This window comes from Odocoileus virginianus, chromosome 6, assembly GCF_023699985.2.
Source record: "Odocoileus virginianus isolate 20LAN1187 ecotype Illinois chromosome 6, Ovbor_1.2, whole genome shotgun sequence".
NCBI lineage: Eukaryota > Metazoa > Chordata > Mammalia > Artiodactyla > Cervidae > Odocoileus > Odocoileus virginianus.
The window spans coordinates 84555423-84699601 of record NC_069679.1 but is presented as its reverse complement, the minus strand read 5'-3'; the positions used below and the strand labels follow the sequence as shown (position 1 = coordinate 84699601).

The window sequence follows — 144179 nt, the reverse complement described above, 5'->3', positions numbered from 1 at the left end:
TTTATATGATGAGATCTCCAATCCATTTGGATGAATGTGCACATTTTGGAGAAATACATCTTGAGCTTTTTTTTTTTTTTTGTCCTTGTTCAAAAATCTAAGAAATTTTTAAGCCTTGAAATTAGATACCTAGAACAGGTATCTGTCATGTTCTTCTTGACCGCTTGATACATTTGAGAGCAACCTTCCTATGTTTGGGGAAATTTACACATTTAAGTAATCCAGACCTCTTCAAATTAGAAACCAAATGCATTTCTCTCATGTCCTCTCCAGCTATCTGGACCCAGACGTGACAGAAATTCGCCCAATTAGACTGTTCTTCAAAGAGTGGAGCAGAGTCCCCTCTAACAAGGGTGGTGGCAGAGGCAGACTGTTGTGGGCGACAATGGTCAGGGTTCCAACAATCCCGTCCAGGTCCCAGCACAGTGGTGGGGGCAGGCGCAGTGGGGTCTCTAACATGGGAGTCCCACATTATAATTTGGGTATTGTTTCTGCTGAACCAACTAGAGATGCTGTGAGTGCCCTTATATTTCATGTAAATCCCCTTTGTCTTAAACTAGAATGTGCTCTGAGGCTTCCCAGGTGGCTCAGTGGTAAAGAATCTGCCTGTCGATGCCGGAGATGCAGGAGACGTGGGTTCCATCTCTAGGTCAGGAAGATCCTGTGGGGAAGGAAATGGCAACCCATTCACATATTCTTGCCCGGGAAATCCCGTGGACAGAGGAGCCTGGTGGGCTACAGTCCATGGGGTTGTAAAGAGTGGGACACAGCTGAGCTTGCAGACAGGCAGGCAGGCAAGAGTAGGTCCTACCATTTGCTTCTAGGAACGTTGGCTTACTGCCTGGACACGTGTAATTTCTGCCCTCCCTAAAGACCCTGCTTAGAATTTCTCTCTTTTCTTTGCCTTGCCACCAACTTTTGTCTTCTCTGTCTCTCTAAGCAGCACTATGCATGCTGCTCACCCCATCTTAAAATGTTTCTGTCTTAACCCCACTTCTGTATCCAGTTTTTTACTTCACTATCTCTTTTCTTTTTCAGCAAACTCCTGAAAGTTTTATACATACTCACTCTCTTCGATGTATTTCCTCCCATTTGCTCTTGAATTCACTTCAATCAGGTTTTTGCACTGGGATTGCTCTTTTCAAAATCCCCGGTAACCTCCACATCACAGAGTTGACCTGTTCATTATGAAGCCATCTTCAGCTCTTCCCCTGCTCCACCTATCAGCACCATGCAATAAAGCTGATTGCTCTTTCCTCTTCGAATATTTCCTTGGCTGCCAGGACCACATATGCTCCCAGATGCCCTCCTACTGTTTTATTTCTCTGTTTTCATTTTCCCCTCCTAGACCCCTACAACGTGGAATGCTCCGGGACTCAGTCCTTGTGTCTCTTTTCTTCCGTGGCTACACTCACCTGACCTCATTGCCTTAGACCCTAGCAAGCTCATCCTTTTCTCCTTGAATTCCAAACTTGCATAGCTATCTGCCTATTCGATATGCCCCTCTGGAGGTCTAACAGATATTTCAAATATATTATGCCCCAAATTGAACTTCTGATCTCCTTCAATCCCTGTAACCCTAATTCCTTTCCATTTCCCCCATCTCAGTAACAAGCAATTCAATTCTTTCAATTGCTTAGGTCAAAATATTAGATTCCTGTTTGGTTCTTCTATTTTCTGCACGGATCGTTCCAATGCATTAGGAAATGTTGTCCAATCTACCATCAGAATATGTCCAGGCTCTGACTAATAATCCCCATTCACCTCTACATTTACCTGTCTGTTTTAAATCATTAGCACCATTTCTTTGTTTTATGGCAACAGCCTCCTAACATTTCTATTCTTAATTCTTTCCCCCTTTCTATAATCTTTTCTCAATAATGCAGCACAGTAATTCTTAAACGTAAGTGAAAGCATATTATATCTCTCCTAATAAGTTTTCAAAGCCCAAGTCCTTACAATTATCCTTTTTCTCAAATACTTTGTGGCTTCATTACATTTCTGACCTCGTCATCTCAGTCACTTGAGTCAAAACAGGTTGACTTTGCTGTTCCTACAGCACTTTGGCTTCCCTGAGGCTCACTTGCTAAAGAATCTGCCTGCAATGCAGGAGACCCCAATTCCATTGCTGGTTGGGAAGATCCCCTGGGAAAGGGATAGACTACCCACTCCAGTATTCTTGGGCTTCCCTTGTGCCTCAACTGGTAAAGAATCTGCCTGCAATGTGAGAGACCTGGGTTTGATCCCTGGGTTGGGAAGATCCCCTGGAGAAGGGAAAGGCTACCCACTCCAGTATTCTGGCCTGGAGAATTCCATGGACTGTATAGTTTGTGGGGTCACAAAGAGTCAGACACGACTGAGTGACTCACTTTTCATAATACATGGGACATACCTTCACCTCAGGGACCCTGGCATGCTGTTTTTTTGATCTCTTATCTCTTCTCCCAGACATTAGAATGCTTGTCAACTCATTTCTCTAATATTTTTACATAAATTGCTCTTTCTCAATGGATCTTTATGGCCATAGAGAGTGAAGTCGCTCAGTCATGTCTGACTCTTTGCGACCCCGTGGACTGTAGCCCACCAGGCTCCTCCGACCATGGGATTTTCCAGGCAAGAATACTGGAGTGGGTTGCCATTTCCTTCTCCAGGGGACCTTCCCAACCCAGGGACTTAACATGGGTCTCCTGCATCTCAGGCAGATGCTTTATCATCTGAGACACCAGGGAAGCTCTTTATGGCCATCCTAACTCAAACTAGAAACATTTTCTGTAACTCTCATATCATTACTTAGTACCTATCACAACCCAGTATGCTACTGTCTACTTCCACTACTATATGGCTCCTTAGGAATTTTCTGATAGCTGGCACACAATAGGTACTAAGAGTGACCAATTCATTTGAGGTTGTTGAAACTTATCCAGGCAAAATGACACAGTAGGACATACCAGCTCAATAAATACTTGTTGAATGAAAGAATGAGAAGTATAAGTGTGCACTCTACCTAAATCCTAAAACTGTAGGGTATGTAGCCTAAAGTTTTTTGGATGGAAAAATCATCCTGAAATGAATGGATAAAACCACATCAAATGATATGAAGGAAAAATACACAATGATTACCAAGTGCTATGTAAGAGAAATCTCAAAACAGATAACAACTCTTATTAGCTCCATACCCTCAGGTCATATCTGTAACTCTATTATGAAGGATAATTGCTTATAAGATGTTATCCTTTTGAGTGACAGCAAATTTGTAAAAACTCTGACTACAACTGTAAAATATACACAGTGTTGATATTCAGCTACATAATTACTAAATAACAGGAAATAATGGTCATAAGTAAATGACAACAGAATTTCAACATTGCTGCCCTAAATTATTCTGCCAATTAGTAGCCGTGTCTGGTTTCAGCCATTAGCTCAAATCCATCCGTTAGTCATGAATCTTAGTGGGGTACACAAGTAGTCTCATGTGACCATTGTAAGCTCATATAATTATTCTAGCACTTCCCTGGTGAAGAAATAACTGCTGGAGTTCCTGTTAATGCCAGAGAAGCCTCTGCTCTGTCCTTCTAGATTCTTCTCCACAGTTCTGTCTTGTTAAGTACATAGAAGGATGGATCCTGCAGTTACAGGTCTCAGATATCTTTGCTGGCTGTTTTCCATTTGGTGCTATTCACAGAAAGCAGTAGTGTGACACAGGGAGGTGAGGAAAGTCAGGGGAAATAATTTCTTCCTTGTTCTCTTCCTAAATCAAAGTTCCTGATGCATTTTTGGCAGTAGCTGTATTCTCACATGACTGTAGCATCATCTTCCGAATGTTCTATTCTCCCCAGACTCTGATAATTCTATTTCCTCCCATTGTCTCTTCAGCTTTTAGATGCTGACTACTTGCCTCTTTTGCTAATCCCTTGGTTCTTCACCAACATTTTTTGGTCCTCGTAATGCTACCTGCATCTCTATAAAGTGGCTTTTTATTAATGTTTCTATTGTTTGCATAGAAACACACATGATAAATCTTTATTTTGCTTTCTATCACTAATACATTTTATCCTTTACCCCCATATGTTGTTTATTCCCTGAGTCATGTCTGACTCTTTGTGACCCTGTAAACTGCAGCACACCAGGCTTCCCAGTCCTTCACTATCTCCCAGAGTTTGTTCAAATCACATCCATTGAGTCAGTGATGCCCTCCTGTCATCTCATCCTCTGTTACCCACTTCCCCTCTTGCCCCTAATCTTCCTCAGAATCAGGGTCTTTTCCAATGAGTCACCTCTTTGCATCAAGTGGCCAAACTATTGGAGCTTCAGCCTCAGCATCAGTCTTTTCAGTGAATTGATTTCCCTTGGGATTGACTGGTTTGATTTCCTTGCAGTCCAAGAGACTCTCAAGAGTCTTCTCTGGCACCACAACTCAAAAGCATCGATTCTTTGGCACTCAGCCTCTTTTGTGGTACACCACTCACATTTGTGCATAACTCCTGGAAAAGTCAGAGCTTTGACTCGAAGTGTATAATGGCATTTATTCTGGCCACAGGAATTAGATTGATTAGTGTTAAATGAACTGCAATGCACAAAACAAAACAAAATCCTAGACGAATTACCAGAAATAGGTGTGTGAGGTGGCAGGAAACTAGTCAACATGAAAACTGATCTGAAAATGAAATTGTCAACAATTGTCAAGTGTTTCAAACAGAGTAACAAAAGCAGCATTATGCTGGAAGAAAGCACTAGTAGAAACTGGCCCAACAAAGACCAGTAAAATTGCAGTGCTAAGAAACTATGGAAAGGTAAATTTTGCATTGATCATTGCTTCTATAAAAAGTAATGGGCAATAATGCATTGTTTTCTGAGACCCCAGTGAGCACCGAATAAAAAGACATTAAATATTCACACTAGTGTCTATGAAATATGCTTTCACATGATGCTTGTCGTTTGCTTTTGTCATAGGTTCATCCAAAGTTATTAATATTTAAAGTTGCACCAGACTTTTTTATATGTAGTGCATTTTTAGTCTCCGATTTATATAGCACTTTTCTTCATAAAGCCATTATATCCTCATTTTCCAATTCAATTGTGCTTATGGTTAAATATAGCAAGAAATATATGTGTATATATAAATATATATAATGTTATATAAGTTTTTCTTGATTATTTATATAGCAAGAAATAATATATATTTCCTGAAATTTTTCAGTGGTTCAGACGGCAACTGCAGATTGACTTTGAGTATGGAATACCAATTACATCACAGGAAGACTGTATGTTTCAAAATCGTCTCTAAATAAGCAATCATTTTGAAACAAGCAGCCTAATCTATATGAACTCCAATTCTATGTACACTTAACTTACATAAAGTCCACTATATATGCTTTGCAAAGAGAGATGGAGAGAAAATTAAAGTTTAAATCATGCAAGTCATTCCACCACCTATTCTCTCTTCCTAAGTGAGGCTGGGTTCAAGAAGCCAGTTTGACTTCCTTTAATACACTTTAGTCTTCTCACCCTTTAGAGGGAAAAAATCTTAACTACCTTAAAAGGCTTGCAGTGCTTAAGACACATGTATTTTTTCATGTTACTCTAATCTTAATCCAGCTACGACATCTAATGTTAGCTCCATGAAACAATGATCTAATACATAACGAAAGAAAAACTTCTTTGTTGGACTCACTGAACTGTCAGCCTCCAACAAGATACTCTAAGGGATATCCCAAAGGTAATTTCACAAATAAGTGATGATTATCTTGGCACTGACTTTAGATGCCTAATCTCCAGCGTTGCTGCACTTTACCCAGTCCAAAATCTCTGTGACACACTTGGCAGTTACTGCAACCCTTCAACTCAAGTTCTGCATTGTCCTGTATCATATGGAGGAAAGATTTAGGCACAGGTGGGTAGGTTATTGGGAAGAAAATCGTAAAACAGTGAAGGTGAAAAGTTACAACATGTGTTGGAGAATGCCTATTTCTTTGCATTGTTAAAATCCTAAAAGATGATGCTCTTAAAATGCTGCACTCAATATGTCAGCAAAATTGGAAAACCCAGCAATTTCCAGGCCACAGGACTGGAAAAAGTTAATCTTCACCCTAATTCCCAAGAAGGGCAGTACTAAAGAACATTCAAACTGCTGGACAATTGTGCTCACTTCCCATGCTAGTAAGGGTATGCGCAGAATCCTTCAAGCTAGCCTTCAGCAGTACTTGAACTGAGAACTTCCAGATTTACAAGCTGGGTTTAGAAAAGGCAGAGGAACCAGAGATCAAATTGCCAACACTTGCTGGATCATAGAGAAATAAAGGGAATTTCAGAAAAACATCTATTCTGTTTCATTGACTATGCTAAAGTCTTTGAGTGTGTGGATCATAACAAATTATGGAAAACTCTCAAAGAAACGGGAATAATAGACCATCTTATCTGTCTCCTAAGAAACCTATATGCTATCAAAAAGCATAGTTAGAACCTTATGTGGAACAGCTGACTGGTTCAAAACTAAGAAAGGGATCCGACAAAGTTGTATACTGTCACCTTATTTATTTAACTTATATGCAGAGCACATCGTATGAAATGCTGGGCTGAATGAGTTACAAGCTGGAATCAAGATTTCTGGGAGAAATATCAGCAACCTCAGATACGCAGATGATACCACTCTAATAATAATAGAAAGTGAAGAGGCACGAAAGAGCTCCTCAATGAGGGTGAGAGAAGTGTGAAAAAGCTGGCTTAAAACTCATTATTAAATAAATAAATAAATAGAAAGCCCAGAGATAAATCCACGTACCTACGGACACCTTATCTTTGACAAAGGAGGCAAGAATATACAACGGAAAAAAGACAACCTCTTTAACAAGCGGTGCTGGGAAAATTGGTCAACCACTTGTAAAAGAATGAAACTAGAACACTTTCTAACACCATACACAAAAATAAACTCAAAATGGATTAAAGATCTAAATGCAAGAACAGAAACTATAAAACTCCTAGAGGAGAACATAGGCAAAACACTCTCTGACATGAATCACAACAGGATCCTCTATGACCCACCTCCCAGAATATTGGAAATAAAACCAAAAATAAACAAATGGGACCTAATGAAACTTAAAAGCTTTTGCACAACAAAGGAAACTATAAGGAAGGTGAAAAGACAGCCTTCAGATTGGGAGAAAATAATAGCAAATGAAGCAACAGACAAAGGATCAATCTCAAAAATATACAAGCAACACTTGAAGCTCAATTCCAGAAAAATAAATGACCCAATCAAAAAATTGGCCAAAGATCTAAATAAACATTTCTCCAAAGAAGACATACAGATGGCTAACAAACACATGAAAAGATGCTCAACATCACTCATTATCAGAGAAATGCAAATCAGAACCTCAATGAGGTACCATTACACACCATTCAGAATGGCTGCTATCCAAAAGTCTACAAGCAATAAATGCTGGAAAGGGTGTGGAGAAAAGGGAACCCTCTTACACTGTTGGTGGGAATGCAAACTAGTACAGCCACTATGGAGAACACTGTGGAGACTCCTTAAAAAACTGGAAATAGAACTGCCATATGACCCAGCAATCCCACTCCTGGGAATACACACCAAGGAAACCAGATCTGAAAGAGACACGTGCACCCCAATGTTCATCACAGCACTGTTTATAATAGCCAAGACATGGAAGCAACCTAGATGCCCATCAGCAGACGAATGGATAAGGAAGCTGTGGTACATACACACCATGGAATATTACTCAGCCATAAAGAATAATTCATTTGAATCAGTTCTAATGAGATGGATGAAACTGGAGCCCATTATACAGAGTGAAGTAAGCCAGAAAGATAAAGACCAATACAGTATACTAACACATATATATGGAATTTAGAAAGATGGTAATGATAACCCTATATGCAAAACAGAAAAAAGAGACACAGATGTACAGAACAGACTTTTAGACTCTGTGGCAGAAGGCAAGGGTGGGATGTTCTGAGAGAACAGCACTGAAACAAGTATACTATCAAGGGTGAAACAGATCACCAGCCCAGGTTGGATGCATGAGACAAGTGCTCGGGCCTGGTGCACTGGGAAGACCCAGAGGGATGGGATTGGGGGGGAGGTGGGAGGGGGGATCGGGATGGGGAACACATGTAAATCCATGGCTGATTCATGTCAATGTATGGCAAAAACCACTACAATTAAAAAAAAAAAACCCGAAAAAACATAAAACTAACATCATTACATCTGGTCCTATCACTTCATGACAAATATAAGGGGAAAAAGTTGAAGCAATGACAGCTTTCCTCTTCTCAGGCTCTAAAATCACTGCAGATGGTGACTGCAGCCATGAAATTAGAAGACAATTGCTTTTTGGAAGGAAAATTATTACAAACTGGTGAAGTGAAAGTCACTAAGCTATGTCTGACTCTTTGCGAATCCATGGACTATACGGTCCACAGAATTCTCCAGGCCACAATACTGGAGTGGGTAGTCTTTCCCTTCTCCAGGGTATCTTCCCAACCTAGGGATTGAACCCAGGTCTCCCGCACTGCAGGCGGATTCTTTACCAGCTGAGCCACAAGGGACGCCTCAAACATGCTATAAACCTAGCAGCATATTAAAAAGCGAAGACATCATTTTGCCAACAAAGGTTCATCTAGTCAAGACTATGGTCTTTTCAGTAGTCCTGTATGGATGTGAAAGTTGAACCACAAAGAAGGCTGAGCACTGAAAAATTGATGCTTTCAAACTGTGGTGTTGGAGAAGACTCTTGAGAGTCCCTTGGACTGCAAGGAGACCCAACCAGTCCATCCTAAAGGAAATCAGTCCTGGATATTCACTGGAAGAGCTGACACTGAAGCTGAAGCTCCAATATTTTGGCCACCTGATGCAAATAGCTGACTTACTGGAAAAGCCCTTGATTTTGAGAAAGATTAAAAGCAGGAGAAGAGAGTGGTAGACAAGATTGTTGGATGACGTCACTGGTTCAGTGGGCATGAGCTTGGGCAAACTGGTGGAGGACTGACAAGGAGGGCCTGGCACGCTGCGGTCCATGGGTTCGCAAACAGCTGGGCAGAACTTTATTCTCAGAATAAAGCATCTGAGTGGAAACTTTATATTGCTAGTGCCATTGCATATTCTATTTAGTAGTAGTGCTTGGCACATAGTAGGCACTCACTTAATGTCATGTTTAAAAGGAAAAATTGAATGTGTAGATTATTCCGTCCACACGTTTCACAACTTTCAGCTGCCAGACAAGGAACTTTTTCCTATGGAGATCATTTACCTGTTCTTTTATGAAATAGCCAGGGGAAATTTTAGAATTATACTCTAATGCTGCATGAACAAAATTAGCAGATTGAATTGGTTACAAATAATTGAAAGGTAACTTTCCCAGTATCTTCAAGGGTAAGCCAACCTAGATATTTATCACTCAGTCCATAATGTGAACTATATTCCTCCACAGAAGCATCACTTTTGTTTTCTGTTTTTTTTAATCCTCCCCGTCTCACTTCAGACAAAAGAGTATGTATGGCATGGAGGATATAAAACAACTAAGATGTTCTTTCCTTGGGAATTTCTTATTCTGATTTATGGCTCAAGAAAGTAGAACACCCATTTCACACCACCACCTACCACTCCTTTTATATTTTCCCAGAGTCACTAAATTGTGATAGCCAAACCTTGAGAAAAAAATGAAGCAAAAGATTGGTTTAGGTAAAATAAAAAATATTTTAATATTTTCCTTTCATTTTGCTACTTCATTTGAGTAAAAAAAAATAATGTCCACTTTTTGATATGGCATTGTATTGTGATACCACAAGGAATAAATTAAACAGATATAATGCATACTAATTAATTCTTCCTGAGAATGTTGGTTTTTCTGTATAAGCATAGGAAAACCTTAGGCATATATTTATTATTATCTTTTTTTTATAACTATGGTACACACATGAATATTAACTATCTGTATAAATCAGAAACTGCTTTATGAGGATAAGTAATTACACTATTAATACTTTTACCACAAATACTATGCCAGCACACAAGGACAGATAAAGAGATTTAAAAGTATCTTACCCTCAAAATATACTTATTTTTTCCTCCATAAATTAGGTGACTCAAATGCTTTTAGTTTCTCAATCAGCCTCTGTCACCACCACTCCCACACACATTTTCTGAATCAGGGAGACAAGATTTTCATGTATGTTGGTGTTTTATCTTGTGTTCTGTATCTGCTATACTTTCTTTCAGTTTACAAGTTTATGCTATTGGGACATTCTTGTTTCATGCTTGGCTTCGTCAGAATTACATCTGTCTTATAAATCCTGGAATGTGAAGTCAAGTGGGCCTTAGAAAGCATCACTACGAACAAAGCTAGTGGATGTGATGGAATTCCAGTTGAGCTATTTCAAATCCTGAAAGATGATGCTGTGAAAGTGCTGCACTCAATATGCCAGCAAATTTGGAAAACTCAGCAGTGGCCACAAGACTGGAAATGGTCAGTTTTCATTCCAATCCCGAAGAAAGGCAACCCCAAAGAATGCTCAAACTACTACACAATTGCACTCATCTCACCCGCTAGTAAGGTAATACTCAGAATTCTACAAGCCAGGCTTCAGCAATACATGAACCAAGAACTTCCAGATGTTCAAGCTGGTTTTAGAAAAGGCAGAGGAACCAGACATCAAATTGCCAATATCTGCTAGATCATCAAAAAAACAAGAGAGTTCCTGAGAAACATCTATTTCTGCTTTATTGACGATGCCAAAGCCTTTGACTGTGTGGATCACAATAAATAGTGGAAAATTCTGAAGGAGATGGGAATACCAGACCACCTGACCTGCCTCTTGAGAAACCTGTATGCAGGTCAGGAAGCAACAGTTAGAACTGGACATAGAACAACAGACTGGTTCCAAATAGGAAAAAGAGTGCATCAAGGCTGTATATTGTCACTCTGCTTATTTAACTTATATGCAGGTACATCATGAGAGATGCTGGGCTGGAGGAAGCACAAGCTGGAATCAAGAATGCTGGGAGAAATATCAATAACCTCAGATATGCAGATGATGCCATTCTTATGGCAGAAAGTGAAGAGAAACTAAAAGCCTCTTGATGAAAGTAAAAGAGGAGAGTGAAACAGTTGGCTTAAAGGTTAACATTCAGAAAACTAAGATCATAGCATCTGGTCCCATTACCTCATGAGAAATAGATGGGGAGACAGTGGCAACAGTGTCAGACTTTATTTTTTGGGGGCTCCAAAATCACTGCAAATGGTGACTGCAGCCATGAAATTAAAAGACACTTACTCCTTGGAAAGAAAGTTATGACCAACCTGGATAGCATATTAAAAAGCAGAGACATTACTTTGCCAGCAAAGTCTGTCTGGTCAAGGCTATGGTTTTTCCAGTGGTCATGTATGGATGTGAGAGTTGGACTGTGAAGAAAGCTGAGTGCTGAAAAATTGATGCTTTTGAACTGTGGTGTTGGAGAAGACTGTTGAGAGTCCCTTGGAGTGCAAGGAGATCCAACCAGTCCATCCTAAAGGAGATCAGTCCTGGGTGTTCATTGGAAGGACTGATGCTGAAGCTGAAACTCCAATACTTTGGCCACCTCATGCGAAGAGTTGACTCATTGGAAAAGACCCTGATGTTGGGAGGGATTGGGGGCAGGAGGAGAAGGGGACGACAGAGGATGAGATGGCTGGATGGCATCACTGACTCGATGGGCATGAGTTTGAGTAAACTCCGGGAGTTGGTGATGGACAGGGATGCCCGGCGTGCTGCAATTCATGGGGTCACAAAGAGTCGGACACGACTGAGCAACTGATCTGAACTGAACTATAATGAGTTGAAGACTCTATTAATGGGTAGCATTTTGTTTGATGCCAAAGATGTTTGTGACCACCTCATATACAAAATAGCATCTGTAAGAGAAAGGGAAGAGTGCAAAAAGCAGATTTCTCTTTCAGAAGCGCCACCTGTCTCTTACTCTGTCTTCCCGAACTCCCATGGGCTTTCTTGGCCACCGTATGAAACACACTGTCACAATCATCTCATGGCAGGAAGACACGTTCAAGGAAACAAATACCATTTTGATAGCCTCTGTTTTCAAATGGCAAGCTTAAGGTGAGCACTGTGCTCAAGTTTTCCCTTTTACTTTATTCTTTTTTTAAACTAAGCCCAAGGCACACATTTGTCAAGTGTGCATTACAAAGACTGAATACAGGAAAAAATAAAGCGAGGATTAGCTTCGCTGTTTTATCAACTTCCCAGCTTTTATTAAAATAAGAAAAGATGACAAATAATAGATTATTTTCACCAAATTGGGGGTGGGAATCAAGGGTGCCTTCTACTTAAAGAAATATTACCAACTATGGATAAATTTTTATATATATGGCAAATGGTACTAGGAAAACTGAACAGCTACATGTGAAAAAATGGAATCAGAATAGGAAATGGTACTAGGAAAACTGAACAGCTACATGTGAAAAAATGGAATTAGAACATTCTCTAACACCATATACAAAAAAGAAACTCAAAATGGATTAAAGACCTAAATTTAAGACAGATTACCGTAAAACTTCTACAGAAAGACATAGGCGAAACATTCTGACATTAATTGAACAATAGTTTTTTGGCTCTGTCTCCCAAAGAAGGAAATAAAAGCAAAATATACAAATGGGACCTTATTAAACTTAAAAGAAAGCTTTCTCACAGCAAAGGAAACCACTGATTAAACAAAAAGACAAGTCTTTGAATGGAAGAAAATATTTGTGAATGACATGACCAATAAATAATTAATATCAAACATATATAAACAGCTCATACATCTGAATGTCAAAAAATAAAACCTCAATTAAAAACTGAGCAGAAGACCTGAGCATTTTTCCAACAAGGAAATGCAGAGGGCAAACAGACACATGAAAAATACTAAACATTGCTAATTATCAGGGAAATGCAAATCAAAACCACAATGAGATATCATCTCACACGTGTCCAAATGACTATTGTCAAAAATGACACAAATAAATATTGGCAAGATGTGGAGAAAAGGGAACCTTCGTACGCTGTTAGTGGGAATGCAAATTGTTGCAGCCGCGTTGGAAAACAGTAAGAAGCTTTTCTTAAAATTTTAGGTAGAACTACTATCTGCTGTGCGGTGCTTAATCACTCAGTTGTGTCCCCAAATCTTTGAGACCCTGTGGACTGTGGCTGGCTAGGCTCCTCTGTCCATGGGGATTCTCCAGGAAAGAATACTGGAGTGGATTGCCATGCCCCCTCCTCAGAACTACTGTTTGTCCCAGCAAGTCCACTCCTGGGTATACATCTTCTCCAGAAAAGAATGGGAAAAATTAGAGATCTTTTCAAGAAAATTAGAGATACCAAGGGAATATTTCATGCAAAGATGATGAGCACAATATAGAACAGAAATAAAGAGTCGGACACAACTGGGCAACTGAACTGAACTGAATGTTCATGACAGTATTATTCACAACTGCTAAGACATTGAAGCAACCTAAGTGTCCATCAATAGATAAATCAAGAAAAGGTGGTACATATACTATGGAATATTACTTTGCCATGAAAACAACAGAATTTTACTATTTGCAGCAACATTGATGGACTTGAAAGGCATAATGATAAGTGAAATGAGCCAGAGAAGGACAAATTCTGTATCATATCACTCATACACAGAATTTAAAAAATGTGACAAACTAATGAATATTAAAAAAAGAAACACACTCAGAGATAAAAAGAACACACTAGTAGTTACCATGTAGTAGCGTGGGCACAACGCGTCCACCAGGCTCCTCTGTCTACGGGTTTTCCAGGCAAGACCTTGAGGGAGTTGCCTTTCCCTTCTCCAAGGAAGTTTCCCGACCCAGGGACTGAACCCCTGCTCTCCTGCACTGCAGGCCTATCCTTTACTGTCTGAGGCATCCGGGGAAGCATCAGGGCATTAATTAATTACTAAAACATTTTCCAATATGAACTTTTTATAAGAGAAATAAGTAATTGCGTTTACTCATGTCAGTACATCCAAGAAAATATTCAGAAATGAGCTTTTCTCCAAGAAAGGTCTATTCTATTTATTCTATCTGTTGCTTTGATCTTCTGTTAGATTATTTGGGAAGAGGAAGTCCATCCAGGCCCAAAGAAACCAACCTGATCATAAGGTTCCTCGTTTTTATTATTACTATTATTCTTTTCCTTTTGTAACTTTAGGCTTCATGCTGTGCCTATTAGTGATTGCTTGGAAGAAAAACTTTCCTGAGAAACAAAGTTTTCTAAGAACAGAATCCAATTTCTTTTTTATTCTATCTCTCAAGATACAACAGCCATTAAATCGACCTATTGACATCAGAAACTTTTTGCAACTTGGAATCAGCTCTTTCATTGTTCTTTGCCATCCCACATCTTATTCTTTTACACCAAGGAACAGGTTGAGCAATGGTTTTGAACTGATTTTTTTATGTTTCTTTACTTGGGAAGATTGATACTTTCAGCTCTTATATAATTGCATTTTTTGCATGTGAAAGAAATTGTCATTAGTAAAGGGAAAAAGATGAATATGCTGCTATCGGGAAATAAGATACAAGAGAAATAGCACTTCATTTTAATTTTGTCTTTTGTTTTAGTTTGTCTCTTAAAACTAGTTTGATCAGGAGCAAGTTGTTTAGGAATGTCACATAATGTTTTTGAATTTATTAAGGCTATTGGTAAAGGACCCACCTGCCAATGCAGAAGACCTAAGAGATGTGGGTTCAATATCTGGGTCAGGAAGATCCCCTCAAGGAGGAATCAGCAACCCACCCCAGTATTCTTGCCTGGAGAATCCCATGGACAGAGGAGCCTGGTGGGCTACAGTCCATGGGTTTGCAAAGAGTCGGACATGACTTAACTGACTGAGCACATGCATACAAAGTAATTAGCTTCCAGTTTAAAAAAAAAAAGACATAAAAAAATTAAAAGCAGTAATAGTTAGAAAAATTGTATTCAAATATCCTAGACTGAAAAATTATAATATGTGTAGGGAAATTGCAAATGAAGCAGCTAGGACAGTGATATGACACAGATTTATCTATGACATAGACTTATTAATCCATTGATTGATTCATTCGCTTATCAAATACTTCTTGAGCACATACTATAGTTCAGGTATTTTAATATTTTGCTGCAAAAACCCTTAGTAGGCAACCAGTGCAATAAGGGGGGATAAAAAGTCAGTGTTTGAAGAATAGTACATAGGTTGATTAATTACATCATCCATTCCTTCCTTCCAAAAGTGTCTCCTGAATTTCCTACAGTAGTCACATATGTGTATCAGGAATGTATTGAGTTCTGCAGAGATTGCTGATGGAGTGCACAGAGAATACACTGAAATCACCCTGAAAGCGTGGAAATCCAAGGGTACCAAGTTTTCCCCCAACTTGCACAGGGCCTGAAGCTTATGCAAGTGAGGAAAATGGACTTTTTAAGAATAAATGCAGTATTAAGCCCATGAGTCAATATTTAATCCAACTATAAAATCACAACTGCAACAACAAATTACACATTTTGAAATCTTTGCATATTATGCAAATATATTATAAAATGTATTAAAAACCCCATACTAGCTGTATGAATTGACTTATTGACATTCTGCTGAAATATTTCCTTACTTCAATCTGATCATATTTTCTTTGAATAACTCTTCACATGACATTTCTCTATAGAGATTAGAGAAAGATGCTTTATTCTCTTCTCTAGCATGATCAAGGTTTAATTTGTTTTCTCTTTAAATTGATGATTCAGAAAAATTAGTTTAGGTTTAATAACTCATTATGGATAATGCAAAAAATATTTTAGGTTTGACTTAAAATTTGGTGAAATCCCTTAAATTTCTTTCACATAGGAGTTCTAAGAGTTCCTAGCATTTCAAGGTTTCCTGTACAGTGGCTAGAATTAAATGTCACTTAAGTTATTGCTACTCATTAATTAATCTATTTGTTCTTGATGTCTCTGCCATCACAATTTATTTTACATTTTCTTTGTTGATATCTGTGTTTAGTGTAAATCTGCTTCTGCCTAGCTTCCAAACGTGCTCATCCACACCTCAGACCAAGCACTTTAGAAGTGTGGTGGAGGACCTGAAGGAAAAAGAGAAAGTACTTTAAACAGATTATGGTTCACCCAGCTTAATTTTCCGGGTTTTACATAAACATAGAAATACAATGTCATGGTCCTGCCAAGCCCTGAGAAGAAAACCATAAAAAGTAAAAGTGTTATGAAGATTTGCCTCAGGTTCGGAGCTGTCACAGTCATCGAAGCAGAATGTGCAGAGATTTAAACTAACACAGTGGCAGGGATGGTACATATTTGAGGAATATGAAGGAAGCAAAATCTAAAATGTATTGCATCATGAAGATGAGTGTCCTTTTTTCACACCTGGTGATATCGCCTTTTTTCCTCTTACTTATCACTAATTTACATAATTATGGGTTTGTACATAGCTGCAGCAGGTGAATGCAAAGGAGGCAGTTTCATGTACCTAGAAGTGGCTGGAGATGAGAAATTGCAATCTACTCAAGTCCTGGAGCCAGAAAGTAAACAGGAAAGCCAGGTGGATATCATTCAAATTAAGACTGCACTCTACGGCTGCAATAAACGGTGTGAACATATAAACATAATTCAATGGGCTAAAGAGGTTTCCTGAAACCGGAAGAGTTGATACTTGAGCCTTCCAAGGAGGAACTGGAAATGAAGCATAGAGATCATGAAGTTTGAGCCAAATTATAAAATACCCCAACGATTTGGCCATGGGATGAAAATAGAGAAAATTTGTGGAGAGAAAATAAATGAGAAGATTTCATCAGATGTTCAAAAGGATATGTTCCTCAAGGAAGATTATTGGCGGAAGCTTCTATTTATGACAATATTGAAGATTAGATTCTTCTCAGTGAAGTGCTAAAATACTGATGAAATTTAAAATAAATATTAAAATGCATTGCTGTCTTGGCTCAGGAGGCCATGTGTCTGTGTGTGTGTGTTAGTCGTCCAGTCCTGTCTGACTCTTTACAACCGCACGGACTGTAGCCTGCCAGACTCCCCTGTCCATGAAATTCTCCACACAAGAATACTGGAATGGGTAGCCATTCCCTTCTTTACGGGATCTTCCTGACCCAGTGATCAAACCCGGGTCTCCTGAATCAATGGACAGGATCAAAGTGAAAGCTAGAATATGTTTATCCCCACAATCATTTTTGTGGACCACTGGACTGAGTCCTAGAAAATTTGAAATTGTACCTTCTCTGTGCTTCAGCAATCCCACTCCAAGGTATTTTATTTCATTTATTCTAAAGCACAGTTTTTAAAGTTTAATAGTTCTGAAATTGAAATGTACTGTTAGAGTCAATAAGAAAACAGTATATTGTTTTACTGAAAGTTTTGATTTCTTGTGCAAAATAATGGTATGTATCTTACTCCTGATAGCATCTTAGACTTGAAATATGACATAAATACTAGAGAACCTCTGATATGTGTGCATTTGACAGAGTATATTAGAATAGTCATTGAAAAGTTTTTGCATAACAAAACCCGGGAATGATCCAACTGCCCATGGATGACAAAAACAATGAACGCATGTGGCATATTCAAGGTAACAGATATGGATGCTCTGTATGTATACACATCAGCTTGGATAAATTTGAAATATCTAGTCTTCAAAAGAAGCAAGACACAGAACAATTGAATATTTCACTAGATGAAGTAAATCATTAAAGGCAAATCACACACACACACAGCTCCTGAAGTAGAAATGGAAACCCACTCCAGTAAACTCGCTGGGAAAGTCCGCGGACAGCGGAGCCTGGAGGGCTGCAGTCCATGGGGTCACAGAGTCAGACAGGACTGAGGTGCATGTGCACATGCACACACGACACATACGTGGAAGGCAGCACTGTACATATAAAGAAGAAGGTTATTAGCAAGACAATCCAGGGAGGTCACACAGAGTGCTTCTGAGCTCCTGGCAGTTATCTCTTTCTGAAGCTGGGTGGCATGCATGGTTTATGCACTTTGATATATTCAAAAATACATTCAGGTGATTAATATATTCTTTTCTATATATATTATATTTCACATGAAACTCAAAATACTATTTAAATGATATAAACTTAAAGAAATATGGCTTCACCTTCTCATCAATTTCACAGACAGAGAGCAAGAAGCCTGGTGCAGAATCCAACCATAATAAAACTGGTATTCCTAACAATTTAGAACACATGTGCATAACTGGACCACATAGTGCATTGAAGGCTCACAATGATTTTGCACTTTTGGCAAGATAGTCATAAATTACCATGTCCATTTGAAAATTAGAAAGCAGCCATACCATTAATATGTTAGAAGCCTCAGTTTCCTTTATTGATTAGTGGAAGAGCTGGAATAAAATTCACCTCCTTTGGCCATAAGCCCAAATTCCACAGCTCTGCACAGCTCTTGGGTAAAGAGGCCTAAAATGATATTGGCGGATTTGGACACAAAATACAGAACATTGTCTGCTGGCTGGGCTGCCAATGGTTAAAGCAGGAGCCACTGTCTATTGCATTTCATTTTCGTGCAGCAGTAACTATTGCGTTATTATCTTCAGTTTTGTCTGGATTATGGTGTGATTATAGATAAATTAAATGCAATTGAAATTCTGTCACTTGCAACAGAAGCACAGTGAGTTTCTACTATAACCTCCAGGGTATAATGCCTGGAAGGGGATACTCCTAATAAAACATCAGCTCTGGGCTTCCAGTTGGGAAAATATATACTTCAATTCCTGTTAAGATATGAGAGAAATTGGTAACTGCCAGGAGAATACAACTGACACATTTTAATGACTATAAAGAAAAATTCTTGCTTTTATGGGCTTTTTCAAGAATGGGCAGGCTGAGATTGATGCCCTGAGGGATACGACATATGGATAAAAGTAGAATAGTAGAAAGAGCTTGATTAAAGATGTTGGCATGGAAATATAAGCAAGCAGCCAGACTTTGGGTTACCTGTCCTAAGCACAGCCGTTTAATCTCAGGGAACCACACAGAAAGTAATGCTGAGTAAATTTTCCATTAAATTTATGTAAATAATGGGAAGAAATCCAGGGGGATGAGATGCTAAATGGTGAATGAATGAGATAAAAGTACACAGTGATCAAATAGTAAGAAGCAAAAACATGAATGTGGGGCAGTCCCCAAAAAAGCTTTAATAAAATTTGTTACTATAAATGATTAGGTTTCAAAATTTTCATGTGACAGAAAGAATATATACAATCCTTACAGGGCAGAGTAGGAAGGTCAGTAGTTTGTAGCTTAAAAAGAACTATTAAAAGAGCACAGAGTAGTGTGGATCCTGCGAACTCTAGCCCTTTGTATTCTTGCCCTTTTAACTACTAACGAGCATGTGGGCAAAGAATTTATGTGACTAAATGGACCCCTTCTAATGTTATTTGATCTTCAAGGGTGTGATATTTCTAACATTTCTAGTGCTTATTTCATTCATTTAATACTGCCAATTAATTTCCCCTTGAGGCATTCCTTTTAGATTTTCAGCCATATAAATCAATGCTCCTAAGTTTTAGATCCATCTCTAAAAATGAGGGGACAGCTAGTGTTTTTCTGGATCCTAAGTAAAAAACCTGCAACAAAAGATTGACTTCTTATCATTCCTCTATCAAATTCTTAAAAGTGTTTCTCACTTGAAATGTGACAAATTAAGCACTTTCAGCCACCCAGAGCATCTCTCTTCTTGAGGCAGTTTTGTTGATGCGCTGGGAATCCCTGTTGCACTTTTCCAGTGATAGACTGGGGACTACACCGACATACAGCACCTGCTTTGCTCTGCTCTATTTAAAAGTGTGAAGGCGCCCTCCCTGAATCCCAAGGGGTTTGTAAGTATTAATGAGAGCCGGGATCTCTTTGGACATCAGCGTATAATTACACAGCTCATTGTTATGATGGCAATTGTGAAGACTATTTACTGACACTCTCAAAAGAGGCTTATGGGATTTCAGGGCTAATTTAACTTGACCTTCACTTTATTACACTGTCAACCACATTTTGACCCTTATCTGTAGGTAGTTCATTGGTATTCCAGCACGCCTGCTGTAAGTTAGGATTATAAAAAATGGAGGGTTTAAAATGCAGATGCAAAACATGGATAGCAGGAACAGTGCAGCCACTTCTGAGGTAATTTGGTAGTTCCTCAAAAGATTTAACACAGAGTTTCTATATAAGCCAGTGGTTCCACTGCTAGACATTTACACAGGATAAATAAAAACATATTCACAAAATAATGGAGATTCACAGCAGAAATATGCATAGTAGTCAAAAAGTGGAAACTATTCAAATGCCCCCATCAACTGAGGAAAAAAGAGAGAAATGTGACATATTCATAGAGGAGATTGTTACTGGGCAATAAAAAGGATTAAGGTATTGATACGCACTACAACATGGATGAATCTTGAAAACATAATGTAAAGTGAAAGATGTCAGTGACAAAAGGATGCATATTGTATCATTCCATTTATATTAAATGTCCAGAGTAGCAATTATATAGGGCTTCTCAGATGGCACAGTGGTAAAGAATCCATCTGCCAATGCAGGAGACACAAGAGACAAGGGTTTGATTCCCCGGGTCAGGGAGATCCCCTAGAGTAGGAAATGGCAACACATTCCAGTATTCTTGCCTGAAAAATTCCAAGGGCAGAGGAGCCTTGCAGGCTACATTCCATGGGGTCACAGAGAGTTGGGCACGATTGAGCAATTGAGCACATGCGTGTGCACATGCTCATACGCACACACGCACACACACAGGCAATTACATGGAGATCAAAATGAGAGTTACGGTTGAGGGTGCGGGCCTGCCTGCTAATGGGTACAGAATTCCTTTTCAGAGGTGATAAAAATATTCTACATTAGATTGTTATAATGTTCGCATAACTTTAAATAAACTAAAAAAAAAATTACACATTTAAATGGGTAAATTTTATGGTGTGTAAATCTCAACTTTAAAATGCTTTCAAATGTGGATAGCAGAGTGCAGACATCAATAGGGATGTTTGTAGCAGCAAATGTTTCTTTGGTTGTGTCTGTGCTTCTCAGATAAGCTTCACACTAAATGAATCTAAGAATGCATGTATTTATCCCATGTTTCTAATTAGCTGTGAGATTCACCTTAGTAAGGGAGGCATTGTTCAACACTATCACTGATTCTTTTAAAAGTCCCCATCATAAACTTTCAGGAACAATTCATTTTATAAAAGCAGATATACATGTTAGAAAAATGTTCTGTATTTTTTAGTACTTTTACTGCATAGACAGATGTCTGTTCAAGGGTTAGCAAATTCTGGGGAAAGGGCAATTTCTTTCCATTCAGAACATGACAGATTTTATCCGTTGGCTTATATCAATGCTATCTTTTGAGGGGCTGTGTTTTATTACTATTAGATAATAGAGTTTCTTTTCTGTTTCTTTCATTCTGACCCCACTTCCTCTGAGTTTTACTGCTGGCCAACAGCAGTCTCTATAGTTTTAAAACTAGTATACTGTGAGTCAGCCAGCTTCATGTCCTTGCTACAGAGCCTTCCAGGAAATCCAGTTTTCTCTAGTTCTTTATTGACCCAGCTCTATCTTTCAGAATAACAAGAAAATAAAATTGAGTGTAGGGCCAGAGGTTTCAAAGACACAGACACAAAAACCTTCTGATTTTTCTTCTTAGGTTTTGAAAATAAAACTTAAGAATGGGGAGTAATAACTATAATCTTCTGGGAACACAACTAATAAAATAACTTCTTATTATAGGAGCATAGGAGCTGACCCTTGAGAAAGACAGGTGGGCCTGTGATGTCTGGAAACACCTTTTCTTTCTCTCTTTTCCTTTAAAATAATTTTATTATCAGCCAGGACTTAAACCATATACAATATAGTTGCATGGATTTTCACTCAGTACCCTCAAACTTGCAGTTGCTAACTGGCATCAGCAATAGTAATCAAAGTAGATCTAGCTTTCTTTTTATTTAATGGTCATTCCTTCTATTTTAAACCTTTTACTAATCTATTTGTAAATATTGGTGAATGAAAATGGCCTATATCAGGTATAAGAAGTCAAAGTATAGAATTAACTGCTCAGCAATAAAAGAAGTTTCTCTATTTTCCCTAGAGTTTATTATTCTACTCTGAGGTTTAGAAAATAAAATTGCATACTTTTGTTTCATTGAGCAAGAGACCAAACTGTAGTGAACTCTGTATTATGGTATCAACTGGTGTAGATTCCAAGATTGTTTACAAGCATTCTTTCCTCCCCCCTCCCCACAGTCTCCCAGAGAACCTTGCATGCACACTACTGCCTTGTGACTTGCAGAACTTCCCTGTGAAGAAGCACTCTTCTCTGTCCCATTAACATTAGGCCTGTCCACGTGACTGGCGTTGGCCCATGTAATGAGCAGAAACTGATGTGTACATAGGAATCTCATGGTTCTGCCATTTCTCTGTTCCCTCTGATACTAGAATTATGAACTACAAGGGGCTATGTTAATATTTCTAGAGAAGAGAACCAGAACCTAATCAAGGAGCATCCCGCATTCTCATGGCTGAAAGCCCTTCAAATATCTGCACAAGATTTCAGAATTGCTTTAGACCAGGGGTTGCCATGCGCCTCCCATTATCCAGCTTTCTAAACAGGAATGTTAATTGTATATATTCTGCTCTTTATCCACGGCAGAGTATGTTTTCTGGGGGAGGGAACAGATAATTTACATTTGCTCAGATGCTCAGTCCTGTTAGACTCTTTGCAACCCCTTGGATGGTAGCCTGCCAGTCCTCTCTGTCCATGGGATTCTCCAGGCAAGAATACTGGAGGGGGTTGCCACACTCTCCCCCAGATCTTCCCAATTCAGGGATCAACACTTCATCTCTTGCATCCCCCGAATTGGCAGGTGGAGTCTTTGCCACTAGTGCCACCTGAAAGTGAAAGTCATTCAGTCGTGTCCGACTCTTTGTGAACCCGTGTTCAATACAGTCCATGTAATTCTCCAGGCCAGAATACTGGAATGGGTAGCTGTTCCATTCTCCAGGAGATCTTCGCAACCCAGGGATCGAATGCAGGTCTCCTGCATTGCGGGCAGATTCTTTACCATCTGAGCTACCAGGGAATCCCAGTGCCACCTGGGAAGCCTGAACTTTACCTTTAGAGCTCATCTCTTTTTGCATCAAGAGAAGCCTATCTTCATGCCATATAGAAAAGGCCACAAGATTCCAAACTTTGACCCTAATGCTGTGATTGGATGAGCTCTTTGGAATGCTTTACTTTAAGAATAAGTGAGAGCATTTTATGTCCAGAACGGAAGGGATCTTTGCAACAAAAACGGTGGATTTCATTATTATCATCTCCTATTACCTCTGTCCTTCCTGTGAGAGGATAATTAATATACTTCTGGGCTTGGCAAGAAAGACCAGACATAAGGGCAAGGCATTTTATTTAGGAATGGGGGCTGGAAACATCGAGTCTTTAAATCTCATTGGTGAAGCCCATTTGAAAAGAAATAGCTGTCAATTATTTCCCTTATTCCCTTTCTGATAAAATCTAGGGAGAGGGATTATAAAACTAACCTGAAGATAAGCATTTGGGGGTTAGTAGATGTAGGAAGAGCAGGAGACAAAAGTGAGTTCTGCGATAGCCTTTTGGTGCTTTGACTTGATCCACGCGGATCAGCTAGAGGACATGAGCTCAGGGGCTGTAATTGCGTCAGGGTATTTTTTGTTTGTTTGCTTTTAATTATGACCCGGACACTGCAGAGCAGCGACTCCACTGTGTGCCATTTCTCTTATTATTTGTGCAGGATTAAAGCTCCCGAAAGACTTCCCTGTTAGCTCAGACGGTAAAGCGTCTGCCTACAGTGTGGGAGAACCGGGTTCAGTCCCTGGGTTGGGAAGATCTCCTGGAGAAGGAAATGGCAAACCACTCCAGTATTCCTACCTGGAAAATCCCATGGACAGAGGAACCTGGTAGGCTACAGTCCATGGTGTCACAGAGCCGGACACGACTGAGAGACTTGACTTGACTTGAAAGCTCCTGAAGTTCTTGGTCAGATCATTCCAAGCCTTGGAAGGTCCAGCTGTGTTGTGGCAGCGGCCACTGAGGTGAGTCTCTTTGTAGTTATAACTGTGGCAGGAAGAAGGCTTACAGTGTTTGAGGACCGCATCTTCAAACTCTCGAACGGAAACGGGCTTTTCTTCTTAGGAAGTTTGTCAAGCAAACTAAACTCCTCGCCCAGCCCTTAACTCTATTTGACAAATTCTATTAAAATAAATAAAGTGTAGATGGCTTTTGTTCTCTATTGCTCTTGCTTTGTGTGTTTGTCTCTGTGTGAATTCACTGTATCACAGTAACTCTTATGCTCCAAATATTTCAAATAATTAAATATTCAAAATGTGTCTTGTCACTCACAATATAGTTGCTGCCTGTGTTCTTTTAGCACCTGGAATACTTTCCACTCTCTCTGATAAGACTTCTCCTCATCTTTCCAAACACATATTAGAAGTCTCCTTCTCTTAGGAACCATACCTAAACCCCAGACATGAGTGGAATACCCCAGGAGACAAAATCCCCCAGACTCTGTAACAAACTACTATCAAACTGTTCAACACACTACATTTTATATTAAATTTTAAACAAATAGTGTGTCATTGCTTCAGTATATTGTGTTATTTTCTGCTCAACGGCGAAGTGAATCAACTATGTGCTCAGTCATTCAGTCATGTCCAACCCTTTGCTACAACCCTGTGGTTGGGAGCCCACCAGTCTCCTCTTGTCCGTGGAATTCTTCAGATTGAGTTACTGGAGTAGGTTGCCATTTTCCTCCTCCAGGGGATCTTCCTAGCCCAGGTAGAGAAACCATGTCTCCTGCATTGGCAGGCAGATTCTTTACCACTAGTGACACCTGGGAATCAACCAGACACATACTAGTATATATACACATATACTATGTACACATATATACACATGCATATGTGTGTATACACATACAACCAGACACATACTAGTATATATACACATATACTATGTACACATATATACACATGCATATATGTGTATACACATACAACCAGACACATACTAGTATATATACACATATACTATGTACACATATATACACATGCATATATGTGTATACACATACAACCAGACACATACTAGTATATATACACATATACTATGGACACATATATACACATGCATATATGTGTATACACATACAACCATACACATACTAGTATATATACACATATACTATGGACACATATATACATATGCATATATGTGTATACACGTACAACCATACACATACTAGTATATATACATATATACTATGGACACATATATACACATGCATATATGTGTCTACACATATAACCACACACATACTAGTATATATACATATATAGTATGGACTTACATATGCATATATGTGTATACATATACAACCAGACACATACTAGTATATAAACACATATACTATGTACACATATATACACATGTATATATATGTAGACACATGTACAACCATACATGCTCTCTTTTGTATATATGTATGCTGGTATATACATGTGTACACTGGTATACGCATGTATATATGCATATACATATGCATGGTTGTATGTGTGTGTATATATATATACACACACATACAACCATACACACACTCTGTCTTGCATTTCCTTTCCCATTTAGGTCACCAGAGAGCATTATAGTGGAAACCTCCTAGAAGGCAGAAACGGTGTTGTTTGTGTTTGTTTTTAATTTGTATAATGCCGGTACTCAGCATGCTATCAGGTACCTACAAGCATTTAGTGTATGTATTTTCAGAAATACTCCTACAATAGGAATTATCTTGAAGTGTAATACTTCAGAATTAAGACAACCAACAGGAAGGCAAGAGGAGGCTTAAAAGTTAGACATAAGGTGCAAAATAGATTGTCATCAAATACTCACTAAGTATGGTTAAAAAGATTTTTCACAAGCTATTTTAGTACTGCAGGATTTAAGAATGAGAAAGTTATTGAAGACATGAAGATGTCCTGAGCTGGCTTTCTGGGTGCTGATGAAGCATTTATAACTTAATGAAGGACAATGCAGCTCCTCCAACCAAAACTCCCAGGCCAGCCAAGAGGAAGAAAATGACCTGAAAACACAATGATCAGGAAATAAGAAAAGATCTTTTCCAGACTGAACACACAGTTTAAGCTGTAAGAGGATTTAAGACACGACTAAACTCCATTGTCTCAAAAGGAGATTTTCAAATACCTAATTAATTTTTCATTTGTTTTATAGCCCTAGCAGATGTTGCTTAAAAAAAAAAAAAAATAGATCAGCTCATGGCTAAGGTGTAAGAGGAAAAATTTTCTTTTGTTAGATTTTGAAGGAATATACTTGAAATGACATCGAAAATGTCTGATTTGTGTAATCCAGGATGTCATGGTTATTCCACCTCAATATATCTTGATTTAAATATAAATAGAGATAAGATATTTACAACAATTTTTTCAGGGAGAGAAATGGAAGAAATATAAGAGTGAATTTCTATAGTGTTGTCCCCTGGTGACTCAGACTGAAGAATCTGCCTGCAACGCAAGAGATGGGGTTCAATCCCTGGGTTGGGAAGATCCCGTGGAGAAGGAAATGGCAGCCAATTCTAGTATTCTGGCCTGGAGAATTCCATGACAGAGGAGCCTGGTGGGCTATAGTCCATGTGGTCACAAAGAGTCAGATATGATTGAACAACTAACATTTTCACTTTGTTCATTCTCCACACAGCTAGGCTCAGATGAATACTTTTAATAACCACAGTATTTGTATTTTACACTTACTAATTATCAAAGAAAGAATTAGATAAAGTGGCTCTGAGCTTAAAGGAACTGGATAAAAAGAAACAGTGAGAGACAGATGAAATATGACTAAGATATGGCCTTGACAACAACCTCCAAGGATCTCTGATTATCTTTTGAGCACCATACCCTGAAGTCATAAGTTTAGTGATTTGTCATATATAATTGTCACATTTTATTTCTCCTGGAAAATCAGTGGTTGAGAACCCTCTATATATGTCTCACCCTAGCATGGTGAATGTATGTGAAATAGTCAACATCTCCTCATTCTAAAGCCTCTTCATGGAAAACTTAATCTGACTCATAATCTTGGAGACGGGAGTCTATGACACTATATTACCTGCTCTCTGTCCCCTTCCTTCATCTGACCAATTTGCCCAGGGAAAAAGGAACTTGACATGGACTTTGAACCCAGAGAGTCTGAGTCAAGCTGACAATTCAGACCAGAAGTAGCTAGCTACCTGTGGTCTCTGGATGACCCTTGATGATTTGAGGCCGTGGGAAATAAAAGTACCTGGGGCCGCCAGGTCAAGCCATAAAACTGCAGAAGAAGCTGGTCTGGAGACAGTAGGAATAAACAACAACTTCACAGCCAGTGACATGCCGGCTGCCGTGACCAGCTCCTCCCAGCCTTGAGCACTTTCTCTGTCCTTGTGAAATCTCTCTGACCTTTCAATAAACTCCCATTTTTCCCTTAATCTATTTTTGAATTGGTTTTTAAAAGTGAAAGTGTTAGTCGCTCAGTCATGTCTGACTCAGGAATACCATGGACTGTAGCCTGCCAGGCTCCTCTGTCCATGGGGTTCTCCAGGCAAGAATACTGGAGTGGGTAGCTGTCTCCTTTTCCAGGGGTTTTTCCTGACCCAGGGATCAAACCCAGGTCTCCATCGCAGGCAGGTTCTTTACCATCTGAGCCATTCTGTTCTAATCTCTAATTTTTTGATAAAATAATAGCCAAACACACCAAACTTGGGGTCTTTTTTTTTTTTAAACCTCTTCAGGGAAACCTGTTTATACTTAAAGTCAAAAATTTGAGACAGCTCATTAGACCCTTAGATTTTTTGAAATTAGAGAGTTACATGACAAGGAAGGATGTCAAGGAAATAAATTTTAAAATGTAAGCTTTGAGACAGGGAGTATGCTGGATCCTTGTACATAATCAATATAATTTAATTGTCACAATTACATAACAGTTAAGATCACCATCCTTAAGTTTTTCAGAAGAGAATATTGAGGTTCTGAGACATTAGGTGGCTTTCTTTTGAATCTAGAATTGTCAAATTAGACACTGATGCTGAACTCTAAAGCACCTTATAGTGTTGAAAGGTTGTTGCTGAACGCGGGATTCTTGGCCTCCAGAGAAGACGAATTTAATCCGGGGCCAGAGACAAGGCTGGATCGCTCAGAGCTTTTGTGTAATAAAGTTTTATTAAAGTATAATGGAGATAGAGAAAGCTCCTGACATAGAAATCAGAAGGGGGCAAAAGAGTACCCCCCTCCTAGTCTTTAGCTGTATGTTATATAGTCACTCACAGTCTGTTAATGAAAAGAATGTCATAAAATTTAGAATGGCACCAGATAATTCATCCCTGGCCATAAAACGATTGACTTGAATCTTGTAGAAGGGCAGAATACCAACAAATAGTTTCGTTTACATAGATTAGGAGAACAATACCTGAGTAAGTAAGTTAGGCCATTTGGCGGAACCAACTTGAAGATAGAGTCTGGGGTTCATTAACATAGCTTAAGACAACATTTCCATACGAAAAAGAAATGTATTGGTTAACTCAAGGTTTGAGAGTAGTTAGCTTCAGGTGAGACCAGGTGTCATGGCAACACAGCACTTTAAGAGAAACCTCTTTTAAATTTGTATAGAGAAGGAAAGACATATCGCTGGTTTGTTTCTTCCTGCCGCTTAAGAGAGATAAAAATGTCTGGCACCTGCAGCCTCTTTTTCCATTTGGAGACCCCTGGCCTTCCTGCCTGTTACCCTCTCAGTGTTAAGCAAAAGATATCTCATGTTAATACATAAAAAATTGATTTGTGCAGACTAGGGACCAAGACATTGAACTTTTTTCTAAAACCTGATGACCCCTTAGGTCATCAATAGAATAAACTAGACTTTATTGCTTTTATTTTATATATTTCTAAAGATGTCCTTTATGATTATAGATGCCACTTCAGTATTCATTTCTCCCTAAATATCTAATTATTTTCCTCTGAGTATTGGATGTGAATGGTCCTAAAACAAAATCCCAAGAGCTTATTTCTCCCTGACAGCCATGAAAGACATACATAGAAAGTCCTATTTATTACTATAATTGTTTTCAAAGCCTAGTGTCTAAGAGCTTCTAGGAGCCAGTTCTCTTCTGAGCAATAAATATAATCCCAAATTACTCTGGGAATGCAACCCAAAATTAGTTATGCTGTTTGACTCCATTTCAGCCACTTATTCAGGACTAACTTGAATAAAGAGACATTTATAAATTTTTCTTTTATGAAATACCCATATCATCAAATACCACAAATTAAGATTAGATAGCTAAAACCCACATAATAGGGATTATAAATTATTTCTGGCTTTTGTGGGCTACATGCCTGAAGTCATATGCTGTCTAAAAACTGTTCTTAACTGTTTCTTATGAGTGATATATTTATATACTTCCATGAATATGGATCCTTGTAAGAATTCTGAGTATCACTCATCCTAAGCAGCTAAACCCTTACCTGATGGGGTAGAATTTAAAATGTGATGGCTTGAGAAGAAAGAAATAGTTTAAGGATTCAAATTTGCCTAGTTGAGATTCTCGTTCCTCTTTCTAGAACATTTAAATGTGTTTTTAAGATGATGCCAATGACAGGTAAATAGGCATTCTGTGGCAGACGCTTCATGGTCTACTGAAGACCATTGTAAAAAGACCCTCAGTAGTAAAGCTGAGCCCTGGGGAGGACATAGGTATATTTGCATGAAGTCTAATTAGTCTCTTATGAGGCAGCAAATGCTTTCTCTGGTCATTTCCCTTTTGAGGTACAGTATTATTCCAATCTTTCTTGTGAAATGGGACACTTCCTGATTTTTTTTTTTTAAATAGAGAAGAATTAAAGAAAAAAAGAAAAGAAAAACTGGAGAAATTTTGCTCTAGGAATGCTGTCTGAATTTGAGATAGGAACTAAAAATGCTGGTTGTTACAAAGAATAGTTGCCTATTTTATCTGTCATTAAGATCTTCATAGCTTAAATGAATTCCTTATTAATTTTTAAATTTGTTTTTAATTGTGGAGGATAATTGTTTTAAAATGTGTCAGTTTCTGCTGCACAGCAGTGTGAATCGGCTCTCAGTATAAACGCATCCCGCCCCCTAGAGCCTCTCTCTCCCCCGCATCTCACCCCTCCAGGGCATCCCAGAACACGGAGGAACTGGGCAGCTTGCATCACACAGCAGCTCCCACTAGCTATCTATCTCACACATGGCAGTGTAAACATGGCGTTGCTTTCCTGCCCGCTTGCCCCATCCTCTCCTTCCTCCTATGTGTCCACAAGTCTGCTCTCTACTCCTGAGTCTCTATTCCTGCCCTGCAAATATGTTCATCATACCATTTTTCTAGATTTCATATACATGCACTATATTTGTTATTTTTTTCTTTTTTCTTTCTGGTTTACTTCACTCTGTATAGCAAGCTCTAGGTTCATCCACCTCACTTTAACTGACTCAAATTCATTTCATTTTATGGAAGTTTTAACTCTACTTTCCAAGCAAAGATTTTAACATTAAAAATAAATTGCACATTTGATCATAATCATGTCTGTTGGCTCATTTATCTCATCTTTTAGGATTCCATGAGTCATTTTTCATTAGTTTAAATAAGGTATATTCAGATATATAACCAGGTTCCAGCTCCTTAAGTGATGAAATATTTTTCATTAATGAAGGCAATTATAATATTCTAAAAGTCACATCTGATGTTAACACAGTGACAAAATAATTCTGAAGGTTTTACTCTACTGAGTTAAATATAGGATAAATGAGGAAATTTAGTGAGATAGTAGGGAAAATCAGTTCAGTTCAGCCCCTTAATCATGTCTGACTCTTTGTGACCCCATGAACCGCAACACACCAGGCCTCCCTGTCCATCACCAACTCCTTGAGTCCACCCAAACCCATGTCTATTGAGTCGGTGATGTCATCCAACCATCTTACCCTCTGTGGTCCCCTTCTCCTCTTGCCCTCAATTTTCCCAGCATCAGGGTCTTTTCAAATGTCACAGCTCTCCACATCAGGTGGCCAAAGTTTTGAAGTTTCACCTTCAACATCAGTCCTTCCAATGAACACCCAGGACTGATCTCCTTTAGGATGGACTGGTTGGATCTCCTTGCAGTCCAAGGGACTCTCAAGAGTCTTCTCCAACACCACAGTTCAAAAGCATAGAATCTTCTGTGTTCAGCTTTCTTTATGGTCCAACTTTCACATTGATACATGACCACTGAAAAAACCAAAGCCTTAACTAGACAGACCTTTGTTGGCAAAGTAATGTCTCTGCCTTTTAATATGCTGTCTAGGCTGGTCATAACTTTCCTTCCAAGGAGCAACCATCTTTTAATTTCATGGCTGCAATCACCATCTGCAGTGATTTTCGAGCCCCCCCAAAATAGTCAGCCACTGTTTCCACTGTTTCCCCATCTATTTGCCATTAAGTGATGGGACCGGATGCCATGATCTTAGTTTTCTGAATGTTGAGCTTTAAGCCAACTTTTTCACTCTCCTCTTTCACTTTCATCAAGAGGCTCTTTAGTTCTTCACTTTCTGCCATAAGGGTAGTGGCATCTGCATATCTGAGGTTATTGCTATTTCTCCCGGCAACCTTGATTCCAGCTTGTGCTTCCTCCAGCCCAGCGTTTCTCATGATGTACTCTGCATATAAGTTAAATAAGCAGGGTGACAATATACAGCCTTGACAGACTCCTTTTCCTATTTGGAACCAGTCTGTTGATCCATGTCCAGTTCTAACTGTTGCTTCCTGACCTACATACAGGTTTCTCAAAAGGCAGGTCAGGTGGTCTGGTATTCCCATCTCCTTCAGAATTTTCCACAGTTTAGTGTAATCCACACAGTCGAAGGCTTTGGCATAGTCAATAAAGCAGAAATAGATGCTTGTTTTGAACTCTCTTGCTTTTTCAGTGATCCAGCGGCAACTTGATCTCTGGTTCCTCTGCCTTTTCTAAATCCAGATTGAACATCTGGAAGTTCACGTTTCACTTATTGCTGAAGCCTGGCTTGGAGAATTTTGAGCATTACTTTACTAGCATGTGAGATGAGTGCAATTGTGTGGTAGTTTGAGCATTCTTTGGCATTGCCTTTCTTCAGGATTGGAATGAAAACTGACCTTTTCCAGTCCTGTGGCCACTGCTGAGTTTTCCATTTTGCTGGCATATTGAGTGCAACACTTTCACAGCATCATCTTTTAAGATTTGAAATAGCTCAACTGGAATTCCATCACCTCCACTAGCTTTGTTCGTGGATGCTTCCTAAGGCCCACCTACTTCACATTCCAGTATGTCCAGCTCTAGGTGAATGTGGGCGATCACAGCTTCATGATTATTTGGGTCTTGAAGATCTTTTTTGTACAATTCTTCTACATATTCTTGCCACCTCTTCTTAACATCTTCTGCTTCTGTTAAGTCCACACCATTTCTGTCCTTTATTGAGACCATCTTTGCATGAAATGTTACCTTGGTATCTATAATTTTCTTGAAGAGATCTCTAGTCTTTCCCATTCTATTATTTTCCTCTATTTCTTTGCATTGATTGCTAAGGAAGGCTTTCTCATCTCTCCTTTCTATTCCTTGGAACTCTGCATTCAAATGGGTATGCCTTTCCTTTTCTTCTTGCCTTTCACCTCTCTTCTTTTCACAATTTTTTTTCATCCTAAAAAAGATGTCTTTTTTATTATAGGGGACTGGAAATCAAAAGTAGGAAGTCAAGAAAAGTCTGGAATAACAGGCAAATTTGGCCTCGGAGTACAGAATGAAGAAGGGCAAAGGCTAACTGTTCTGCCACGAGAACTCACTGGTCATAGCAAACACCCTCTTCCAACAACACAAAAGAAGACTCTACACATGGACATCATCAAATGGTCAACACCGAAATCATATTAATTATATCCTTTGCAGCCAAAGATAGAGAAGCTCTGTACAGTCAGCAAATCAAGACTGGGAGCTGACTGTGGCTCAGGCCATGAACTCTTTATTGCCAAATCAGAATTAAATTGAAGTGCAGAAAATCACTAGACCATTCAGGTATGACCTAAATCAAATCCCTTATGACTATACAGTGGATGTGAGAAATAGATTTAAGGGACTAAATCTGATAGACAGAGTGCCTGATGAACTATGGATGGGAATTCATGACATTTTACAGAAGACAGGGAGCAAACCATTCCCAAGAAAAAATAGGGAAAATACTTAGTATCTTGTTCATATAATAGTATATAAATATGTTTGATCAGGCATGATTGTAAGGGGATGTACATATTAATAGCTTGAAAGGCAATAGATATCTATATTTACAAGTGAAAAACTTATTGAAGAATATTTCTTCAAATGATCAACAGAAAAAACAGGAAAATTAGGGTAAAAGATCTGTGTTCAATATAAGAGAGATAACAATAGAACCACATCATATTTTTCATAAATAGCAATATCCTTCTATTAGATTGTTTTGAGGACTGCAAGTGACATCAGTAAGATGACACACCTATCTGATGACCTCAGTAAGATGACAGACAGTCTGAAACTAATCTCCCCCAAAATAGAAACAGAAGCACTGAAAAAACAACTATAAACGGATGGAAAGAACTTTGGCAAAGCTTCCCTCCAACAAACTGCTTTATGCAAAATACACACACACATTCTACTAAAGTATTTGGTAGACTTTCTTGCATATTTTGTATATAAATACATAAAAGAGGCATATGAAATTATGAAAGGCTAAGAAATTTTCTCAAAGGCAAGACTTCAGATCATTTTATATGCTTATCTATGCACATACAATGCAATATCATATATTTACATATGCCCATATATATATATAGTAGGTTTAATACATAGTCAAACTTCTTTTATGATGAAATAATGATTTGCATTTAAGAAAAAAACTGGCTTTTATTATGGAAAATAGATGGGTAATAATACCTATTTGTCTTGTTGACTTTAAAAAATATTCACAGCCTTAGGGTTGAGAGTTATGTTTTATTTGGCAAGAAACTTTAGTACTTCTGGCCCAAGGGGCAGCATCTCAAATAATCCTGAGAGAACTGCTCTGAGGAGGTGATGGGATGGAGGCTTGAGGTTATACAGAAGTTTTGCAACAAAGAACAGGTAGTCTGAACATTGGAAGATTATTGTTAATCTAAGAAAAGAATCCCAGGGACAGGGGAGCCTGGTGGGTTGCCGTCTATGGGGTTGCACAGAGTCGGACACGACTGGAGCGACTTAGCAGCAGCAGCAGGCGTAAAGTTAAGGACTTTAGTGCTTTTCTGTGTATGGAAAGATGCAAGAGTCTGGGCTTACTGAGATCATCCCTTTGATATGCACCTCGGCTATCTATGCCCAGTATCCTTGTATTTTCACATCCTGAGTTTCCTCAGGGCTCATCACAGAGAGTGGCTGCAGTCTAGTGGTCTCTAGAGGGTAGGCATTATTTTCCTTCCTGAGTTTCCTCAGGGCTCACTGGCTCAGATTGGAGGGCTGCAGTCACTGATGACCATGACAGCCTTTGTTTACTGATATGGAAGGACATGTTTCAATTTTCAAGCTGAAAAACAATATATGCAAAATACCTTGTAGACTGTTTATCCAAGGTTCAGTTCAGTTCAGTTCAGTTGCTCAGTCGTGTCTGACTCTTCGCAACTCCATGAATCGCAGCACGCCAGGCCTCCCTGTCCATCACCAACTCCCAGAGTTTACTCAAGCTCATATCCATCGAGTCAGTGATGTCATCCAGCCATCTCATCCTCTGTCGCCCCCTCCTCTTCCTGACCCCAATCCCTCCCAGCATCAGAGACCTGCAAATTCTCTGTTATCTTTATCATTACTTGTACTACTGTGTAGATATTATGTGCCTACTCTCATGTCTGAGTCTTTGGCCTGCTTCTCACTTCCCTACTCTGATTTGTAATACTCTCCTTCAGTCTTTCTGTCCATTTTAGTTTGTCATTTCATCTGTTAACATGCTTCCTCCTTCACAGGCTTTTTCTGACTGTTGTATCCCTCAGTACATGCAGGTTGAGTCAGTATCATGCTTAATAAAAATGTTTTTGTTTGCTGTTATTTCCTTAGTCAGATTAAAGTTCTTTGAAGTATAAATATGCTTTCTGTCTTTGGTTTCACTTTGGTTTGCTTGTCAACACATTAAAGATAGTGCTACTAGGCACAGAGCAAGTACAGTTCAGTCGATATTGTTCTTATGCAATGATGCTCCCTTCCAGAAAGTTGGATAGATGGATAGAAAGATAGATCTTGTAAGGACAGCCCAAAGAATTAATTCTTTTACAATCGCATTTTGTCAATGAATACCACCAATGAAAAGCATGACAATTTTCAGGGATTTAAAATTCATACTTCCCTCTATCAAATGCACTCTTTTACACTGATATATTTGATCAAAATAAACCATCTGCAGAGTTTGCTGATCTGAAAACTGATGTAGAAGGGGTGTTATGGAAATATTTGGAAAGTCATTCATCAAGCTGACTGGAGACTGCAGGAATAAAGTTTCAGAGGCTCCGAAGACAAATTGAAAGAGGATAGAACACAGATGACTAGGGAATATCTGAGTAGCATGCAGGGCCCACTGGGGCCCGCTTGGACTGGGGTCAGTTCTATGGCTATCCAAGGAGAGACCATACACACAGAAAGAGCAGGAATCCTTTGTCATTATCACTTCCTCAAAGACTTGGAATCTCTGCATTTTCATCTGTAAGAAACAATGCTTTCCTGGCCAGCATAATTTGTATTTAACTTTTTAAAAAACATTTCTCTCCCATAGCTCACAGAGACTAACATCCAAAGCTCTTCTTAAGGTATCTGTGGTAACAGAACTGAGGTATGAGTTGAAGTGTAAGAGTTATGGAAATGAGAACGTGTGGATTAGAACAGGTTGGGCCATCAATATGGTTCCATGAGATGCTCTCAGGAAAGCTCAGAACGGCATCTTTGTTTTCCATAAATAAATCATTACTGGGTAGAACTCATAGGCTCTTGCTTTTATGGAAGAAAGAAAGGGAGAAGCTGAATCCACAGCTCATCAATATCAAAGGGCGTCTAAAACTTTCTGTGCTTTGCATCAACCTAGAAGAGATATTTCAGAGAAGACAATGGCATCCCACTTCAGTACACTTGCCTGGAAAATCCCATGGACGGAGGAGCCTGGTGGGCTGCAGTCCATGGGGTCGCTAAGAGTCGGACACGACTGAGCGACTTCACTTTCACTTTTCACTGTCATGCATTGGAGAAGGAAATGGCAACCCACGCCAGTGTTCTTGCCTGGAGAATCCCAGGGACGGGGGAGCCTGGTGGGCTGCCGTCTATGGGATCACACAGAGTAGGACACGACTGAAGTGACTTAGCAGCAGCAGCAGCAGCAGGAGACATATTTAATTTGCTTAAAATAAAGAAGCTCAAAGGGAAAAAAAAAAAAAAAAGAGGCAATGCCCCCTCAACATTGCTATATTTGTTCATGGAGTATTGGATGGGCAAAATGCTTTTAATTGCAGATTATAAGAAAGTCTGCAATTTTTTTTTTTTTTTTAGAAAAGAGGAATAATTGGCATAGTGTCAGAAAATAGCTTTGACACATCAATTATCAGAAAAAAAAAATATATATATATATATATGGTTACCTAATGATGCTGTCATTTACCAAGCTTCCTTTCATCTCTCTGTTCTGTAATTCTGTTTTTCTCACCTAAGACAGCTTCTCTCTGTGGTTGTAAGTCAGCTGCAGTCACAACCAAAGCTATAGGCATCTTCATTCAGGTCCAGTAGAAACAAAAGTTTTCTTTTCCTAATTGTCAAATAATCTTGACCTACACACAGGTTAGATAAGTCTCTACTTATCCTCCTCTGAACCAATTATTGGGGTATTAGTTTTAGTTTTCAAGTCCTCAGATCTCTCTATATCTTTTGTTGCCTCCATAATAGCACTTATCAAATGTATTTGTAATCTACATAATCTATGATTGTCTTTCCACAATGTCTAGCATAGCATCTGGTACTCAGGGTGTATGAACCAAAATTTGACAAATGAATGAATGAGTGAGTTAATGAATTAACAAATGAATGGATACAAGCAAATATAAATGTGTGCCTTAAATAATGGCAGACTAGGACTAGAAGCATGATACCTAAAGTCTTTTGGATTCCAAAATGGCACTATTTCCTTGACACTTCACACAAATAAATGTGTTATAATGAATTGTTTATCAATGTTGCAAACATACAGTTTCTGAAAAATAATTGAGATGTAAAAGGGCACGTAATTCATCTCCCAGTGTCAGAAGGAGTGTCAAGAGGTAATTCTTGTTTTATCAATCATTAATTTCAGTCAGCAATTTTTGTTTGATTTCCATGAATTCTCTGTTCTGGAATTTATCACTAGGTGTTGACGGTCAAACATTTTAGCTCCCACTTTGTCTTAGAAGAAAAAAAAATGTAGATTTTTAAAAAAAAATTCAGGTATAGTTCCTGTGAAATACTATGTTAGTTTCTACTGTACAACAAAGTGAATCAGCTATGTGTGCTCGCGTGCTAAGTTGCAACAGATCTGTCCAACTCTTTATGATGCTATGGACTACAGTCTACCAGGCTCCTCTGTCCGAGGGATTTTTCAGGCAAGAATAGTGGAGTGGGTTGCCGTGCCCTTCTCCAGAGGATCTTCCTGACCCAGAGATCTAACCCACATCTCTTAAGTCTCCTGCATTGGGAAGTGGGTTCTTTACCACCTCAGGAGCCCATTATTCCCTCCTTCTTGGACCTCCCTTCTGCTGCCCCCATCCCACCCATCTAGGTCATCACAGAACAACTGACTGAGCTCCCTGCTCTGAACAACAGACTCCCACTAGAGTGAAGTACCTCAGAACGAGAAAACCACATATATACTAATAGATGTGGAATCTAGAAAAATGGTACAGATGACTATATATCCAGGGCAGAGATAGAGATGCAGACATGGAGAACAGGCCTGTGGACACCAGGCAGGGGAAGGGGAGTAATGTGAATTAGGAGGTTGTGATTGACATATATATCCTACCATGTGTAAAGAGATTATGGTTTTGTTCTGAGTTAAGTTCTTTTAGGATGATTGCTCAACCCACTCCAGGATTCTTGCCTGGAGAATCCCATGACAGAGGAGCCTGGTGGGCTACAGTCTGTAGGGTCACAAAGAGTTGGACATGACTGAAGTGACTGGCATGCAAGGTAATTATTCATACTTTTTGGCTAAGCACTATGGTTCTCATCTAGAGGTGACTGCCTCCCTCAGGGAGGGAGTTTGTAATATCTGGAGGTGCTTCTGGTTCAGAACTTGGGGGAAGGACGTGCGGCTAGCTTTTAGCGAGCAGAGGCCAGAGGTGTGCTTAAATACCCTATAAGACACAGAACAGTCTCTCCTAGATGTCAAAAGTACCAGAGTGGGGACCTTCTGGCTTGATGCACTATTATTCTTTGCCTAATAACATTAATACAATTTTATTTGTTTTTAAGAAGTGGTGATAAATTTAAACAGGAGGACAAGAAGGTAAATTTTAAAGCAGACTGGGAGAAGAAAATATTGGTCTGAATGAATGCACTGTTCATGAACATGAGTCGTTGTTTTGTTTTTTTAATAGAGTGATATGGAGATTGGAAAATATCTTTCAATCACAAAACTTTCTCCACATTGGACTTTCATTATACTTCAACCTGTAATATTATTATAATAAATGGAGTTGTGTCCCTTCACAATTCCTATGTGGAGGTCCTAACTCCAGAACCTCAGAATATGCCTTTATTTGGAGTCAGGGTGTTTTTTTTTTGTTTTTTTTTTTACAGATGTAATCAAGTTAAAATAAGTTTATTAGGGTGGGTTCCAATACAATATGACTTCCCCTTATAAAAAGGGGACATTTGGACTCACAGACACACACAGAGGGAAAACAATGTGAGGGAATACAGAGAAAAGACAGCCCTCTACAAGCTAAGAAGAGAGCCTTGTAACAGATTCTTCGCTCAGAGGCTTCAGAAGGAATAAGCCCTATTGACATTTTGATTTGGGCCTTCTAACCTCCAAATCTGTGAGATAATACATTTCTGTTGTTTAAATCAGGCAGTCTGTGGTATCTCGTTAAGAAAGGCCAAACAGAGTAACAAAATGATCAAGGTACTCTTTTACATAAAAGCTTCAACTTCAGGATTCTTTTGTTAAAATGAGAATATTCTTCAGTGGGAAACATGTCATTATCAGTCATTAATGTCTTTGTGACAGGTTGTCTATTGGATTGTTTTTAATGCAATTAATACCTAGAAGGGAATGAATATTAGATATTGCAAAGAAGGGGGGAATCCTGTGAAATGTTAAAGGATGAGTTCAGAAACAGGAAGATGGAAGAGGGATGCTACCAAAAGAAAGTCAACAGGGAGAAGCTGGCCCTGAGCGAAAGAGGAGGGGACAATGGCGAAGGAAAACATGGACCATTTCTGATGTACCGCTTGAGAAGCATCAGGTGAGGAGGGAGGAAGAATGTGATCTTTGCTATTAAACTTGAGTTTAAATCCTTGTTCTGCCACTTGTTAAGTATGTAAGTCTACATTAAGTTCCTTAATCTTTCAGATTTTTAACGTTAGAGGGGAAGTAATGGTGTTTGGTGTAAGACTGAACTCCACTAGGTACAGTGCCTTTGGCCCATGGTGCTTTTAGGGGCCAATGAACATGTTATAAGAAAAAAACAGGGAAAGAAACCTTGGACATTCAGGTAAAAAAAAAATTGAAATATATTAATATATTTGCCTTTATACCAACACAAACATAAAATATATTTTAAAATCATGTTTTGGTGAAAGAGGCCCCTGGAAGTTATAATATACCCCTGATTTGGTGGGAGGGAAACTGGGTCAAATACAATCTTATCCTATCTATCTTCCACCTTCCAATGCTGGGGTTCCATCCCTGGCTAAGATCCCACATGAACCACAGCCAAAATTCCAAAACATAAAACAGAAACAATATTGTAACAAACTAAATAAAGACTTTAAAAATGATCCACATCACAAAAAAATCTTAAAAAAATATCCTATTTTAGAAGATGCCAACTTCTTGGAACACACTAGAGTGTAGGTCTGAGTTTGTCGTTCCTTTTTAATTTCTGTGTACTTTGTATTTTGCATCTGCTCTTGTTATCAACCGGGGCTTCTCATGTACCAGGCATTATTTTAAGAGACTTACTTATAAAAAAGATTATTAATATTACCCTTTTTTAACAAATGTGAAAACCGAAACATGAAAAATTCAAGTAAATTTCTCACATTTGCATACTCTGTAAGTAGCAGCTCTGGACTTTGAACTAGGAAATTGAAAGTCCTTAATTTGGACTTTTAGAACTTAATTAGGCAAGGTCCAGTGATACCTGATGTTTAACCTGCTCTCAAAGCCCTGTTGGCATTTTCCTACTGAAAATGTTTCCCTGTTCAGATTCAATTTTCAAACTCAGATGGGGGTGTACCTAGTAGATCTGGATTACTTCTGGTTCAATTATTCACACAGACCTTGTTAAAATATTATCAAAAGGCCACAGAACACAGTTGTGAGACACACATGTTCTGTGGTCATAGACTGTAAACATACCATATGATCCACCATCTGCATTGCATCAACTCTTCTGCTCTGGCTATTGATAACATCACCAAGACTTGCTCCATCACTGTATGCCTTAGGAAGGCCACATTGGACATAGGGCTTGTCACACATCTGGATTGTTCTATCACACGATCAACTGTGAGGCCAAACAACAGTATCACAAACCAGTCATTACTCTATGTGAAATGATTTTTTGTGCCAAAGAACTCCATTTTTTCCAGATGTGTCATCCAGGCACCTTGAGAACTGAATTTAATTAAGTTATGTGTTTAAAATGTGACCCCCTAAATTAAAGCTGCTTCATCTTGGGCCCAAATTCCAGAGAAACAAAGTGCATTAACATTGGATGGTTTGTTTTCTTATGGAATAAGCACAGTTTTTGAATTGGGTTTGATTTAGATGCAAACCTGACCAAAGTTAGTTATAAGAACCGTGGAGTCATGATTTAAGAGCTAAGAGTTACGTCCTGAGAGTTTGTTATATGCCAGACTCTGTGCTGAGAAGCATATATGGAAATAATCCATACAATTTTCACAGAAATCTCAAAAAGTAGGTAATTAACTTGTTTTCATATCGGGAAACTGAGCTACAAACTGCAATAAATAATTTTTCCAAGCTCAAGTACCTCTAAGCTAGCAGCGTCTGCATGCAAACCCAAGTGGCCAGGCCCCAAATCTACCATTCTTAACCACTAAAGCCATGTTGCTTGTACACTACTATGTTCTTCCTTTCCTCTTCTTTTCCTCTCTCCTTTATCCCTCCTTATCTCTTTCCTTCTACTTCTTCACATAAAATAGCAGAAATTTTAAAAAAATGCCTCACATATGACATCACTGAAAGGATGAATGTGATACCATCGGAATCTTGAATATGACATCAGTGAGAAAAATAAACACGCTTTATTTTGGCGTTAAAATGATAACCGAGACTTGCAACTGAAGGGAGGGGGGAGGAACTAAAATCTGAACAGGCCCAGGTCTGTCTTAGAACTTCAGTGACTAAGGACTAATTAATTTTGGTTCAGGAATTGTTTGGAAGTTTTAGGTAAAATTTTCAACTAGAAATCTGTGAAATCTAGGAACATAAGCTAATCACTTGTCCACTCAGTTTAAGCTATGACTTTAAATGTTTTTGTATGAATGTTGCAAATATGGATAACAATATTGTAAACACCTTCATTGAGGGATAATCACATTAAATCTAAATAGTTATTCAATTCTGAGCATTCCTTGTTTAGGAGAAAACAAACAAAAAAAACCAACATATGACATTACTTGGAGATGGCTCAAACTGTCACTTTTAAATTAAAAATGGGGAGTGATATTTGTATGCCCATGTTACTAGCACCATTATTCACAAATGCTAATAGGTGGGTACAACCCAAATGTCCACTGATGAATGAATGAATAAAGAAAATGTGGTTTATACCCACAGTGGAATATTTTTCAGCCTTGAAAAGGAGAGAACGCCACAAGCTACAACATGGATGAAACTTGAGACACTATTTTAAGTGAAATAAATATGTTACAAAAATACAAATACTGTATATGATACCGCCTCTTTGAGTTTTCTTAAAGTAGTCATATTAATAAAAGCAGAAAGCAGAATACTGGTTACTAGAGGCCAAGAGGAAGGGGGAGGGGAGTGCTTATTGGCTATAACTTTAGATATATAAGATGAGAATGTCTGGAACTCTGTCTCACAATAATTTGAATATACTTCACAGTACTGAAATGCACACTTCATAATGGCTAAGATGGTTAAAAAACAAAACAAAACAAAACTGAAGGTGGAGTAAGTGACAATCTTCCACCGCAAAAGAGATTATGAAGGAGGATAATCACATATGAACTGAGCTTTCGATATTTTTAATGTCTTTGAAATACAGTCTCATGGTTGTTTGAGATTGCATTTAGAAACTAACCTGAACTATGGTTACTTCTCGGTCTTCCAAACCACCCTCCCAGAGGCTAGGAAATCCACATAGTCATGGCATGCTCCTGACAAGAGGAGCAGGACTTCTGATAAAAATACAGCAAATAAGGCCTCGGGAGTGATGGAGACATCTGTCTTCTCTCCTCCAGCCAACACTCATAATGGTAAAGGCAACTTTTATGCTCTGAATCCAAAAGTGAGGAAATTAAGCTTTCAGAAATGTAAATGTTCATTACTTTATACTTTCTCAGGACATGATTTTTTTTCTTCAAATCAAATGGAAAGAATAATGAATTTCTTCAGCTTGATGTACATAACATTTGTGAGATTGATTGTCAATTTGGATTTATGAAGTTTACGAAATTTCCTAAACACTCACAGTTGGGCTGTGTGCTAGCAGGTTCATAATTTTTTTTTTTAAGAAAAAACATTTCTTTGCATTTTTGCTTCAGCATTCATGCTGGCCTGTTTATTGCCTACCATACATAACAAAGATAAAAAATGGGAGACTTCCCAGTTGTATGCTTTGATCAGAAAGTTCACACAGTTTTGCAATGCATTAATCTGAGAGGAGAGAAAGAGAACCAAGAGATGGAGCTATTCATTTCTAGACTACCTCAAATCGGGAAGAGTTCCAGATCCAGTTAACCTAAAGGACTGTCTTGCACAACTCTTATATTAAAATAAACAAGATTAAAAGTCTATTGTGACACAAGTAAATCCATTAGTTAGTAACTTTCTATCCAAAAAAATTAAAAAATAAATTTGATTTTAACAAAAAATATTCCCATCTTTGAATGATGTAAAACATTTGGCATAAATATGAAGAACACAATTTTTCTCTTTTTCCAAATATAGCTTTTCATTTTTAAAAATTATTATTAACTTTTAAATGGGAAATCATATTTTCACATTGATTAACAGTAGCCATATTTTACAATTATGTGGATAATGAGGTCATAAGCAGTGACCCAGAAAATGGATAGGAGACTCTGTTCCAAACTAATGTTAATAGTATTTCCATGTTTTGATAAACAAGAAATAAAAGACTTTGGAACTAATGATGACAGATCTTTGATGTTAATTAATCAAATCTCCTCAAAATAGAGTTCAGCAGGTGGAAATAATGACCTGTTAATTGTCTCCTGTTTATTACTCTTTGGAGATATAAATCCAGACACTGCACTCGTTTTACAGTATTTACTAAGAAGCAACCAATAAATAAATCAGAAGCATGGATGTTGTCATGGCAACAATATTTGTGTTTGCCTTCAGAGACAACATCAATAGTACAAAATAACAATTTCCCCTTTGAATTAAAATATCTGTTGTCTAGGTACCTGGATTGCCTTTAATAAAGGATTAATTTTCTTTTGTTTGTGTTAATATGGTTAAGGCACTATGAAACAGACAAAGAATTTTTTTTTTTCAGGAGGAAAAAGAATGTCGGTATGAATCCCAACAGGAAGACAATGGCTGCCTTTGAAAGTTTAGATTTGGTGAGAAATATTTTGATACACCTTAGAGTAGCTCTCCGTCTTTCTCCCTCTCTCTCTCTCTCTCTCACACACACACACTCACACACACACACTCACACACACACACGCACACTGTCTCTTCCTCCCTTCATCCATCCCTTTCGTTGGGAGATCTTCGTCTCTAACACCTTATTCTCCTGCTCCGATCGAGATGGGATGCTTACTGATTGACCTGCACACTCGCTTGCATGCTTGCTTATTTGCTCAGTCTCTGCGAGCCTGTAGACTGTAGCACCCCCAGGCTCCTCTGTCCATGGGGTTTCTCAGGCAAGAAACGCTGGAGAGATTTCCATTTCCTCCTCCAGGGACCTTCCTGACTAGGGTCTGACCCCAGGTCTCTTGCATCTCCTGCGTTAGCAAGTAGAGTCTTTACCGCTGCTCCACCTGGGGAGTCCATGCACAAACGCTCATCTCGGTATTTCAGTTAGCAATCTTATATGTTCCCTGAGTAACGTATCTTCCTGTCTATTGGTTTGACTCATTTTTCAGAACCAGAACCTTTAGAAACTTTTTAAGAAAAGATATTTGGGTTGAATTATAAAGAAATGTTTCCTGTATGAAAATGTTTTGCTTTTAACATGCTTTATTCATGTTTAGCTAGGTATGTTATCCTCCCCCCCGAATGATGATATGCATATAAGGTCTTCTGTGATTTGCAGATCTCTCAAAAGTTGGCATCCTGTTTTGCTCTTTCTTGGAGGCTTTTCCATTTCTCCAGAGGAAAATGCTTCTGTTATCTGCCTGGAGTTTTCTGAGTGACAGAAAACACTGGAAGCATAACTCCCTGTTCAGGGTGCTGACTCGTTCAGCCCCCCGTTTCTTCTCTGTCATTCTGCCATCTGCTTTTTTACATTCAGTGCGTCCAAGTGCCTATCATCTTAGGCTTTATTTCTCCACCCAAACGAACAAAAACAAAACTAGTGTCTTTCTAAGGTGGGTAGGCAAGAAGTACCTACCTAATTTCTGCAGTTTTTGTGTGTTGGGGGGACTTGAGCAATAGATCATGGCACATCCTTGAACTCATTCCTGTTTTCTCTTCAACGAATCTCTTCTATAGTTGCTTGTACTGGGTCTTCAGAGCTCACAAACTTACTTTGATTCTCCGAGTCAACATGTCTCTGCACACATTGATTACAATTTCCTCTTCTCTATTAAGTCAAACAACATGATTCCTATGTTTGACTTCCATCCTTGGAAAACAGTTGATATCTCTCATTACTGCTGTCACATTCTCTGTTCTCTTTCTGTTTGCATGTTTATGCATTTAAGATTTCTTATTTTTTTCATTGGGGAGTTTCTCAGAGGAGCTAAGATCATCAGCTGTATTTAAACTGCCACATTTTATTCCTGTTTTAAAATATTATTCCCTGCTAAGTTAGAAAAAAAGCCACAGAAATTCTAACTACATCTCTTCTAATGTTACTATGTTAGGAAGGAAGAGGTTCCTGTCCTAATATGGGGTTCAGCCTAAAAAAATGGCTACCCTTAAATACCTATAGTACTGATTTTTAGAAGTGGCAAACAATGGGTAGAATGCCTGCTAAATAAACTGTTTACAAAATCAAGTGACTATTCTGAACTTCTTGATATCTGGGTTAGAATGTGAAAGAATGCATATAAAGCAATTATATATGATGAGGCATGTTCCCTACAAATTTAGGTTTACATAGTGAACTATTCTCCAAGAGTCTAGTTAAGCAGATACCAGTGATGGTGGGGTCAGTGAGCAGGGAGTAGTTTAGTTTGAGTTTAGATCACAAGGTGAGTTGAGAAAAGGCTGAAAGTAAAGAGTGGAGATTCTGGATAAGGGGATCTAGGTAGAAAAAGGTTGAAAATCATGGTTGTTGTGCTAAGTTGCTAAGTTGCCACGTGTGTCTGACTCTTTGTGACCCCATGGACTGCAGCACCCCAGGCCTCCTTCTCCCCCACAATCTCCTGGTGTTTGCCCAAGTTTGTGTCCATTGCATCAGTGATGCCATCCAACCATCTCATCCATTGTCAGCCTCTTTTCCTTCCACCTTCAATCTTTCCCAACACCAGGGTCTTTTCCTTTGAGTCAGCTGTTCACTTCAGGTGGCCAAAATATTGCAGCTACAGTTTCAACATTAGACCTTCCAATGAGTATTCAGGGTTGATTGCCTTTAGGATTGACTGGTTTGATCTCTTTGCTGTCCAAGGGATTCTCAGCACCACAGTTCAAAAGCCTCAGTTCTTTGCCTCTCTGCCTTCTTTGTGATCCAGCTCTCACAACTGTATGTGACTACTGGAAAGACCCTAGGGTTGACTATATGGACCTTTGTTAGCAAACTGATGTCTTTCCTTTTTAACATACTGTCTAGGTTTGTTACAGCTTTCCTGCCAAGAAGCAGTCTTCTTCAGATTTCACCATCTGCAGTAAAGATCATGGTAGATCCCTGAAAACAATGTAGGTGGAATCAGTTAAATCTGCTGCTTTTAGGCAGCAGAAATCATGTTGGAGGGTGGTCATGGCCTCACTACTTGAAAGAACATCTTGATTAATTAAATGCAAGGAGCAGTGTTGTTGAATAGGTAGATACACAGTATTGAAGTGTCTGAGCTTCCTTGATGGCTCAGAGGTAAAGAATCTACCTGCCAATCCAAGAGGCACGGGTTCGATCCCTGGGTTGGGATGGTCTCTTGGAGAATAAAATGGCTATCTACTCCAGAATTCTTGCCTGGAAAATCTCACGGACAGAAAATGAAAGAAAGTGAAGTTGCTCAGGCGTGTCTGACTCTTTATGACCCTACGGACTGTAGCCTATCAGGCTCCTCTGTCCATGGGACCCTATAGACTTGTAGCCCACCACACTCCTCTGCCCATGGACAGAGGAGCCTTGCAAATTTACAGTCCTTGGAGTCACAAAAACTTGGACATGACTTAGCAACTAAATAACAACAGCAATCGGAATGTCTGCCTACACTTAATTCTCAGCTCTCTCACACACCAGCCTTTGTGAATTTTGATGTAACTGTTGCTGAATCAGTTTCTTCATTTGTAGGATGAATGTAATAATAGTATATAACTTATAAAGTTGTCCGGATTAAATGAGATACAGTGCAGAAGGACTTTATCTTGGGGTAAAACATAATAAAAAGCTTGGTAAACTCTGACTGCTGTTGATGAGCTGCTTCTATGCACGCTCATAAATTCTGGTTTCTCTGCTCTTAGAGGTGCCCCCACCCCATCCTCCTCTCCACTTGGACAAGTGAATTTCACATCACCAAGTCCTGCTTGGCTGAAACAATGAGAACTGTTTCTTTGTGATCTTTCAAGTTGTACTGAGGGCTTCATTATCCAAGTTAATATTTTATAACTGAAACTTAGACATTTTTGAGTATGTTTTATTTGCTTCACCCCTTATGCTTACTTAGATGTGCATCTTTCATATTGCATTAATGTTTAATTCAAATTCAAATATTACTTTTACTTATGCTACCTTTGTTTTTTTTCTATGTAGACCTATATGACATATATAAGTAAAATAAAATCACATTAAGCTTTAAAATACTTCGAAATATATCCTCTTCTATGAGATCTTCCTGTAACTACAATTCCATCTTTTGAATCCTAACCAAATATATTTCCACTTTACTGATTATAGCATACATATCACATCATTGACTTATTCTATGTGCACAATTCAATGATTTTTGAGAATTTCAGGGTGTTGCCAGGCAACAGCACAATCTAGCTATAGAAGCTTTCTGTCACTCCAAAAGGAAATCATTAGCACACACTCTGTTCCCACCCCTGGTCCTGGCCAACCACCAGCCCACTTTCTTTTCATATGCATTTGTCTTTTCTGAACATTTTCTATAAATTGACCACATCATATAGTAAGTGATGTTTTACAGCTGAGTTTTTTCTTTGATGTATTTTCGGGGAGGTTTATCAAGTAGAAGCATACACTAGGACTTTGTTCTTTTAATTACTGAAAAGTATCCCAGTGTATGGACACATCATTGTGTTTATCCATTCACTGATTGATTGACATTGCACATTTTTGCTAAAGTGAGTTCTATTATGAACTTTCATACATTAGTATTTGTGATACATATTTTCATTCCTCATGGGTAGACATCTATGAATCCCAACATTTGTATAACTCTCTTATATCAGGTATTTGTATTCTATTTTGATACGATTTGGGGTGTTCATTTTTTACTTATGCCAGCCCCTTAACTAAGGTGATCTCTTATGTCCATTTTTCGTCACTTTAAAAAAATATAAGATGTTCTTGAATCACCATATCCATTCCCAAAATATAGCTGTAATGTATACTTGAGTGACTTAAAATATCTTTATCTCCAGTTTCCTTTTCATGTGTTAACCTATGTAGTCCAGTTTGGGGGAATATGTATTAGAATATTAAGTAAAGCATAACATTTTGTGTGACAGAATATTAATATTATGTTTTAAAAATATTTTGTACAATCACAATGTAAAAACATTGTCATCTTTAGGAAGTAAATGACACTCATATCAGTTCTATAGTGAAATTATTTACTTGAAAATTACTTTAAAATTAGTTTAAAATACTTTCAAACCCTTTCCATTTGCTGTCACCTTATTTCTGCTTACACTGTAATTCACAAAGAATTCTACTGAAGCAAAAATAATTAATAAACATAGTATATTTATACCATCTCAAGTGAGGTAAATGAGCTATTTCTTTAAATGGTTATCTTTTCTTTGCTATTATTTTTTTATTTTAGTTATTGAAAAAAGTAATTCAAGGCTGAAACATTTTATTAAAAGTGGCAACAGCTTTAAACTCAGCGGTGTTCTTGCCTTTCTCTTTATATAAAATGGGAAAAAAAAGTTATTTTTAACGGCAATTGTGTGCAAATTTGGGGTTGGTGGAGTTGGCGGAAACCTCCATTATATAAAAATAAAGCATACCTGGTTGGGATATTAGAAAGGTTGTAATTTTGACTTTCAGTTCCCACTTACAGTTTATGACTTCAACACTTTAAAGGAAATTACAGCTTGAAGTCCACAAGATGCACTTCATTTTCTGTTCTTTAAACTTGAGGGTGAAGGGAGAGCTAATTTCATGGCAAGGAACCCAAAGTTTAAGACTGATGCTCGGGAATACAATTACAAGGTACACGATTTTAAGAAAAGAACCTATAGGATTTCTTCAGATTTGCTTCCTGCCTATTTTCCGTCTTTGCTTTCTCCATCCTTTATTTTATAGTTTTCACCAATTTAAGTTGAAATTAGAAGGAATCCATTTTGATTTGCAGGCATTGTGTATTAGATTAAAGAGAGAACTGCAATGCGTAGTCTAATTTTTTTAACCATGAAATTAGATGGCCTAAAACTGGAACTGATTTTACTCAGTCCTATAAAGTATTTTTATGAGTAATATTTGCAGAACAGCTACTCATTAGAGAGAGGGGAAAAACTGCTGGTTCTAATTATACTGATATTTACAAGTGGTTGATGTGTAGCTTAGGGCTCTGTGTGTGTGTGTGTGTGTGTGTGTGTGTGTGTGTGTGCGCGCGCGCTCGCTCGCTCAATCGTGTCTGATTCTCTGCAACCCCCTGGCCTGTAGCCCACCAGGCTCCTCTGTCCATGGAATTTTCTACACAAGAATACGCCAGAGGGTTGCCGCGTCTTTCTCCAGGTGCTCTTCCCCACCAGGGTCTGGACCCACATCTCTTGTATCTCCTTCGTTGGTAGGGGTATTCTTTATCACTGTGCCACCTGGGAAACCCAGCTTAGGCTTTGCTGTAGCCCAATTTTTTAAACTGTAAAGTTAAATGAGAACCCTATTATTTTATTTTCTTTCTACTCTTTGAATGATAACTTTGTTTTCCTAACGATAACCAGTAATCTTGAGATGTTAGACACCCGACAGTAGTACATATCAGGTTGTGAATCGGAATATAGATATTATTGAGGCCAGTATCAGAAAATATATTTGAAAAGTTGAAATTAGAATTTCTCCCTCTGTATAGACATTTATATATCTTTACATACAGGGAAGATCTAAGTATTTATTCCATATCATAATCCTATCTAATATTTGGTTACTAATTAACAGACCTCCCTTTAAACTCTACTTGGAATGAAAATCTAACTAGATCTTCAGAATTTCTCAAAAAATATGTTATCAACAATATAGAAATATGAACTTGCACACACTGATTATGACATTGTAAATTAATACAATATTTATGTAGAGTAATCAAAGAATTTGCATATTTGTATTAAAATTTGAAATATATTCTGGGAATCTATCCAAATAGATAATTGAAAATAAATTTTAAACAGCTCCTATCTATAAATATGTTTAATGTAGTATCATCTATTTTGAAAATATATGAAAAAATTTAAATATTTCAAAATATAAGTGAGATTTGCTAATATATAGTACATTTATTTAATATTCTGGAGTGATGCACTATAGAAATAATATAAATAAGATTTAATGATATATAGAAATATCTTATGTTAATGTTAAGTAAAACAGTAGAATGTAAAACTAGATTTACAATATAATTGCAAGTTCACAGGAAGAAGAATGAAGGAGAAGTCAACAAAAATGTGGCTGAATTCTGGTTTTATTATACTGGTTTGAATATGACTCATTTGATTTATTCATATGCCTGCTTTTAAGGCATTCATCATACACATACCTGTTCTGTTTATTGTTGAACATGGAAAAAAAATTATTTATTTAATTAGTTCAAAGTTGACTTTCAAAACCCTCTCTATTCAATTATTATTCTTCTCCTTTTGCTTCATTCTCAAGAAGATTACTTTGCTTTCTGGGTCATTTTCGGGTGTTAAAAAGGCCAGTTCAATCCACTAACACAAGCCCCAGTTCCTTCTGGACCTTACCTTCTGTTTCTCTTTGGAAGTTGATTTTTATCCTTTAATATCATTTGTAGGAAACAGGTATTTTAGTGAGCCAACTGTTTTCCTGAATTCTGTGAGCCCCTCAAGCAAATTAGCTGAACACGGCAGAGGCTTACAGAACTCTGGTTTATAGGAAGTTAGTCAGAGCCACAGGAGATAATCTGGACTCACTGTTGGTGTCTGAAGTGGACAGAGGAGGTACCTTTGGGGCTGAGCCTGAATTCGATGTTTTCTCCAGGTAGCTGGTATTACATTTGTAGGACCCCCCAGCTGGGGTCGGGGAATTGCTTATTGTGTGAAACCCCACACATCTGACATCAGTAGTGTGGTAGGCTGCATTTATAGAACATTTGAGTAGAGGAGACAGCAGGTAGGGTGTTTTCCGTTTCATATCCTGAAATGTTACAAGCTAAAAACATTACATCTACTGCTGCTCCCTTTTATTTTCCGTGCCCTAGTTCCCTAGGGCTGCTGATTATGAAATGAGCTAGGCTCCTTACTAGACCCAAGGGAAATAGAAGAATTATACCCTGGATTGGGAAATTTGCCAGGAAAATAAGAAGTTTTCCTTGTTTTTTACATAGTTAAAACATGTAAGTGCTCACAAACAGATCTTAAAGGATAAATTAAATTTTTGAAGAGTTTATCTGAGCTATCATGGATTTACATTAGCAGTGTCAAACTGGATTTTGTTAGGAGTGCTCCGCCAAAAGGAACTTGGGTGAGGGTTTTTATAAAGAAGACAAGGAAACAAGGTAAGGAAACTATTTGATTGTCTATAGCTTAAGTGATAGCATTATTTAGGAAAGTCTACTTGGCTATGACTGGTTTTCTTCTTAATCTTGAGGAATTTACAGGATTTTGCTTTGCTTATGTAACTATTCAAGGCATTAGAGCCATCCCATTCTAACATCTCATTGTTTGGGTATTTTAAAAGGCACTATTTTATTTACCTTGAAATTCACTTTTATTACCACTGAAGCCTGTCCTATTTTCATGCTGATGTTAATTTAAAATGAGGTGTAAACATGCCCGTTTAGTTCTTCTAATTTGAAAAAAAAAAAAATTTTTTTTTTCCAAGTCTTTCCAAGACTTCCCTGCAAAAATGTCACAAACCTTTCCTCCACCTAGGATATTTGGCAGGTCACATCTTTAAGGCAGAGCGCACCGTTTCCGAAACAATGCTGCCATTTTTTTTGTTTTTTTCCTTCGACCTTAGTCTTGCCCTGTCTCCATGTTTGGCCACCTTGGTTTTTATTAGATTTTTTTCATCCTGCCATCAATATGTTATACATTGATTTTTCATCTTGAAACCTTTGTGGCTTGTTTATTACTTTTAATATTTTGTCTTATTTATTTTTTTTGTGACTCCTAGAATTTTCACCACTTACACTTGTATCACCTGTGAATAGAAACAATTTTACTTCTATTTTTCCAGTTTGGATAGCTTTACTTCTTTGTCTTTCGTGGGTGCATTGTCTAGAATTCTCAGTACAATATTGAATAACATTGATGAGAGTGTAATTCCTGGCCTTGTTCCTGACCTTAACAGGGAAACATTCATGTTCACCACTAAGGGTGTATTAAATGTCCTTTATCAGGTGGAATAATTTTTCATTTATTCCTAGCTTGTTGAGAGTTGTCTTTGTTATTTTAATTAATGAGTGTAGAATTTTGTCAAATGCTTTTTCTTTGGTTCTGGAGATACATGGTTTTTGGCTTTTATTTCATTTATAATGTGTATTACATTAACTGATTTTTGTGTATTAAATCAACCTTACATTACTTGAGGGATCCACTGGTGGCTCAGTCAGTAAAGAGTCTGCCTATAAGGCAGGAGACCTAGATTCAATTCCTGGGTCAGGAAGATACCCTGAAGAAGGAAATGGCAATCTACTCTAGAATCTTGCCTGGATAATTCCATGGACAGAGGAGACTGGTGGGCTACAGTCCATGGGGTCACAAAGAGTTGGACACAACTGAGTAACTAACACTTTCACTTTTGCATTACTGGATAAATTTCACTTATTTGCAATATAATAATTCTTTTGCATGTTGCTGGATTCAATTTGCTAACATTAGTTGAAGACATATATAAATGTATACCTTCATGCAAACATCTATTTAGATATATAGATATAAATACTTGTTATACCGATCTATTGTTATTGACCATAACATGGGCTTCCCAGATGGCACAGTGGTAAAGAATCTGCCAACCAAGGCAGAAGATGTAGGAGGCGTAGGTTCAAACTCTGGATTGGGAACATCTCTCTAGAGTAGGAAATGGTAATTCAGTCCAGTATTCTTACCTTGAAAATTCCATGGAGAGAGAACCTGGCAAGCTACAGTCCATGGGGTCAAAAAGAGTCAGACACAACTGAGCATGCATGCACACACACGTGAAATCTGCTGGAGTGACATCAACAGGAGTGTGCAGACCAGAATGACTTGCGCTAAATTGATCTGGGATCTACCAGTCGCCCGAAGGGCAGCGTGAAATACAACAAAATGCTTTAAGCTGCAACTCTGCAGGACACGCACATTTGGATTAGGAAAAGCCAAGACCTAGAAGAAAATCTGAGTTGTTTGGTGATGTTTAAAATGATGTTATGCAGATGTAGTGAGAATCAGGGCCAGAAGCAGCAAAGGGCAAGAGAAGGATTCTGAATGTGGAAAGTAAATGGGCATGAAAAAAATAAGCTTTAAGTGACTCAAATATTTTGGCTGGAATCTTCTGTCAGTAGTCGCAAATAAGAAAAGTCAGGAAAACAAACATGAATCATTTTTATAAATGATGCAATTTAAAATGAATGTGAAAGAATTCAGGGCTTCTTTTTCAGAGAAGAGCACTGTAGAGATACATATCTGAGAGCTAAGAATTCTGAAGTGCTTTCGAACTTGAGACTTGAACCTATTTCTAAATAGTTAGCAACTGGGTTTTATCCTTTTCTCCTTATTTTATCTTCTTTCTTATCCCTTGATTTCTTTACTTTTGTTCATTTTCTCATTTCCCTCTATTTTCCTCCTAGATTACTCCTTATAATACTAATGTAATGAATTATAAAGTTGAAAGGGTACTTCACACTCTTAAAACAAGCATACAATATATTTTCAATACTTACAGGCCCAGGATGGAGAAATGTTAAGTCATAGAGATAGATAAAAATTATAATCTAGTTGTTAAATAAGTATTGGGTTGGCCAAAAAGTTCTTTCAGGTCTTCCATGTCTTATGGAAAAACTTGAGCAAACTTTTGGCCAACCCAATACTTCCCATTGGCTTGGAAAAATATTCATTATTTTAATCAATATGAAATGATAAAATACTTGTGAAATGACTCTACATCTTTAACATAATACTAATTTTTTTCATAATTCTTTACACATGTCTAAGACAAATCAACAATAGAATGTCAGCTGATTCAATCTTCAACTTGTATATAAACATCTGAATCTATTTATTTCTTCTCTTCCAACTGAATGTATGGATTTTTTTTTTTGGTTGCCATAAATTATTTGATCACTTATAAGGTTCATGATTCCATTTGTATTGTTTTGTGAGTTCATGAAGAAGATATGCATCTACTAGTTGGACTTAGCAACAGCTATTATATATACATTCATATGAGAGGGTTTTACTTATACAATTATGTTAGGTTATATGGTAAAATGAATTTGATGCATATAATTAAAAGCCCAATCAGTTGAATTTATGTCCTTCAAAATGTAAGTTACCCTGAGCAGATCTGACTTGATCCATTGAGGTCTCTGTTGATCTCTGACTGACTTGGAAGAAAGTAATGAGCCATATTTCAAGACTAAGGGAGCATGTGGCAAACCCCTGAAGGCGGATTCTAGAAGCTAAGAGCATCCCCAAACAAGAGCCAACAAGAAAGTGGGAACCTTAACCACAGAACTACAAAGAAATAAACTCTGCCAAGAACCAGTGATCTTGGAAGAAAGCCCCAAACTTCAGGCAATATCATATTCCCAGCTGAAACCTTGATCTCAGCCTGATGATGTCCTTAACAGAGAACACAGAGAAGCCATGTTTTGCTACTCCAACTTCTCTGCCTTTCTAATGTGATAATCGTGCTCTACATATATTGTGAATTTACAAAGCACACATTAAGGATTTTGACACCATCTCAAATTCCAAGCAAAAACTGCAGCATTGATTTTCTATATATTTCTCTTTATTTTTTCCCATTCCCTATTTTACTTATCTCTGCTTTTATCTTTGGGCTTCCTTGGAGGATCGACAGTAAAGAATCCACCTGCCAATGCAGGAAACATAGGTTCAATCCCTGGTGGGGAAGATCTCCTGGAGAAGGAAATGGCAACCCACTCTAGCATTCTTGCCTGAGAGAGCACATGCACAGAGGAGTCTGTTGGGCTCTAGGAGAGTCTATAAAGAGTCAGACATGACTTAGTGGCTAAACAACAAAAACAACAACTTTAATCTTTATTATTTCCTACTTTTGCTTGCTTTCAGTTTGGTTTAATCTTGTTTTTCTAGTTTTTTTTTTTTCTTTGTTTGTTTGTTTTTTTAGGTTGGAAGTTTAGATTACTAATTTGTGAACAAATTTTTTTTTTTTTTTTTTACTTTTAAATGCAGGTTTCGGCAGACAAAAAATTCCCTCTGAGAATTGAAGTCCCTGCTTTCTATAAGTCTTGATATGTGGTATTTTTATTTAATTTCATGGAAAATTATTTTCTTATTTCTTTGTGAGTTCCTCTTCCACCCATCGATCATTTAGGAGTGAGTTTAATTTCCGAATAATTTGCATTTCCAAAACTTTCTTCTGTATATCTCTCCAATTTGTTTTCACTGTAATAGGAGAGTGTACTTTACAGGATCAAAATGTATTTAAATTTGCAGAAGCTTGTTTTATGTCCTAGAATATGTCCTGTCTTAAAGAATATTTCATATGTGCTTGAAACGCATGTGTATTCTGCTGTAGTTGAGTAGGGTAGTCCACAAATATCTATTATTTCTAGTTGACTTGCAACATTTTCAGGTTTCTTTCTTTTATTTTTTTCTTCATTCTATATTGCCCCTCCAGTTACTGAAAGTAGTTTATATAAGTCTCTAACTCTTATTGAGTTATATAGTTCTCCTGTCAATTCAGAGTTTGCTTCATATTTTGGGGGCTGTTTTTAGATGAATATACTTTTATAAAAATGTTATGTCTTCTGGATGGAGTGACACTTTATCAATATCATTAGCCCTCCTTTAATCCTTTAAGCATGATATCCTTTAGTTCCTTTAACATATGTATTAAAATGCTTTGAAACCTTTGCATAGTCTATCATCTCATCCACTTCAAAATGATTTTCATTTTTATCTCCATTCACTACCCAGATGGATCAGTTATACTCTCTTATCTCTTTAGATAACTCAAATGTAATGTTGAAAACTGATCATTTTAGATAATACATTAAGAAACAGCTAGCTTCTCATCCACCCCCACCAGAGGCTGCTGTTAATGTTTGCTTAATCATCTGTTTACTTTAGAACTTGGCTGACCTGATTCTGTGAAATCCCACCACCACCCTCAAAATGTGCAACCTTCAAGGTCCCTACTCAGATTCTCCCCTTGCTTTTACCTTTTAATTTAGCTGCTTAGGTATTTCTCCTATGTCCCCATAGTCCACTTAGGGTTCAAAGATTGTGCTTAAGTCCCTTAGTCAGTCAGATATTTACCTATTAGCATCACATATGTGTATATGTGGCTTGTACTTAAGTTTCAATGAGTTTGTGTGTTTATTTATGCTTTGCATTTAGCTGGGAACTTTTAGGTTGCATGTGTCCTCTGTGATCTCTCCAGAGAGTTTATAGCCTTGGGCATTCATGCATTCTTCCAGAACTCCAAGGATGTGTGTAATTTTATTCTTAAAGCTGATTTTCTGCAAGTTACTTTTGAGTCAGAGTAGTCCATGCAGCCAGTATTTGACTCAAGCCTCTTTTTGCAGTGAAGCTTCTGTCCTGTCTTAACTGATCTGTGTGCTCCTTCTTGGGCAATGCTGTGAAATCTGACCCAGGCCCTGCTGTGATTGCTCCTGAAAGGTACAGCTCGTCACAAGTGCAGTCTTCCAGATCCAGAGCCCCTTGTGATCTCAGAAGGGCTCTTCTTGGTTGTGTCTTGTCTTGGTTCTCTACTAAGATTCCTGCTATTCTACCATCTTGTTGACATTAAGAAGCTATAATTTATGGTGTGGAGAATACTTTTGAGAGTTCCTTGGACAGCAAGGAGATCAAACCAGTCAATCCTAAAGGAAATCAACCCTGAATATTCATTGGAAGGACTGATGCTGAAGCTGAAGCTCCAATACTTTGGCCACTTGATTCAAAGAGCTTACTCATTGGAAAAGACCCTGATGCTGGAAAAGACTGAGGGCAGGAGGAGAATGGGGTGGCAGAGGATGAGATGGTTGGATGGCATCGCTGACTCAATGGACATGAGTTTGAGCCAGCTCCGGGATAGCGTGAAGGACAGGGAAGCCTGGCGCGCTGCAGTCCATGCGGTTGCAAAGAGTCAGACACGACTTAGCAACTGAGAGCAACAACAAGGATCTCTGCTACTTTCAACAGCGCCCTTAGGTTTGACTTTCTCCATTCTTGTTCTAAATGAATCCTTAGGCACAATTCTGAAGCTCTTTATTCCTAAGGACCTCCTTTCACTCTAAGCAAAATCCTTAGGTCAGTGTTTGGAGCTGGGGACAAACAAGAACCTGCTTTGCCTGGAGCGATATCCTTGCCCCTAGGGGTTTGAGTGAGTAGGGACTCAGTATTATTGGTCTGTAACTCCTAAAATAAAGTTTCCACCCTCTGAGGGAGAATGGATAAAAAGGGGGTTTATCACTGGGGGCTAGGAAAGCAAGACAGTGAAGGCACAACACTCTGCCCTTTCTGGTGTGAAACTGAAATCTCAAACTTAGATCTGGGAGAACCTATAGCTCCTCTCTTCTTGGGTACATGCCATGGGTACAGGCCACATAGAATGAAGCTGAGCTGAGCAACAGATTAGAGATTGGGTTATTTTACTGTTTTTACCAAGATTTAGTAGATTTTATTGAATGAATGCGTCTCCATTTAGATAATCTGTACTCTAAGTGATGGATTTATAACATCTTCACCATTTAAACTGTTGATTTTGATATGTAGCTGGTCTGCCAAGTCTCTTACCTAGAAGTACCCCATTCTAAAGTTTTGTTAAAGTGTTGTTTAAGAGACTTATGGTCTAGCCATTTCAGTTTTCTCCATTGCTCTTCCAAATGCTTTCCCTCACATGCATCAATGCAGCCACTTCACTGCAATCTGTTGTATGTTATTCTTCCCTAGGCCACCTTGGAAAGCTGAATCTTTACTACACTCACAACATCTAATCCCTCATCAGAGTCCATCACTTATAATCTATGAGTGTGTCTTCTGTTGTCTTCATGGTTGTGAAATGAAAGTCTTTCAGTCAGCTCTGACTCTTTGTGACCCCATGGACTACAGTGTCCATGGGATTCTCCAGACCAGAATACTGGAGTGAGTAGTTGTTCCCTTCTCTAGGGCATCTTCCCAGGCCAGGGATTGAACCCTGGTCTCCCAAATTGCAGGTGGATTCTTTGTCAACTGAGCTACCAGGGAAGTCCAGGAACACTGGAGTGGGGAGCCTATCCCTTCTCTGGGGGGCCTATCCCTTCTCGGGCAGATCTTCCTGATCTTCTCTGGAAGAATCAAACTGGGGTCCCCTGTGCTTCAGGCAGGTTCTGTACCAGCTGAGATACCAGGGAAACCCATTATCTAACCCAACCATAGCTATGTGCACCGCACAGCCTCCACTGTTTTCCTGACTATCTTTTTTATCCTTTCTCTTTTTACTGGCTTATAGTTGGTTCACAGTGATGCGCCCATTTCTGCTGTATAGCAAAGGGAGTCAGTCATACACAGGAAGACATTCCACTATAAAAATATTCTTCACTGTTATGATTTATCAGGATATTGAATATAGTTCCCTGTGCTATACAGTAGAAATTTGTCATTTATCAGTCCTATGTATGATAGTTGACATCTGCTAACCCTGAATTCCCAGGCCTTCTCTCCCCTAATCTCTCCCTGTTGACAACCACAAGACAGTTCTTTATTAGTTTGTTTCTGTCTTGTGGATAAGTTCATTTGTGCCATATTTCAGATTCCACATATAAGTGATATTATATGGCATTTGTCTGTCTCTTTTGACTTACTTCATTTATATATGATAATCTCTAATTGCATCTATGTTGCTGCAAATGACATTATTTTATTCATTTTTATGGCTGAATGGTATTCCATTGTATATATGTACCATATCTTCTTTTATTAATTTATCTGTTGAATGGACAATTAAATAACTATGCTATCAACATAGGGTTGCATCTATCTTTTTGAATGACTTTTTTGGAAGGGGGGGAATTTGTATGTGTTTAGAATGGGATTGTTGGATCATATGGTAATTCTATTTTTAGTTTTCTGAGGAATATCCATACTGTTTTCCATAGTCATACACCAACTCACATTCCTACCAACAGTGTAGGAGGTTTCCCTTTTCCCTTTTCTCTACATCTTCTCCAGAGCATGTTATTTGTAGACTTTTTAATGATGGCCATTTTGATGATTTTGAGGTGGTACCTCATTGCACTTTTGATTTGCATTTCTATAATAGTGATTTTGAGCATTTTTTTAATATACCTACTGATCATCTATATATCTTCTCTGGAGAAATTTCTGTTAAGGTCTGCAGCCTATTTTTCATTTGGGTCATCTGCTGTTGTTGAGCTGTATGAACTGTTTATATATATTACAGATTAAACTACCTTTTGACTTAGGTATAGTAGTGAAGATTCTCTTTACACAAGTTTATTACTTTCTTCAAAGTCTCTAACCTACAAATGAAGAATGACTACTCAGAGTTTTTAAATTCCTCTCTCCATAGGCTTCTCTCCCAAGTGTACCCTGCCACTGGACTCTCAATTGCTCAATTAAAATGAACCTTTCACATATTTTACCTCACTTCTGCCAGCTATTAAAAGGTTATGGCATATTTTTCTCATAAAAATCTTCTTACATACTCTCCATGAATTCCTCCAGATCCCTCTCTACTTGGCCATGTTCTTTTCAATAGTTTTTTTTTTCAATGTATGTTCATGTGTTTGTAAGAAGTTGAGTACGTTTTATATATTTACTCTTTAACGTCTGTGTTATAATTTAAAACAGCTTGTTTTTTTCCTTAAGACTTTTAGCATGCCATGGGTATAATTATATATGTGCTTTCTTGTGTCTAATGTACAATTAGCAGTGCTATGATATACATTAAGTTGATAGTTTAATTTTAGTAGAATACCAAAGTAAAGCACATTGGGAAAAATAAGGCAATTGTGCTGTGCTACTTCTCAGAAATAGTTTGGCTTCTAATATTTGGAAACTCCATTATATAAAGCAAAGTTGGTATACTGTTTTAGAAGATCTGAATCTAGTCTTTGCATAGCTCGTTTCAAATTTAAATTAACAACATTGTATGGAAGACTTATGCATGCACTGCGCTTGGTTGTTTCACTTTAATCAAGTCACTTAATGTCTTTGAGCCGATATTTCCACATCTGCTAAATTTAAAAAAAAAAATGGGAACAGGGGTTTTTATAGGTCTCCTATGTGTTAAAATACTCTCCTTTCTGTACTCTAGAAAGTCACTGATTATAGTTGACTGTAATTGACTTGCTGATGTCAGAACCTGGCTCAGTTGATAGTGGGAAGGTTGTCACTGCCAAGTCCTGTCCCTGTGGTTGAGTGCCCTTGGGAGCTGGCCATATTTGAAAGTTTACAGTATGACCTGCTCATGAGTGGCTATCCCATCTCTTGGGGCAGGCAGGACTTCACTGTCAGCAACTTTCTCTTCCCTTGATATGTAAGATGATTTTGTATTTCAAGAATTCCAGAAAGTTTAAAAAAGTTCTGATCCAGCATATTCTACACTATTCAAACAGAGCTCATAAGTATGCTTTAACTTTTTAATACATTACAATTTGCTTATCTTATCCCATCCCCTTCTTCCACCACACACAACCTTTTTAATATATCCAAGACTGCTATTATGCTGCTTGAAATTAGAGGTGGGGGGGTGGTCAAGGAGACCAGAGCCAAAAGCAACACCAATGCTAATAATGGATTCCAATTTGTCAAGTCCATGTAACCATTCGCCAAACAATGTTTTAAATGATTGAAAGAGCCCAGTGTGTATTATGGACCAGTTCCCGAGCTATGTTACTTACACACTGACAAGTTATGTGGATTTTCACATACTAATTTACAAACTCACCAAGAATGAATGAAAGGATATATGCATCTTTTCATTCTTTACAAGCAAATTATAGAATTCTTTTCCTTGACAGCATGGCTTGGTAACCACATCAAGCTAAAACATATCTACCACATGAGTCTCCCTATCAGGTTACACTGAAAACGTTCTCCCTATAACACTCAATAAACAGGCTCATATATGTACCGAAAACTTTGTTATATGTGCCAGGCTGAGAAACGTCAGAGAAGTCCTGTGCGAGGTCTTTCAGCCCCAAGTCACTTGCTCGTAGTTCAGTAGGAGGATGAATAAGGGTGTTTGGGGAGGAGTATTAATAATTCAACAATGCCTTTTTTTTTTTTTTGCCCATGAGTCTCATAATGCTCTATGCCAGTTTGAGCTATAAAGTGAGAAACCAGAAATTACAACTGGCAACCTCATTTGAGCAGGTATTGAGTGAACTGTGTATGGTTCATTCCTTACTGGGATAAGGAATTGTTATCACATGCAAGTTGCTTTGTTACTTACAGAACTTATAAGACTTAAAACCACTTTTTAAAGAAGACTTCTATTTTCGTTCATCTCGCACAGAGATAGTGGGAATAAGCATTATGTAGCTCCCCAGAAGTCATCTACAGATGTGAGAGTGGGATCATAAAGAAGGCTGGGTGCCAAAAAATTGCTGCTTTCACACTGTGGTGCTGGAGAAGACTCTTGAAGTCCCCTTGGACATCAAACCAGTTGATCCTAAAGAAAATCAACCCTGACTATTCATTCGGAAGACTGATGCTGAGGCTGAAACTCCGAAACTTTGGCCACCTAATGAGAGGTGCTGACTCAGTAGAAAAGACCCTGATGCTGGGAAAGACTGAAGCAAATAGAAGGGGAAGTAGAGGATAAGGTGGTTAGGCAGCATCACTGACTCAAAGGACATGACATTGAGAAAACTCCAGGAGACACTGGAGAACAGAGAAGCCTGCGGTGCTGTAGCCCAGGGGATCACAACGAATCGAACCTGACTTAGTGAATGAACAATAACAACAAGTTTCAGAACGAGGCTTCTGCTGAAATCCTAAATGGTTACGACTACTATGATAAAATTGCCTGGAAGCTGAGGTTTTCTGACCAATTTGGCATACCATCAAGTAATACAGTAATACCCCTAGAACCCTTAGGCTGAGATATAAGATATAAGTATTACTTTCACACACTCTCCCAGCAACACCCTCTTCCAACACCCTCTTCCAACAACACAAGAGACACTTCTACACAAGGATATCACCAGATGGTTAATACTGAAAACATGTTGATTATATTCTTTGCATGCAAAGATGGAGGCGCTCTATACAGTCAGGAAAAACAAAACTGGGAGCTGACTGTGGCTCAGACCACGAGCTCCTTACTGCTAAATTCATACTGAAATCAAAGAAAGTAGAGAAAACCACTAACAAATCAGGTATGACCTAAATCAAATACCATATAATTATACAGTGGACATTAAAAATATATTCAAGGGATTAGATCTGATAGACAGAATGCCTGAAGAACTATGGACAGAGGTTCGTGACGAGGTGGTGATCAAGACCATCCCCAAGAAAAAGAACACAAAAAGGTGAAATGGTTCTCTAATGAGGTATTCTAAATAGCTGAGAAAAGAAAAGAAGGTAAAGAAGAAAAGGAAATACATAAGCATTTAAATGCAGAGTTTTGAAGAATAGCAAGGAGAGATAATAAAACCTTCCTCAGTGATCAGTGCAAAGAAATAGAGGAAAACAATAGAATGGGAAAGACTAGAGATCTCTTCAAGAAAATTAGAGACATCAAGAGAACATTTCATGTAAACATGGGCACAATAAAGGACAAAATTCTATGAACCTTACAGGAGCAGAGATAGTCAGAAGAGGTGGCAAGAATACACAAAAGAACTATACAAAAAGATCATAATGACCTAGTGTGATACAATGGTGTGATCACTGACCTAGAGCCAGTCTTACTAGAACGAGAAGTCAAGTGGGCCTGAGGAAGCATCACTATGAAAAAACTAGTGGAGGTGATGGAATTCCAGATGAGCTATTTCAAATGCTAAAAGTTGATGCTGTGAAAGTGCTGCACTCAATATGCCAGCAATTTTGAAAAACTCAGCAGTGGCCACAAGACTGGAAAAAGGTCAGTTTTCATTCTAATCCAAAGAAAGGCAATGCCAACAAATGTTTAAACTACCACACAGTTGCACTCATCTCACATACTAGCAAAGTAATGCTCAAAATTCTCCAAGCCTGGCTTCAGCAGTACGCGAACTGAGAACTTCCAGATGTTCAAGTTGGATTTAGAAAAGGCAGAGGAACCAGAGATCAAATTGCCAACATCTGTTGCCTCATAGAAAAATAAGAGAGTTCCAGAAAAATATCTACTGTTATTTTATTGACTATGCCAAGGCCTTTGACTGTGTGGATTACAACAAACTATGGAAAATTCTTAGAGAGATGGGAATACCAAACCATCCGACCTGTCTCCTGAGAATTCAGTATGCAGGTCAAGAAGCAATAGTTAGAACTGGACAGGGAAAAACAAACTGGTTCCAAATTGGGAAAAGAGTATGTCAAGGCTGTATATTGGCACCCTGCTTATTTAACATATATGCAGAGTACATGAGAAATGCCAGACTGGATGAAGCACAAACTGGAATCAAGATTTCCAGAAATACCAATAACCTCAGATATGCAGATGACACCATCCTTATGGAAGAAAGTAAAGAACTAAAATGCCTCTTGGTGAAAGTGTAAGAGGAGATTTAAAAAGTTGGTTTAAAACTCAACATTCAGAAAACTGAGATCCTGGCATGCAGTCCCATCACTTCATGGCAAATACATGGGGAAACAATGGTAATGGTGAGAGACTATTTTGGGGGAGAATCCAAAATCACTACAGATGTGACTGTAGCCATGAAATTAAAAGACACTTAACTCCTTGGAAGGAAAGTTATGACCAACCTAGACAGCATATTAAAAAGCAGAGACATTAGCTAACCAACAATGGTCCGTCTAGTTAAGGCCATGGTTTTTCCAGTAGTCATGTATGGATGTGAGAGTTGGGCTATAAAGAAAGCTGAGCACTGAAGAATTGATGCTTTTGAATTGTGGTTTTAGAGAAGACTCTTGAGAGTCCCTTGGACTGCAAAGACATCCAATCAGTCCATCCTAAAGGAAATAAGTCCTGAATTTTCTTTGGAAAGACTTATCTTGAGCTGAAACTCCAATACTTTGGTCAGCTGATGCGAAGAACTGACTCATTGGAGAGGACCCTGATGCTGGGAAAGATTGAGGGCAGGAGGAGAAGGGGACGACAGAGAAAAAGATGGTTGGATGGCATCACTGACTCAATGGACATGAGTTTGAGTAAACTCTGGGAGTTGGTGATGGACAGTGAGGCCTAGGGTGCTGCAGTCCATGGGGTCTCAAGTGTCAGACTCAACTAACTGACTCACCTGAACTGAACTGATGTGAAGAACTGACTCATTGGAAAAGACCCTGGTGATGGGAAAGGTTGAAGGCAGGAGGAGAAGCGGACGACAGAGGATGAGATGGATGGCATCACAGACTCGATATACATGAGTCTGAGCAAGCTCTGGGAGTTGGTGGACAGGGAAGCCTTGCGTGCTGCAGTCTATGGGGTCGCAAAGTCAGACACGACTGAGCAACTGAACTGAAGTGAATTATTTCACAAGACATTTCTTGGGATAATAAGATATGAGATGTAGTTCTTTTTTTTTCATTATTATTATAAATAGTCAAAGATATGGTCTACCTCATTTCAGCAAGTATTCTCAAGTACTATTATTTGCAGGCACTCCAGTAGCTAGACACTAGATGTGATTTTGATATTAATAAGAAATCAGAATTTATTTGAAGACTGCTATACATAAGGGGACATTTTCAGCATGTAACCAGTTTGCTATCTTTTAATACTTTTGGTAATTTTATGAGATAAATAATATTTCTTCTTTCACGTATAAGGGAACTGAGACAAAGTATTGAATTAATATCTTTTTCATCATATGGCTAATATTTAAATGCAAGAAGATATCAAGTCTTTGAAATGTATGTATTGTCAATATATGAAAAAATATGCTATAATGTATAGTATATATTGTGATGATATATATAATATAGTTTGTGATATATACATGTGTATATATATGTGATGCATGCATCTTATTTATATATATCTTATGTACATAAGATGTATATATATGAAATTATTTTAATATATATCATATAGAATAATATAAAATATGTATTTTATACAAAATATATATTTTTATACAAAATATTAAAAATGCTATGTATGTGATGAAAACAGAAATATGTACATATTAATATATGTAATACATATTCACTTATATGTACTATATATATTTGTATATACTCATGTATGTGTTACATATATATATATATATATATATATATATATATATATATATGGAAGTAGAGAGAAAAATAGTTCATTGATGGAAGCAAAGATTTTTCATCTATATGGGATGGACATTTAAAAGGTAACATAAAGGAGACATTATTGATATATGGAGAAGAGTTAAATAAAAGTGAGTAGTGCGATAAACCAAACATGGTGAAGGAGAAGAAAAGCTTTAAGATAGAGGTGGAAGTGAGATCCTAAAATATCGTATTGAGTGTTCCAGCCACCTAGAAGCACCTGATGCCTCTGAAAATTTTCTCATGTCTCTCAACCGCCCAATAAAGACACCTGATTAAATTTTCATTTTCCACTTTAACAAGGAAGAGACTTTAGAATTGGTGAGCTCTCAGAGCTCAAGGACAGAAGTGATTTATTCAAATTGCTTTGTGAGTATAGGTAGAAGGGGTTCTAAAATAAAAGTTTGTTTTGTTGTTTACTTCTTGAGGTAACTATATTTACACAAAAATGTGGCCCATGCCATGAAATATTAATATACAGTAAGATTCCAAATGAGACGTGGGGATCACGGCATTTGAATCAGATGTCTGCAGCTTGTAGGGCGTTTGAGCATAGTGCAGATGGTTCTGCAGAAAGAGATTCAGGGGCTCTGATGAGGGTACCCAAATGACCATCACAGCCTTGGAAATGGAAGCAGCTGCAAGACCAGGAGATGATCCAGGGGGTCTGTCTGAGAGTTAGTCCTTTTGTCATAGGTATTTCCAACAGTGGAGAACTATCTGGGGTACCTATAATTAGAAACAATTTCTTTTGGCATTAAGCAGGACTCTTCCTCTGCTAAAGACAACCATGAACCTTTGCTATGCTCTCTGTAATTATAATTAATTAATATATCACTTCTAAAAGAAATCAGCCCTGAATATTCATTGGAAAGGACTGATGCTCAAGCTGAAGCTCAAATACTTTGGCCACCTGATGCGAAGAACTAACTAACTGGAGAAAGACCTTGATGCTGGGAAGATTGAGGCAGAAGGAAAAGGGAGTGCCAGAGAGTTAGATAGTTGGATGACATCACTGAATCAATGGACATGAGTTTGAGTAAACTCTGGGACATAGTGAAGGACATGGAAGCCTGGCATACTGCAGTTCATGGAGTCACAAAAACTCAGACAGGACTTAGCGACCAAACAACAGCAACAAATATATGCCCTCTCTAAATATTAATAATAGCAACCGTTGTGTGTTTCAACCCTGAAATCAATGAAATTCTCCTTCAGCACATGTCTGAATTTATCTTCTTTACTCCATAAAAGAGGATTTGATTTTATCAGTTACTACTACTGAGCAACCTTCCCTTTCACTTTTGCAGCAAGACTCAGCTGCAGTTCGGTAAGACTTTTAAGACAATCATTTATGTCCCATCTTCAAACTCTAGCTCTATGGCACTTGAGGAGTTAACACAGTGAGAAACTAAATTGTTCTGCTCCTCCCATTGTGAATTTAACACTGTCTCCACGAGTGGGATATCACGGTCACCATCCATGTGGTTGGTTGAGGGTATAGGATTCTAGCACACTCATTTTTTTTTCTCATGCAACATTTGGGGGCCTGTAATTTTTCATCATTTTTCTCTATCATCTCCTACTGCTTTAGAATTTTTCATGATTTCTTTTTTTTTTGTCCTATTTCTAAACTGGTAATCATTTTCTCTGAGTAGCATTCGTCATTTTTATCCACATTCCACTGCTGAGAACTCAGTAACACAACCTCACTTATCCAGAAAAAGGAGACCTGGAAATAATTTGATTGTGCGCCTAAAAAAAAGAAAAATGAGCTTGTGATCTCTGCCCTGCAGAGTTTTATATATTGGTGTGCTTAGGTAAGGCTGGGCAGGAAAACAGAGGTGGGAGCAAATAGAAAACACAGACTGGGGCTTTTGATTCAGAAATAGTGGTTCATCGATGAGTATATTTACGCTATATGTGTTACCGATTAGGATAGTGATGAAATTAAAGAAGAAGTGAGATGCTATTATGACATTTATATGGATAAGTTGCCTTGTTTAGAGCTGTTTCTCCCATATCTGTGACTGTTCTGGCATGCCATGGAAGCTTACAGAAAGTTGTTTAATGAATTTATGTATGTGTGTGCTCAGTCACTTAGTCATGTCTGATTCTTTGCGACCCCGTGGACTGTACCCTACCAGGTTTCTCTGTCCGTGGATTTCCCAGGCAAGGATACTAAAGTGGGCTGCATTTCCTGCTTCAGGGGATCTTCCCAACCCTGCGATCAAACCCAAGGCTCTTGTGTCTCCTGGGTTGGCAGACAGATTCTTTACCACTGCACCAGTGTATAGTGCAAAGCTCACAAAATTAAAATAAAAACCTACACAGACTGGTTATAACAAAGAAACATTATATGACATGCATGCTTATTACTTACCTTTATGCCTACTTACTATGTAAACAATAAAGATGAAGCGTTTGGTTATATACTACACAAATTAACATACTGTAATTTTAATTTGATTGCACATAGCTAAAATATGCTCAGTTCTTTCTAATTTGACTGTAGACTACTCTGGGTTAGATAGCATATGGACAGAACACAGCAAAGCCAGCAGAGATTTAATTTACTACACACAGTGTCCTTTTGGGCCAGTTGCCTTGTACCTAAAAGTCGTGAAACACTACTATGTGAAAAGAGAGAGGCAGAAAATGACAAATTCAACTACCTACATATTCCTTGAAACTGGCCTGGGTGCCCTTCTTCTCTCTATATGATCAATACGTCTTTTTCTTTTTTTCCCTTTTTTGGTTGAACCTAACCATGTGGCTTAAGGGTTTTTTAGTTCCCCACCCAGGGGTTGAACCTGGCCCTGAGCAGTGAGGGTGCAGAGTTCTAACTGCCAGGAAATTTCTGCTGTGATAAACACTGGATGACAATGTAGTCATACAAAAATTGGCACAATCTAGTTTTCATAGCATAAAAAGTGCTTTGAAAGGAGACGGTTCTTCTGTTTAAAATATTCTGAAATTTTACAAACTTCATATTTTTCTACTTTCAAAAATACAATAGTTCTTATTCTGGTTAAATCAAATAGCTTGAGTACTGATTTTCCTTTTCCTTTTCAAGAAAGCTATCATAGTCCTGTCATGGTAATTGGATAAAAGAATTAAGACATTTGCAAAGGTTAAGAAGGTTAAATTATCAAATGATATATAGTTGCCAAATGTCATATTTTATATGACACAACTATATCATGACACAACTGTAACAAAATATATTTGCATATATTCAAGTAGATACATATATTTTTAAGCATGAACTATATAAAATTAATTATATTTGACTATTTTTTGCCTATAAAAATGGTAATTCCACACGATCCAACCAAATACAGACACACACACAAATATACATACACGCTCATTTTTCTGACACAACATATCTTTTTATCAACATTGGCCGGGACAGATGGATTCATTCAACTCAAATTAGTGGTAAAGAAAGACAGAATTTTAAACTTAAATTAATTTTATGCTGACAGAACTCTTTTGAAGAACATGTTTCTGCTGAATTGCTGAGAGGACCAGATTCACTGTGTCCATAGCTATTTCTGACTGGTTATGTGTTTGGGGATTTTTTTTTTCTCCCTTTCTGTGTCCTTACTGAGACATACCACTAATGGTGCAGTAAATTTATCCAAACATTTCCATAATAACTGCTATTTGTTTGGAGATTTGTGATAGGTTTTTAGGGAAAAAAATCCTTTACTTATTAGGTATCACCAAAATCTTTCCAAGTAATTTCTGAGACCTTTCAGACACATCTAGTTTCACTGTAAGGCAGAAAAAAGTTCAGCCAGCAGAGAAAACATTGTTTTCAAGCTTTGAGTTTGCTGATTAACTTCTTGTGAAGAAAACATTTTTGTGGGGAAAAAAAATATGTTAACAAAATGTCACACAGGATTTCTAGGGCTAGTAGGAGCCCCCAAGAAACGAAAACATTTAAATCAGTGTTCAAGTGGTAAAGAATCTGTGGGACACCCGTGTTTGATCCCTAGGTTGGGAAGACCCTCTGGAGAAGGGGATGGCTACCCAGTCCAGTTTTCTTCTTGCCTGGAGAATCCCATGGCCAGAGGAGCCTGGGGGGGTTACAGTCTATGGGGTTGCAAATAGTCAGACACGGCTAAGTGACTAACACTTTCACTTCATTTTTCATACTCCAGTAAGCTTTTTTTCTTCTTTTTTTAAATCAAATTTAGAGGAAAAATATAAGAGACTTTGCAATATCTTCTTTGATCCTCAGATATATGATTTCTGTTAAAATATCAGCAATATATGAAATGCTTTTGTCCCCTAAATCCATATGTTGAAGCCCTAATGGCCAAGGTGATGATATTTAGAAGTGGGGCCTCTGAGAGGTAATGAGGACATGGGGTGGTGTCCCCTTGAATGGAATTAGTGCACTTATAGCAAAAGAGAAAGAGCATGTCTCTCCTCCAGGTGAGAATACAGCCCCAAAGCAGCCAACTTGCAAGCTAGGAGGAAACCTCTCACCACTCTTTCAATCTGCTAGAGTCTTTCCAGCCTCCAGCATTGTGAGAAATAAATGTTTGTTGCCTCAGTCACCTAACCTGTAGCATTCAGCTATAGTGACCCAAACTAAGACAATTTCCCTTTGAATTTTATATACTCTCACTGCCTAAACTAAGAAGCACAGCCACCACTAAATGATAATCTGTGCAAACAGAATACATAAGTCAACGAAGGGAATGGTGGGAGATCATTGATTGATCATCTTCCTCAAGATTGATCATTTCAGCTTCATTATGTTCAATATTTTGATCAGCCTAGGTAAGCACCATGTGAAAATTGCATTCCACCAAAGGCATGGACAGAAAAGCCAACATGGTATTCTTCTTGCACATTTTTGTTATCCTGTTTTTTTTGTTGTTGTTGTTTGATTTTTTTTAATGTTCTTACCAAGAATTTTTTTCCTACTTTATTCATTTTCAAAATTCCTACTTTATTTGTTTGTACCTATTGTGAAACCTACTGATTGCAGTCTAGGATCCTTCTTTCGTTCTGACTCTTCTTACTATTCTATAGTTCCTGATCTCACAGGGTGCACTCTTAAACTTGAATCTTGTAGTAAATTTGACACTTCAAATTTACAAGTATACAAGTGAAATCTTGAAAAACAGAGCATTTTATAGCATGAATGACTAGTTCTTATTCTGTGCTCCAGTCCTTTAAACATTCTTTGCATACCCACAATTCTATTATCCCTTTATCATATTTTTCAGCCAACACGCTGACCCTGATTAAACCAAGTCTCTGTCTGTTTTGTATGTGCATCCAAGTGACTGAATGTATTTCAATAACAGTCTATGAACTTCATTTTAAGATTATAGCTACAAATCTCGTGTACCTTCAACAGTGCCAAACAACATTACTAAAATTTCCTGATTAAGTGGTTCACCACATCACTGAGAAAATTATATTTTCTTTCACATCATCATCTCAAAACGTTAAAAATTTACTTCATTATTGACAAAGTAGAAGCAGTAGAAAGAAATTTCATAGTACCACCACTAAATATACCAGCATATAATCATCTGTTTTAGCACAGTTGGATTTTCCCTTCATCCCAATAAACAAACTATTATTATTTATATTAAAACCATGTTGTATTTGAAATTGGTATTCCATTCTTTCTTGTCAGCTGTAAGAACTGGCTATTCAAAGATCTCCTTTTTCAATGTATCTTATATATTATTCTTGCTTAAAGATCATTCTCTCTGGCCTAAAATACCTTAAACAAAACAAAGCAAAAACAAGCAAGCAACAAACAATGTCCATTGTCTCTAACTAAAGTCTAGTGCTTCTCCATATCCCTTTTCTTCTTTAGAGTAAAAATTACTGTAAGAGTTATATGTAGTCATTATTTTCCCTTTATTTCCATTTGGTCCTTTCCACATCAAACCTGTCTCTCCACAAAAACAGTTCATGTCAAGGTGAAGTTGAACTTCCATGTTAGCAAACACAATGGTCAATGTGAAATCTTCGTTGTAGACTTAATGTCAGTTGCACTAAATTTTCTTTTCACAGTTTCCAATTGATATAATCAGAAAATATGAAATCAAAATTGGATTTTTAATTTAAACTGAAATTTAAAAAATAGCATTGTTAAAATAAGTCCAGTGATCTTTCTTTTTTAAAAAATTTCATTGTTGAACCAATGATAAATATTCTTTCATAAAACTAGTTCACTGAAACACTCAGTCCTTGGTGGATGATGAATTCAAATTCCCAGCCTGAATGGGGCTTTTACTTCAGGAAGAAGTACATTTTTAACCATGGAGTTTTGCCTTACTCATGCATGAGAGAAAAATCTCTGTCATCTATGTATTTATATCTATCTATCTATCTACATCTTAGGGATATTTGTTTTAATAGTAATGAGGCAAATAAATAGCTCCCTGAGAATGTTACTTTTTATTTCAAACCTGAGAAAAGATTTTTATGCTTGTATATTATTTCTGTTAAAAATTTAAATTGATTGAAATTATCTCTCCTGCTATTTAAATCTTGTTAGCAAGAGCTAAACAAATTAATAAAAATGTTTAGAATCAAGGAACTTCTATTATATGTTCAGAAATCCCTGAGGCTAGAACACTATGAATAAAGTTATTACATAATAAGTTTTATTTAAACTTTAAATAAATACACATTGGGATTCACTATTACCAATATAAATCCTATGCGTCAATCACTTATTTAAATTATTTTGTGTCCTAATATAGGATTTCCTATTGCACTCAATACATACTGTGTTTTTATCATTTAAGGTTGTGGATTTTCTCATGTTTTGAAAAATTTTGAAAATACAGAGATACACATTATATATGTATATGTAAAAAAACAACATAACTACCATGTAAATTTAAAGTCATGCTAATGTTTTATCATTATGATTTTAAGAAACAATTACTTGTATATAAAATTTAAGTATTTTTGGACTTCAACCAATGGAAATCTTACATGTTCACTATATTTGGTAAATTACAAAGAAATTTTAGAAATTCACATAAAAATATTTTACCTTATACATGTTGCTATGTAACTTTTTAAATTAAATTATTCTTATAGCTCTTGTCTATTATTTCATCTAGTTCTTTAATAGTGCTGCTTTATATAAAACTGTATAGTTATCATCCTCCTAATGGATACTTAGTTTATTTCCATGGTATCACTCTCTCAGTGTTCCATTAAATTAAATACCACAAATAGGTTTTCAGAGATCTTATAATAAATAAGAGAAAAATGTTCGGCAATCAAAAATGTTAGAACAAAACATTAAATGAAGCCATACTAGGCAAGTATGAATGAAAACAGCAGGAGAATAACATTCTTGAAATCTATCAAACTAAATTTTAAAGCAAAATATATCACATGGAAAACAGAACTGTAATGCATAATAGTAGTAAAAGACACAATAGAACAAGACATGTCCATAATAAAGTAGTTTAGTTAATAATATATATATATATTTTTTTTACAATATAATATAAAGGGAAGAGTATGCAAGTCATCAGATTTAACTGATCAATCAAGCAAACAAGTAGAAATATTGAAGATCTGAAAAATAGCATTAATAAATCCAAGGTGTTGCATACACAGGATACATGATTATACACTTTAAACACACACGGAACATTAAGGAAAGTAGAATATAGTTACAGTGATAAGGGAAATCTCAATGGCCATGAAAGAATCAAGTCATAGAAATGATATGTGCTGAGGTTCATGGGGTTGCAAAGAATTGGACACGAGTGAGGGACTGAACTGAACTAAACTGAGGGTATTACAACTAAATCAGAAAGAAGTGTTTGGGGTGTACACATTGGTATACATAAGAAAGGCATATTACATATTTAAGTAAAACATTGTTTTTAAATATGTTCAAAAGGGGGACTAAGAAACAGAACACAACAGCAATGAAAATCTTACACATCATAATTTTGAGACAGTTGAGCCAGTGCTTAGAGAAATTTAGAAGTTTAAATATAGTTATTAAGAAATGGAAAAGATTACCCCATGCCTAGGATTATACCCCGAGGAAACAAAAATTGAAAGAGACACATGTATCCCATTGTTCATTGCAGCAGTGTTTACAATAGCTAGAACATGGAAGCAACCTAGATGTCCATCGACAGATGAATGGATAAAGAGGTTGTGGTATATATGCAGAACGGAATATTACTCAGCCATAAAAAGGAACACATTTAAGTCAGTCTAATGGGGTGGATGAACCTAGAACCTATTATACAGAGTGAAGTGAGTCAGAAAGAGAAAGATAAATACTATATTCTAACACACATATATGAAATCTAGAAAAATGGTATTGAATAATTTATTTACAGGGCAGCAGTGGGGAAACAGCGATAAAGAATAGACTTATGGACATGGGGAGAGGGGAGGAGAGGGTGAGCTGTCTGGAAAGAGTAACATGTAAACTTACATCACCATATGTAAAATAGATTGCTGTATATTTCAGGAAATTCAAGCAGGGCCCTGCATCAACCTAGAGAGATGGGAGGGAGTTTCAGAAGGGAGGGGATATATGTACACCTATGGATGACTCATGTTGAGGTTTGACAGAAAACAGCAAAATCCCGTAAAGCGATTATCCTTCAATAAAAAATAAATTAATTAAAAAAAAAAAAAGAAATGGAAAAGTGTCAGGAAGCATTTAACAAGAGGCTTCCTGAGTGCTGTTTTGGATCTGTCAGGAACCCTCCGGCCCTTATTAATTCCTGAATATTCAGGAACTAAGAGGAGAGGCATGCCTTTCCCGGGGCTGAGGAATCCAGGCACTTCTCATTATGGTGATAAGTACCCTCTTCCTCTTTATGAGCCATACAGTAAACAGTGATTGTTTGCAACTCTCTCTTTGACAGGGATCGTCTTATGTTTTGTAAGTCTGGAGTTTTAATCTTTCTCTTTGCTGAGAATAGCTACCTTGTAAGACAGTATATGTGCCCCAAAACACCATGTTGATTAAAACACCTTTGCTCCATCAGAGCTTTGGTCCCCGTATCTGTCTTTCTTTCTTTCTTTCTCTTCATCTCTCTATTTCTGGCTGATTCCCTGGAGCGCGGAAGCCGGCTGCAAAACCCAGGGAATATTAGCTTCTTTACTTCTTTCACTCACTCATCGTCGACTCCAGACCACCAGGTTGCTGTCCATTAAAGGACCAACAGAAAAGATTAAAAATAAGCCAAGCATTTTCCCTGGAGGCAAATTCTCAGAGAAGAAAAACAAAAACAAACAACAAAGAAAAATGAAAAATTTTAATAAAATAGATATCAAAGTAATAAATAAGTTTAATCAAATTGAATTTGTTGTTAAATGTACAAACTTACATTTCTAACAAGACTGATTATGAGAGGCTTTTACTACACGAGGAGAAGAAAGGGCTCTTTTCAATTTACATTCATTATAAAACAAAGCTAACATAAAATATTTCACATCCTAAGGAAATCTTTCAGTGGATAACTTTATTGTCAGGAACAAGGGAAGTACTCTCAGTCCCAGTGCTGCTATTTAACACAGCACTAGAGGCTCTGGACAATGTTAATGAAAAACAAAGAAATACTACTGATAGATATGTGCTGAATGGATTCAGAAAATGTGCTGTATTTGTAAATAGCCTATGATCATCTATTTTGAAAAATGAATATAATTAACGACACACCTGTTGGAACTTAGATATAATTCAGTAATTTTGTCAAAGAAACAATTAACCTTTAGAAAGTCAACGCTTTTTTTTTTTTTAGTCATCAAACACCAATGAAGAAATATAGAAACAAGTTGGCATTTACAATATCTACAAACCAGTGAAAGTGAATAATTATCCAAGTGTACCCCCATCTCTCTGGGACTTCCCAGGCAGCTCAGTGGGTAAAGAATCCACCTACAATGCAGAAGACAAACGAGACACAGGTTCAGTCCCTGGGTCCTGAAGATTCCCTGGGGTAGGAAATGACAACCCACTGCATTATTCGTGCCTGGAGAATCCTATGGACAGCGGAGCCTGGCGGGCTACAGTCCATAGGGTGGCAAAGAGTCAGACACGACTGAAGTGGCTAAGCTTGCATGCACACAGTCCCGTCTTTATAAAGAAAAAATTTAAATCCCAACAAAGAGTGTTAAATGACTAAATGGAGAGACCATGCTTGCTCATGCATAGGACAGCTTAACTAACACAGCTGCTAATCCTCCCATTATATATATATATATGATAAAATCAAAATAGCATTTGAATATTTTTAAAATACAAGTAAATTACACTAAACTGTGAAGTGAGTAATAAAAATTCACAAGCAACTGAATACATTTCACTAAGAAAACTGATGAATGAGGCTTGCCCTAGCAGATGCTGATACTGTAAAAATGATATCAATAATAAACTTAAAACCATCATGTCTCTTGAAAATCATTAAGCAAGAAAATGGAATGTATAGATATCTCAGAGCTAGAGTTTTATATAGAAATGAGAACTTACATGGTAAAAGTTGTTCCATGGATAATCAGGTAAAGAAAGATTGTTATGGAGACTGTTGAGAATATGATAAATAACATGGAGAAGAAAACCAACCAACCAAACCAGCAAAAATAAAACTTGATCCTCATTTACTAACAAATGAAGAGCAGACAAGAATGAAGATGCAATTACGAAAATTAAAATTGTAACATAACTAAAATAAGTTATTGACAAAAAAAAATATTTGTGACTCAGGATTGGGTGAAAAAATTTCTTAGGTAAGAATTCAAAATTACAAAAAATATAAGATGAAAAGTTTGGAATAGCCTATTAGACCAAAATCAATATATGCATTCAATTATACAACAAAGTCATTAAATAATGAAATGGGGAAGGTATTTACAATGCCCCAAATTGACTTTGTAAACTGAATCCTCATATATGTCCACAAGGGGACACAAAGAAGTTCACTGGAATATTATTCATGGTGTAAAGCAACATCAGACAGAAGCTAAGAGCAATGTAGTAAATGTTCCTATAACAATAAGGATGAATCTTAAAAAGAAAAACAAAATGAAAAATAATGCAACATGATGCTAGAGATGATATTCCACTTACATCAGTACAGAGCATAACAATATATATTTACCTAGTACACAAATAGAATAATATGCATTGAAACCTTCAAAATGGTTCTTAAAAATAGAATGGTCAAAATATTTCCTGGGACAATCAGGGACTACATTAATAAATATACATAGACTGACCATAACTTCGAGACTATAGTGTTAATTATTCAGGAGTGATTCATTTGGTTCTCAAACATCAAAAGGTTTATGGGCATCTAATATTTAATTATTTAAAAACTTAGTTGATGTACACTTTATATTCAAAAGCTCCATGTATTTAATATATGAAATTTGATGAGTTTGGACATATGCATACCTATGAAACCATTGACACAATCACAGTGATAGCCATATCTATCAACTCAAAAAGCTAAGTGTTTGTTTATTTTGAACTTTCACTGTTATGTTATTTATTTGTCATCATGTTATTGTTTTTGAGTTGGGAGAACATAAAGCATGAGATCTACCCTTTCCCCAAAATTTTATGTGCACAATAGAACATTGTAAACGATGCATCCTATGTTGTACACATCTCTAGATCTCGTTCATCTTGCATAACTAAAATTTTATACCCAATGAACAACTCCTCATTTCTCCCTCCCTCCAGCCACTGGCAACTACTATTCTATTCTCTTTATTAAACGGAAGAAAGAGAGAGGTGATATTATATGTGAGACAATTTGAGAAGATATAAGTTACTATTTTGGCCAGTAGGATAGATTTTATTCAGAAAATAGATTTCAGGGAAATTATTTTTCCAGACACCATGCTTTTTGCCAGTCTAGTCACAAGGAAAGAATAGTTGCCAAGATGATGAGGAACAGGGCAAAATGCTTTGGAAACCAGGTTAATACAGCTGGAGCAAAAAATGTTAGACTGAGGTGCACACAGGTAATGGAAGAGTGGACAGAGTGATGCTTTCCCAAAACAATTTTATGTCTGCAGTTAAAGTTGTGTTTGTATGTGTGTATAGCTGTGAGTGTTTGAAGTTATATGTATCTGTCATCTATGTATCTACCTACGTACCTATTTATACCATGTATCTATGACAATTTATCTTAATAAATAACACTGCCTTGCCCTTTCTTTTTGTCTTATGGGAAAACAACCCAATCAAGAAGTAGGCCAAAGAACTACATAGACACTTCTCCAAAGAAGACATGCAGATGGCTAATAAAGACATGAAAAGACGCACAAAAATCACTCATTATTAGAGAAATTCAAATCAAAGCCACAATGAGGTATCATCTCACACTGGTCAGAATGGCCACCATCAAAAAGTCTGCAAACAGTAAATGCTGGGGAGGATGTGGAGAAAAGGGAACCCTCTTACACTGTTGGTGGGAATGCAAACTGGTGCAGCCACTATGGAGAGCAGTGTGGAAACTCCTTAAAAAGCTGGAAAGAGAACTGCCATATGACCCAGCAATTCCACTGCTGGGCATACACACCAAGGAAACCAGATCTGAAAGAGACACGTGTACCCCAATGTTCATCGCAGCACTGTTTACAATAGCCAGGACATGGAAGCAACCTAGATGTCCACTGGCAGATGAATGGATAAGAAAGCTGTGGTGCATGTACATAGACACATACATATACACATATACAATGGAATATTACTCAGCTATTAAAAGGACCATGTTTGAATCAGTTCTAGGGAGGTGGATGAAGCTATAGCCTATTATACAGAATGAAGTAAGTCGGAAAGAGAAACACCAATACAGTATATTAATGCCCGTATATGGAATTTAGAAAGATGGTAACAACGACCCTTTATGCAAGGCAGCAAAAGAGACACAGATGTAAAGAACAGACTTTTGGACTCTGTGGGAGAAGGCGAGGGTAGGATGATTTGAGAGAACAGCATTGAAACATGTATATTACCATATGTAAAACAGGTGACTAGTGCAAGTTCGATGCATGAAGCCGGTCACTCACATCCGCTGCTCTGGGATAACCCATAAGGATGGGGTGGGGAGGGAATTGGAAGGGGGTTCAGGATGGGGGCACACGTGCATCTGTGGCTGATTCATGTCAGTGTATGGCAAAACCCATCACAATATTGTAAAGTAATCATTCTCCAATTAAAATATATTAATTATTTAAAAAACCCACTGCATTGGGTTTTTTGTTCTTGTATATCTAATAAACAATGGAATCCAATTCTTAGGATGTAAGTTACAGACTAAACACAAGAGAAATTTTCATAATGAAATCAGAGAAAAAAGTAACAAAACATTATTTTAGAAACATGGTTCCTTGAATACCGTTTTTCAATATTTATAAAAAGCCTCTGCTTCACATTGCTTTTGTGTTCTGAACACTGCTGAATCCTATTAAAAATGTATGTATATTGATGCATTTTATTTTCCATTGCCACTTATATGACCTCATTCATTGTAATTTATAAAATTCACAATGATATAATATGCCAAAATGCATAAAATGAGCTAAATTGTATCTTTATCCAAACTATAATTTCTTTTCCCAATTAAATAATTTTATTGAACAAAATACATGGAATAATTTATAAGCCAATAAAATTATAAGAATACAAAATGTGATCAGCATAATTATATAACTTCTTTGGAATACAGTCTCTAATATTTTCTAATCCATTGAGAATTACCAAAATTTACTTTCAGTTATAAAGGCTAATGTTTTAAATTTTCTGGTATGTTATATGAATGCTATTTAATACTTGGCCAACTTAAATAGCATCCCACTGAAATTTCATTCCTTGCAGGTTACCAGTGAGGACCACCAAACTCCAGAGAAACAAACGCTTTGGCAGTGACAGAGGACCAACCCTTCCTCTCATATGCTGTCCCGTTAAGCATAAAGAGCACCACAAAAATGGACTGATTTCTAACTATAGGTAGAGCATTGGAATGTGGACATCTTTCACCCATCAGGTACCAGAAAAAAAGCAAAGATTTTTCTCTCAAATATCATGATTAAAAATTCATAACTAGTGGTCCTGCAAATCTGTCTAGAAGCTCACTTGCTGGTCCTGTGACTCAGTCTCCTGTTTCACCAGTGCTTGGAGGGAACAGACCCAGCATGCCCCTTGCCCCAGTTCCTGACCACCCTCCAACCTTTTGTCCAGTCGCAGCCTTCAGAATCAGTCCCTCAGTGGTCCGTAATCACCGGGACTAGTCAACACCATTGTTTGGCCTTAACCCCTTACACCGATGAACTGTGAACTCAGCTTCATCAGAATTATTCCATGGAGCTGGAGGCTGCCATCCGTCGTGCGGTCAACATGCGCATGCGGGCTCCTACACTCCCTGTCTGGGCTTCTGTTTCAGCCGTGACGATGTGGTTCTGCAGGTGCGGGCCACTTTTTCTGCGAATCGGCCAAGGAGCAGCAGGAAGACGTGCAGTGCCTCTCCAACTGCAAAACCAGCGCAGCAGCTGCGCCCTCTTACTGGATATGCAGAAGCTGTCTCAAGAAGTGTGGGGGTAAAACCCAGGACGCTATGGAACCGCCCTTCCCGGGGAGAACCAGAACCATGCCCTTTTGGGTCTGCATGGCCTGGGTTCTGCCGTGCAGTCCCCCACCTCTGTGACTCCTGGAGAGACGCTTCCAAGATGAAGAGGGGAATCTCATCAAGAAGATGGGTGACCTCTTTAGATGACTGACCTCCGCAGTCTGGCTGATCTTCAGGCTGGGTTGGGTGAATATTTCTTTGAAAGGCCCACCTTCAAGCACAGCTAGGAGCCTCTGAAGCCCAGTGGCCCTTGAGAAGCCCCCCTAATGTCAGGGCTTCTTCCTCAAGCCCCTCTCTGAAGCCACTAGGCAGCGTCTTAACACACCAGAGCCTTCTCCAAAATCTTGGACCAAATGAAAACAATAAAGCTTTCTTATAGCAAAAAAAAAAAAAAAACTCAAATCTTTTTGCTTAATTTTTCTTGTGAAATGGACTTCTCTACTTATTTTTTAGATGTAGGAATGTGGTTTATCCATGTGTTTCCCAGGTGTCTCATTGGCAAAGAATTCACCTACCAATGAAGAAATTCCAGGAGACTCTGGTATGATCCCTGGGTTGGGAAGATCCCTGGAGGAGAAAATGGCAAAATACTTCAATGTTCTTGCTGGTATAATCCCAGGGACAGAAGAGCCTGGTGGGCTACGGTCCATGGGGTCCCAAAGAGTTACACACGACCGTGTGACTCAGCACATACACACACAGGTGTTATCCATGGAGTTTGCCATGGGCATCGGAAAGACAGCCCACGAGCCCATGGTTCTAGCCTCAGGTCTGTGTCTGATGTATTTTAATACTAGGCAATTTTTACTGTTCCATTACTTTATGAAATGTTATTTATGAAACATAAATTTTTTTGTCATTTATGAAATGATGACATTAAAACAGATTGTGAATTCAATCGAAATTAAGGATTCACTGTACTTACGATTAAGGGGTGAAGGAGGCTTTGCCTTGATCGATTCAGAGGTGCTTTTTATATGTTTTCTATATCATGCTTGTTCATAAAATTTTGTTTTTCACATGCTCACATACATGAGTATATGAACACAGGAAAACATATGTTTAGAACAAATAGTTTTATAAAAGGCATATGTTATATTTTTGGCAGAATGAGAGGAGAATTTCAAAAAGGACAATGCACTTGCATAAAAAAAATCACTTGCTCTTTAATCTGCTGTGAAATGAAAAATCATTCATAACAGTAGTTTTTCAATATCAGGACAATTGATTTTGTATATAAATCTTTGACATGGCCTATACCTTTATAACAAATTGTTGAAGTGGGGTTCCTTGAGCTTAGGAGTACATGAGCCACTTTTGGGTGTCCACAAAACCCTGATTCTGTCTGATGGTGTTCAGAAATTGGTGCCTCAAATGTGGTGTTTGGCATATGAAATATTTCAAGGTGAAAGAATTTGAGAAATAGCATGTACAAGAATGAAATTCTGACCATCCTCTACAGCAGGTCATGAAATCTAGGAAAGAATTTCTAACCTTCTGTGAAGCAGGTGATAAAACCCTCATGTGAGAAGCGTCGTCCCTAAACACAGAGGAAAGGAACAGTCTTATCTCAGAAGGCAAAGGGTCACAGAGAGCTATCTGAACCAATGGGGACTAAGTTCCTTAACTCATACCCTTTGTCTTATCGCATCATTCCAGAACTTTCTGCTCATCAGCAAAACTAGCATAAAGACACTCATTTTTAAGACTGTTTTTTAACCATTTCTTAGCTTCTCCATTTCCTTATAAAGTTTTCCATGCTACATAACATTTATATAAGAAAATTTATGTTTTCCTCCTGTTAATCTATGTTTTGCTACAGGAATCTCAGTTGAGAAGTTAGAAGGAGAGAAAAAAAAGTTATGTTTTCTCCTCTAGAGTCTCAATCTCCAACTCAAACTTTCTGGGCAATCAAGTGACTGAAACTGCATGCTTTGCCACACCCATAAACACTACTTATCAAAATGTCTTCATGATTATCTTTCATCCAAGACTATTGCCTAGACTTAATTGCCAATATTGAATGCTTTCCAAATCAGCAAGTTGAATACATAAGCATGAATAATTATTTTTTGTTAGTATTCTTAATGAATAATATCAAACTGGAACGGAGGTGATAAGAAGCAAAGTGATCAGTGCCAATTAACAGGAAAAGGTAAGCTAATAAAGAAACTAATCAGCAACATCCAGCTAATTCCCACAGGGAGGAGAGACCTGGAGAAAATCTTATGAGAAAGGTCACTTAATGGGGATACACTTGACTTCCACTTTGCCAGCTTTTACATAATCAAATGAACATCTCGCTTGTCAGTTTGCTTGGCTGTCAGGAAGCCAAAACCTTAAAATAGTTTTAAGAGTCTCAGGATGGGGAGATGGTAAGGAAGGTATCAGGACTCTTTTTTAAAGAAAATACCTGTGTGTGCACCACACATACGCATGCAAACATACTAAGTATTGCTTTCCGAATGCCTTGATTTAGTGTATCTGAATGAGGAAAGGCTCTAGGCCCAGAACATTTGAAATGTTTCTGTTTCCAAATGTCCTTAGACTCCCAGTCTTTGCTGTGGAAATGAGATTTATCAGAGCACCTTACCTGCTTCCTGAAAAACCTGTATGCGGGTCAAGAAGCAACAGTTAGCACCACACATGGAAAAACAGACTGGTTCAAAATTAGGAAAAGAGTACGTCATGGCTGTGTACTGTCACCCAACTTATTTAGCTTCTATGCAGAGTACATTATGCAGAATGCTGGGCTGGACAAAGCGCAAGCTGAAACCAGGATTGCTGGGAGAAATATCAATAATCTCAGATGCAGATAACACCATCCTATGGTAGAAAGAGAAAAGAATCCAAAAAGCCTCTTGATGAAAGTGAAAGAAGATAGTAAAAAAGTTGGCTTAAAACTCACCATTCAAAAAATGAGGATCATGGCATCTGGTCTTATCACTTCATGGAAAATGGATGGGGGAAACAATGAAAACAGTGACAGACTTTATTTTCTTGGGCTTCAAAAAATCACTGCAAAATGGTGACTGTAGCCATGAAATTATAAGATGCTAGCTCCTTGGGGAAAAAATGCTATGACAAACCTGGACATCATATTAAAAGCGGAGACATTACTTTGCCAAAAAAGGCCTGTCTGGTCAAAGCTATAGTTTTCCCAGTAGACATGTGAGAGTTGGACCGTGAAAGAAAGCTGGGCAATTAAGAATTGATGTGTTTTGAACTGTGGTGTTGGAGAAGACTCTTGAGAGTCCCTTGAACTGCAAGGAGATCCAACCAGTCCATCCTAAGGGAAAACAGTCCTGAATATTCATTGGAAAGATTGATGCTGAAGCTGAAACTCCAACCTTTTGGCCACCTAATGCGAAGAGCTAACTCATCTGAAAAGACACTGATGCTGCGGAAGATTGAAGGCAGGAAGAGAAGGGGACGGCAGAGGATGAGATGGTTGGATGGCATCACTGGCTCAAGGACAGTCATACATGACTGAGTGACTAAACTGAATTGCAAACCTTGCTGACAGAGTTCTCATTTGTCTACTTTTAAATCTCTAATATCTTCAATTAATGATGGATCATTTTTAGTCAATATAAAATTTCATTACAAGTCTAAAGTCAAAGAAAAGAATTGCTTTTAAGGTTTCATTTTTTTAAATAGATGATGTGGATTATATAAATTAGTCAAATATTAATTTATGTATAAATTGTTATTTTTCCTTAATGGCAGATTCTCTGCAGTCTTTGCGTTGCTTATTAAGAAAGATTTCTCCCAAAATAGATTTAAATTCAGAAAAGTAAGAATGGTGTCATTCATATTTACTCAGTTACAGCATCTAGCACAATGCCATGATAGGGGCCAAAAAGAGAGAGAATATGTTGAATTAAGTATTAATTTGTGATATCAAAAAGGCATGGGAATAGGGCATAAACAAACTACATGTGGGACAAAAGTTAATATAGAAGTACAGAATTCTCTACGGATGATTCAGTTTCATCCTTTTTTTATGACTGAGTAATACCCCTTTGTATGTATGCATGCCTGCTTCTTTATCCATTTATCTGACATTGTATGTTTAGGTGGTGTCCATGCCCTGGCTATTGTAAATAGTGCTACAGGGAGCATTTGGGTACATGGGTCTGTTTAAATTGTGGTTTCCTCTGGGTTGTGGTTTCCCTGGGCTTCCTGCTGACTCAGACGATAAAGAGTCTGCCTGAAATGTGGGAGACCCAGGTTCTATCCCTGGGTTGAGATCCTTTGGAGAAGGAAATGGCAACCCGCTCCATTATTCTTGCATGGAGAATCCCATGGATGGAGGATCCTGGCAGGCTATGGTCCATGGGGTCACAAAGAGTCTGACATGGCTGAGCAACTAACACTCTGGCTATATGCCTAGTAGCAGGATTACTGGGTCATATGGTAGCTCTATTTTAGTTTTTTATACAATCTCCATACTGTTTTCCACAGTAGCTGTATCAATTTACATTCCCAACAACCTATATCCAAGGCTCACATAGAGATACAGATGTAGAGAGTGGGTGTGTAAACACAGGGGCAAGAGGGGAAGGTGAGATGAATTTAGAAATTAGAATTGACATGTTACGTGTATTTCAATTTTCTTTTTCATTATTTTTTTTTTGCATACAATGGATCTTATTCTTGTTCTACTGCCACTCTTTTCCGTTTTCATTCTAGTGATTTGAGATTTTGCAATATTTTTCCAATTAAAATGATCATATTCATAATTTTATCAAGTATATTGAACTTATCTAAGTCTTGAATAAATTACTGATAGTCCAGGACCCCCCAAAGAAAACAAATTGTGTTAAAATATTTTATCCCTATTTACATGATATTTTTACCTACTTAAAATTATGTCTTATCAAACTCAATATTAATATTGTATAAGAAAATATTTATCTGAATTTATCTTCTTTTTTAGTCAACATTGTTTTTTGATCTCTGATTGTCTTCTTTTATAATTTTATTTTAAGTTCTCCTTGTGGTAACTTCCTGAAGCAATTCTCACCATTTTTATTTCATTTTTATTGTTTCAAAGTGTGCACTATTTTGGTAAAACAGTTAATTTTGCACAAGTCTGTAAATATTATCCCTCTGCATTGTGGATTACAATTGCTGTCATTCTAATATTATTTCTTTTTTTTTTTTCTTGAAGTTTCTTTTTTTTTTAATTTTTCTTTTTTTTTTTTTCCATTTATTTTTATTAGTTGGAGGCTAATTACTTTACATCATTACAGTAGTTTTTGTCATACATTGAAATGAATTAGCCATGGATTTACATGTATTCCCCATCCCGGTCCCCCCTCCCACCTCCTCTCCACCCGATCCCTCTGGGTCTTCCCAGTGCACCAGGCCCGAGCACTTGTCTCATGCACCCAACCTGGGCTGGATCTGTTTCACCCTAGATAATATACATGTTTCAATGCTGTTCTCTTGAAACATCCCACCCTTGCCTTCTCCCAGAGTCCACAAGTCTGTTCTATACATCTGAGTCTCTTTTTCTGTTTTGCATATAGGGTTATCGTTACCATCTTTCTAAAGTCCATATATATGTGTTAGTATACTGTAATGGTCTTTATCTTTCTGGCTTACTTCACTCTGTATAATGGGCTCCAGTTTCATCCATCTCATTAGAACTGATTCAAATGAATTCTTTTTAATGGCTGAGTAATATTCCATGGTGTATATGTACCACAGCTTCCTCATCCATTCGTCTGCTGATGGGCATCTGGGTTGCTTCACGAACCTATGGTCACCTTATCTTCGACAAAGGAGGCAAGGATATCCAATGGAAAAAAGATAACCTCTTTAACAAGTGGTGCTGGGAAAACTGGTCAACCACCTGTAAAAGGATGAAACTAGAACACTTTCTAATACCATACACAAAAATAAACTCAAAATGGATTAAAGATCTAAATGTAAGACCAGAAACTATAAAACTCCTAGAGGAGAACATAGGCAAAACACTCTCCGACATAAATCACAGCAGGATCCTCTATGACCCACATCCCAGAATTTTAGAAATAAAAGCAAAAATAAACAAATGGGACCTAATGAAACTTAAAAGCTTTTGCACAACAAACGAAACTATAAGCAAGGTGAAAAGACAGCCCTCAGATTGGGAGAAAATAATAGCAAACGAAGCAACAGACAAAGGATTAATCTCAAAAATATACAAGCAACTCCTCCAGCTCAACTCCAGAAAAATAAATGACCCGATCCAAAAATGGGCCAAAGAACTAAACAGACATTTCTCCAAGGAAGACATACAGATGGCTAACAAACACATGAAAAGATGCTCAACATCACTCATTATCAGAGAAATGCAAATCAAAACCACAATGAGGTACCATTATACGCCAGTCAGGATGGCTGCTATCCAAAAGTCTACAAGCAATAAATGCTGGAGAGGGTGTGGAGAAAAGGGAACCCTCTTACACTGTTGGTGGGAATGCAAATTAGTACAGCCACTATGGAAAACAGTGTGGAGATTTCTTAAAAAGCTGGAAATAGAACTGCCATAAGACCCAGCAATCCCACTTCTGGGCATACACACCAAGGAAACCAGATCTGAAAGAGACAGGTGCACCCCAATGTTCATCGCAGCACTGTTTATAATAGCCAGGATATTATTTCTTTTTAAATTCAGTTCCTTTCCATTCTTTCTAGCAACTTTTGATATCTTTTATTTGCCTTGATGTTCTATGGTTTCACAATATAAGCAGAAATACATGTATATTTTAATATTGTTTGAACTATTTTGTGCTTGTTCCATATGTAGTTTCATGTGTTATATTAATTTTTAGCATTATCTCAAACTATTTCTTCTCCTGCAGTCTCTTTTTCTCCTTGTAAGCCTTCATCAAATGTCAGACTTTATTTTGTCTTTCAGGTATCTTTCTTCTATTAAATTTTTTCCACTTCATAAGCATTTTTAACACAAACTACATACTTATATTCACAGACTCTTTAATATTGCTAATTTACTCTTCAAGTGTTCATATTCCTCTGCTTAACTCATCAGCTAAGTTTTAACAATTCTATGTTCCATTTTCTTAAGTTCCCCTTTTAATGATTTTGTCTCTGTTGCAAAGAGTTTCTGTTTTTAAACTCATCCTTGTATTTGCATTTTCTCCCTAAAACTTTACATATCTGCAATTTGTTTTGAATCTTGACTCACATCTTGAGTCATCAACTAACAAAAATTTTTGTCTCTATTTTTCTTCTGAGTTACAAGGATAGTGGCTTGCCTTCTTATATATCTGGTAATCTTTGTAAAATTTTGTTTGTTATTAATCTGTGAGCATCTTGTGGATCTTTCTTGAAGAACATTTACCCCGAAGTGAATTTGCTTCTGAGTGAGAGTATTCAGGGGACAAGTCCAGTTGAGGTCTACAATGCCAGCCCACTCCAGTGCTCTTGCCTGGAAAATCCCATGGACGGAGGAGGAGCCTGGTGGGCCAGAGTCCATGGAGTCGCAAAGAGTCGGCCACGACTGAGCGACTCCACGTCCACTTAACTTCTCTTAGGTGTTTTAGTGAAAAGTTAGAGCCTCAGACTCAGCTCCTGATGTAGTTTCTATTCCAATATCAATATCCCTTGCCACTATAATGTGATAGGAGTAGACTTTAACCTGTACTTCTACCTATCCAAGCTAGTTCTCTTTTCTTTACTTCTCTGAATCCTAGCTGCTCCTGTTCCTGTTTCTAGCCTCAAATTCCTCAGTTCCCGGGGATACAGCATAGTTTGGAGCACTGGAATGCTTCACCCTCCCCAAATTTGTGCCAACAGCCCCTACTTCATTCACATTTATGTTGTGTCTAGTCATATCCTTAAAAGTAGGTCACATCTGGGAGCTGGTTTTGAGAAGTAGAAGCACCAGTCAGAGTTCCTACACACTTATTATTAAAAAAAAAGAAGAAAGAAAGAAACTAATATTTCTCTTAAAAATGAGTAAAATGAAAAGAAACCCAAAAAGCCCATGGGGTGGCAGGTCAGGGGAAGTCTGTATCATAAGGAAAGAAAAAGTATGCCTGTAGGATTTTCCTCCAGGATGAATAAATATAATTCAAAAACAGTGCTGCGGAGGTCAAGATAGACTAAAAGTTGGAGTGAGCAATTAACCATCAATCCTGGGACACGGAAAAGGCCTAACTCCTTCCACATTAAATATCCAGTGAGCTCTATGGGTAGTGGTATCTCTATAATGCTGATGGAGGCTTTACCATATTGAAAATGTGGCTTTCTTTTTCAACTTCCTAGGGAAGAATGTTCATGAATATTTCTTTGTTTCACCATGCTCTGGTTTGGAAGTAAAAGGTCACATTACCCAGCCTCTATTGATCAGAAATACTCATTTTGCCTTACCTACTCTCAAGGCAGCTAAAAATAACAGACTTCAATATACCCCTAATACAAAGATAACCACCTGCTTTAGTGTGATTCTAATTAAAATCTTCATAGCGATTTTTCAATTAGTAAAATAACTTTTAAATTAAAGTGGACAGAAAAAGATATGAGGATAGCATAGGGGATTTGGGAACTGAAGAGTAACAATAGATAACTCTAATGGGTCTAAATTTTTTAGATTAATTTTGTTGTTGTTCAGTTACTAAATTGTGTCCAACTCTTTGTGATCCTGCGGGCTGCAGCATGCCAAACTTCCCTGTCTTCCACTATCTCCCAAAGTTCGCTCAAACTAATGTCCATTGAGTCAATGATGCCATCCAACCATCTCATCCTCTGCCACCCCTTTCTCCTTTTGCCTTTAATCTTTCCCAGCATCAGGATCTTTTCCAAAAAGTAAGCTCTTTTCATCAGGTGGCTGGAGAATTGGAGTTTCAGGTTCAGCAACAGTCCTTCCAAAGGATATTCAAGGCTGATTTCCTTTAGGTTTGACTAGTTGGATCTCCTTGCAGTCCAAGGGACTTTGAAGAGTCTTCTCCACCACCACAGTTCAAAATCATCAATTCTCTGGCTCTCACCTTTCTTTATGGTCCAGCTCTCATATACGTACAAATGTTAAAAATATACTGGGCTCAAAGTACAAGGGCAATAAAAATAACTTGATGGGAAATTTATTCAATTTTATTGAATAACTAAATAGATGCAAAAAGTTATCCCATTTCAAAAAGAAGGGAAAGATAATCTAATAAATAAAACTTTGCCAGTTAATCATTTAGAAAAGAATCAGTATAGATCTTTCTCTCCTACTTCATAAACCTAATATAATAGATTAACCACATGTTAGGTGAATTAAAACTTCACTCTAAAAGTGAAAATATCCAATTGTTTCATAGATAGGAAAAATTATGTAATATTATACTGAATGTCAGATGTATCCAAATAATATTTAATAGGTCAAAACATTTCAGCTCATAAAAGTATTAAAATTGTGCCTCTGTAACCAAACTAAAAATTAAATATCCAAACCAAAAATTTAAATATCAAAAAGTAGAAACAAATGCAATAAATTAAAATATATAAGATAAATGTATTATAAATAAAGTATACTACAGATTGATGTGAAACATTATAATCCACAGTTGTTTATATACAAAACTTGAGCAAATAATTAAAGAACAAATATGAAAAAAGTAAATATGAATAGCTAATACACATTGGGGAAAATATTAAGACTGATCAGTATCTTAAAAATGCAAATTTGTATTATGAACCTCTTAAAACTATAAAGGCTCAGTAATAATATTATAGTATTTATATGTAATAATAATATATGAAGTTCATGTATTAATATACCTCATATATTAATATGGGCAATTAATGTAGAATAAGACTACATCTATATTCCTCTTAAGATGTGCATTCCATTTATAAAAAAATTCTATTTCTGTGACTCTAAAGAATGTAATTTAAAATATAGAAAATCCTGACTTTCAAGTTAATTTATTTTCATGATAATTATAATTTTTAAAATATAACCTTAGGATAAGGGAATCAGTTAACTGTAATATTATAACTACACAATGGAATATTTGGGAGTAATTAAAGTTGTAAAAATTTGTAAATTGCATAATTCCCAAAAATTCTAGCAGGAAAAAAAAAAAGTAATATTAAGCATTTTATACACTGCAATCGTACTGAAATGTATTAAACATTTTGAGAAAATACATTAGTGGAAATTCGTGAATTGAAGTAATGGATATAAACATATTTATTTTCCTTATAAATTTTAGTATTTCTACATTTAAAAATTTATCATTGTATCTTTTGATTAGAAGATGAATAGCTTAATTATTAAAGAGAGCTAAAATTAAGAATAATATATTAGATATTATTTACAGCTTGAGAAAGAAAGGTCATTATCTCCCTATTTTTTCACAATTTTGCTCTTATTGTAGTCTAAAAATGTATCAGCTTATTTTAGAATTACATGATCCCAATAGATGCACCTTAATCTCACAGCAAGTTGAGCGCAGTATTTTGTCATTTTGTTTTGATTTTGCTTCTACAGTTTCTTGATTTGTTGTCAGAATTTGTACTTACTCATTGTTTTTCATTAATTTTCTAGTACATAATTTCTAATGCATATTATCGATGCTATAGAGACAAGAAACTCATTCTTCAGGAAGTTTGAACTCCATCTGAGCATGTTCTGGGAATTTGAGCACCGTGTAGTGGATGGTCAGAGAACAGCCATCTACAAAGTTGCAGGGAATTCAGTTAAAGAATTGTGGGATATAAAAGATGATAGAGGCTTCCCTCCACTTCCCCACCCAGTGCAAGCCTGCCTTCTACAGTGTTCTTGCCAGAAAGGATAAGTACAGGAATCCAATGTGATGTAAAGAAGCCGATCACCTTGATGGAAGTTCTAAAAGTTAGATAAAGTTTTCCTCATGTCACTGGCATAGCTCCACACACTCTTCACATAAAAGGATAAATGTTTTAATATTCAAACATGGGGCAAAGTATTGAGAAATTATCTCCTGTGGCATCTATTATTTCTTCTTAAATTTCTGAAGTTCCATATGACAGCTTGAATTCTCCAAACTTCATCCCACCTTACCTTCCTTCTCTGTCAGCTTCCTTATTTCCTTTTATCTTTTCAAGACCTGTGACACCACCCCCTTTCCTTAGAATTGCACTTCACTGCTCCTCTCCCTTATATCCCAAAATCAACTGACATGATACTTGTGCTTGCACCTCATTAAGAGAAGGTTTTGAGATTATAGAAGGAACTCACATTCCAGCAAAATGTAAGAAATGATTTAAATTGAATATTTGCCTACCTTTTAAAAAAAATTCTGGTGGTCCAGCTGTGACACATTTTCACTGTTCATTTTTTATCCATAATCCCATAGACATGCCTTTCTGTGGGAATGATTTTCACGTACAGTACACCCAGAAACGTTCACTGTATCTCTTTTTTCCCAGGTCTGTTGGCTTCCCCAAATTATTCTCCATGATCTGCCAGCAAAATACAGCACTACAAGGATGTTTTCTATAATGGTCTTGACAGGTTGTTTCCTGAAATACCGGCAGTCTTTATAAGCAGAAATTCATTCTATTTCATTCCATAGCAAATGCCCACTTTTTATAGTCATTTTCTTTTTAGTTGGAATTAGAATCTAACATGCTATCATACAACTTTCCATATAATTTGAGCTGCAAATTTTATAGAAATATGGATCGCATTTGCCACCTCTTTATTTAAGACACATTTGGTTATCTGAGGAAATAGCTCCCCCATCACTAGCCCATAGTGTTCTTTTCTCTAAACTAAATAATCCCAGGATGTTGAAGAATCTCACATTTTCCCATATTCCTTTTGTATCTCCCTGGATACTTCAGAATAAAGGCTTGATTAAAAAGTAAATATAAAAAGCAATAGTCAGATAAATCTTGCTAGTATAGATAATAGTAGGACTAGATCTATAATTAATGGATGCTAAGATTTAATTCAAATGAAACCACAGTAAATGATAGCTCTTTCATATGGCTGCATGATCACAACAAGCAGAGTTGCCAGATTTAACAAACAAATATAAAGGACACCAGTTGCCTTTGAGTTTCAAATAAACAGCAAGTGATTCTTTATTTTAAGTATGCTCCATGCCTGTTTTATCAAGTAAGGTTATACATTAGGCAATCAGGGAAGTAGATGGGCAACCCCAGGTGAGCCAGTATAGACACAGGAGATTAAGGGTTTATGTGATGGAAAGAAGAATTGTAAACAGCCATCCCTTACAAAAGAGGAATCAAAGTGCCATGGGATGTTGGAAGTTTCAGAAAGCCTAACTAATTCCTTCCCCTCCATTTTATTTGAAAATTGAGACAAGAAATCAAATTGGATCAAAACAGTATTCAGAAGCTTCAATTTATACCATTGCCCAAATGGAGCTTACCTCTGACTGAACTGAAATTTTCTGAGCCTTTTAAGTGAAGTTATATTGGTCAAGAATCTTCTGATTGTAAAAGATAAAAATAAAAAACAACCAAAGAATAGTCAAGTCAAATCAATTTTTTTAAAAAAGGAATACATGAATGTATTCTATTGAAACACATAAAGAGATGCTCTAATTGACTCCTTTGAGTTATCTCCTGTCTGTTTTATTTTTTCATATTATTAACATTAAAGCACGATTGCAGGAGAAGCTTTCGTTTGCATTCTCTTCTTTTAGCAAGTTCAACAAAAGAAGGGCTGCTTCTTTCTAACTTTTCCAAGAAAGTCCCACGATTGAATCTTATGGAAATAGCACTGATTCTTCACTTTGTCACGCCTGAACTAGTTACTATGTCTAAGGGATAGAATAAGCTTGTTAGCCAGGTTTAGCCTTGAAACAAGGTTGGAAGTGCTCCTTCCATTCTCATCCCCTTACCCACCCATCTTCTCAATACCCCCCCACCCACCCCCCAAGCTCATGGAGAGACACTGAAGGATCAGTGGTCTCCAAACATAAGCCAAAGGAGGAATCACAGATTCCTGGAGGAAAACATTTACAAACATTCACTCTTGGGGCGACACTTAGCTGTCAACCTCACTTGATGTTGCCTAGTCTCTAAGTCCCATCCAGCTCTTCGCAACCCCTTAGAGTACAGCCTGCCTGGCCCTGCTGTTCATGGGATTTTTCCAGGCAAGAATACTAGAGTGAATTGCCGTTTCCTTCTAGAGGGGATGTTCCCAACCCAGGGATCGAACTGGCGTCCTATGCATTGGCAGGCGGATTCTTTACTACTGAGCCACCAGGGAAACTTGAGTCAATGTCGTAGGCCTGGAATCTTTTGGATGTGTGGCGTGCAGAAGAATACACAGTCTGCTGACTCATATTATGTACCGGGAATTCGAGAAGTGTCCCAAATCTTGCCCGTTTGTAGTTAGTACAAGTGAGAAAACACTGTTTTCATAGCAATTAGTGGAACCCTTGCAAAATGTACTCAATTAAAGAGCTTTAAAGATATGGATGAGGTTCAGGTATGCCATCTCAAAAATCAGATGTGACTTTTGAGGAAAGGATTGGAGGAAGTAATGGTTCTATTCGTGACTATGCTGGCTCAAAGAAATTAAAAGTCCAGGTTAAACATATGTAAGCATTACTATTTTCAACAATAATTTAACCTAGGGAGAGTGAGAGAAAAATGAAATTCTAAACTTAGGTGTGAGCGCCAGACACAGCAAACTGAGGTAAAATCCTTGGGGAAAACAATATCCAAGGAACTATAGGAGCCTGGAGTGATGCCTGGCTCTTGACAAAGTGGTTAAGTGTAGCCAGAAGCCCCTTAAAGTCTGAGAGCCGTGGGAGGGATCAAGTGACAGAGACCACAGGCATGAGAAGATTTGTTTTATATTAGAGACCAGATGTTTAATTACCTGACATTTCTAGTCATTTACTTAACTTGAGCCTCTCATAAGTCTCTTAAGGTGAATGATGGAGGCTAAACACCCATCCTATTAAAGTGAATGAGTAAAATCCTCATAGAGAGCTAGAATTAAGATTAGAGCTATCCATGAAGTTGATTCTCTGCTTTACAAAATAGAGTGATTTTTGCAGGTACCACTACTTTAGCACAAGTTTTAAGCATTAATCATTTAAATCATTCAAAGCTTTCATATTTAGATAGTTTTTCCTGCTCTTCTGGACAAGTTACCTGAGCATGTAAGTCTTCATCAGTGTATTAAGGATAATAATAATTAATTATGTTTCTAATGAAGATAAAGGAAAACTGTATAAAACCTTACTGTAAGTTGTAATGCACTAATGACCAAGGAAGATCAGCAGAATTTCAATCTTCAAACTATTTGCATATGAAAATTTACCTTATCTTCTTTATTATATGAATTGATATATGGATTCCTTGGTGGCTGGGATGGTAGAGAATATGCCTGCAATGCAGGAGACCTGGGTTCTATCCCTGGGTTGGAAAGATCGCCTGAAGGAGGGCAAGGCAGCCCACTCCAGTATTCTTGCCTGGAAAATCTTCACGGACAGAGGAGCCTGGTGGGCTACCGTCCATGGGGTCAGAAAGAGATGGTCATGACTGAAAGGATCTAGCATGCACCCATGTATAGCAGAGAGATAATTCTGTCAGGCCGAATAGAAAAGTCACTCTTTTCCTCAGGGAAGATGACACTTGGTTATCTTGCTGAAGATCAAGTCTTCTCTGCATTTAGCAACAGGAGAGGCAAATGTTCTGTTGCTAATAACCTGTGGTCTAGTTTTCACAAGAAACAAAATTTCATGTTGAACAGCCATGGGGGCCTTCCAATTAAGAAAAGATGGGCAGAATGTTTGTGGTCTACAGGGGTAGACAGTTGAGTACATGAAGTCAGGGAGGCTTGGGAAGAATTAGGGGACCTTGGTGATGGGAAGGCTCGAGTGGGACATTGTTTTGAGATGAAAACATCTGTCCAGAAGATGCTAGAAAAAGTCTGGCTGAGAAAGTCTACTGGGAGGGTAACTGCTTGCATTCCCAGAAGGTCTATTGCCTTGGAACCTTCACCAACTGACTGGGCTGTTTGCATGTGGAAAATTAATATCACCTGGATTAAGAAACTGAGCCAATCAACCACCCAGCCCCTATGTGAGGACAGACGTCTAGCTGTTGGCACCAAACCTTCTTGCTGTCCAGCTGTTAAGTAGGAACGATGTAGAGCAATCTGTGACTTTTCCAGCTATCCCTAGGAGATGTCTTCTTACAACAGTCTAGAATGACTATTAAGTCACCACACCCTCTGCCATGAGGTCTGCGAGTTTGCGAGGGAAGCAAACCTCTTACTACAATAACCACTATTTTTATTATTATTTTTAAAGATGAGTGGAAAGGTTTACTAGGATGTCGGAGTTAAGGGGAGTGACTTGAGGTAAGTTTAAACTTTGGTAATGAGTTCCCTGCCAACAGAAAAGAGATTCTTTTATATACTCTTTCTACATTATAACAATTATATAATAAGAGATGCTTTTTACTAGTTCTACCATTTCGAAGCTCTGCATATTAGAGGAACTAAATAACATAATGAACAATTTCTGAAGGAACTGTTTCATAAAAGATTCAGAATATTCTTCATGTGGCACATTTTATAATCTCTATTCTTGATATGAAGCTAAGAGTATAATCATAAAATTGTAGGTCTAGTAAAGTATTTTGAAGGGAACTGAAAGAAAATGGCATTGAGGTATTGAAAAATCTGCTTTTTCAGGAAGCTTTAAGTCAGAACCTTTATTTTCATGAGAAAATTGAGTTAATATGTAAAACAGCCAACAGAATACACAACTCACAAATTAAAGCTTATATGTAAAATATGTATGTATGTATACACACATACAAACACACACACGCATTTATCGTAAACATGTTCTGTAGAACAAAAGAAAGCTCTTTCTGCTTTCTCTTTGTTATTCATTGTGTAACTTACCAATGTACCAAGTGTCCTTTATATCCCCAAATATATTGAGTGCCAACAAAAATGAAAGTGCCTTTTCACAGCTGAGACTTCCAGCAAGCAATAGCCAGTTATAGGTACTTTGGGGACTTTCTATGGCAGATTTGTTCTCCATGAAACACTGGATACTGACATTTGAAATAAAGTGACATTCCTTCAGGTTTGTGGTGTCAAATAAGTATGCATTGAGTTGAGTCCAGGTTCCCATAGCTTTCATCACATTGCATGTAGTAGAGAAACTGGAACTGTGGAAAATTCACTTAAAGAAAAAGAAACCAGAGAAATAGGGAATACTCTTATACCTAAGAGGAGTTTCATTTTCTCTCTTCTCCTCTCCACTACAGGCTTGGATTCCAGCTGCTATATTGTGGATAGAAAAACACCACCGTGGACAAACAATAAAAAAGGAGAGCCAAGCATCCGTGTGCCCACCCCCTCTGCTCTTGCAGGAAATTGATCATGCTTACATGCATCTGAACTTAATGGATTGTCCCTGCTCTGAGCCCCAAGGAGAACGGCCAAAGAGGAGAGGAAAAAGCAACTCAAGACCCCTGCCAAAATGCCAAAATGCCCTGAGGAAGAAATTGCTTCCTTAGGTTAAATCTGTAAATGATTTTGGCCTTGTGTTTATGTGCAAAAAATAAGTCAATAGCATTAATATCTATTCCATTTATGCCACAAAATAGTGGTGGTATTCTCTCCAAAGTAAGTCACCAAATTTTCATTTCAAATGCTCAGAAAATTAACATTTTATAAAATTCCACTCAGATGATCATACACAAAAAAATTGAAAATTCATCAAACATTCAAGGGAAACACAGACTATATAGAAATATCATTATGAAGTCAAGTTACATAAACCCGTCAGCTAACCTGAGAAATGTTAGGCTCCTGGAAAATGAATTTTTCTTTCAAATGTGGGTTATGTTTATCAAATTAGGTGACTGCTATTTCTGTTAAAAAAATATAGATAGAATAAGAAGAGTATTTATTATGAATTCCTCCCCCTCGGAACTAAACTAGACTTTTTTAGTTGTTTATAATGTGTCTGGTTTTTATTTTGGCCACCTGGAGATACTGGGCAACCACGCTGATGTTACATGCTGCTTCACTATTCACAGCTGTCCCCACCACGTTACCATCCCCCACGTACCGCTTAACCCTCTAAGTAGGCGTTGCTGTGTTATTGTTTAGTAACTAAGTTGTGTACAAGACTCTTTTGTGACCCCATGGACTGAAGCCCATCAGGCTCCTGTTTATGAGATTTCCCAGGCAAGAATACTGTGGTGGGTTGCCACTTCCTTCTCCAAGGAATCTTCCTGACCCAGGATCAAACCTATGTCTCCTGCATCGCAGGCAGATTTTTTACCACTGAGCCACCAGATAGGGGGCACAGTTTGATTAACACAGAGCTACAATTTGAGTCCTTTGCCTTGAAACACTGAATAAATAAATGACATTCTTTAATAAAGGGAATTACTCATTTGCTAAGGAAAAAAGTGCAAACTAATGGCTATGAAAGAATATGTCTCTGGTTACAGTCTAGATAGAGTAGATTTTCAAAACTTTTTATTTTTTTTTTTTCCTACATATTCTAGTAATAGGGATTGGGCTTTCTTAGTCATTCCCAGAGAAGTATTTTGGGAACCTGAAAGCAAAAGTCAGAGGGAGGATCCTTAGATACAAATGTCCTTGTAAAGTAATTAGCCTCCAACTAATAAAAATAAATGGAAAAAAAAACAAAAACAAAAACAAATGTTCTGTTGGCAGCTGGGGGTTAGGAAGGCTATGACCCCCAAAAAGTTTCCTGCAGTGAGAAATGGATGAAGACTTTCCAGCAGCATTAATATTTGACATTCTTCTTAAAGCTGAGTACTGTTTATGCTCTAGTCTCCATCACCTCTGAATGCTTACTAATATTTTTCTTATAAATTACAAGCTTATGTTCCTGGAACCTTGTGAGATAAGGGAAGGGGGTATAAAGCTTAGTTCTGAAGGCAATCAACAGCAAAGTTGGAGAAGACTGAGGAGGTAGGTACGCATATATACACACTGTTTTCATTTGAAGTGGTTCTACATTGCATACCGTTCCTATAGTGGGGGCTGTATGGAGTCCTAATGGGCAAGGACACACCAGAACGTGAACATGCAGACATTAGAGAGATAACTCCCAGCCTGACAATCTTCCCTATATCATTAAAAAAAAAAAAAAAACAACTTTAGATAATATTCTTTGGAAAAACCTGACCTCTTCCTATATATGCTCCTAAACTGAAAACATGTAGAGAATTATCTCTCAAAGCACTGGTTCAAATTTCGGCCAGGAAACTGAAAGCATGTTTTGAGAAAGATCACATTTTCTGATTCGGTCTTAGTGAAAGACTTTGCATAGTCCATCACCAATTAATCATATGACTCATTTGCTTAGGAATATTTTGTTTAAGAAGCAGTTAATGCATTCAGTAACTGTAGAGTTTTCCATAAAGAAAAGAGTCCTACTTTATGGATTAAGATATTTATAAGAGAAAATGATGTTAACAGAGTGATAGATATTTTCATTGATATGTAGATGGCTTTTATATATTTTGCCCTTCACTGGCATTCGATCTGAAAGAATTTTTTCTTGTTCTGTGTCCTTAGAATTCTTTGATGCCATTAACTAAGAATGTTCAGATATTTTATCAATATAAATTAAGCTTTTTATTTTCTTCTTGCCAGACCAAAATTTCCAATGAGGATTTAAGAAATTTGCTCAAGAAAAATTGATAGTTTCATTGTACTTTAATAGAATACTACATTTCAAATAGAACAGTAGAGTATATAGGAAGTACAGCTCAATATAAGCAATTAATTATATTTATTAATTAATTACTGATTCAATGGACTTGAACTTGGGCAAACTCTGGAAGATGGTGAGGGACAGGGAAGCCTGGTGTGCTGCAGTCCATGGGGTCACAAAGAGTCAGACATGACTTGGCAACTGAACAACAACAAATATTAATTAATTAATGTGGAGATTTATAAAATAACTTTTTGAATTTTGCTTTTAAAAAGTCAGATATTAAAAACCACCAACAGTACATCATATTTACACAGATTCATCTAACATATATCAGTTTCACAGATAAGTTTCCTGAAACTACAGTGATCCATTGCCATGTGAATATATGTAAAAAAAAATAATCTTTACAACACTTTGTCATAAATTTTCTTGCAAAATTTCATCTTTATATTTACTATAGCACTGAGTGTTACCAAGCTCACAGTAATTCTGTTCACTGTCATACTCCTCAAAAGCAATGAACTAGAAGTCTTGTTTATGCAGTAATTTCAACCTTTCTAGCCAGAGTTAGACAGCATCTCAAAATAAGCTTCCCCTTTTTGGTTAAACTAGCTCAAGTTTGCTTACATTGAGCATGCAAATTAATTGTCAGGATATGGGGAAATATTTATATCACCTAAATTTCTAAGGCTTATCAAAGAATAATGCATTAAGATTAAGAAAGCAGACATTCAACTAGGAGGGAAAAAAAATCTTTTCAAAATGACCAGCCTCTAAAAGAAGATACAGAGGGGAACTGAGGAGAATTCACGTGAAGTCATTTCTACATTTGAAGTCGGTATTAAAGCAAAGCCTCTCTCAACTCATCCCACTCAAAGACATAATCCAACTTGGATCTGTGAGAAACATGTGGATATGAGCTGAAGCAAGTCAAAGAGAGGAGACACATATGGGGGTCTCTGCTGTCTCATCTACTAAAGAGCCTAGGAAACCTGAACTGCATGCAGGGCTACCTTCTTATGTAACCATTGAGAATGTCCTTTCCAGCCTCTCCAGGAGTTTTTAACCTGAAGCCACAGAGTGAAATCGATATCCAAGGCAAACATACACCCTTCAGTTCTGAAATGGCCTTTCTTGACTCCCCATTTTGTATATGCTATTTGTGCTGGATGGTTCTGATTTAACTGTTTGTTTTAAAAATGCCAGCCAATAAAGCAGGCATCTGAAGGCTTGACTGAGTCTGGAGGACTTTCTTCCAAAATGGCTAACTTTGATCACTAGCAAGCTGATACCGGTTATTGGCAGGAAGCTTCATTTCTTTGTTGTGTGTACCTCTCCACAGACTGTTTGAAAGTTCTTAAGGCATGGGAGCTGGCTTTGATGGACGGCTTCCTATAGAATAATGATATGGTCAAGAGCAAGGTAGAAGTAACATTATCTTCTCTGACCTAGCCTAGAAAGTCACACATCATAAATTCTGCAATATTTCCTTGATTGAACAGGTCAGTCATATGAACTGTGAAAGGGATAATCACGGTGCACGTACCAGATGGTGAGAATTATTGTGGACCATCTTGGAGCCTGGCTATTGCAGTGGGTTAACAGATCAGGTTTCCTTGATAAGTATGTGTGGAGGAAAGTTTTTCAAAGCAAGGACCCTCGACTCCATTCATACTCTCTTTTGTTAAATAAGTAGAACTTACTGCCTACTTTTGAATACAAAATATATATTATAATATCTAATAATATAATATAACATATTATAATAGCATAATATTGCAAACAATACACAAAGTGTCTCACATTAAGAGAACATATTTGGTCAGTAAGTCATTGTTTACCTTATGCTAGGCATAGGTGGTAATTACTCAGAGTATTTACTTATTTTTGTGTCATAATCCTCAGATAGCTTTGCTACAAAATAGGCACTATCCAACTCTGTCCAATTCATCCAATTCATCAAACATTTTCTCTTAACTTCTTACTTTAACAAATAAAAATATAGATTGATTTGTAGTCCCTAGTTCTCACCCTCCAAAACAGCTCTTCACAAATATAAATAATTAGGCACATTTTCTGCTTATTGATTTGTTGTATATAGTATGTATATATATTCTATTCTCAAAGGAATAATTCTCTCTCTTTTTATGTTATGCAGACCATAAAAGAAAGGTTGCTCAAGTATTGGGAATAAAATAGAAACAAGGGAACAAATCTTGGCAATTTGAGGTTTCATTTTACATTTAACAGAAAAAAATAAAATAAAATAAATATCTCTTTACATTTTGCAGAAAGAAGGCTAATGAAGAAGTCTGACTTGAGACCAGAAAACATACGTCTATGCCTTGTTCCTAAACTATCATTCATTGTATTTTTCAGGGCTCTGTGTGTGTGTGTGTGTGTGTGTGTGGATACAATTCTTAATTCTTTATCTTCCTTGTTCTGGGGAAGTAGCCTTTGTCTGAGTCAGGAATTTTGATTCCTTTGTAATCAAGGTGGAGCATCTGAGAGTCAGTGGAGTCCCCAGGAAGTGATTTAAGGTTTCACTGTTTCTCAATTCCAACAAGAAAATGACAAAGCAAAAATAATTTCAGTAACTATTAAGTAGAGGTACATTCATAGGTAAACAAAAATGATGAAAGAAATTTTGTAATATTAAATTTCTGTGAAGATGATGACCAGTGATTGATGATAATTTATTGCAGTTTTAATGTGCATTTCTCTAAGAATCAGTGATGTGGAGCAAGTTTTCATATGCTTCTTGACCATCTGTATGCCTTTCTTGGAGAAACGTCTATTTAGGTCTTCTGCTTATGTTTTCATTGGGTTGTTTGTTTGCTGTTTGATATTGAGCTACATGAGATGTCTGTATTAATGCATTTTGGAGACTAGGATAAGATGGCTATATGTCATCATCAACTCAACGGACATGAGCATGAGCAAACTCTGGGAGACAGCGAAGGACAGAGAAGACAGGCGTACTCCAAGTCCATGGGGTCAGAAAGCGCTGGGCAGGGCTGAGTGATGGAACAACGAGCCCTGTCCTTGCCTCATTTGCAAATATTTTCTCCCACTCTGAGGACTGCCTTTTGTCTTATCTATGGTTCCTGTGCTGCGGGAAAGCTTTTAAGTTTAATTAGGCCCTGTTTGTTAATTTTTGGTTTTATTGTTGTTATTTTATTTTAATTTTGCTAGTATATTTGGAGGTGGGTCAAAAAACATCTTGCTGTGATTTATGTCAAAGAGTGTTTGCTTATGTTTTCCTCTGAGTTTTATAGTGTCCAACCTTGCATTTTGGTGTTTAACTTATTGAGGTTGACATATAGACGCTATTATATATAAAATAGATAAGTAATGAGAACCTACTGTATAGCATAGGGAATTCTATTCAATACTCTGTGGTGAACTAAACGGGAAGGAAATCCAAAAGGATGATCTGCATGTATATGCATAACTGGTTTACTCTGATGTACAGCAAAAAATAACACAGCATTTTAAAGCAAATATACGTCAATAAATTAAAAAAAAATCCTGTGAAGATGTATTAGTCTTAGTTCTACAAATTTAACACATTCCCTATTGTCATTTAAAAAGCAAGCAGGTTATGCTAAACAAAAGCAAACTACTCAAAACCTAGCCATGCAAATAAATCTGCTTTAAAGATGTATGTTTTTGCAATTTTGCCAGGGACAGAGTTTTAAAATTTTCCCAAAAGTTGAAAATATACTGCATAACCACAATATTTCAAGCTCTAGGAGTGAACAAGACTAAATATAATAACTGTGCTCTTCACCGAATACAATCTGGGATTAAATATGACATTTCTCCATAGAAGCCAGCATGTTTACATCATTTGTACTAGTAATTAGGTGAGCATGATTGTCATCCTATCACATCACAAAAGAGAAGTCGCCTTCAGTTCAGTCAGTTCAGTCGCTCAGTCGTGTCTGACTCTTTGCAACCCAAGGACTGCAGCAGCCAGGCTTCCCTGTCCATCACCAACTTCCTGAGCACACTCAGTCTCATGTGCATTGAGTCGGTGATGCCATCCAACCATCTCATCCTCTGTTGCCCCTTCTCCATACACCTTCGATCTTTCCCAGCATCAGGGTCTTATCCAATGAGTTAGTTCTTCACATCAGGTGGCCAAAGTACTGGAGCTTCAGCTTCAGCATCAGTCCTTCCAATGAATATTCAGGGTTGATTTCCTTTATGATTGACTGGCTTGATCTTCTTGCAGTCCAAGGGACTCTCAAGAGTCTTTTCCAACACCATAATTCAACAGCATTGAATCTTTAGCACTCAGCTTTCTTTATGGTCCAATTTTCACATGACTGCTGGAAAAACTTTAGCTTTGACTAGATGGACCTTTGTCAGCAAAGCAATCATCTCTTTTTCTCTCTTTTCATCTCTTTGTCTTGCTTTTATGCTGTCTAGCTTTGACATAGCTTTTTTCCCAAGGAGCAAGTGTCTTTTAATTTCACAGCTGCAGTCACCATCTGCAGCGATTTTGGAGCCCAAGAAAATAAAGTCTGTCACTGTTTCCATTGTTTCCCTTCTATTTGCCATTATGTGACAGGACCGTATGTCATGATCTTAAGTTTTTTGAATGTTGAGTTTTAAGCCAGCTTTTTAATGTCTTCTTTCAACTTTATCAATAGGATATTTCATTCCTCTTTGCTTTCTGCCATAGGGTGATGTCATCTGCATACCTGAGGTTATTGATATTTCTCCCCACAATCTTGATTCTAGCTTGTGCTTCACCCAGCCCAGCAATTCCCATTATGTACTCTGCATGTAATTTAAATAAAAACAGGGTGACAATATACAGCCTTGATGTACTCCTTTTCTGATCTTAACCATCTGTTGTTCCATGTCCAGTTCTAACTATTGCTCTTGACCTGCATACAGAATTCTCAGGAGGCAGGTAAGGAAGTCTGGTATTCCCATCTTTCGAAGAAGTTTCCACAGTTGTTATCCACACAGGCAAAGTCTTTGACATGGTCAATAAAGCAGATGCTTTTCTGGAACTCTCTTGGTTTATCTATGATCCAATAGGTGTTGGCAATTTGATTTCTGGTTCTTCTGCCTTTTAAAATCCAGCTGGAAGTTCTCAGTTAAAGTACTGTTGAAGCCTTACTTGGAGTATTTTGATCACTACTTTGCTAGTTTAAGATGAGTGCAATTGTGAAGTAGTTTGAACATCCTTTGGCACTGCCCTTCTTTGGGATAAGAGTAAAGCTGATCTTTTCCAATCCTGTGGCCACTGCTGAGCTTTCCAAATTTGCTGGCATATTGGGTGCAGCACTTTCTCAACATAATCTTTTACTATTTGAAATAGCTCAATTGAAATTACATCACCTCCACTAGCTTTGTTTGTAGTGATGCTTTGTAAGGCCCACGTGACTTCACATTCCAGGATGTCTGGCTCTAGGTGAGTGATCACACCATCGTGATTATCTAGGTCATTAGGATCTTTTTTGTATGGTGGTGTTGATTTAGTCGCTAAGTTGTGTTGGACTCTTGCAAACCCATGGACTGTAGCCTGCCGGGCTCCTCTGTCCTTGGGATTCTCCAGGCCAGAATACTGGAGTGGGTTGCCATTTCCTTCTCCAGGGGATCTTCCTGACCCAGGGATCGAACCCAGGTCTCCTGCACTGCAGGCAGATTCTTTACCGACTGAGCTATGAGGGAAACCTTGTTATTCTTGTCATCTCTTCTTAATATCTTCTGCTTCTGTTAGGTCCATACCATTTCTGTCCTTTACTGTGCCTATCTTTGCGTGAAGTGGTCCCTTGGTAGCTCTGATTTTCTTGAAGTGATCTCTAGTCTTTCCAACTCTATTGTTTGCCTCTATTTCTTTGCAGTGATCACTGAGGAAGGCTTTCTTATTTCTCCTTGCTATTTTTTGGAACTCTGCATTCGGATGCTTATATCTTTTATTTTCTCATTTGCCTTTAGCTTCTCTTCTTTTCTCATTTATTTGTAAGGCCTCTTCAGACAACCATTTTGTCTTTTTGCATTTCTTTTTCATGGGAATGGTCTTGATCACTGCATCTTGTACAGTATCATGAACCTCCATGTATCATTCTTCAGGCACACTTTCAATCAGATCTAATCACTTGAATCATTTGTCCCTTCTGCTGCATAATCATAAGGGATTTGATTTAGGTGATACCTAAAGGTCTAGTGGTTTTCCTTACTGTCTCAATTTAAGTCTGAATTTGGCAATAAGGAGTCCATGGTCTGATTAACAGTCAGCTCCCAGTCTTGTTTTTGCAGACTGTGTAGAGCTTCTCCATCTTTGGCTGCAAAGAATATAATCAGTCTGGTTTCAGTATTGACCATCTGGTGATGTCCATGTGTAGAGTCGCCTCTTGTTTTGTTGGAAGAGAGTGTTTTCTATGACCAGTGTGTTTTCTGTGTTAGTGAATAAAATCAGCACCAGTTACTTTTCTGTTTTTTGATGAAATGAGAAGCTCTCTTTCTTCTCTTATATGTATAAAGACATGAATAAATTAGTATTTATTCATAATAAATCAGTATTATTTCTTAAGTGTTATCAGTATTAGGTAAGACTAAACAATTAAATATTATTAATGTACAATGCTAAATGCAATTAAAATTCTTAGTGGATAGTAGACAACAGTATTTGTAGAATAAAGCTTTTTTTTTTTTTTTTCCCAAAAAAACATTTTGGCAAGGTCTTAACACCTGCAATTTGCTTTCCAATTGTAAAATCACAAATCTAATACTCAATGTTTGGTCCAATATTTACTAAATTGACAACATTTTTTAATGAATAAACTTTAGAAAACTCCTCATATTGTTGTTTATTTGCTTGTTAGTTAGTGGCAATTGTATTCTTGCAATTTACAATTAATAGAATGTCACGGTGATGTGAATTGATCACCAAGTCTATTTTTTTGTTGCTGCTGTTGGTCAAAGAGTTAGGCTGTATTTCCTAGACTCCTTTGCAATTAGTTTTGGCTATGCGTTTGAGTCTATACAATGAAATGTGAGTATTTCATGCATGCTGCTTCTAGGACCTACCCTCACAAATCTCCCAAGTCTTTCCTACATGTGCTTTCTATCTGCCCTAGCTTAGTAGTCTTGGAAACCATTTACTGAAGAAGATAAAACCAAAGTTAAGACCTGGTCTTGGAGTCACCATTTGGACCAACTAAGAACTCTGCTTTAAATTTCATTTTGATGAAGTGAGAAACAAATGGATGGTGTCAAGCCACTGAGGTTTGGAGTTTTGTCTATTAGAGAAGTGAACAATTCCCAAGTCAAGGGTGTGGGGAATTTTTTAGATCTAAAAGTAAGTTCAAAAAAATCTAAGCTAATGCTTCATTATTTTCTGAACAATTTATTTTTCATTGTCTAAAAATTAAATTTAAATTAAGCTTATAAATCTGTTAAGTTCTGGGGAACTCTTGAATGAAATGCAATGGAAGTTAAAAACAAGACCTATCTAAGATGGCACACACATCAATACTAATACACGAAAGATGACAGAAGCCACTCATGTTTACAACAATTTCTATTTAAATGAAACCAAAAATTGTACAGGAGAGAGACTCACTGTCCTTGTAGAGTCTTCACTCTGTGCATTTTAGTTATGTATGCTGAAACTTAAAATTTTAGATGGGAATAATTATTAAGATCTACGATTACATGGAGTACCAACTGCCAGAAAATAAAATAACAAGAAGGGACTTGAACTACTTAAAAACTAGGAGATAATCTCCCTTAAGTTTTGAGGATGCTAAAATATTTTAACTTATCACATTGAAACAAATTCAAAGAGATACATACCCACTCAGATACGTGTGTGTGTGCGTGCATGTGTGTGTGTTTAATGTATATGAGTATGTTAGCTTGTTGCCTCTAAGAATTGCATTATATATGAGAATAGTTAACAAAATAAAACTGAGGCAGCGGTTTTCACATGTAAAATATCTGCAGGCTCATTTTTCCTCTTAATGTGTTTTAGAATACTAGGCTGTTGTTTCCAGAAGTCGTTTCCATTCTCCACATCTCGCTTGCTATCAAGCCTCTGATTTGTTCAGATACTAGATTGAGAGTCCTTCAACTGAAGGAAAATAGGTCCCTTCCTCTTTCCATGACATCAATGAAATATGAAGAAGCCGGCTGGGGGGATTATATGGGAGATTTTTCTCTCCTGTTAAAAAGAGATTCATGCAGAGAAAATCTCTGCTGAGCATTGGTCCTTTTTTTCTTCTCCTCTGACTTGTAGTTAAAAGAACACGAAGCTTGGAGAGGTTATAGTCAACTAGCAACCATGACAGGAAGGACAAGAGAACTACAGAAATGCCATCCTGAGCCCCCACTGTGTCAGTGATCTGTCCATATGGAATCAGTGTCGGCAAATGCTAACCTTGGACTTTCAGAAATTTGGAGAGGATCCCCGTATTTTAATGCCACTGTGGCAGATGTGATTGGTGTCCAGTCCATGCCCTCTACTACTTTAGAATGCACCGACTTGACTTTTAATTGACAAAATCTGTATTCTTTCTCTAAGACCTGTCTCAGTTAATCAGAGCCTGATTTCCCACCCAATTAGCAAACCGCAGTGTTCAGGAAACTCTGCGGTTCCCACCTGGAAGAACAGACCTTACCGATGACAGAAGGCAGTTGGTATATAAACGCTTTCCTCTCAGGTGAAATAACATGGTTTACACTAGTGCCCAGAGCTCTCTGCATGGCTAAGCTCCAGATATCAACAGTCATATTATTACTTGATAGCAACCCTTATTGGCTGACTCTGCATCCTGGTCTCACTTCCTCACTCCTTTACCAGAAGGGATCACCTCCAAAATAAACTAAATGTACTCTAATCTTTGCTTTAGGATTTTGTTCTGGGAAAATCTAAACTAAGACAACTTTTGTGCCTTGAATTTAAAAGATACCCATCTTGAATATGATTTATATTTTATAGTTATAAAGGGCAATTCTAGCATTTTACATTAAATATTGTACAGTGTATTATATTTTCTTTTTCTCATACCTTATACAATGTGAATTGATCTTTGCTGTATCCCTTATTCATAATTAAACATGTAATCATTTCATTATCAATATAATTAAAGGTTCTATTTAATATAGCATTTGGCTTCTATCCCCCAGTGAAACCTCCATAATTTCCTACTAAAATATCTTTGAAAGGGAAAAAAAGAAGTAAGGAAATAAATGAAAAAAAAAATAGCAATAAACAATAGAATTGACAACTTATTTCCTGACTGTTGGACTCTTGTCATTTAGTAGAAAACAGAGGCAAATAAAATTTAAAAATATAAAATAAACATTGGTTTTCCTAGTGCTACCACAAGAAATTACCACAAGTCTTGCATCTGAAAACAAAAGAAATTTGTTGTCTCACAGTTATGGAAACCACAAGATCAAATGAAGGCATCCCAAATAGTTGGCTCCTTCTGGAGGATCTGAGAGAAAATGTTTTCCACACTTTTCTCTTACCTACTGTTTGTTGCCAGTGATTCTTGGTGTTCTGTGGTTTAAATCTCAGTTTCCTTTTTCACATTGCCTCACCATCTATGTCTCTGTGTCCCAAATATCATTCTCTTTTCTTAAAAATAATGCAAGTCATTGGATTTAGGGTTCATTCTAAATTAAATTTATCTCATCTTAAAATCTTTAAATTTATTATGTCTGTAAAGACCTTATTTCCAGATAAGTTCATATTTACAGCTACTAGGGCTTAAAACTTGAACCTGAGTTTCAGGAAGATAAAGTTCAACCCACTACAAATGAGCAAACTAAAAGAAAAAAAAGAAAGAAAGAAAAATAGATACATGCCACATCTAAGGCAGAAACGCAGTGGGATATTAAGTCAGTAATCAGAGAAGTTCTCCCAGAGGTAGGAGAAAGGAAAAATAGTTCAGTTGTTATTTAAAAAGATAATGGAAAGACACGCTCCTTTGAATTAAAGGAGCATCTGGAGATGAGTGCATAAAATTAAAAGAAAAGTGAAATGAAAAAATACTTATCAGTATTAATGAAGAAGAATTTCCAAAGATGAAAAAAAAATCTAACTTATATGGATTGAATGCATCATAGTGAATCAGGGATAATCAGTCGTGAGAAAGCCACACATATTTTCATTGATTGTGAAAACAAGTAAGCATCTATCTTCTATAACAAAAACATAATAATAAAAATGGTATAAAATTCAGACAAGCTTCAGATATCTCCTCTAGAACATTAATTGCTAAAAGACAAGTTAGAGATTTGAGGGACCAATCCCATAACCAAGGACTTTTCCTGGTAACCAAGTTGCATCCCTTATCAATGAAATCAAAAGAATTTCACAATAATGATATTAACTGAATAGCATCAAACACAGTGGTGAGTTAAGTCTAGGTTACTTAATCCCCACACCGAATTTATGAGTCAGGTAACACGGCCTTTCTCAAAGGATGGATGGGATGCTTAAAGAAGTCAAGACATATTGATTGTAATTAATATTCTGGGTTATTAACTTAGGTAAGAAATGGAGAATCATTTTTAGCATACAGCTTTCTTTGAAAATACATACTAAACCGTGAAAGATGGAAAAATAAAATGAATCAAAATTTAAAATGTAAAATTTGCTGTGGGGTGCTAAATCTGTTTATGTAGTATAATACTAACAATTCTCTAATTACAAATACCAGTTTACACATTTGAGAAGGAAGATATAAAATGAGAAAAAAAAACACTTCATTAATAATAAGAATCTAACACTCCAATTTTTTTTAAAGACAGTGGCAAATTTTATATTGTTTCAGATCTTACAAAGAATCTTCAAAGTATCCTGCTTAATTATTTTGATATAATAAAAAGAGAAAGAAAAACTCAAGAATTTATTTCAAAAACAAAGTGAACTACTAATGGACTTAAAAACAACACACCAATCTTTCAGCCACTGAAGGAGAGAAGAAAGGAAAACAAAGTGTATAATTTTTGGAAAATTTAATCTTTAAGAGAAATTTAAAGTTTCTTTTTATATTAAATAATGAATAGGTGTAAAAACACGTTGCTGTTGCTGTTCAGTTGCTCAGTCATGTCCCGTTGTTTGCAACCCCATGGACTGCAGCACTCCCAGCTTCCCTGACTTCACTGTCTCCCGGAGTTTACTCAGACTCAGTCCACTGAGTCAATAAGGCCATCCAACCATCTCATCCTCTGTCATCCCGTTCTCCTCCTGCCTTCAATCTTTCCTAGCATCAGGGTCTTTTCCAAAGAGTCAGCTTTTTGCATCAGGGAGCGAAAGTATTGGAGTTTCAGCTTCAGCATCTGTCCTCCCAGTGAATATTCAGGGTTGATTTCCTTTAGGATGGACTGATACTTATATGCTTCAGTTCAGTTCGGTTCATTCACTCAGTCGTGTCCGACTATTTGCGACCCCATGAATGGCAGCATGCCAGGCCTCCCTGTCCATCACAAACTCCCCGAATTTACTCAAACTCATGCCCATCAAGTTGGTGATGCCATCCAGCCATTTCATCTTCTGTCGTCCCCTTCTCCTCCTGCCCCTGATTCCTCCCAGCATCAGGGTCTTTTCCAGTGAGTCAACTCTTCGCATGAGGTAGCCAAAGTATTGGAGTTTCAGCTTCAGCATCAGTCCTCCCAATGAACACCCAGGACTGATCTCCTTTAGGATGGACTGGTTGGATCTCCTTTCAGTCCAAGGGACTCTCAAGAGTCTTCTCCAACACCACAGTTCAAAAGCATCAATTTTTCAGTGCTCAGCTTTCTTCACAGTCCAACTCTCACATCCATACATGACCACTGGAAAAACCATAGCCTTGAACAGATGGACCTTTGTTGGCAAAGAAATGTCTCTGCTTTTTAATATGGTATCTAGGATGGTCATAACTTTCCTTCCAAGGAGTAAGTGTCTTTTAATTTCACGGCTGCAGTCACCATCTGCAGTGATTTTGGAGCCCCCAAAAATGAAGTCTGACACTGTTTCCATGTCTCCCCATCTATTTCCCATGAGGTGATGGGACCAGATGCTGTGATCTTAGTTTTCTGAATGCTAAGCTTTAAGCCAACTTTTTCACTCTCCTCTTTCACTTTCATTAAGAGGCTTTTTAGTTCCTCTTCACTCTCTGCCATAAGGGTGGTGTCATCTGCATATCTGAGGTTATTGATATTTCTCCTGGCAATCTTGATTCCAGCCTGTGCTTCTTCCAGCCCAGCGTTTCTCATGATGTACTCTGCATATAAGTTAAATAAGCAGGGTGACAATATACAGCCTTGATGTACTCCTTTTCCTATTTGGAACCAATCTGTTGTTCCATGTCCAGTTCTAACTGTTGCTTCCTGACCTGCATACAGGTTTCTCAAGAGGCAAGTCAGGTGGTCTGGCATTCCCATCTCTTTCAGAATTTGCTACAGTTTATTGTGATCCACACAGTTGAAGGCTTTGGCATAGTCAATAAAGCAGAAATAGATGCTTTTCTGGAACCCTCTTGCTTTTTCGATGATCCAGTGGATATTGGCAATTTGATCTCTGGTTCTTCTGCCTTTTCTAAAACCAGCTTGTACATCTGGAAGTTCTCGGTTCACATATCACTGAAGCCTGGCTTGGAGAATTTTGAGCATTACTTTACTAGCACGTGAGATAAGTGCAATTGTGCGGCAGTTTGAGCATTCTTTGGGATTGCCTTTCTTCGGGATTGGAATGAAAACAGACCTTTTCCAGTCCTGTGGCCACTGCTGAGTTTTCCAAATTTGCTGGCATATTGAGTGCAGCACTTTCATAGCATCATCTTTCAGGATTTGAAAGAGTTCAACAGGAATTCCATCACATCCATTCACACAATTAGAGGGATTAAAAAGTTCAATAAGAAAAAAGTTTAAAAAAGTACCAAAAATGTGGAAAATATAGCATGAAATCCTATGCAGAAAGCCTTCTATAGGGCATATATAATACAAGAAAGCAAAGGGAAGATAAAGAAAAAGTTGACCACCAACTTGGAGTGGTTTATCAAAGCTGGCATAAGTAAAAGTAAAAAGCAATTAACAAATTAGAAGATTCATTTTCATCTATTATTGTAAACAAGTGATTAGGCCCAAAAGTAAAACTGAAGTGCATATGGATTATCAAAAAGAATATTTAAACTCCAACATATTTTGCCAAAATTAATTGAAATAAATATAAATAAAGTCGACAGTGCTAATAATATGAGGATGTCAAATTAAACAAATAAACACTAGAGTACAATTTTCTTTTTAAAATGTATAACAAGAGACACTAGTCAGGATGAGATTATTAAGTAACAATTATATTGCCATAATATAAATTGATAAGACTTTTCCATGGAGCATATGATAAAATGTTGACTCTAAAACTAAACTCAATTCCATATCTAGGAATGCATCATGGACATAATCAGAAACACAAATGAAAATTACTTGCTGATATGTTAATTGCTGCAGTTTTCAAAAATAGAAAACTATTTGAAGAAAATGAGGAAATGTTTAATATATCAAAGTGTGAATGGCTGAATATTCAGAGTAATTTCATTTTTATCTTTATAATTTTATGTACTCTCTTATCTCCAACCAGCAGTTATCATCATTTTAATCAGGCAAAAATAAAGTATTTCTTCCTTTTTCTTTGGCTCAAAATAGGTAGAGTAAGGTAACATTAATATATGTATCCATTTTAATAATATGCTAGTCACTGTGCTTACCCCTTGACATAGCCGATCAGAAGTGATCATTTCTGGAACGTAATAAGGTAAATTTAAGATGCTAATAAGAACAAAATATAGTTTAGAATATTGAAGTCTCAGACCTATCTGTGAACCTGTGTAATTCTACTTTCCAGACAGTTTGCTGGTGCCTCCTGGAGTGAAAGTTAATGAAAGGAAGTCACGTGCACCTATTTACTTTGCCACTCTTCCCCCCACCTACTTACTATAGGGGATCAACTGGAGAAGGTGGTGGAAACCTTGACATGTATGCCTGACAGAATAGTGACGGCCCATTACCCAGAGGGAAAGCTTCCAGGTGTCAAAAGTGACCTCCTTTGGCTCTCTCCAGATGGTGCCAGTCAGAGGCAGCCAATATATATTTAAGTAAAAGTGGGGGCGAGCCTGTAGACTGACCAGTGTGTAGGACAGTGTTCAAAGAAATCTAGCTATTTTATATCTTTTAAACATAGCAACTAATGACTGAGAGAATATTTTAACATGAGAAAATGATGATCTCTTCTCATGTATTTCCTAGAATATATTTTGTCCAATGAGAGTTCCATTCTTGATCATGTTATATGTCATATGTACATGGTATTCCACCAAGTTTTATACATATATATATGTATATATAATATACATAACTCTTTTTACCAGATGTACCTTACTTTTTTCCTCCCCTGCAGAGAATAATATGTGATAGTGAACAATGTATTGACTACTAGATTGAATTAATTTCATCAAGGTGGCTTCATAAAATGTGTGTCATGAGGCAGAGACTGTTTACTCTACTGAGTACATTAGAAAGTGCTTTAAAAAGTATCATTCACTTGTGTTTTTATCATATATTCATTGAATGTCTATTATATGTATGACAATGGAAAAAAAAAAATGTCTGCGCTAAGGGTAACCATGAGAAATAATACCCCTACCTAGAGGAACGCATTTGATTCATTCTAATGAAATACACCAGAGAAGGCACCCACTCCAGCACTCTTGCCTGGAAAATCCCATGGAAGGAGGAGCCTGGTGGACTGCAGTCCATGGGGTCGCAAAGAGTCGGACACGACTGAGCGACTTCACTTTCCCTTTTCACTTTCATGCATTGGAGAAGGAAATGGCGACCCACTCCAGTGTTCTCACCTGGAGAATCCCAGGGACCAGGGAGCCTGGTGGGCTGCCGTCTATGGGGTCGCACAGAGTTGGGCACAGCTGAAGCAACTTAGCAGCAGCAGCAGTGAAATACACATTGCAACTTATGAAACATGGAAAGAGACACTACTAAGAAAGGACTTGACATCTCTCCATCTTTTCCGACAAAGGGGAATTACTGAAATAACATACCTCAAAGTTAAGACTCCATATTTTAAAGGAAATGCTTATTTTAGGGAATTCATTAGTGTGGATATTTCAAGTGTTTTATGAAAGGAAATGAGATTGTCACTCTGTTAATCTCCTGGTTGTTTCTCTGAGTAACGTTTTAACTGAGACATTTTTTCATGCAGTAACATTTATAATTGCAGGTAAAATTTATAGTACCAGTGCTCTTAATAATTTTTGTACAGTAAAAAGCAATTATTTTCCCCCAAACTATAAAATATTTTACCCAAATGCTGTTAGGATAGAAACAAGAACTGACAAAGAAAAGACACAATTTTTAAACAATGTGAAATAGAGTCCATCTTTCTTGTCTTATGAATAATTGCCTTTGAAAGTATGGATAAGATTATTCTGTTTCTTTTGACAATGAAGAAAAATGACAAGAAAATTACAAAACATATTAGGAATAAATGTTCATAAATTGAAATCTTCTTTAATGGAAAGTTTCCTGTAATAAGAAAGTCTAACTCAAATAATAAACTATTGAACCTGGAAGAGGAGGACAGTGTGGAATCTAGTAAACCAAATATAATGTAACCAAAGTGAAAGGAAGATATTTCCAGCAAGGGTTAATTCACAGCCACTGCTCATCTTGTCTGATGATGATGACTATCAAAGTGACAAGAAAGATCTATGCATCATCTCAGTGTGAAGGCAATTTTCATATAGCATTGGAGGGACCTAGACTGGGAATGTATATATGGAACCAATTGCCACTAGTCTATAACCATCCCGACAGTCCAACAATGAATAAGTCTGTCCCTTCAACTTCCTTCACCAACTGCTTTATGTTGTTACCTGTGACACATCCTTTCAGGGATGGCCCTTGCAAACTTATAAACAAAGGCAGGTTTATTGGTTTTGAATTTTCTAAGTTCAGTTCAGTTTATTTGCTCAGTCATGTCTGGCTCTTTGCAACCCCATGGACTGCAACACGCCAGGCCTCCCTGTCCTTCGCCAACTCCCGGAGCTTGTTAAAACTCATGTCCATCGAGTCGGTGATGCCATCCAACCATCTCATCCTCTGCTGTCCCCTCCTCCTCCTGCCCTCAATCTTTCCCAGCTCAGGGTCTTTTCAAATGAGTCAGTTCTTTGCATAAGGTGGCCAAAGTATTGGAGTTTCAGCTTCAGCATCAGTCCTTCCAAAGAATATTCAGGACTGATTTCCTTTAGGATGGCCTGGTTTGATCTCCTGACAGTCCAAGGGACTCTCAAGAGTCTTTTCCAACACCACAGTTCAAAAGCATCAATTCTTCAGCACTCAGCTTTCTTTATGGTCCAACTCTCACATCCATACATGACTACTAGAGAAAACATAGCTATGACTAGACAGACCCTTGTTGGCAAAGTAATGTCTCTGTTTTTTAATATGCTGTCTAGGTTGGTCATAACTTTGCTTCTAAGGAGCAAGCGTCTTTTAATTTCATGGCTGCAGTCACCATCTGCAGTGATTTTGGAGCCCAAAACATAAAGTTTGACACTGTTTCCATTGCTTCCCCATCTATTTGCCATGAAATGATAGGACCAGATGCCGTGATCTTAGTTTTCTGAATGTTGAATTTTCTGAAATTTCTGAAGAAAACCTTTAAATCATAGCTTTAAAAAAATGGTTCAAGTTGATAGTTTTAGCTACATAAGAGTATCAGAAGTGATGAAGTTCTGAAAACGGTGAGGCATTGTACTGTTCGTCTCACTTGAAAACGGCCTTTCAGATATGAATATCATTCTTAAGGCTGACATGATGTACTAAGGAAGATGATGCATATTAGTATATTTTTTTCCATATACTTCAGCAAACAATCATATGTTGCTAGAATAAAATTGTGACTTCTTGGTTCTGATCTTTTATAGTACTAATGACATTGATCGTTGTTGAACATATCCTGTGACACAACCAAACTTTCTTTTGGGGAAAAAAAATACAAAGAAATGCTTATTACTTTCAAATGTTTACTGTATTTTTTAAGGTTGCAAGAATTAATAACAAATAGGAGAAACCTCAGCACATTCAGCAAGATGCAACCAGGTGGGTAGAGCATGAGTGAAGCATGCTGTTTAAACCATGGTATAACCCTGGAGGCCATAAGCAATCCTACGCTAATGATCAGTAGAGTTAGGTAGAAATGCACACGAACACTATTAGGTAGAAGTGCACACATTTATAGACTTTGAAATACTGAAAAATCTTGGGTCTGACAAAGAAAAGCACAGCAGATCATTTCTAGGCTAGGAATTTGCTCGAGAAAAATGGGCTTTCTAAGAAGCTATTATTTGAATTGTTGAAATTAACTTGACACTTTAATGATATAGCAAAAGCAGTTTGACAAAGACACAGTATCACACTGGCTCTTTTTTTTTTTTTTCGTAGAAAATGTACAGAAGGAGGTGGAGAGGAGCAAAAGCTATTAGTTTTAAGTAGAGAGAAGTCATTATAGTATAATACTGAAAAACTATTGGGAAATAGATTAATTTTTTAAATGTATTTTGTTTGTGTGATTTAAAGTAGCATGAAGGGTCAGTATTACATGTTGTCTTTCCCTGTATGGAGAGCAGCATACAATCCGCATATATTTGTTAAACAGATGCATTAATTAATGCATTCATTAAAAACATTTATGCATCTACTGCATGTTGGGCACTGTTGTAAGCAGTAGGAATAAAACATGGACAAAATAAGGAGTCTCTGTCCTCATATCCTTGGCATTCCAGAACAAGGAGAAACATTTAAAAATAAGGAAGATACAGAGCCCATTAGGATAGTAATAATGAGTGCCATAGAGAAAAAAATAAGTAGGGAAGAGGTATAGAAATACAATGCAGGGGGAGTGAGTTATTTTAAATCAACTCTTTGGATCATTCTCACTGATAAGATAACACTTGAGCAGTGGCCCAAAGAATGCAATAGCAAGAGGAAAGCCATGTGTCTATCCAGGATGATTTCATTGAACTATGAAGGAAATCAGTCTTTTCAATCCCCAAGGAGACTTTTATTTTAACTTGATATATGTGACTCAATTTATAGCAAGGATGACCCTACCATGCCAAGGGGGAAATTCAGGATTTGTGTCTTCTGTCAAGGAAGAGTAATCTGGTATCATGATCACACATGATAAGTTGCACCAGTGTGCACTTTTCTCAAAGATTTCGCCTACAAAAATGAAGGATGTTTTGTCTTCCGAGGTGATTGTAGTAAACGTCATCAAAGCTTGAGTCTAAATCATCACCTTTCTTGTGTATTTTTAGAAAAAGTACCAAGAATACTGTTGCTTAGCTTGGGGAAGTGGGGAGCGGGGGGAAGGTGGCTTTCTTGAGGCTAGATACTACTGTTTTCCTAAAATATGTGAAAAACATGTGACTTTTCACAGAGTAAGTAATTTAGTAAATGGGCGGAAAATAGAGTTTATGATGCACCTATCAATTTTACAGATATATTCAAATAGCTCATGTGAAGCTGGGATTAGCCAGAGAGAATTTGAAGGTTTTTATTAGAAAAACCTTTCAGTTTGGATAAATTAAGAGGAAAAAACAAAGTTAATAACTTCTTTTCAAAAAAGCATTTCTTTTCTGAAAATAAAAAGTCACTGAAATTGAAATGACAATGACATTATTTGGTTGATTAAGTTTCTTGTAAAGATTTTTCCAATGGAAAGTTTGATTGGTCAAAGATGAGAATGTTGCGTTCAGTAATTTTCAGTGTAAATTCTACTAATGTTAAGGATTTTCATAAAATATGGTCTTACTAAAGTGGTTTAAAGGATTCAGAATGGAATGTTCTAATTTTTGATGTGGTTAATTAGTAGTTTGGGCAACTGGTGAAGATAGAAGTTTATATCCTTGTACCACAGTATTTTGTAATATGAACTTTGTGCATTTTCCATATCAAATCACAACCAGGAACAGCATATAGGTGAGTAATAATATATATGCAGATATTGAATAAATATTGTTATTTCTATGAGTTTCTCGAATTAGAGCTGTTGCATTAAAAATACTATTAAATTGGCTGGATTTTGTAAATGTATATCCTTCTTAGTGTAACATTAGCATGGTTGCCAAATTGATATTAACTGTGACTATTTTGCCATTATCCTATCCTGTGTGTGTGTGTTCAGTCACTCAATTGTGTCCAACTTTTTGCAACCACACAGACTGTAGACCTCCAGGCTCCTCTGTTTATGGAATTTTCCAGGCAAGAATACCAGAGTGTGTGGCCATTTTCTTCTCCAGAGGATCTTTCTGACTCAAGGATCAAATCCACTTCTTTTGCCTCTCCTGCTTGAGCAGGCAGAGTCTATACCACTAGTGCCACCTGGGAAGCCCTTCTCCTGTAGATATTGACAAAATTAAATTTCAAAGAAAAATTATTCAGCATTTATTTTTTCAAGTTACAAGGAATGTTGCGATACATGTTTTCTTAATTTGGATCTTGTGGAAACAGACTCTGAGACTACGAGTTGCATGCAGGAGTTTTGTTGAGGAGAGAGATTTGTTCAGGAGAGAAGCAGAAGAAGGAGAAATAGCAGTTTTACAGTAGAAACCTGTCAGATGCTACTTACTGCAAATGATCAAAGTTGAAGTCACAAGTAATAAGTCTTGTGGATACCAGGTACCCTTGATAGGATGTAATGAGAAGAACACTTTAGCTCTGAGGTAATTTTACCCCATTACTAACTCCAGTGTGATGATGAGAAAATATCAGACAAACCCAAAGTGAGAAACTTTCTATACAATACCTGACCACAAGTCTTTACCATTGTTAAGATAATGAAAAACACTAATGAGTTACCACACATTGGAGGAGACTAAGGAGATAGAGTTTTTGAACACAATGTGGTGTCCCAGTTTAAATATTGGCACAGAAAAATGACATTCATGGAAACCGATAGAATCCAAATAAAGTCTTTACATTAGTTTGAGAAAATTTTTTTCTATTCGTTAAGATAAAGACAAGGAAGGAAATGTTAGTTGCTCAGGTGCATCTGACTGTTTTGCTACCCCATGGACCTCAGCCTGCCAAGATCTTCTGTTCATGGGATTTTTCAGGGAAGAATACTGTAGTGGGTAGCCATTCCTTTCTCTAGGGGATCTTGTAGATCTAGAGATTGAATCCAGATCTTCTGTATTTGCAAGCAGATTCTTTACCACTGCTCTAGCAGGGAAGCCCATAAACATAAACATACAAGGAAAACATGCAAGAAAAGAGTAAGTGTAAATTGGATACAGCCCCCTCCATCAATGCATCAATAACCACCTCTCTTCTCCAGCTGTCTATGAATCAACATTAAATGCCCCCATAAAAAATGACAAATATAATGGCAAAATTTTAAGTTTGCATTGTTAGAATATTAACAGAAATCCATGTATTGTGTACACATTTTTATAACATGTCTCAGATTCCAAGGTTAAGTGGATATTCTATAAGCTGCAATTCCTTCTGGGATAGGGAAAAATATGCATAAAGGCATTTTAGGAGATTTGCTATAGGCATTGATCTCCAGGTATAAAGTGAGACAACTGAATGCAGTGGAAAGAGTAGGATGAGAATATAATACTTAAATTATTTTAATATTTGCTTTGGGGCTATTATTTTTGAAAGCCCTATCAAATTTTGTTAATTTTTAAATTGTTTTAGATTTTGTGCTCTTTTAAAATAATTAGAATGCATTTTCTTTTTTACACAAATATTAAACGTGCAGTTCTTTGAACTGCAAGGAGATCAAATGAGTTAATCCTAAAGGAAATCAACCCCAAATATTCATTGGAGGGACAGATGCAGGGGCTTAAGCTCCAATACGTTGGCCACCTGATGCAAAGAGCTGACTCACTGGAAAAGACCCTGATTCTGGAAAAGATTGAAGGCAAAAGGAGAAGGGGACGGCAAAAGATGAGATGGATAGATAGCATTGCTGACTCAGTGGACATGAATTTGAGCAAACTCCAGTGGATAGTGGACAGGAAAGCCTGGCGTGCTATAGTTCATGTGGTCTCAAAGAGTCAGACACAACTTAGTGACTGAACAACAGCAATAATAAATGTGAATAAATCAACCATTTTAAAATAAATGCTTTTTTGTAATATTGAGAATAAAAATTTTAGTTATCATATAATTTTAATTACATAAGTAGTTTACAATGGTCTGTGTAGCTTTGTATTCACATCACGTGAAATGTTAAAACACTAAAGAATAGGCTACTGTGTTTCATGTTTATAAACTGAACATTCTTGACTCCACAGACAAAATTTACCAATTCTAAAAATTCCTTCTTATTTTTACAAGCCAGTTGGTAGACTGAAGGTGAATAATAGCCATATAAACAATAGAAAAGATAAAAATAAAAAGACAACCACATTTCTCAGCTTTGAATCACAGCCAAATAACTATCAATGATACTTGATTTCTCTTTGCTTCACTGTCCCAATTAATTAAAAAAAAATGGTCTCTCATAAATAATTAAACTAGGTTAGCAGTAAGATTTGAGGTGTTCCTTCAATTCCTAGGAGAAAAGTTATAAGAAATTACTCATCACTGTTGGTTTAAAACAAATAGTCTAACTTATTTCTCAAGCAAAATGGGCTTATTCAAAATCAGCAAAGAATTGCAATTCAGCCAGGGTGAACCATGTACAAGTCCCCAGAAAAAAAAGGGAGAGAATTCTTCTATAGAGGGAAAAAGAAAGTTGAGAAGCCTGCGCAAACAAAGATTCCATGTCTTTTCACTGGCTGAAGTGTGATGGTTTCTTAATGGCTGAGCTCTTGCCAGGAAAGACAAGGAAGTCTGTCTTCCTCGTATCAGGCTCTGCTTTTATCTTCCTTCTGCTCCCCCAACTCTACTTAATGGAGATTTCTGTTTATTAATTTCTATGTCATCAACTTGCACATCAGAAATTGTTAATCTAGGGCTCATGTGTTCATGTGCTTTGTGCAATATTGTTTAGTGCAATAGTGTTTCTGAAGGTCTAAATTCATGCCTTTTTTGAGGCATCAAGAAATATGTACAGGGGGTAGATGACTCAATAATTTATACTAAGTCCTTAATGTGATCTGATCCCCTCACATTTTAAGGCCATTGTCCTACACGATATTTTTTGCTAGATATCCAAAACCATATGCTGCTTGTCTGAAATGCTGTCTTTGGCAAAGAATCTATAGAAGAATCAAAGGTCGCACATAAGAAATGCTTTACTCCTGAAGTTTGATGGAATACACTTGTTCTCACTGCAGACTCCTTCTCCCTGGAGTTTGCCTTCAACCTCTGCTATCTTCAGAAGTTCATCTTCAAGTGGGAATGAAAGTCTTTCTTCTGAGCATCAACCTTTAGCCTCTCACTTCTGGTTCTGTCCTTGTACAATGGTGAAGACATTTTAGTGATCTGTTCTCCCTCCCACCCATCCCCTGAATTATGTCACTACTTAAATAAGGGTCCATGTTAACATGGCAGTAGACCTCCCTATCTTTCAGTTCAGTCTGCATTTGAGTATGGAGCAGCGTTCACGTTCAAGGGACCCCCCCAGAAATCTACCCACCGTGATTATCGGAGCATCCTTTTAAACTCACTTCTCCTATTCGTTAGAACACTGTGCTGCACCATGATGAGTCCTTAATCTTATCAATGACCCCTGTCTGTACCCAGCTGGTCTCTTATAATTGAGATTCCAGCCATAATTAGACACAGATGTGTGTACGCCTGTGCCCACGCAGTAAGAAAAAGCACATGGGCAGGGCAGCTTTTCCACCCTACCCAAGTGCTGCTAGTCCCTGGTGAAGCAAGTTTACTTCTGAGTCATTTAGGAACACAACAGGTGAAGAAGCTTCTGATCTGAAGGAGAAGTTTGCTCTACTAGTTTTCCTCTACTAATTTATCGCTCAGCCTTGGGCCAGACAGCAGTTTAAAGAATGCAGGTTGGTATAGAACTTTATGAAGGCTGAGAGCACGCACTACAATCACAAAATTTTCAAGGCTCACAAAGCTTGCATAATTACACTGGCTGCTGGGGCCTTCCGGCACTTTTCAGCTATAATGGCAATCTGGCTAATTTCCCACTGGCTTAATCTATAACTTCAAAGACTCTTGAAGCAGTTATGATTATTCTGTTTGCTTTTCAGGTGACCTACACCGTTCATATTGAGCGGCCAAGTCCTCGGGTTGATTAATTAGAAAAGACCTGCTTTAATTTATTTTTTCCTCAATATTGTTTCTTTCTAAAAATAATTTCTAGGAGATATAGCAGCAAAATAATTTTCATCAAGGGTCACTTTTGCAAGCTTGAGGACATTTGGAAACCAACTGCTATCAGTCATTTTTAAATTGCAATTTCTTATCACAATACCCAATAATACATGTTGAAAGTAAAAAAGCTTGGAAAATACACAAAGACCATAAAGAAGAAATATTAAGTCATCAAATATTCTACCACCCAGCTATAACTACTATTCATATTTTCTTATATTCAATAATTAATTCAGTAGATGCCAAGTAGGCTATTAGGCATCATGATATCCTACTAGATGTTGGAAACCCTTTAGTGATTTTTAATTTTTTAAAATATTTTGCATATTTATACATGTATTTATTTTCTTTGTATTCTTTTCCTTTCTTCTTCTTTTCTTTTTTTTTGAAAACAAAATCAGGATCAGGTTGCATGTCTAGTTTTAATCCTGCCATTGTTTGCTCTATTTTATCATTGACCTTTCCCATGCTATTACAAATTCTTTAAAATCACTTTTAGAATGGTTGTGCAATATCTCTGCTTCCCTTGTGGCTCAGCTGGTAAAGAACCTGCCTGCAATGTGGGAGACCCGGGTTTGATCCCTGGGTTTGGAAGGTCCCCTGGAGAAGGGAAAGGCTACACACTCCACTATTCTGGCCTGGAGAATTCCATGGACTGTATAGTCCATGGGATTTCAAAGAGTAATATCTCTTCCTATGGGTGATCACAATTTATTTACAAATTCCCCATTCCTGGGCATTTATATTATACATAAAATGAAATAAATCCTGGTATCTTCCTTCCTTGCATTGTAATCCTTTCCTCTCTTTGGATCTTCTCAGGTAAACCTGCTCCAAAATTTTGATTTTTAGCCCCACCAAATAGAACAAAAGAAAGAATTTAAGTGCCTTTAGGGAGTTAAAAAAAAAAAAAAAACACCACCACCAGCAAGTTTCCTTTGGAATGGGAGTGGAAGATAATAACCTCAGACAGTAATTTTGTTTCCAAACCTATGTTCCTTAATATAACTTCATTAAAAAGAATAGTTTCTTTCCTGGATAAAATGTGTAATGTTCAGTGCATCAAAACTATTCAAGAAATGGTTAATATCAGCAATAGAGATAAAATATACCAAGTCCTAATATACCTAGAATAACAAAATTAATTAATGTAGGGTTTAGTATTATGTACCCATATCGACATAAACACAGGATTGAATAAATAAGGGATGCATAAGTGAGAGAAATTGTGTAAATCTTCCTTACAGAAGAATTCCAAATAATAAATTTAGAAAGTATGAGAGAAATAGAAAATAACCATTAGGATAGCATAGTAACCATTCTTCCAGGCAATTGATGAAGGATATTAGTGGACAAACCTTAAAGAGTAACAGGATATTTAGCTGGTCTCAAAGCATTTTTCCAAAATATAAATATTTGTTAATTACCATGGTGGTGTTAGCATAGGACTATAGATTTATTCACACTCTCCGTCCAAAAAAAGGAGGTTAATTCCCCTCCTTTGAATGTGGACTGGGTTTTGCAGAATCTAGGGATTAGAAAGTCAGACGGTGAGAGTGGTAACTACTTACTGCCCCCTGCAGGCAGATAGCACTTTATCCAAGTGATCAAGGTTGCCAACAACAGCAGCACCAGTTATCATCAGGTTGTTGTTGATACCTCATGAGAAAGGTACCTCATGGTGGTATTCTTCCTCAAAACCCAGAACTCTGACGCAGACACAGGGAAACATCAGGCAAAGTCCAATGAGGGATTTTCTATAAAATAATTTACCAAAACTCTGTAACCCTTTAACAGTGTTAAGGTCATGGAACATTTTTCCTGACTTTATCTCCAACCATTTGTTGGTGTGTGCATCATAAGATTGAGGCACATAGACTGAGGCAAGCCTCCTATAAGCACAACTGCACTATGGACACGCTAGGCAACCACACTTCCCTGCATTTCTCTGTTTGGTAAATTGCCATTCATTCCTCAAGGTTTGGTTCAAATATCATGGAATCTGTCAAGCTTTTGCTCAGCCACATACGCTGGCTAAGTGACTCTGTCTCCTCCACCAATGGCCAAGTCAATGCCTTTCTTCTCTGAACTCACCATTCATATATAGAAGCATGTAGCTCAGTTCTAATCAAATATTTTTCATTGCATATTGTATTTACATATGCACGTGTCTGCCTCCCTTCCTGTCTTTTAAATGCTTCAAGTATAGACAATGTTTTGTGCATTTTTTTATTTAAATTCCACAGCATCTTGTTTAATTTCTACCAGTCTCGTTCAGTACATATCTACTACCAGCATGAATGATAATTTTTTTTTAATTTTGGGGCAATAAAGAGGCTATTTGCATCTTCACTTGCAGGGAGGAATAGAAGAGATTAAATAATTTGCTCAAGTTTATACTTTTACTGGTGGCAGAACTGACAAACCCAAACTGCAAGTCCCAGTGCATTTCTCCTATCTTCCCATATAAGTGACTTCATGCAACGATACGAAGACCTTGCCTACATAGAGGACGTGAGACTCTCACTGTGCATCTGTCTCACAAATTGTGCAAAAGGCATCAGGACAGATAACACTTTCTGCTAGAGTCCTGGGACTACAAGGGCTTCAATGCCATGGCCAGACACAGATGCCTCCAGACACAAGGTTTCCGACGTTTGCAAACTTTAGCGAGTTGGATAGGCGGCAGGTTTTGTATTCAGTGAGGGCCTGCTAGTGTGCTAGGGTTTTTGTGACAAAGTACCACAAACTGAGTGGCTAACAGCAGACGTACGTTGTCTCACAATTCTGAAGGCTTAGAAGTCTGAAGTCGGTGTGTTGACCTAGTTGGTTCCCTCTGAGTACTAGCATGGAGAATCTCCTACAGACCTCTCTCTATGGTTGATTTACCAGAATCTTGGGTGTTCTTTGGCTTCTCAGGCGGCACAGGGGTAAAGAATCTGCCTGCCCATGCAGGAGATGGAAAGGATTTGGGTTTGATCCCTGGGTCAAGAAGATCCTTTGGAGTAGGAAATGGCAACCCACTCCTGTATTCTTGCCTGGAGCATTCCATGGACAGAGGAGCCTGGTGGGCTACAGTCCATTGGGGTCACAAGGATACTGACACGACTGAGCACACACACAAGACACTTGGTGTTTCTTAGCTTGTGGTCACATGACTCCAGTCTTCATGTGATGTTCTCCGTCCACCTCATCAGCGTCCAGGGTCACCATTCATAGTGGATTAGGGGCTCACCTTCCTCTAGCACAACCTCATCCCAACTCAACGAGCTGTATCTGCAACAACTCCATTTCCAGATAAGATCACATTCTGAGGTGCTGTGGGTTAGGACTTCACCATATCAATTTTGGGAGGATAAAATTCAACCCATAAGAGAGACCAAAGTAGGACATAACATTTCCAAGGGGAAATTTGACAAAGAAGCAGAAGAATGCGGTAGATGAGGATGGGTAAGCAATAACCGAGGGACATGACGTCTTTGCCATGTCATTGTTTACTTGCTAAGTCATGTCCAACACTTTTGCGACCCCATGGACTGTAGCCCACAAGGCTCCTCCATCCATAGGGTTTCCCAGGCAAAAATACTGGAATGGTTGCCATTTTCTTCTCTACGGGATCTTCCCCACACCCAGGATCGAACCCCTGTCTCCTATATTGGCAGGTGGGTCCTTAGCACTGAGCCACCTGCCAAGTCTCCACTTTGCTTTGAAGTTAACCTGTTGGCTGGTGAGAATACTGGACCTGGAGGAGCACCAGGTGTCCTTGACTCAGTTCTGTAACTGCCTTGAGTATCTGTGGAAGGTCTTGAGACAGTCCTGAGATTTGTGGAAACTTCATTTATAGTAATAAACACTGTAAGGCTTATGATGTGCTAAGCACTGTTCTAAAATTCTACTTACTCAATGTTTACAATACTTAATATGACCTTATGAACTCGATGCCATGTTAGTTCACACTGCAGATGATGAAACTGAATCAACAGGAGGTTAAGTAGTTTGCTTTGGATCACGTGATTTGTGAACCCAGATCATGGTCTGAATCCAGGCAGTGAGGATTCAGTCTCTGAGCTACATGGCTTAATACTTCAGTATTTAGTCACTTATTTCCTTTCTTCTCCTTTCCCTGTCTCATCATCCATGCCTTCCCTTCCTTGTCTGCTTCATCCCTCCTTCTTTCCTTTCTTCCTTCCTACAATTTTTAAGGAGTAAAGCTAAAAATTTTAAACATCTTTTATGTTTATATGCTCTTTCTCACTGAAGAAATTAATTATTGCAAATCCACATTAAAGATTCAAGGAAAGTAGTCAGTCCTTATTGATGCATGCTTCAGAGACACATATGCTCTGCGGAGATGGAAGTAAGGCATACTTCACATGGACATATGACCTAGGTTTCAGATCCAGGCCCATTTTTACTTTATCAAATGCCTTGACCAGTCAACCTCTACCCTTAACCCCTAGGGGTAAGTGGGAAACTAAATTTATATTTCTCCTGCAATATCCAAATCCAAGTTCCTTCCTGATACATGATCTTCAGAGCAAAAGCATTAGGAAATTCTTAATCTACTTTGTCTCCACAGCTTATAAGCAGCTGTCGTTATAAATAAAAGCCAGTGTCACTCTCATCGAACTTGAAATTTAACACGTGCTTTTGCCGCTCAATGAGGGATTTCCTCTAACACACTTTCTACGTAAATCTCCTATTCTCCAGTGGATTTACTTCGGTATTATGCTACTATGAAAGCCCATTTAGTGACAAAGACTTAAAAGTATAAGAGAGCAATAATGAATCTTGAAAATAAGATTGAAAATTCTAAAACATAGGATTATTTTTCATAAAATTTGCCATTTTCATCTCCCAAGCCAGAACTGTTACACAGAATTCAGACAGCTAGATCAATATGAAATCTGGAACAGGAAAAGCCACACAAAGTTGATGGTTTCAGTCCTAGAATTCAAATTCTTGGTTAATCAAAGAGAAGTCTTTCTAAAGGTACTGTTCATAGAACAATAGAAAATAATAACCTGTGATAGCTTTTATTGTAAGATTTTGTAAACAGTGTGCAGTTAAAAATGCATAAGTATAATTCAGTAACGGGAACTTTTTTCATGTCTAATACCTATAAAAATGTTGAGAAATAGATTTTTTCTTTTTATATTTTATGAATTGTAGCCTTCAAAAAGTGTTAAACACTTTCAATGTTTGCTCAGCCTTGAATTTTTACCTTACACAATCAATTTTAACAGTGCAATCAAAGTACTCTATACATACATAAACTGTGTATTTTCTGAGTCAGAGATAAAGAGGGAAACACTTCATTAAAGTGTTATAATGACATCAACACTTCAATGTTTATTATGTGAGCATTGCGTCATGTTTCATGCAATGTTTTAACAATTTACCCGGTCTATGTCTTGAGTTATGAATTCATTTCATATATGAAAGAAATCACAGGGTAAGAGTCAAACTGGTATCTTCACAATCCATGATTATTCAAGGTTGCATGGATCAGTCACGTCTTTGAATGTAAATCACAAAAATGGAATGATTTCTCAAGTAGGGACTATATTAGAAGAATATGGGGGATTCATTGAATGATAGGTTGCTGGAACAGCAAACCTGGTGAAGTCAGCAAATGCCGGGATTTTGCGCTAGAATTTAAGGAGTAAGAACAAGAGCCATAGTCACGTTTCAAGATATCCCAGGTCTTTGTTTTCCTCCTTCAGGATTTAAGGTCCTTAGAGTGAACGTCTGATTAGCTAAGCCGAAGTGCAAACAAAATCAGTTGACCTACAGAGCTTTTGTAGTCAGATGAAGGCACTGCACCATCAAAAATGTTTAAAGCAAGGAATTATTCCTCAAGAAGAAAATGGAATAAGGGACTGAGATGGGGATGGAATGAGAAGATGGACAGATCCAAACCTGACTAATATCCCCAAATGCGAGTAAAATCTGAAATGATGTGATGGGTGTGTGTGTGTGTGTGTGTGTGTGTATCGGAGGGGGGGGTGGCTTTTTCTTTTCATAAGAATAATACCCGAATGCTTGTATAAAATAGCTCCATATCAGTATATCAAAGACTCAAAGGCATCAAAATGTTTGGTAAAGTATGTCTTTAGAGTCAGGAGGCTGTGATTGAAATCCTGTGTTACTTTAAATCTATGATATGGAGCCTTTAATTTTGCTTCTTGATCTTTAGGTGCTTCAGGTGAAGGATAGGATTTATATAAAAGTGACATCATGGAATGTTGTGAGATGAGGATATTCTATAAGAAAGCTGTTTCTAAAATATAGACCAACACCCATAAAGTTACTTTTTCATTATTCAGAATTCTTGGTTCTAACAAAGGAGGCTAATTCTTTCTTTCCCCCCTCCTTTTTAAACACAGATCATCTGTGCTTGCTCACGAGAAGAACTCCTAAACAGGCCTCTATAGACTATGAAACATTTTCCTTTGGCTGAGAAAGAAGTGTCAGTAGAACTGAAGAAGCCATCATGAAAATCACTTTTTTTTTTTTTTTAAATGGAGCAATTATCTTAACTAGTAAAGAAAGTTGGGCTCATAATTTCAGCTCTAAGCAAAGGTGAGGCTAAGTAATTTTTATTTACTCCTTTAAAAGGTCTGCATGTTTTGTCCTTTATATGACTTTTCCCAATTAGCATGGGCATATTTTATATACCTCCCCGTGAGGAATTTTATAAATTGTTTATTATTTTTCTTTTCCAAAAAAGGAGTTTATAAGTCTCAGATTTCCCCCCTCTTCCATGTGGCCCTTATTATTCTTCCCTGAGGGCTTTCTTACCCCCTGCCCTCCAACTTGAGGCCTAGCTGGGATGGTTCTTGCACTCATAATTGAAAATTAATGATGAGAAGCAGCCCCAAACCAAACCATTCCCTTTCCCCCTGCTCAGTCCAAGAAGTATACAATGCAGATTTTATTTCAGGGACTGGAGAGGTGATTAATAGTCATAAGGCCCTGACACTGGCTTCAGATAAGTGGTGTAGTCTGGCAGGATCACAACTATGTGGACACCACTCCCATTAATCTCTGAACACCACATGGAAAGGAACCGGTCTTTGCAAGGCCTTTATAAAGGGAGTTATTATTATGAGGCCAACTTTTCTATAAAGAAAGGATAATTTGTAGCCTCTGTGAACCTTCCCCAGGACCAAAGAAGTGACTCCACTCTACTTATAAAAGATTTCTCTCCAAATGAGAAGATATAAATGGAGTGTGAGGGTGAGTAATAAGAAAGCAAAAGTATGAAGAAACTGACAATGAAACTATGGAATTGTTACTACTTGACTGTGAGCGCTAGGGGCCTGGCTAGGGGCCATGGTTTTGTCACTGCTCCAGCTGAAGCTCACAGATGGCCTTCAGTCTGTGCTGGTGAATGGATAAATGGAAAGCTTGCATTTTTCAGGATGTGACACTTATCTTTGAAAACTGAGAACTGAAAAAGGAGATAAAAATGGTATTGTATTTCTGCCATCTTTGCAATTACAACTTTGATATTATTATTAAACAATGCATGGTCACTTTTGCTATTTGTTGTACAATGACTTTTATAATATCATTAAGCAATGCCATGTTCTTCCACCCAGAAAGCTACAAATGCTTTATCCTTTCTGATGATTGGCTCAACATCCCCCCCCCCCCCAATAATATCTATTACCGCTTATCACTGATGTCCTTGTATGGAGTATGTACTTCATTTTCTATATTTATAGATGTTGCAATGATATGGTTAGATACTTTCTCTTTGATCAGCTTGTGAACTCTCTGAGGTGTAGATCATGACATGCAATTCCTGCTTTTCCTAGCATTGTATTGAACAGGTATTGAGTAAGTGTTCCTTCAGTTATAGACAATATTTATATGAATTAATCATCTGGGATTCCCAAATTATTGGGATTTCCCTGATGGCTCAGATGGTATAAAGCATCTGCCTACAATGCAGGAGACCAGTGTTAGATCCCTGGGTTGGGAAGATTCCCCGGAGAAGGAAATGGAAACCCACTCCAGTACTCTTGCCTGGACAATCCTACGGTGGGATTCAGATTCTACAAGCCCATCCTGGTGGGCTACAGTCTATGGGGTCGCAAAGAGTTGGACATGACTGAGCGTCTTCACTTCACTTCACTTCAAATCATCTGGAACCCATTTTGCTTCTTGCCTTGACTTAGTGATTTGTAAGAAAAAAGCTAACAGTTAAAAATATAGCTATTGGGTGGGACGGTCTTGTTCTGGATGGGGCCTCTCTATTCTTTTGATGAGAGGTGGATATTTATCTCAGTGGGGGCGCTATATAAATGTTGATTTCCCCTTTCAGTCTTGTCTAGACAATGATACTTTATCCCAAATAAAAGCATAGGGCTTCTGCTGAGTTGGAGATGACACAACATTATTCCTATTTAACACTGATAGTTCTGAGAGAAATAATTAGACACAAAATCCCATATTTTCAGAGATGGACAATTTTTAATGTTTTATAAATAATATTTTATCTAAATTCTATTTCTATTTATTTACACTCTGAGAAGAAGGCCAATGTATTAAGTACTTTTTTACAGTCAGCTAAAACATTCAATACTGATTAAACAGATCTACAAATTATATTAAAATAAACTGGAAGCATTCTTTTTAAAAACTTTAAATCTTACAAATGAATGTATTTGAAAAACAGAAACAGACTCACAGACTTTGAAAACAAACATGGTTACCAAAGGATAGATATGTGGGGGGGGAGGTAAATCAGGAGATAAGGGTTAACACATGCCTAGGATTACATATAAAATAGAGAATCAATAAGAATATACTATATAGCATAGGAAATAGGAAATTTTACTTAATATTCTGTAATAACCAGCATGGACAGAGAACTGAATCACTTTGCTGTCCTGTAGAAACAAATGCAACATTGAAAATCAACTATACCACAGTATTAAACTAATCAAACTTGTATTTGGGAATATTTTCTAATAAAATTAATTCCAACAAATACAGAAAATTTCATAAAGTCTGTTTTAAAAACATTAACAAAGTAAAAGCTCCATAAGCATCACCCAACCTAAGACCCTGCCAGTAACCCAGGTGCTTTCTGTAGGCTGTGTTTGGGTCACATAGCCTTCCCTTATCAATCAGGGTAATCAGTCTCTTGGTTTTGTGATTTACTTTATAATTCTATCAACTAAGTACATATCCATATACTATATATAATTTAAAATATCCAGGTTTGAGACTTTATAGAAATATAGTCAGATGGTATACCCTTATTTTCCTATTACTCATTTATTTTCCTCAACATAATGCTTATCAGTTTAACTAATATTAACAGTTGTAACTATAATTTATTCATTTTCATTGCTGTTTAGAATTATATGACTAGATCATAGTTTATTTGCTTTTATTCACATTTGGAATATCTCAAACAATGATTTTATTTAGTTTATTTTTTATTGAACTATAGCTGACTTACAATATTAGTTTTAAATGTACAACATAGTGATTGAATATTTTTATAGACTACTCTCCATTTGAAAATAATATGAAACAATGGCTGTATTTCCCTATGCTGTACAATATATCCTGTTGCTTATCTGTTTGATACAAAGAAGTTTGCGTATCTTAATCCCATACTCCTACCTTGCCCTGCCTCCTTTCCTCAACCCATGGTAACTCCTAGCTTATATTCTATATCTGTGAGTCTGTTTCTGTTGTGTTATATATATTCATTTCCTTTATTATTTAAATTCCAAGTGTAAGTGATGACAGAATATTTGTCTTTCTCTGCCTGACTTATTTCACTAAATAAACCCTGTTTCTGACATTGTTTAGATGTTATTCAGACTTTCACCAGTAAGTATGATTCTAGCTACAGCGTTTACTAGATGCCTCTTATTGGATTCAGGAAGTTTTCTTGTTGTCTGACTTGATGAATTTACAGGTGGCACTAGCGTTAAAGAACCTGCCTGCATGGCAACCCACTCCAGTATTCTTGCCTCGAGAACCTCATGGACAGAGGAGTCTGGTAGGCTGCAGTCCTTAGGGTCACAAAGAATCAGACGCCGAGTGATGACTTACAAAGATTAGGTATTGAATTATAACAAATGATTTTCTGCCACTGTTGGCAAAATTATATGTTTTTAATCCTTTTTTTTTCCTTTGGGATTATGGATTACATTGATTGATTTTAGAAAAATAATCAACTTTGCATACATGAGATAAATTCTAGCTGGAAATGTTGTAATTTCCTTTTTTCTATATTATTGGATCAATTTCATAATACTTCATTAAAGATTTGCCTCGATATTCAGGAGAAATATTAAATTCAAGAGTACTTTTTTCTTGTTTATTTTATTTTTTTCTTTTTCTTATACCTTGTTTGAATTTGATATCAAGGTAATGCTGTTTAGAAGTGTTCCTTTTCTATTTCCTGGAAGAGATTGTGTAAAGTTGAAATTATTTCTTTTTCAAAGATTTTATATCATTCACCGGCAAAACTATTTGACTAGGGATTTCTCTTTGAGCAGATTTAAAAATAAAAATAAAATTTGTTTAACAGTTTTAGGACTATTACAGTTATTTTATTGTGGATGAATTTTTATAGTTCATGGGATTTGAAGAATCTGTCTACTTTGAGTTGATGAATATCTGTGCATGCAGCTGTTTCTAGGATTCCCTTGCATGCATGGGTGGTCAGTTGTGTCGACTCTCTGCAACCCCATGGACTATAGCCCACCAGGTTCCTCTGTCCACAAAATTTTCCAGGTAAGAGTACTAGAGAGGGCTGTCACTTCCTCCTCCGGGAGATCTTCCCAATCCAGGAATTGAACCCAAGTCTCCTGTGCCTTCTGCATTGCAGGTGTGCTCATTACCACAAAGCCACTTGGGATGTCCTACCTTTTATTTCAGATCTTAATAATTGTTCTTTATTCTTTTTTCCTAATAAAACTAATTTTAACAGCAGGAGACCAATCTTCATTTTCACTAATTCTATTGTTTTTTTTTCTGGTCTTAAATCAGCATCTTATTTATATTTTTATTCTTACCTGCTGTCTATATTTTATCATACTCACTCTTTTTAAAAATTAGCTTCTTCAGAAACATAGGTCATTAATTGGACACATTTAACATGAGCTTTTAAAAACTATACCTTTCTTTTAAATACATTTCTTTCTGTGCATTTGTTTATCAAGAGTACTTGAAGTTTCTTAAGATGCATTTTTATTATTATTTAATTCAACATAACTTCTAATCTTGCTAATAGTTTCTCTATCACTCGTGAGTTTTTAAGTATGTGATGCTCAATTTCCAAACATTTTTAATTTTTCTTATTACTGATTTAATTATCTTCTTCTGTTTTTTTTATTTGTGTTGTTAGCCATCATTTATTTAATGATTCTCATAAATACCTCGTGTTTCTGACTCTTTTAATATTTCTTGTGTTTAGCAGTTTGCATAGTAATCAACTTGTTTACAAAGTGTAACTTAACTAAAAATTCCCTATTGATACACATACAGGTAGTTTTGTGCCTTACTCTATTTCTAATACTTCACTGAATGGCCCTTTATATACCTTTCTTTATTTCTGCAACTTTAGCCCCTGAGACAATATGGCCAAACTTTCCCTCACATGAATTTTGCCATTTCTCTGATCTTTGAAATTTTTCATGAATCTGTTTGTAAGTTTTCTATCATCCTTTAATTAATGTTCCTCTCTATTTTGCTTTATATGCTGTTGAAACCATCTATTAAGTTCTATTTTAAATTCTAGGTCTTTAATTCTATTTATGATTTAAAGAGTTTCTGTTGTGTGATGAATTCTTTTTTATCTATTTTGTTCAAATATTTTAATCTCAGTTATTTTAATATCAATGTTTTATATCTGAAGGAAATGGCAACCCACTCCAGTATTCTTGCCTGGAGAATTCCATGGACAAAGGAGCCTGGTGGGCTATAGTCCATGGGGTTGCAAAGAGTCTAACATAACTGAGCTACTATCCCTCACTCATATTTGATATCTATAATTGCTCAAATGCCTATGGATATATTTTTGTTTCTATTGTTTCCTTTTTCATCTGATCCTGTATTTGTGTATGTGTGTATAAGAACACACCCTGCTCAGGAAAAATATGTGATCTCCACCATCTCCAGGCTCTATTATTTTCCCTAGAGGCTTCATCATATTCTCAATAAGGTATATAAAGTGACAACAGATGACTTAATCCAAATGGAGCCTGAGCTCACTCAACTGCACTGCAGTTTTTGCAAGAAACTATCTGTCAATTTCTGGTATATATGAGTGCAACTCTCAGAGTTTCTGACTTGAAGCCTTGGATATTATATTGCAATATTTTGTTTTCTTCGTTGGCATCATAAGACAGCCAAGAAGATATCTTCGTCTTTTCTTGCCTATAGCTGGAAAACCTATGGTGCTTTGATTTAAGTAAAATGCTTGCTTATTGATTAAGTGGTGTATTTTATCATGTCAGTGAGGTCAATTAAGTCTAATTTGATTCAGTGTATTTTTATTATTATGTCTACTCATATTTGGCAATGCTTTCTCTGCATCTTTGGAATTCTTTCAAAATTAATTTATATGATTTTATTTATAACCATATTTGTAGCCTTTGTAAAATGGAACCATACCTGCATTACTGAATTAACTACAGTTGGTTATCTTGTATTATTTCTAATGTACGATTAGATCCTATTTGCTCGTGCTACATCTTATAATATTGCATTGATATGAGATATATTCATTTTTTTGCAGTGCATAAGATAAATATTAGATTCATGTTATAAAGCAAGTTGGGAGTTCTTTTCAATGCTGTGGAGCCGTCTATATAGTTGTTTTTTTTTTTTCATTTATTTTTATTAGTTGGAGGCTAATCACTTTACAACACTGTAGTGGGTCTCGTCATACACTGACATGAATCAGCCATGGAGTCACATATATTCCCCATCCCGATTCCCCGTCTATATAGTTTCAAGACCACCTGACAGTTAGAAAGTGGGTAAAATTCCTGATGAAGTCATCTGGGGTGAAGCTGTTTGGTGCGGGCTCTTCACTTACTTTCTGAATTTCTTCTAGGGTCATTAAACTGCTTATATTTTCTTTATATTAAGTTTAGTTTTGGAAAGATTTTTTTAAGAAAAAAATCTACTTGATCTTGGTTTAAATTTTTGCTTTGGAAGCGGGACAGATTTTGCAAAGAAACTAAATTTGGCATTTATTTATTAGTTCTAGTGTGTTTAAGTTTTCTAACTCATTTATTTCTGATTTATTTTTATGAAGCTTTCTATCAGCCCTTTTAAAAATTGCTTTGTCCTTTATTCGTAGTTTTTTGAACTGGATAGTTATTCCATTTCATTTTTGTCTTGTTTTTATTTACATAGATATTTAATACTATAATTTTTTACTCACATACAGTTTTAACTGTATGTCGCAAATTATTTTGTATCATATTTTTATTCTTTTTACTTTCAAGTAATTGTAAAGCCCCTTTTATGTACCCTTTGGCCTTAGAATTATTTGATATTTATATTTATATTGCAATATGGAAAAGCATTCCCTTCTGTCTTTTAAATCAATTTCTATTTTTTTCTCATTATGATCAAAGAATTCTATTTTTTTTATTTTTAATCCTTGAGATTTATTGAGGTTTTATTTGGAGAAACCTCGTAAATAATATTTCCTTGAAATAGGTGAATGTTACATGTGAACACTGAATGAAGATATATTGTTTCTGTCACTCACTGTATTTTTTAACACTGTGACAGTTACTTTGTCTAAAAGAAGAATAGAAACCAAAATAACCTATGTTTAATATTCCAGAGTGAGGCACACCCTTTCTCGTGTCACGTCGCTGTGGTCTAGTCGAGGAGATTTGACTGGTAATTCTGGGTGGGCTCGGCAAAGTGCTGCAGACTTTGTTTGAGTTCATCAGAATGCGCTGAGGGATGAATCAAGACTTGGCCTCTGACAGAGACGAATCTACAAGCCGCTTGGCAGAGGTCGGAGCCTGCAGGGTCTGGGGGCTGTGGGCCATCTCCCTCTGCGTGGTCACGGAGGAGCCCTGTCTCTAGCCCCGGGAATTGCCCCCACCTTCCGCTTTACCTGGGCTCTTTCAGTCCTGCGGTCTCTCCGCTCTGACGTCCTGTGTTTCTCGGGTGAACCTTCGGAGAGACGGGAAAAGGGGGAGACTCGGTCAGCAGTTCTGCCGCATCCTCAGGATCAACCCCAGATGCATCGAACGGCTCTCTCTCGGTTCTGGCCTGGTTTCTGACAGCGGAGGCTTTGCCCTCGCTGGGACCCCTCCCTCCATGCAGCGCTGGGTGCGCTTTGCCCACCGTCTTCCTCTGGCTTTGCTTTCAGGGCACCCGTCCTGGGCATCCCGTGACTACCATGGCACGGGGACCTTTCACGATTGCAGTCCGCCCCAGCGGACCACACTGCCCATTCATACTTCACTGAAAGCTCCGCTCCTTCCTGCCCACCGCCCGCCCCGTCTCCTGCAGGTTGCAGTCCTCCTCCTCTTGGAGTTGCAGCTGGGGTGAAAGCAGCTTTAAGCTACTTACCTTTAGAGGCTCTCTTTACTTTCTAGAACTTAGTTCGCTGGGAATCTCTGCGTCCTCAGTTCACAAATTATCCAGTTTGTTGCGGCTGTTAGGATGAGAAAGATTGTCTCAGCTTACAGTCTGCATCTAAACAGGACACTCCTCATTTCCTTTAGAGTTTTATCCCTTCCATTTTCTCACTGTTTTTTTTTTTTTTTTCTTCCCCCTTAAGGTAGTATCTGCAGGGATTTTTTTTTTTTTTTTGCTATTGTACTCTTCTTCAATTTTAGTTTTATTTCTTAAATAATTTAAACTTTCTAATCTATTCCTGAGGTCAATATTCTTGGTAAACCTTCCTTTTCCAATTACATACTTCCCAGTTGAATGTAGATGTCTGTTGTTAATTAAAAAAAAAAAAAAAGATTGCTCTTTTTTCTTTGTTAAATAGTTCAACCCATGAAGATTTGAACTAATGCTGATGCTATCATCACAGAATGCTAGGAATTAATATCTGTTAAGTACGGTTCCCACATACATAAATTTCTGCCCCAGTGACATTTATCAAATATCCACTCTTTACACACTCATCTAAAATATCAAAACTGTCATCTATCAAGTGCCAATATATACACTGGCTTATTTCTGAGGTGTCTGTTTTGTTCCACTGACCTCTATTCCCTTATCAGCCTCATAGTTTTAACCATATAACAATTTCTGTAGCAATAATCATATTATAAATGTGTAATATTTGTGTCAGAAATTAATTGAAATTCAACTGAACTCATTGATTTTAATTGAGATAGAATTAACATGTTTATAATATTGATTATTGACTATTCTTTTTCATGAATATTGTATGTGTCCTTTTTAATAATGATATATTTCTCCATAAAATTTAAATTAATTTGTCAGTGTATTATTTTTGTGTACAACTGTTGGAAATTATATTTTACTTACTTTTTTCCCATAACTTTTGTCACTGATGGGTTGGAACATATTTTTTTTGCTTATATTGTGCTTATATTTAACAATCTTAGTAAATTATCTTATTGATTAATCTTAATGCATAAAAAAGTATATTTTTGCTTTTTTTCAATGCCTTATTTTTTTATTCTCACAGAATTTGGTACAACCTCCAAAGAAATGTGGGATAGAATGATGATATTGTTCACTTTGGCCTGGTTCCTCATTTAAGGGAAGTATTTCCAAAATTTCAAAATTAAATATATTTTTGCATTTCTTTGATAGAACTGGCAGCCATGTCTTTTTATAGTATGGGATTTCCATTATATTCCTTCTTTATTATTATTATTTTTTTTCTTTTTGTCTTAGTCGTTTAGCCGTGTCCAACTCTTTGTGACCCCATGGACTGTAGCTGGCCAGGTTTCTCTCTCCATGGAATTCTCCAGGCAAAATTACTGAGTGGGTTGGCATTCCCTTCTCCAGGGGATCTTCCCAACCTAGGGATCAAACCCATGTCTACTGCACTACAAGCAGATCCTTTACCACTGAGCCACCAGGATAGTGCTATAATTGTTAAATCTTACTAAGTTTTATAATCCATTACAATCCCATGCAGCAGGAAATTATTCTTATATCTCTAGAATCTATGTCTGACACAAGATAGCTGTTTAATAAGCATCCTTCAGTGGACTGATCACTTCAGCTGTTTTTCTATCTATTGAGATTATTATATTTTTCTTCTAAATTTAATGTGGCAAATTGAATTGAATGATATTCTGTTAAAAAATCTTTCATGTTTGGAGTTGAATTGACATAATCATGACATATTGTATTCTTTATATATTGCTAAATTTAATCTGCTAGTATGTACTTTAGCTATTTTGCTAATATCTTTGTTCATGGCTGGATTGGGATTTTGCTTTTTCTATATCATCCATATTTAATTTGACACAAAATTATTCTAGGCTTACAAAGTAAGAGGAAACCATCCCCTCTGCTTTCAAACTCTGAAGGAATTTATAGATTATAAAAATATTTTGCATGCTATCTATGACCTACTGTAAAAGAATTTGGACCTGGTTTGCTACATAAGTGAATGTTTAATTACTGATTACAGTTATTTTGTGTAATGCTCTCAGGGCTCCTCAAGTTTTACATTCATTTTTGTGATGTTTTGAAAGTCACATTTCTAGAAAATTTCCCCGTGATCTAAATTTTCAAATTTATTGATCTAAAGTTCATTATTTACTCTTATTTTTAAAAGTAATTATTATTTTATACATATATATATGTGTATATATATATATTTATACATATATATATGTGTATATATATATATGTGTGTGTATATATATATATATATATATATACACATATAATGAAGTAGAAGAAGTATTAGTCGCTCAGTCATGTCTGACTCTTTACGATACCATGGACTGTAGCCCACCAGGCTCCTCCTTCCATGGAATTCTCCAGGCAGGAATACTTGAATGGGTTGTCATTTCCTTCTCCAGGGGATTTTCCCAACCCAGGGATGGAACCTGGGTTTTCCACATTGCAGGCAGACTCTTTACCATCTGAACCACTAGGGAAGCTGTAACTTCTTTTTAAATTCTGGTGTTATTTTCTTGATAATTTGGATATATTTCTCTGTGAAAGAGTTTTAACCATGAAAACTATAACTATAATTTCTAATATCTTTAATGAGTAGAATTTTTCTTACATTATTCTTCATTTTAGGAGAACGAGGCAAATTTTAAAATAGCAATAGTATGAATAAATGTTTATTGAACTGAGCTACAGTCTTTTGGTTAAAAAAAAAAAAGAATCTTCTAAAAGCACAGCTGTGCATTGCTCATTTATTGCAAAAGCAGCTTGCTCATCTTGAAAAAATAATAAACAAGGACCACTTGTCAGAAAGTGAGACAAATTCCTGGACAGTGTGAGGCTGTTGATAACACTTATATTGCTCTCAGAAGCTCACTTGCAAAGCAAGGCGCAGTTACATTTTTGGGAACGAGTGGTTTGTTTACCACATATTGAATGCTACGAATGCTGCTCTAACAGTAATTTAAAGTTAAAGAATTTTTACTCTTCTGATAAGCCAATGTACAGATGATAGCAGTTCTATATCTTTGAAACTTCATGCTTATAATAAAGCTGCTTCCCTGATGGCTCAGGGAATAAAGAATCCGCCTGCAATGCAAGTGGCATGGGTTCTATCCCTGGGTTGGGAGGATCCCCTGGAGAAGGAAATGACAACCCTCTCCAGTATTTTTGCCTGAAAAATTCCATGGACAGGGGAGCCTGGAGGCTACAGTCTATGGGATCACAAAGAATCAGACATGACTGATCATGCACACACATAATAAAGCTAGGTTTTTTACCTCTGGTTTAACACAAATTTTACCTGAAAAAAAGCATACAGGCCAATGAGCTTTGGTAAAACTCACTTGATAGTCTTCCCCATGCTTTCCTTCCTTCCAATGCAGTTTCATAGCCAGAAACTCATTCAGTTGTCAGGCCTCAAGCCTTATGCATAATTATGGTCTTATTATTCATTCAGCATGCATGTATTGATTACGTTCTCTGTGCAGGGACAGAGGTGCAGGTGTCTGTGAACATGAAACTAAACAGAAAATAGTGAACTGAAAGTCTACCTGGTCAGCTTGTTCTGCTACATGACTTTTTTTTTTTTATTTTTATTTTGTATTGGGGTATAGCCAATTAACAATGTTGTGATAGTTTCGGTTCGGTTCAGTTCAGTTCAGTCACTCAGTCGTGTCTGACTCTTTGCGACCCCATGAACCGCAGTGCACCAGGCCTCCCTGTCCATCACCAACTTGTGGAGTCCACCCAAACCCACGCTCATTGAGTCGGTGGTGAACAACAAAGGGACTCAGCCGTACATATATATGTATCTATTCTCCCCCAGGCACCCCTTCCATCCAGGCAGCCAGTTAACATGGAGCAGCGTGCCCGTGTTATCCAGTAGGTTCTCGTTGGTCATCCGTCTTAAATACAGCGCTGTGTACATGTGCCTACCAAGCTCCCTAACTATCCCTTCCCCCATCCTTTCCCCTGGGAACTGTAAGCTGGTTCTCTAAGTCTGTGAATCTGTATGTTTTAAGTTCATTGGTTTAATTTCTTTTAGAGTCCACAGATGTCATGTGTTATTTCTCCTCTCTCTGATTTACTTCACTCAGTATGACAGTCTCTAGGTCCGTCCATGTTGCTGCCGATGGCATTATTTCATTCTTTTTAATGGCTGAGTAGTATTCTATCGCATATATGTACCTCATCTTTATCCATACCTCTGTCGATGGACATTTATGTTGCTTCCATGTCTTGGCTATTGTAAATAATCCTGCAATGAACACTGGGGTGCAAGTATGCTTTCAGATCATGTTTTTCTCTGGATATATGCCCAAGAGTGGAATTGTAGGGGTATATATATATATTAGCTCTATTTTTCATTTTTTAAGGAACCTCCATTCTGTTCTCCATAGTGGCTGAACCAGTATACATTCCCATCAGTAGTAAGAGAGGCTCCCCTTCTGTCCACACCCTCTCCACCATTTATTATTTGTTGATTTTTTGATGATTGCCATTCTGGCTGGTTAGAGGTGAAAACGTCACTGTAGTTTCGATTTGCATTTCTCTATTAATTAGAGATGAGCACATTTTCATGTGCCTCTTGGCCATCTATGTGTCTTCCTGGGAGAAATGTCGGTTTAGGTGTTCTGCCCGTCTGTTGACTGGATTGCTCATTTTGATGCTATTAAACATCATGAGCTGCTTGTAGATTCAGAGACTAATCCCTCGTTGGTCACACCATTTGAAAATATTTTCTCCCAACCTGTGAGCTGTCTTTTTGCTTTGTTATTGCTTCCTTTGCTGTCGTTGTACTACATGACTCTTATTGCAAAGCAGGGTACTCCATTTGTATAGTTGTCAATAACTGTCCCAGTGCCTCAGAGTTTTCTTATTAAATTCTCAGAGTATCTCCACATTTAATTCTGTGTAAGTAAAACTCTAATGGAATAACTTATTTAACAAATATTTAGTACACACCTACTAAGTGTTATGTAATTGCCAAACTGGCACTAGTGAATGCTTAAGAAAATGAATAATGTTTATTCCATCAAAGACAGATATTATGAAAAAGAGCTTTGTGAATTAATTGCAACTGTGATAAATGTTACAAAGGAAAAACTCATGGTGCAATGATAATAACTAATCAAGAAACCAGAACAAATCTGAGTGACAGAGAAATATTTCCTAAGGAAATGACATTTAAACTGAAATACAACAAGTAAGAGTGCTTGAACAAAGAGAAATACAACTCCACAGGCAGAGGGAGCAACCCCTGTGAATTTCCTCAATAGGAAATTAACCAACTGAAATACTGAATAAAAGAAATGAGGAATTATCCAATCCATTTTTCTCCTTTTAAATAGATGTTGTTTTTTAGAGCAGTTTTAGTTTCACTGCAAAATTGAACAGAAATGCAATTCAATTTCAAATATGAACTTTATGATGGTACGAGAAAACAGTCATTGTAAACTGGATTTTATGTTCTTTGACTATTAAATGTCTAATGTGATTTTGAAAAACTTTTTATTTTGAAATAATTATAGATTTAAAAGTTGAGAAGTTTGCATAGAGAGGTCTTTGTACCCTACATTCAGTTTTCCCCAGTGGTTGCATCTTACACAATTATAGTTCAATATTAGAAAATTGGAATTGTTCAAGGTATGGTTAATTTTGTGTGTCAACTTGTCTGGGTCACAGTGCCCAGATATATGGTTCATTATTATTCTGGATGTTTCTGGGAGGGTTAACATGTTTCTGGGAGATTAACATTTAAATTGATCTCACTAAAACAGATTACCTTCCATAACCTCATCCAGGCAGCTTAAGGAAAAAGGAAATAGATGTCCTTCCACTTTTTCCTAGATCTCCAGCATAGTCATCTTTAGATTCAAGCTGTAAATCTTTTCTGAGGCTCTAGCCTATTTTATATGATTATGAATTAATTAATTAATATTTAATAATTTATCAGTATATAATAGGGTTACTTTGGCTGATTTTTAAATAGTGATCTACTTTTACATCTTTAAAACAAACTCTATTTTAGTCATGGTATATAATCTATTTTGCACATTACTAAATTTCTAACATTATATTAAGAATGTTTTCATGTATATTCCTAAAGGACATATATCTATAGTTTTTGCCTCATTTTCTTTATTCATTTTTTACAGTCTTTATCTAGTTTTCATTCAAGGTAATGCTGGCTTCATAAAACAAATTGGAAAGTCTTCCCTCTTTCTCTCTTTTTTCTTTAATTAATTAGCTTATTTGGCTGTGTTGGACCTTAGTTGCAGCACATGGGATCTTCCTTGCATCCTGTGTGATCTTTCCTTGTGGTGCATAAACTCTGTTCACTGGCTTAGTTGTTCTGAGGCATGTGGGCTCTGTTCTCCAACTAGGGGTCAAACTTGAGTTCCTTGCATTGTAAGGCAGATTCTTAACAACTGGACCAGCAGGGAAGTCTCTTGTCTCTTATTTTCTGTAAAAGAGTGCAGAAGTTAGCCTATTCTTTAAACGTTTGTCAGTATTTTCAGCGGAAACCTACCTGGAGATTTATTTTTCAGGAGCTTACAACATATACACTTAAAATATTTCTAAGAATATTCAAATTTCAAATAATTTCTTACAGTGTTATATTTACTAGGTACTTAGTACTTTTCAATGAATTGGTCCATTTCATTCATGTTATCAAATTTTGTGTGTAGAGTTGTGTGTAGTATTTACTCATCCTTGTGGTGTCTATAGGCTCTGTAGTTATATCACCTCTTTTAATCTTGATATTAGTAATTTGTGACTTTTCTTATTTGCTCATCTTTTAGTGATTTATCAACTTTACTGATCTTTTCTAGGAATCAGCTTTTTGCCTTATTGATTTATTCCATTGTTTTAGCTAGCTTTAATTTTATTTGTTTCTGCTCTTAACAATGTGTTTTTGTAAGCT

General features: G+C 37.1%; 1 long non-coding RNA gene across 2 annotated transcripts; it reads right to left on the bottom strand.

Annotated features, from left to right (window-relative positions):
* Positions 1-73414: 73414 nt before the first annotated feature.
* Positions 73415-137021, bottom strand: LOC139035527 (uncharacterized). Of its 2 annotated transcripts, none has more exons than XR_011488099.1 (2): positions 136740-137021; positions 73415-75145 (listed from the first exon to the last, which is right to left on the bottom strand). It is a non-coding gene; the product is annotated as an uncharacterized lncRNA (long non-coding RNA). The 2 variants fall into 2 exon arrangements; XR_011488100.1 differs by lacking the exon at positions 136740-137021 and adding an exon at positions 75802-75877.
* Between the last annotated feature and the right edge of the window lie 7158 nt (positions 137022-144179).